Source organism: Mustela putorius, unplaced genomic scaffold (assembly GCF_011764305.1).
Source record: "Mustela putorius furo isolate JIRA1106 unplaced genomic scaffold, ASM1176430v1.1 tig00537350_pilon_pilon_pilon, whole genome shotgun sequence".
NCBI lineage: Eukaryota > Metazoa > Chordata > Mammalia > Carnivora > Mustelidae > Mustela > Mustela putorius.
Genome location: NW_025422471.1, coordinates 12155099 through 12299277, shown reverse-complemented (window position 1 = coordinate 12299277; position 144179 = coordinate 12155099).

Below are 144179 nucleotides of genomic sequence, written 5' to 3'. Positions count from 1 at the left end.
TCTGCTCTGTCTCCCCCTTCCTGCAAATGGCAATGTAAATATGGTGCTAGGGAGTGGTGTTGATCCCGCAGGTGAAGATAAGTAACCCTAGGAGGTTTCTGCAAGACAAGCAGCAGGAAAAGACTGCCTCCTGGGATAAACTTGTAAGCAGAGCCCTTTTGCTAGCCCTGAAATGCTTACTTCTGGACTCTTAAATGAGAGAGAATAATCTTCTTAGTTTCTCTAACTATATTTTGGAGATTCTTTGTTACAGCAATTTAACTCGTACCTAATTAGCTCATTCTATAGATAGACTGTCTTACTATAGTGAGCCACACGGCACTCTCTGAATAATGGGAACCATTCATGGAACTACCTCAACTGGAGGTAGGGTATGCAGACAACAAACAACATACATTGACTAAAAGAGACTTCACATACTTTTTTTTTTTTTTTTTTTGAGGAGGCCCTTTCTTTCTTTATTTCTTTCTTTCTACTTTTTAAAAACATTTATTTATTTGTTTTAAATAAACCTAAAATGTATTTTTATCCCCAGGGGTACAGGTCTGTAAATCACCAGGTTTACACATTTCACAGCACTCATCATAGCACATACCCTCCCCAATGTCCATATCCCTGCCACCCTCTCCCATCCCCCACCCCCCAGCAACCCTCAGTCTGTTTTTTGAGATTGAATCTTTTGTAGTTTGTCTTCCTTCCGATCCCACCTTCTTTCATTTTTTCTTTTCCTATTCCCCAACCCCCCCACATTGCATCTCCACTTCTTCATATCAGGGAGATCATATGATAGTTGTCTTTCTCTGATTGACTTATTTTGCTAAGCATAATACCCTCTAGTTCCATCCACGTTGTTGCAAATGGCAAGATTTCATTTCTTTTGATGGCTGCGTAGTATTCCATTGTATATATATCCCACATCTTCTTGATCCATTCATCTGTTGATGGACATCTAGGTTCTTTCCATAGTTTGGCTATTGTGGACATTGCTGCTATAAACATTCGGGTGTAAGTGCCCCTTCGGAACACCACGTTTGTATTTTTAGGATATATACCCAGTAGTGCAATCGCTGGGTCATAGGGAAGCTCTATTTTCAGTTTTTAGAGGAACCTCCACACGGTTTTCCAGAGTGGTTTCACCAACTTGCATTCCCACAACAGTGTAGGAGGGTTCCCCTCTCTCCACATCCTCGCCAGCATCTGTCATTTCTTGGCTTGTTAATTTTAGCCATTCTGACTGGTGTGAGGTGGTATCTCATTGTAGTTTTGATTTGTATTTCCCTGATGCCGAGTGATGTGGAGCATTTTTTCAAGTTTCTGTTGGCCATCTGATGTCTTCTTTGCAGAAATGTCTATTCATGTCCTCTGCCCATTTCTTGATTGGATTATTTGCTCTTTGGGTGTTGAGTTTGCTAAGTTCTTTATAGATTTTGGACACTAGCCCTTTATCTGATCTGTCGTTTGCAAATATCTTCTCCCATTCTGTCAGTTGTCTTTTGGTTTTGTTAACTGTTTCATTTGCTGTGTCTTTCTTTCTTTTTAAATATTTTATTTATTTGAGAGAGAGGAAGAGTGTGAGAAAGAGAGAGAGAGAGAGAGAGAGAGAGAGAGATCATGAGCAGGGGGTAGGGATAGAAGGAGAAGCAAGCTCCTTGCTGAACAGGGAGCCCAATGTGGGACTAGATCCCAGGACTCTGGGATCGTGCCTGAGCCAAAGGCAGATGTTTAACTGACTGAACCAGCCAGGCACCCCCGAGACTTCACATACTTTTATATAAAAGAAGAAAAAGAAAACTTTTATGTAAGAGCAAAACATTACTTTAAAAAGTACTTGTAGAAACAAAACCTAGTTTCTAATATTAATTCTTTTGGCATTATTAAGGATTAAAGTAAATAATTTCTTTAATAGATAACTATTCTAACTCCCTATTACTACACAATGAATTGTTCTAAAACTTATTGGCTTAAAGCAATAGGACTTATTTTATACTTTTTTCTTATTATTCTGGGTTAATTGGATTCAGCTAAGTAGTTTGTACTTAGGATCAACATTCAGTGGTATAGTCAGATAGTGGCTGGGCCTGGATTTTCCCCAGGCTCACTCTCTCACTAGTCTGGAGGTTGATGCTGGCTCTTGGCTGTGACCTCAGCTGGGGCTGTTGGCTACAACACCTTCACATGGTTCTCAGTGAGGTCTTCCCTCTTCCTTAGGACATGGTGACTGGTTCCAAGAGGAAGTATCCCAAGGGGTTCTGGTAGAAACTGTATTATCTCTTATAACTTCTCTTTTGAAGTCACATCATTTCTGCCATAACCATAGGCCAGCCCAGATTAAAGGAGAAGGAGACATATACTCTCTCAGTGAGAGGTATGGTTTCTCAGGGTCATCGGGTAAGAAGGGCATCTGGATTGGGAGGTTTTGTGGTCATGTTGAAGGTACTATGAGTCACAGTCCACCTTTTGGCCATAGCTATTTATATCCCTCCTGTGTGCTCAATACACTTATCCCTTCCCCTTCCATTGAGTCTTATTCCATTATGGCATTTGCTCGAAGTCCTGGATCTTGTTATCAAAATCAGGCCCATGGGCAGGTGAGGCTTCTTAAATGTGATTGCTGGGGGTATACCTTCTTGTGTCCCATTCCTCTCAATTTGAACTCCTAAGAACTAAAGAGACCTATCTTCCTCCCACACCCCACATACAGCTGTGGGAGAGTTTCTCTAGGGTAAAATGAGAGGTTAAGCAGTTAATGATTTTCAGCATATTTCCAGAGCTTGGATTAGGGCTCAGTCCATTTGCCTGGTAGGTATTTGTCATAGCTATTGGTCCTAATCTCTGGGCCTTTGGTTCTGCCCTCAAAGCCTTCTTTTTCTTTTTCCCAATAAGAAATCCTGAGTTTGCAGTGGGCTAGCCTTCTCAACCTGCTTCTTGCCTTTGAAAGAGTACAGGTTCAAAGTTCTGTTTTTATTTAGTATGTAGTGTTTATCCTTTCTAGTCCAGCTTGGCTGTGGTTCCACCAGAATAATTCTCTTAAAAGCATTGTGTGTTTGTGTGTGTTTAAATATATCACTTTACAATGCCATTTCTTCAAGTTAGGCACTTCTTCACCTTGGGTCCAGTACGGCATTGCTGTGGGGTGATATCCTTAACGGTTCTTAAAGGCCCAATATTTTACTGAGAAGATGTGCAGAGAATACCCCCACAATCCTTGAAAAGCTCTTGGTCTGATTGGAAGGTTCTGTGAGGTACCGCCTTAGATCTTTCTAAAATCTTAATAAAGAACTTACCACCATGCCCTCAATTTTATTTTTCAACCCTGTTTTCCTGATAGTGTACTGGATTTCATCTCTGCCCAGAAAGTATTTTTAATTTTAGAATCATTTGCTATCTAGAGAGGCTGAGAATATGAAATAGTTTTATTTTCAAGCCCAGCAAGTCTTGGCTCCTCTGTTTAGCAGTTCATTCTTTAGCTTTTCTCTGTCTTTTGTATTTTATCCTAGGCAGTGAGAAGAAGCAAGGTGGCAATTTCAATATTCTGACTGAAATCTCCATTAGCTAGATCTTGGAGTTCATTAGGTACATTTCCTATTTCCCACATGACCATAGGCAATAGTGCTGCCATACTTGACCCTCTACATAACAAGGGAGCCCTTTCCTATTGCTTCTAATAAAATTTCCCTTATTTTGCCTGAGCCCTCGCTGACAAGCCCCTTGAAGCCCCCTAGGCTTCTGTAACACTTACATGGAGGCTCTTTAGGTTTCCACTCACAGTTTACTTAACAGTCTCCCACTTTCTGCTCACAACCTGGTCCTATAGATAATGCTGCATGTTATAGGATTTTGTTATGGTGGTGCCCCACTTCTGGGTATCAGAATCTCTCCTCAGTACTTACTGTTATGAAACAAACCATTCTAAGGCATGATGGCTTAAAAAAAAACACTCCAAGGTATGGTGGCTTAAGAAAACATTATCTTTAATGGTTCTGAGGTGGACTGGGCTCAACTAGGCAGTTCTGGGTAGAGATTAGTCTTTTGGTGGCAGTCAGGTGGTGGGTAGGGCTAGGACCTCAGTTCAGGCTATTTTTGTGGTAATGTTGGAAAATGCAACCTGACACAATAGCTGTATCATAGTAGTTAAAATTTTAAATCTTTTATAGAAACCCTCTTGGTTAATTACAGCACAAAAAGCTTATTGAAAGTATAGTGTGTGAATTATAGTACTGATGGAATGTCAGGAAAACCAGACTCAGAAAATGTGAACCAAAAAGCCAGTAGAAGGTAATGACAGTGTTGCACTGGTTGAAGGATGAAAGAGAGTAGGACACAGTCATCAGAGCAGGAGAATCTATATAAAAAAAAAATCTTTTCCTTTAAGGTATCATTCATTAAAAGCTTTCAGAAGATCATATATATGCAGAAGTTTTATTTTATTTAAAAAATACTTGAATTTGAGATTAATGATTGGTATTACCAATGATTACCAATTACCAATAATTGGAATTACCTCAGAATATTGAATAAGATGAAAAGCAAAATCTCTTCCAATAATTAGTTTCTTGGTCTAAATAATTTTAACCAGTGATTTAAAGTGATATTTGTTTTATTAGGTAAGTTCTTTCAATAGATTATAAACAGCTTTGCTGTTCGATCAGAAAAATGTTTTTCTTTATTTAAATATGAATGGGTTTATGATTTTTAGATTGATTAAGTTATTAATCAGAAAAATTTTTTTCTTTATTTAAATATGAATGGGCTTATAATTTTTATTTTTTTTTTATTTTTTTTTTTAAAGATTTTATTTATTTATTTGACAGAGAGAAATCACAAGTAGATGGAGAGGCAGGCAGAGAGAGAGAGAGAGAGAGGGAAGCAGGCTCCCTGCCGAGCAGAGAGCCCGATGCGGGACTCGATCCCAGGACCCTGAGATCATGACCTGAGCCGAAGGCAGTGGCTTAACCCACTGAGCCACCCAGGCGCCCCTGGGCTTATAATTTTTAGATTGATTAAGTTATTATGCTTGAGAACTCTATTTTGACTTTCATGCTGGTATTTTAATGTTCTGCCAAGATAGAAAAGTGAACGTGTACAAAATCAGATTTCAACCAAATAGGAGTGTATGTACAATGAAAACTTATAAATTTGAACAAAAAACAAAACCCTACTTAGGACTATGGTAGCCAGCCTTCATGATGGTCCTCGACGATTTTTACCTTTGATATTTAGGACCTTATGTTGTCCCCTTCTGTATTGTGCCAGGTTTGGTAGTGTGACCAATAATAGACTGTGGTGGAAGTGCCAGCACATGACTTTCACATCCAGGTTGTAAAGGACTGTGCCTCTTCGGCCTTGTTCTCTTGGATTAGTCACTCTGGATGAATTCAGCTGTCATGTCATAAGAACATTTAAGGAACCTTTAGAGAGTTCCACATTAAAAAGACGGATAGATTCTTGCCATAAGAGTCAGCAACAACTTGCCAGTCACCTGAGTGAACCATCTTGGAAGTGGATCCTTCAGCCACAGTCAAACCTTAAGAGAAATGCAGCTCTGGCACCTCAGTTGCAACCTCATGAAAATTCTGAGCTGTAACTGTCCAGCCAGACTACTCTTAACTTCCTGACCCAAAGAAAGCTCAAAACAATAAATTTTTATTGTTGTTTTAAGCCATTAAAATTTGGGGTAATTTGTCACTCAGCAATAGATAACTAATAAGAAGAGGTGTTTGTTAAACTTACAATATGCAAACATAAGGTGAGTAACTGGGATGAGAATGAGGATACATAAAGATTTCTTTAATTAGATAACCACAAAGCTCACAGTGCAGATATTTTTCCAGTAAGAAGTACATTTGTCAAGAACTAAGTAGAAAATGTGTTGGACATAGATTTGGCAAGGAAATTATTGTTTTTTACTGTATGATGATTTGAAGATGGGCACCATACTGTACGTATGTTCAACTGTGACAGCTAAAGTTATTTCTCCATTAGAGATATTTGCAACAGGTCCTCTCAATATACATTAAGTATATAGCCCTACCAATAAAAACACATGTCCATTCATAGATAAAAATATTTCAGTAAAAATATCATCTTCCTATTTTTGAAAATTCAGCATCATAGCAAAGGATGCATGAATTTTGTGACATTGCTGGATGCCTCTCCATATGGGGAGCTGAGCCTGCACATACGCGGTAATGCATGCATCACCACATACTCACTAATGAAGCAAGGTAAAGAAATAGAAAAGCTTTTCATTCCCTCGACATGCAGCTGGTGTGTGATACCAGATGTAAAGTCATTGATGTTCTTGCCAAGTTCTCAGGATCCTACCATGATTTATTTAAACTCAGGCAATCAAGAATGTTGATTTTAAAAAAATAGTCAAATTCAAGGAGAATGATTAGTAGGTGAATAGGAATATATCTTTTAAAACAAGCTGTTGTCTCTATTAAATAGGAAATTCTCATTTATATCTTTCATTCCTTCTTTGTAGGTTCTTGTGGTTTTCTCTGAAGAAAGAGTTAATGACTCTACTCTCTAATCCCTCCTTTCCTACAGAATTACTTTCTGAAGAGGCACATAAATTCACTGAAACTGTAGTTGAAAAAAATTGGTGTTACTTTGAAACAAATGTTACAGATGCCTATCCAAAATGGACAGTAAATGGCACATCTTCTTTTAATAGTGTCAAGCATGTCCTATGACACTTTATAATTTATGGTATTGGAGTTGACTATAACAGAGACCAATCTTCCAGAGGGGTGGTTGCCACCATCAACAGTATCAGGATATGAAACATTACAAGGGTTGGAGATTTTTTTCCTTCCCCTCAGAGGAAACTTTTTATCCGGCAGTAGGAACACAGAGAGCATTCTGGGTGACTGTCTCCATCTAGGGCAGTTGTGATCTAGAACTAATGGAGAAGGGAACAGACATTTTTAAAAATTTAAAGTCAATTAACCAACATATAGTACATCATTAGTTTCAGATGTAGTGTTCAGTAATTCATCAGTTGTGTATAACACCCAGTGCTTATCACATCACGTGCTCTCCTTAATGTCCATAACCTCATTCCCTCATTCCCCCACTTCCTCCCCTGCAGCAACCCTCAGTTTGTTTCCTATACTTAAGGGAAACTAACTTTTATCAAGCTTCTGTCATGTGCTGGGCACTGTGATGTCTTCTTACTTGATTCTCAAAACAACTTTATATTTCAGTAGCAAAATTTCCCTTTTTTCTCATCATGCAAACACAGTGGACATTAAAAAAATGTTGTGGTAAAATATACATAACATAAAAGTTACCATTCTGACTGGTTTTGAAGGGTACAGTTTGGTGGCATTAAATACGGTCACACTGTTGTGAAACCATTGCCGCTGTCTCCAGAACTCCAACACAGGCATTTGTAATCATGTAGCACCTAAATCAAGGAGCTCTTTGTCTCATAAGGAAAAATCACCCAGAAAAAGAGCAATGATCAAAATTATGTTAATATATTTTCTGTTTTCTTAACTTGGTGGCAACCTAGTAAACATTTTGGAACCTTCTGGACACAAGATCCCATACTAGGCCGATTAGAGGATGTATGGACTCATGAGATGAGATGAGAGTCCCTCTCCCCATTGTAGATAGGAACTTTGCAGTCTGGACCTGATTCCTTTAGGAATCTCATTCATATAATGATCTGGAATATCTTCTCCATGCCAGGAGTTCTGTCAGGTATTTGGTACATACTGGAGTGTAGTCATAGCCCTCTTGAAACTACATTGAAATCATCATCAGCTTTTATTGCATATTTACTTAAACAAAAAGCATTTAATAAATAGGTGTAGTCTTATTGGATTCTTACATTAACCCTAAAATGTAGGTACATTTAGCACTTTTATTTTGTGCAGGAGGAATCTTAAGCACACATGCATTAAACAAGGCCTAGGGTCACAAGATGGTAGGACTGGAGTTGAAGCCTAGGTTACTTAAGAAGTTGCCTATTTAATGCTGCCCCACATTGCCCTTATTATGGTAGTGTAGACATGGGACCTTCTTGGAGCTTCTCCTATAGCAATCATCCAAAACAAATCACTCTTCAAGGAAGGAGTAGAGGGAGGGACAAATGAGGTCCAGGAAGGGTTTCTTGCCACAGAACAACAGTGCTAGCCCAAGAGGTCCTTCATCACATCGTCCACATCACAATTATCAATTTTTCTCATTTTTTTATGGAAAAGGACGATGCATCCTGGAGTTGTGTAGAGCAAAACTGGTCCTCCTGTATGTGGCCACTCTGTCCCCTGATACCCTATTATGGGCTGAATCATGTCCCTGCAAAATTCATATTTTGACATGCCAACTTGTAGTGTCTCAGAATATAATGATGTTTAGAAACAAGGTTTCTTCTTCTTCTCCTTCTCCTCCTCCTCCTCCTCCTCCTCCTCCTTCTTCTTCTTCTTCTTCTTTTTTTTTTTATTGTGTTATGTTAGTCACCATGCAATACATCATTAGTTTTTGGTGCAGTGTTCCAAGATTCATTGTTTATGTATAATACCCAGTGTTCCATGTAATACATGCCCTCCTTAATATCCACCGCCAGGCTCAACCATTTTCTCACCCTCTCCCCTCTAAAACCCACAGTTTGTTTCTCAGAGTCCACAGTATCTCATGGTTCATCTCCCCCTCCAATTTCCCCCGATTCACTTTTCCTTTCCTTCTCCTAATGTCCTCCATGTTTTCCTTATGTTCCACAAATAAGCGAAACCATATGACAATGTACTTTCTCTGCTTGACTTATTTCACTCAGCATAATCTCCTCCAGTCCTATCCATATTGATGCAAAAGTTGGGTATTCATCCTTTCTGATGGCTGAGTAATATTCCATTGTATATATCGACCACATCTTCTTTATCCATTCGTCTCTTGAAGGGCATCTCGGCTCTTCCCATGGTTTGGTGATTGTGGACATTGCTGCTATGCACTTTGGGGTACATGTAGTCTTTCTTTTCACTACATCTACATCTTTGGGTAAAATACCCAGTAGTGCAATTGCTGGGACATAGAGTAGATCTTTTTTTTTTTTTTTAAGATTTTATTTATTTATTTGACAGAGAGAGAGAGAGAGAGAGATTACAAGTAGGCAGAACAGCAGGCAGAGTGAGAGGGGGGAAGCAGGCTCCCCACTGAGCAGAGAGCCCGATGTGGGGCTTGACCCCAGGACCCTGAGATCATGACCTGAGCTGAAGGCAGAGGCTCAACCCACTGAGCCACTCAGGCTCCCCAAGTGTAGCTCTATTTTTAATTTTTTGAGGAATCTTCACACTGTTTTCCAAAGTGGCTACACCACCTTGCATTCCCACCAATAGTATAAGAGGGTTCCCCTTTCTCCACATGCTCTCTAACATTTGTTGTTTCCTGCCTTGTTAATTTGTGCCATTCTAACTGGTGTAAGTTGGTATCTCAGTGTGGTTTTGATTTGAATTTCCCTGACGGCTACTGATGATGAACATTTTTTCATGTGTCTGCTAGCCATTTGTATGTCTTCTTTGGAGAAGTGTTTGTTCATGTCTTCTGCCCATTTTTTGGACATGATTATCTGTTTTTTGGGTGTTGAGTTTGAGAATTTCTTTATAGATCTTGGGTATCAGCCCTTTGTCCCTAGTGTCATTTGCAAATATCTTCATTGATTCCATGGATTACCCGTTTTGTTGACTGTTTCTTTGCTGTGCAAAAGCTTTTTATCTTGATGAAGTCTCAAAAGTTCACTTTTGCTTTTGAGAAACAAGTTTTCTAAAGTGGCGATCAAGTTAAAAGGAGGCTGTTTGGGTGGGGCCCTAATCTAACCTGACCAGTGTCCTCATAAAGAGCAGCAGTGACATGAGGGGTGGCAGGCACAAAGGGAAAACAATGTGAAGAGGCAGGAAGAGAGTGCCCATCTGCAAGCCAAGAGAGAGGCCTCAGAGCAAACCAATCCTGCTGGCACCTTGATCTTGGACTTTCAGCATTCTAGAACTGTGAAACAAAAATCTGTTGTTTGAGGTGCCCAGTCTGTGGTATTTTGCTATGACAGCTCTAGCAAACTAATAAGCACCCCTAACATTTTTGCCTTAGAAAGTTAAAAGCATGGGTGCAGATAGTCCATGGTGGACATTCAGGAAACAATACACACACACACACACACACACACACACACACACATATGCACACACAGAGTGACAGTGAGAGGTGAGGATGAGGGGAGGGGTGAGAGAAAAACCTCTTTACATGGTAGAGAATTATCAGCATCTTTTTTTTTTTTTAAAGATTTTATTTATTTATTTGACAGAGAGAAATCACAAGTAGATGGAGAGGCAGGCAGAGAGAGAGAGGGAAGCAGGCTCTCTGCTGAGCAGAGAGCCCGATGCGGGACTCGATCCCAGGACTCTGAGATCATGACCTGAGCCGAAGGCAGCGGCTTAACCCACTGAGCCACCCAGGCGCCCCGAGAATTATCAGCATCTTATCAGCTTGCTTGATGCTTCTAATTCCACACCCTGTACTCTTCCACACCCTGTACTCTTCACCTGGTTCTGTATCGCTTATGCTCTGCTCTGCTAGAAGAGACCTTTCTTGTATTTTTAGTATCTACATTGTGAATGGTATATACTAAGTAACCAATAAATAGTTGTTGGGTGAATGAATGAATGAAGGAAGGAGTATATCCCTGTACTTATGAATGTTTTCAGTCATATTATTACCTGATTAACAGTGATACATACAACCAAGAAAAATAAAAGTATAATAATTATGCAAAATAACCATATATTTTTCCAGTTAAAATGACGAAAGTGTACCCAGAAGTAAAACATGGCTTCATTAGAGTACTTTACTTTAAAGATTTATTTTTATTTGACGACATACAAACCTGAGGTCTGGACCATTTTCTACCATTAGAAATCCCATGACTTTTCTTAACACACCAGGTTCAATACACCAGCCAAATTCTAGCAATTATGTGTGGTTTTTTCTGTAGAATTCCCGAAGAGCATGGATTTGAAAAATAATCATTTCTTTCCCCTGTTGGCTATAATGACCATTTATTGAAACCACCAATGTGCAATGCAGCTAGTGGAAAATATCGTCTTGGGCCACAGTCATAGTTATGTTCTTTGGATCAACAAGCCCCCACGCATTAGTGAAACACTTACTTGATTTAGACAAGTTTGGACTCAAGGGAAGACTGGCTTGATGGTTAAAATGATTAAGAGTAAAAAAGAGGGGAAACTTGAAATACCAATATAACCCCTTTAGCTGGTCTTTTCAAACTCCTATTTATTCATGTGCCAGTGCTAAGTGTTTTACTTGTATTATATATATCCTTTATTTTATAAATTTTGTTAAAGATTTTATTTATTTATTAGTGAGAGAGGGAGAGAGCTTGAGCAGGGAGAGGGCCAAAGGGAAAGGGAGAAGCACACTTCTTGCTGAGCAAGGAGCCCCATGCCAGGTTTGATCTCAGGACCCCAAGATCATGACCTGAGCCACAGGCAAATACTTAACGAACTAAGCCATCCAGGTGCCCCCATATCATTTATTTTAATTATTACCCAGCTCTGTAAAGTTAGGATAATCACTGGCCCACTTTTTTAGATGAAGTGACTAACTGGCTGAGCGAGCTTAAGCAATTTGTTCAAGGTGACCCAGCTCTCACTACAATCCAGACTTTTCCTTCTTTGTGTACTGGTTACAAAAATATTACATTTATTATAATGTATAAAATAGAGAAAGTGTTAAGAATGGAATAAGAAAACAGTAACCTCCAAAGCCAGAAACAATCATGACTGACATTTTGGTAAATATCTTTCTAATGTCTATTTTCTATGATTGGATGTGTCTTGTAAAATGTTATAATATTTTGTATAGTCTTTTGTAATCAACTTCTTAAAGTTTTAAGTGTTATTTTATTGAACAGATTTATATAGCAGCATTTTAGTTATTATATACTATTTCAATTTATTAATAAATTATAGTAGATTTAATCAATTTTTAAAAATTTTGGACACTTAGTTTATAGTTACCTTGCTGTTAAAAATAATGTAACTAAATCTTATACACCAATTTTTTTTTTACATGCATGATTTACTTTGGCTCTCTATAAATATATTTCAAAGATTTTATTTATTTGAGAGAGAGCACAAGGTTGGGGGAGGGATGGGCTGAGGGTGAGGGAGAAGCAGACTCCCTGATGAAGAGGGAGCCTGCATCAGGCAGGCATGGGGCTCTATCCCAGGGCTCCAGGGTTATGACCTGAGGGGAAGGAAGACTCTTAACTGACTAAGCCACTCAGGCACCCCTTGGCTGTCTTTTTAGAACTAGAGTTAATGCTTTAAAGGTAAATATTCTTTTTTCATATTAGTTGTAAAAATATTTTTGTAATACAATGTAAACTGTTAGAATTTATAATTTAATATAATTCATTTTGTCCATCTCTAAATTCTATGCCAAATGTAGTTTTCTCTGGATTCATGGACTTCTTAAGGATAAATTCTATTTTTCTCTATTTTTACTTACTCTCCTTGCATGGACAAGTGTCCATGTGGCTTCCCTAAGAACCTGTGAATTCTTTAAGAACTCAAACTAGGCTAAAGCACACGGAGTTCACGGACTCTGAATTCCAAGGTGCAAGTAAACTTGACACAGATGGGAAATGGTTGCAGAAAAGCAAGATGAGGCCAGACTATGGATAGAAAAAGTAAAGGTTCTGTTTTGTTCTATTATAAAGAGAGGGAAAATCATTTTTTTTCTTTCTATCATCTACCATTTGTACAATCTTTTTAAAAAAGATTTTATTTATTTATTTGAGAGAGAGAGAGAAATAGTAAGAGAGAAAGAGAGCATGAACAAAGGTGAGAGGGAGAAACAGGCTGCCCACTGAATAGAGAGCCCAACGTGGGGCTCCATCCCAGGACTCTGGGATCATGACCTGAGCTGAAGGCAGATGCTTAACTGACTGAGTCACCCAGGAGCCCCTACTATTGTACGATCTTAAAGTCACTTTTTTTTTTTAAATTTTGGGGAAACAACAAAACTTCTATAGTAAACCAAAACCGTTTCTGTAAGGAAAGAGATTGTTAATTTTGTGCACTTTTAGATAGTGTATTATAGGAACTATTTTGGAACAGTTTTTTGCTTGGAATGGAATTTTTTTCTGTAGAAACTATCAACTGAAATATTATCCTGCTCAATTTATTTGACCTAATAAATGATCCTTAAAATAAAAATAAATTAACTCCAAATGATATCGGTGTTTATTATTATTGAACATCAATTCTTCTGCTAATTTGAGGTGTGCAGTTTTTTAAAGTTTTTTTGTTTTTTTTAAAGAATGGTATTGTGGGATCTATCTAAACAACTCAGACTATGGATTATATAGGTAGCACCTTTTTTTCCATAGAAACTAATGGTATTTTATTTTAAAAAGCACTTAAAATATATATTCTTGGTTCTCAGATCAGATCTTTTGAATCAGGATATCTGAGTAAACATCACAAGTATTTCTGTAGGACTCTAAAGCTTGAAAAAGCACTGTTTGAAAACAATATCTGGAAGATTCATTTTGTTTCTGCATTTGTTCACATAAAATAGCTCCTGAAGGGGTGCCTGGGTGGCTCAGTGGGTTAAAGACTCTGCCTTCGGCTCAGATCATGATCTCAGGGTCCTGGGATCGAGCCCCACATCGGGCTCTCTGCATAGTGGGAGCCTGCTTCCTCCTCTCTCTCTGCCTGCCTCTCTGCCTACTTGTGATCTCTGTCTGTCAAATAAATAAATAAAATCTTAAAAAAAAAATAGCTCCTGAATACTCAGTGTGCTAGGGGCAGCATGCCATGTGCTAAGGGATATAAGAAGTAAGACATGGTTCTTTCTTGCAAGGGCAGAGAACCTCATGGGGAAAGTAAGATCCTTAAATAAAAACAGTAAATATGATATGAAGCAATATGTTTTGCTGTAAAATGAAGGTAACTGCAGGCTCTAGAACATCAGGAAAAACCTTCTGATGGAGGATCTATGAGGAGGTGAAGCAAGGCTTACAGGAGTGGAGGGCATCTGAGCTGACACCAAAACAAGAGTCTGTGTGCGTGCAAGTGGTTGGAATGCACTGGGGCTGGGGAGACTGTATTAAAGAAAAAGGAATGGTGGGACATTGGCTCAGGAGAGTGCAACTGAGAGGGATTCTAGCCAGCATGGCTGGTGCCTAGGAAGCCAGGAGTAAGACAGAAAGGCAGTTTGGGATGGATTTGGAAGTAGCTTGGAGTATGTGTATAGCAGACAAGAGGGAATCCAGAATATTTCTGTTAAGAATAGTGACATGGAGGGTCGCCTGGGTGGCTCAGTGGGTTAAAGCCCCTGCCTTCAGCTCACATAATGATCCCAGCGTCCTGGGATCAAGCCCCACATTGGGCTCTCTGCTCAGCGGGGAGCCTGCTTCCTCCTCTCTCTCTGCCTGCTTCTCTCTTCTCTGCCTACTTGTGATCTCAGTCTGTCAAATAAATAAATAAAATCTTAAAAATAAGAAGAATAGTGACATGGAGGACATTAGGAGAAGGAAAGGAAAAGTGAACTGGGGGAAATTGGAGGGGGAGAGGAAAGATGAGAGGCTGAGGATTCTGAGAAACAAACTGGAGGGGAGGCAGGTGGGGGGGATGGGTAAGCCAGGTGGTGGGTATTAAGGAGGGCACGTATTGCCTGGCGCACTGGGTGTGATGCATAAACAATGAATCTTGGAACATGAAAAAAATAAAATTAAGATATTGAAAAATAATGCTGCAATAAACAAGGGGGTGCATAGAAAAAAAAAAACTGTCAAAGCTTAAAAAAAAAAAAAAAAGAATAGTGACCTGATGAAGGCAGAGCACAAACTCAAAGCTGAAGCCACCTACCAGATAGATTGTCTGGAATAGTTGAGGGGCTCTTGTCAGGGAGCCAGATGTGAGGTCAAAACCAAATTAGAGATGAAGCAATGGGAAAAGAAACAGCAGAAAGTTGCAAAGAAGTGCTGAGGAGAAAAACAGACCCAAGTGGTGTTTAATTAGATATGTTGGGGGTGGGTGAGGAATGAGGCAGGATGACTCATGTTTGGAGCCTGAGAGAACAAGTGTACCCTTAACAAACAAGGAAGTCAGCAGAAACTGGTTCTTGGGGAAGTTTAATTTTAGAAATTTTAAGTTTGAGGTGCTTTCAGGGTATCCAAATTTAATCCCTTTGTTGGATCTTTTATTGCAGAAGATAACAGGCAAGTTCATTCCATTACCACAGTCCTGCTGTTAACCAATCCCCTACTTCACTTTTTCCCATTGATCCCTCTAACTCCGCCCTCAGGATTCTCTAACTTCTTCTAGCCTGGGCATTGTCAGATCTTTTCCATATGTTGTTAGATTCAAGAGACTGAAGAATCTGTAAGACAAGTAAACATTTATCCTTGTTAATTTTGATTACCACTCCTACTAAAAGGTCGGTGGGTCACTATGGCAACTCACAATGATTCTCTTCACTAGGTCTCAATAAAGATGCCTTTCATTTTAGCAGCAAAGCCACAGAGGAAAGACAAAGTGCATCATGGAGAAAGAATATCCCATCTTACCACTCCAGTGGAACAGGAATTCTGGGAGAGGTCAGGGTTAGAAAGAGATGTCCATGGAATCAAGTGGGAAAGCAGTGAAGCAGTTGATTTTCTGAGCGCATGCGTTAGCGAGTTTTGTTTTGCAGCGCATATTTTGTTGGTGGCTGGCTGTGTCTCCCAAAATAGATCATACTGTACCAGGGCACAGTGAGTCATTCCATATTGTTTTCCTCACTTCTCCGCATTTGTCCCTCGTCAACTTCCTCTCATATCTAAACATTTGCCAGTGTTTCTGTCTAAGTATTTCTCCTGTCTCCACTGGGGTCAGAGAAAAGGGAAAGAGACTGAAATCACCATACCATCAAGGAGGGTTTATGGAGTACCCTGTATGTGGTCAGCATCATGCTAGGTGTTTCAGTCACGTCATAATGAGTGATTGGAGTTAGGGAAGAAAAGGTTTACTTTCCTATGACGATTATTAAATGTTTGAATGAGTTATCGAGAGAGCTCATATATTCTAAACATGGAAGAAATGGTTAGGTTTCATGCTGCCTGATAATGGATAAGGGAAAGTATATATTTTAATCATTTCTGAATCATATTTTTAAAATTAGAATGATAAGTAATTTTCTTTCTATCCACAGTAGATATTATGGAAATGACAAAATCTTTTTATTTGCATTAAGAGAAAAAGAGGAAATAGTGGCCTAATTCAGCAGGAGGTATTTTTGTTTTGCATAACTAAGGCATTTCCAATTTAGGGAATAAGTGTAGGTTAAGGTTCAGGGAGGTCAGAGAAAGACTAATGTAAAGTATTTTCTCTTTTTCTGCAGATTTCTATGAATAGACCAAAAGCAGACCTCTACAGGATGTCCACGTGCAGGTGAGGGTAATTCGAGGCAAATCTGCTTTACAGTATCGCAGTTTACTTCCCTTTGGCTGGGGCTCCAGCCCCTGAGTGCGGAGTTCTTGCCTGCCTCCCTCTAACACTGTCCCCCCCAGAAAGCTCCTACCTAACGTTGGCCCCCACTGTTTACCTTGGTGGTTCTGATGGAAGGAGCAGAAGCACCTGGTATGTGCTGGGCATGAGAAATATATTTTGGGGCAGTATTTTCCTCTTTGTCATCTTTGTTTTAACTATTCTCTGGGTGCAGCTTTACTCTAATTATAGGAAAATTAAGCAGGGTGAGCTTTTGCTCAGGAATTTTTTCAGATTCATTATATTTTTGAGAGAGAAGAGTTTTTCACATAATCTCCCTGCTTACTGGTTTTCATCCTGCTTTGTGGGAAACATCTAGTTCATTGATCGATCACATGATTTTGCTATTGGCAACATAGTGGACAAGTAAAGTCTCTAAGCTTATTTTCCTATCTAAAAGTAGACATAACCACACTTCAATTCTAGGTTGATTCTGAGGATTAAGTAAGATCATGTGTAATGCCCAGAAGATATATTTGGTAAAGGAATCAATTACATTTAGTTTTGTCACCAGTATCATGATGTGCTAAATTCACTATTAATTCTGAATTTCAGAGTTTTGAGAATGGCACACTTAATTTTGTATTAACTTACTATAATAGGAACCACTTATTGAGAGCTTACTACACGTGACCACCTGTGTTAAACACTTAATATTAACCAGTTTAATTCTGACTACAGCATCAGGTAGTAAGATCATTATCTCTATTTTATGAAACCTGGATGGAAGTTAACTTGCCTAATGGCAGCCTGTTAAAGTACCATACTGCTGATTATACTATACTGCCTCCTTGTGACCCTCTTCTAAATACTAGTGTCATGTGTTGAAATCACAATACACAAACTTGAACAGTAGTTCTCTGTTGATTGCGAGATTGACTGCTAGGCAGGAAATGCTGCAGCTGGATGGAAAGAGCTCATGGACTTGGAACTCTAGGACAGAGTGTATCATGGATTGAGGCCTCTAGGAACAGCTTTCTTCCTTTCTAGAAAATTGGCTAAGAACCTGGGCTCTGGAGTCATATTTTCTGGGTTGTAGCCCAGCTCTGCTACTTAGTAGCTTTGTGACCTGGGGCAGGCACAGCTCTCTGAGCCTCAGTTCCTTATCTATCATAGTATTACCTATCATAATATGACTGTGTTAGGGAGTTGTTATGAGGATGAAATGAGTTAATACACGTGGGTTCCTTAAAGTGGCGGTTGACACTTGGTAAGCACTGTTAAATGTTATTAGTGTTTCTATGCCTTTCACTTTGTATCTCTCTTCTGGCTGTCTCCATTTCTGCATTGTCGCACTTTTGCTAAGAAAGGCATAGATTTACTTAAAGGTGTTGTGATGCCTGTCTTCAAGATCATATTATGCTTTCGTCATTTCTAGTGTGTTTTAATAGAGAGAAAAGTTGATTGTTACCCTTGAATTTCTTCCATCTTCAGAAACAAATACTGCTTAAGAATTAATAGGATCAGTCCTCTTTTAGGTGTTTCATTCTGACTTCACATTTATGAAATTGAAACCTGTTAAAAAATCAGTATTAACAAAAGCCAGATATATTGAGTGAAGTCTATCGACCTTGCCTTTAGTCATAACTTCAGATTAGAAGTAAAAGTGAACTTAAAGTTTGTGGCTGGATAGAGTTTTTTCTATTTTTATGCAATCATTGGATATGAGGTGCTTTGGCAAGGTATCTTGTGTAGCCTTTTGCCCAGCTCAAGGAAGAGTTAATAAAGTAAAGTTATGTAAAGTGCATTGAATTCCTCAGGAGAGAAGTGTTATATTAATACCTGCCTCACAGTGATGTTCTCAGACTTAATGATAGAAAGTTTGTAAATTGCCTTGGTACTCCCAGTAACATCCTGATGAAGCATCATTTCGTTTTATTGCAAAGAGCTCGAAGTTACACAGAATGCAAGTTAAGGGGGGAATAATATCCCAGTCCTTATTTTATAATCAGAAGTGCATAAAATAAAGAGAAAACATTTTTTTCCAGTTGTGAGTGCTAGAGTTGATTATTTTTATATTTTCTTTCTCTATTACTTTTGGGAGAGGGGTGGAATTTATAATGCACAGTTTAATCGAGCACTCATTAAAATATGTAATGGCAGAAATAGTGATCATGATACAGAGACCTTTAAGGACACTATTATTCAAACATTTAAAAATTAAATTCCAGTTTTAAAAGAGTCAAACCCCGTTTCATATGATTCTATTAAGTCTGGCATTTTTGAGATGTCTTAAATCGATACCTGTAATACTTACAAACATCAGTGGAGAGAATAGTATTGTAAACACATATTCTTGCTGTAGGGTACATTTTAAATGTCTAAACACTAATCAATATAGAGAAATTAAGTATTGACTAAAATAGCTTTATAATAAGTAATTATTGGTTTGCTCTTTTAGAAATTAGACATTTTCACTTTGGGAATAAAGAGTAAATTTGCTGTCATGAAATTAAAGTGTTTTTGACCTTTTTGTACAACTTTTCTCTCTCTATGAAATGATTAGGTTTAAATATGATTGCACAGCTGTATTATGTTGCAAGCATCAATTTTTAATTATTATAAGGTCAATGTTAGAACAAATGTGATTAGTACCGTACCTCAGTGCACTTATTTACTCTGTACTCAAAAACCACCCTGTGTTTACTAAAACCAACCTGCACCTCTCTCTGCTGTTATGACTAATTAGATTTATGTCAAATGCTTGTTTTCCCCCAGTGTTCATCCATGTATATGATTTTGTTGATTCTTTCAATTTAAAAAACTATAAAATGCTTGATTTATCTCTTCCTTTTAAATAGTGGGGACATGTGTTTTCCTATGTGTGTGTAGGTGTCTCTGTGTATATAACCACATATATTAATAACTGCACATTTCTCCTACTTTTGTATAACATGATGTCTTAGGCACCTTGGGCAGCTGTAACAAGGTATCATAGATTGGAAGGCTGAGATGACAAGCATTATTTCTCACAGTTCTAGAGGCTGAGAAATCCAAGATCAGGGGGCCAGTCAATGCAGTATCTGGTAAGAGCCTCTTTCCGGTCTGCAGATGATTGTCTTCTGGTTATGATCTTATGTGGCTTTTCCTTGGTGGGTGCACAGGGAAAGACACACAGTGGGAGCCCTTTCTCTTCTGTGACCATTAGTTCTATTGTGAGAGTACTACCCTCATGACCTCATCTAAACCTCATCTAAACCTCCCAGAGGCCCCCACCTCCAAATACCAGCCCATCTAAGGGCCCTCTAAAGAGAAAAGGAGTTTCCTTTCCAGGCATGGGTTTATATGTTTCCATGTTTGTAGAAGTTGGTTGCGCTTTTCTTATTGCTTTAAGTGACTTTGGATTTAGCTCTTCAAATAAAAAGATACGGCATGTGAAAATGACAGAAAAATACATGATCTACATAGTAGTCATTAAAATCCCTTAGCTGTTCAGCATGAATAGTAATTCAGATTAGCCACAAAGTAGTTTTCTAATTCATAACTGTTTCCTTATATTTCATTTTTGCTGATAGATTATTTATATTTTAAAAATAATAATATGTTTAAAAAAAAAAACCTCATTTGTTGTATTTAGTAAGTGAAGCAGTGTAAGGTCTCCTTACAAACTAGAAGAAGCAGACCAGATACTCCATCCTCATGGCTTGGTGAATGAATGGTCAGGTGCTGATTGGGCTCCCCTGGGGATCTTAAGAGGCAGGAGTGAAGAACAGATCATCACTTGGCTATGAAAAGTGGCCGAGGGGCTGGTGGGGTGGGGGTGGGGGTTGGGGGGAAATGACTCATTAGTGGTATTGATCACGGTGGCCTATAAAGACGACAGGCCTTGCCTTTGATTTCTTCATGTTTCTTTGGTCAATTGAGGAGGGGCATGAAAAACATTTACAGGAATCACAAGAACTCTACTTCGTGTTGGTTGATGCAGTTTTCTCTGCCCTTTCCTTCTCGTCCACTATGTTATTTTTGAATCACATGTTCTGAAAGTATTTGCCTTTAAAAAGAAATACGTAGGGTGCTCCTGTCAAGAGATTTCAAGGCTTAATAATTAGGTTCGGATGATGGAATGTCAGACATTGAAACAAGGGGTTAGAAGGTATTTTGGAACTGGATGGTTCTTTTCCAAACCTCTTAAATTATGTTCCTTGAGAGTAAGTTTTGTGAGACACTTACTCTCTTTCTGCAGCTCTGTTGTTGCGTCACCTTCCCTGTCTGCATACCCCAATACTGTGAAGAAGGCACCATAAACATTGCTGAAGAAATTCTTTTTTTTTTTTTACCCATTAAATCATGGAAACAAGCAAAAAACTTCTTCTTTTTTTTTTTTGCAACACGGCATGGTTTTCTTTTCTTTTCTTTTCTTTTATTTATTTATTTGTCAGAGAGAGAGCGAGCGAGAGCGAGCACAGGCAGACAAAGTGGAAGGCAGAGTCAAAGGGAGAAGCAGGCTCCCTGCGGAGCAAGGAGCCCGATGTGGGACTCGATCCCAGGACCCTGGGATCATGACCTGAGCCGAAGGCAGCTGCTTAACCAACTGAGCCACCCAGGTGTCCCACAAGCAAAAAACTTCTTATCATACACTAATGTTGTAGAAGATCATGAATGTATGATTTGAATGTAAAAGCCACAGAAATATTGTTTAGCAGGGTTAAAATCATGCTTTATTCCTCTCAGCCAAGGAACTTAGGTAAAAACTGTTTTGAAAACAGGAAATGCCGCTGTTTTTATTTTTATTTTATTTTAATTTTTTAAAAGATTTTATTTATTTGACAGAGAGAGAGACACAGTGAGAAAGGGAACACAAGCAGGGGGAGGGGGAGAGGGAGAAGCAGGTTTTCCAAGGGGCAGGTAGCCCCATGCAGGGATGCAGGGCTTGATCCCAGGACTCTGGGATCATGACCTGGGCCAAAGGCAGACTGAACCACCCAGGCACCACGAAATGTCACTGTTTTTAGAGATCACACATGGGTTGCAGCAGTTATATGAAGCCTTTTGTCAGTTACCTTCATTGTGCCTAACTCTTTCCCCACGACATAATTAAAACACTTTAAAAAACAAGAGGACCAACTATGGTACTTCATTGTCAGTCTCTGACTCCTTTTAGATCTTGCTTTTTTATTTCAAGGCTATTGTCCTGATTTTGGACGCATAGTAATTTGTATGGATTACACATTTGGAGCAGATTATACTGTGTTCAGTTTGGTGGTCCGAGGAGTCTGGCACAGGAAGTATAAATGGGCCACGAGATGAAAGTGCAACAGTATCATATTGCTACATGTTTCTTAGTAAAATAAAGTCCATGTATTAAGTCCATGTTTGGCTAATATGCAATATTAGTCATAATTCACTTGTTAGTCTCTTCTTTTTTGCTATGGTACATGTAGGATGCTCAGGTGGCCTACACGATTTGAAAAAAGAAGGAAAGAGCTATTGGTTATCAGTTTACTTTTTTTGCCATTGGGATTGATGCTGACGGTATAAACTTTGATGGCCAGTTTGGATGTGCAGAGCCCCACTCTGTCTAAGTAAAAGTGGAACAGAGAATTTTTCCAAAGCTCTGGTTTTTAAAAGACTATTGGAAAATGAAATTTTTGAACAGCCTGGAGCCATTTTATGTAGCCCGATCTTATCTTCCCCTCTCTGGCATGGAGAAACACTTTCATAAAGATACATAAATAGCCAATTGTCCTATAAAAACATGATCGATCACATGAGAAAAGGGAAAATATTGTAATGAAAATATATTTTACACCCCTGGATAATAAAAATGAAACATCAGGACTATAACAAGTGGTGGTGAAGAGAGGGTGAAATGAGACACATAATCTGTCACTGGGGGTATAAGCAGGTACAAGAGCAAACAGTAGTCGTATTTAATCAGGGTCAGACATTACTCTGAATTGAGAGAGGTTCTTTGATGACTGGGAGGCTGCAGGGTAGGGTGACCGTCTTGTCCTGGTTTGCTGGGAACTTTTCTGGTTTAAAACTGAACATCCTTTGTCCCAGAAACTCTCTGAGCTTCAGGCAAACCAGGATAGTTTAGTCATCCTAGGGCCATAGAAAATATACAGGGATCCTCAAGCAACTCAGGGGAGTAGTTATTTCTTAAATGTGGAATTATTTCAGTATTTTAAAAACCAGTGACTCTATACCTGTGTGTACCAGCCGAACCATAGCTCTGCATAACCCACTTTGAAAGATAACTTGGTGTTGTCAAGTTCAATATGCAAACTCCCTGTAACCCCCAAATTCATCTCTATGGCATATAGATTAGAGCAATTTTTGAACATGTTATAAATATGTTATATCCACCTGTTTCATAGCCCTGTTGTCCCTTATAACAAAAAATTGGGGACAACTTGAACACCATACAGCCAAACACTAGATAAGTATATTATGTTATACACACACACACACACAACATTTAACAAAAATTTTGAAAATTCCAAAAAGTTAAATTTTGGGGTCCCTAAATTCCATTTGTAGGTTTCATGTCCTTTCAAAGGATACAGGAAACTTATCACATAACAAATATTTATTGATTTCTTACTGTATATTAGTTATGTAATGTTGAAAAAACCCAAATCCCTGCCTTCAAAGGGCATACATTTTGGTGGGGTAGAAGAACACTAAGGCTCTACATAAATAAACATATAAATACATAGGCACAATATATATATTTTATAATTTCAGGTTGAGATCAGAATTAGAAAGTAATAAAAGACAAAGCATGAAGAGAGAAGGTGATGGTGGGGTGTCAGAAGTAGTTATTTTTGAGTGACTGGGAAGAATTTCAGAAGCTCATGACAAGTGATCAGAGTCCTGGATGAAGTGTGGAACCAGCCTTGTGAGTATTTGGGGGAAGAACATTCTAGGCAGAGTGAGGAGCCCTGACTTACCTCCCAAAGCCCACTCCAAAACCTTCCCCCTCATCCAGGGCACTGTGTACAAAAAAGGAAGAGTCTCCACCCCTCATACATCCTGAACACCTTTTATTTCTCAAGGCTTGGAAAAGTTATCCTCTTGCTCTCAGGTAGGGCCATCAACCCTATGTCCCTCACCAAAGTCTAGGGCCTCCGTAAGCAGAAGCATTTCCAAATGGAGCCCTGTTAACTTTCCTCTTTGGCAAATGAGTTTCCAGACCTCTAGGGCTTCAAGGTACATTTGCTATCTAGTAGGTGGAAGAGAACAACATCTCTTTCATTCTTTTCGGTCTTCAAAGAAGCAAGAAGAAAACACAAACGATATTGTAATAGATTATCTTGCTATATTATGCGTGATAAAAATGTTTTGAAGTCCGATCGACAATCGTTTAGGAAAGATGCAAAACTAGTCTTCAAAAAGGCCCAGAGTAGAAGGTTTTCTATAGGTAGTGTACGAAAGTATCTTTCCATGAGAAGGTTTTTCATGGTTAGCTCATGTGATCTTCTTTAGCTATGGGTGATAGAGAGTCCTGGCATAGTGAACAGATGGCATAATGATGTTAAACCAGTCAGCTTCTCTGAGTGTTAGTCTCTCATCTGCTTCTACCTGGAATGGTTATTGTGTAGATTAAATAAACCAATGGATATGAAGTTGAAGTTGCCTTGGAGCTGATGGGACTCTGCAGTAAAGATAAGAATAATGATTTGTAATTTAAAACAAATTTTTTTTAATGATCTGTGATTTTTTTTTAATTATTTTAGGCCTTATCACATGATTTACAAATTTGTGCTGAGGATATATCTCTTCTACTTTAATCCTTCTAATGAGTTGGCAGAAGCACCATTACCAATCATACATATATGGTAATTATACAGTTGTGTTTTTGAATAGCTATTTAGAAGACAATCCTGAATTATAAATTTGTCTGACTTAGGAAAGAATATATAAGCCACTTTTGCTACTCTATCTTGTCATACTGAATTTTAAAAGCATCTGACCTTATAGATCATCTATAAAATGTGAGAAGTGTTAAATATTCTTTACTTAGTATTATACATAAACCAAACTAAAATGCCTTTCATAAAACAAAAAAGGCAATATTTTAGATGCAGGGAATTTTAGTTAAGCTGGCATATTTAAGACCAAAAAGATAAAATGAACATTGTCCTTGCCTTTAACAGGCTAACGAACATGACTTGAGCACAGCTGAGTCTTGCTGTACTGTGGTCAGTGAAGGGATTTCCTCAGTATTTAAATGTATTAATATAACAAGTTATATACAAATTTAAATATAAAACCAATATCCTACAGGTTTAGAGCTGGCATTTGCTATCTCTATGGAAAGCCGAGCATTACTAATCGATTCCAGTCATGTCTCTTGAAGGGGAAAACAGTGGCAGCACTTGCTGAACCAGAATTACTACCAAAGTTCCAAAAGCTGATCGTATTCATTTCACCACAAGCCAATCTTACTTATATCAGGACTGTCTAAAAGTAATAGTCTATCAGCCATTCATGGTCTGAATTCTAGTGTATGAAATCAATTTAAATATGGTATACACAAAATGAGACATTTTTGTTTTGTAATGAATAAGGCAGTAGCCAACTATAGCTCCTTGGGGGCTTTTTAAAAAAGATTAATTTTATTTAAATTAATTATGATGTAGTGTATCATCAGTTTCAGAGGTAGAGTTCAGTGATTCATTAGTTCATGTAATACCCAATGCTCATTACATCACATGCCCTCCTTAATGCCTATCATCTAGTTACCCCATTCTCCCACCCACCTCCTCTCCAGCAACTCTCGGTTTATTTCCTATAGTTAAGAGTCTCTTATGGTTTGTCTCCCTCTCTGATTTCAGCTTATTCTCTTTTTCCCCTTCCTTCCCCTGTGGTCTTAACTTTTTTGGGATAAGCTATCAAGTCTGCCCTTTCCCCTGCCTTAATGCCAGTGAAGACCACTTTTGTTCCAGGAATGTACTTCTTGGGATTCTCCAAATACTCCATTCATTCTCCTCTCTCCAGGTGATGCTTTTGTTTCTTGTTGGCATTGGTGTAAGAAAATCCAGGGGCCTGACCTGTCTTTTGCTCAAATACACCTTGGAGAACTAGCCCAGTCTTCTTGTTTCCCTTTTCCACAGTATGGCACTGGGCATACTTCTGAAAAAAAATCTACTTGCCTTCTCAACATCGCCCATTTTAAAGTCGCTCTTTCATTGTGTGTGAATTGTGTTTGAGATGAAAGTGCCCACTCTCAAGCCCGACGTCCCGCTCTCAACATAACTAACTTCCTCCCTCCCTTCCTTCTTTCCTTCCTTCCTTCCTTCCTTCCTTCCTTCCTTCCTTCCTTCCTTCCTTCCTTCCATTTATTTTTAAAAGATATTATTTATTGGGGCACCTGGGTGGCTCAGTTGGCTAGGCATCTGCCGTCAGCTCAGATCATGATCCCAGGGTCCTGGGATGGAGCCCCGTGTCGGGTTCCCTGCTCTTTGGGAAGCCTGCTTCTCTTCCTCACTCTCCCACTGCTTGTGTTCCCTCTCTCACTGTGTCTCTCTGTCAAATAAAATCTTAAAAAAAAAAAGATTTTATTTATTTATTTGAGAGAGAGCACAAGCTGAGGAGAGAGGCAGAAGGAGAGGGAGAAGCTGCAGGGAGCCTCAGGTGGGGCTCGATAGTATGACCCTGGGATCATGACATGAGCTGAAGACAGAGGCTCAATGGATTGAACCATCCAGATGCCCCAAGACAAGTTTAATTTTGAATTCTGGTTCTGCTCTTACTAGATATGGTTAAGCTTCTGAGTCTTGACTTCCTTGTTTGTAAGGTGAAGATTCACTCAACAATTTTGGTAGCTTATGTAACCAGACCCTGTGTTAAGTGTTAGAAAATAATAATAATGATGATAATACTCATTATGAACTCAAAAGTTTGTCTTGAGGTCTAAATAACTTACCTCCAGCATCCATTGCATTGTTTGGTGTGTACTGGGTGAAGGTAATTATTATTAATATCTGAGTAATATTTGTATTTTCAGTCAGATATTTTCCTTGACTGCCTACTTGCTAGCTTGGTTTGGATATATTATAGATATTTGAAATTGAACACACCAAAATAACTCCAATTTTTCCTTATTTTCCTACCATCTTCCTTATCCCAGTAAATAGCAAAATCATCTTTTAATTTGCTTAATCATCTTTCACTTCCTGTTTTCTCTCACATGCTACATCCAATTTTGCTGACACTCACCACCATTTTGAAAATAATGAAAAGGAGGCTTAGAGAGTTTAAGTAATGTGTACATGGTCCCACAGCTAGTAAAATAAGTAGGGGTATCATGATTTCAGTTCAAGCCTTCTGATTTCCAGTCCATTGCTATTTTATTTTACTATTACACTTTTTATTATACTATTTTATGCTATCAGGGGATGAATAAAGTTCTTCTTTATCATCTTGGTTAATTCCATGAATTAGTGCATGTTGATTTAACGCTCATAATTACCACATCTTACAAATACCAGAGGATATAAATGTAGACAGAAACTTATGACATACTATTAAAGAAAATTATTTGTTTCTGGAAGTCTCAGTTTCAATAGGAAGACAAAAGGAAATTTATATTTTCAAATAAATAGAGCACTGATGGGAAGCAAGATTTTGATGAGCTTACGCTAGGATATACTATCATATAAAACTGATGGCATCTTTCAGAAATTGTTAAAAGCTACATCAGAAAAATAGAGGGACTGGAAGTATCTTCAAATATCTACTTTGCCTAGTCATATAGAAATCTCTGGGACAGTAGGAATGGTAACTTTTTTTTTCAAGCGAAATCAACACTCTTCTCTATTACCAAACATTAGTGAGAAACATAATGGGGTTAGATGGAGAGAGAAAAGCCAGAGAGAACTTATTTATGCTGATTTAAAGAATGCTGAGTGTAATGTTATTAATTGCAGGAAAAAGGCACTAATTAGACTTGCATTTGGTTTTGAAAGCAGCAACCTTCTCTGTGATTTCTCAGACTCATATTTAAATGGAAATATGGTCACCCAAGAAAATGATTTAATTAAAACTCTTCACTTTCGACGTTGGTAATTACCACAATATTTTTTATTGAAGTCTCTTTTGAATATTAGTTATCTGTCTAATTTTATAATGCCTATCACTAACATACCTAACTGCTAGAAGTTGATATGGTAATACACTTATCATTAGTGCTTACTGATCTGTGAATTAAACATTGGTATAAAAGATGCTTCTCACAGTCATGGAAATGTTAATTAAATTGGCAAGTATAAAAACACTTGTTATGAGCAATTTTTAATTTAAGGAGTTAGAATAAATATATTACACATAAGGGTATTCTGAGTCATGTATTTTGGAAAAGAGGACAAATGACGTTGCAGGTTCCATCTTTGAGTCACCCAATAGGTGTCTGGTTTTCTAATTAAGTATTTTTTTTTTTTTTTTTAATTTTTTATTTTTGATAAACATATATTTTTATCCCCAGGGGTACAGGTCTGTGAATCAACAGGTTTACACACTTCACAGCACTCTAATTAAGTATTTTGAAACAAACTTTGAACGTAATAAGATAATATTAAAAGATTATTTATAGAAAGGTAACTCATAAGGCATAGGATGATGAGGCTGCCAAAGAAAGCATAATTTTTAACTATTTAAAAATCATGGTATAAAGAAAGGAGAGGTGGTAGTGCTACCATATTTCCTGTCGGTGGGAACACATATGGATGATTATCTTCACCAATAAGGGCTGTGTCTTTGGGGAGAGAGAGAGAATAACGAGCATTGGGAGAGGATTTGAAATCATGATAATGAAGTCAGTTCTGGAAGAAATGAGAACATTTAGTCTAGAGAGAGAAAGGCATAGAAAGATGTGTTAGTCCTCTTTACATTTTTTCCCCCTTTGGTTATCTGGTATCTTTGCTATACTGGTTAGTAAACATTTTGAATTTCACCCACTGCCTCTGTCTGCCACATAAGATTCTCCTCAAGTGTGTCAGAGGCCATTGTAATGAGAGAGCTTTTTTTCCCCTCTTTCTTTCTTTCTTTTTTTTTTTTTTAACAGAACTATTGAACGATCTGTCAATTGAAAGGGTCCATTATCCATAAAAGGCAGTAGGTGTTATGAATAATGTATATATTTTTCTGAATAGATGTATACAGAAACAATATTTTGAACATATATATTCCCCCCCAAAAATATGTGTTTAAAACCAGGAACTAAATGGAAGGATTCACTTACAATTTGACAGCTAGTTATATAAGGAGTCATATATAAAACTTCTGTTGACTAGTGCTATATTTTAAATTTATTTAAAGAATTTTTGGTGTCTGTTACAGCCTGGCATTCTGGCTCTCCACCCTACCTGCCCCTTAATACAACTTTGGCTTGATGGCATGTTTTTATTGGAAAGATAGATAATAAAATCAAGTGGAGCTTAAATGTCTGGGATTCAGGACTCTTAAGTTCATCCCCACCCTAGAATACTATAATAAAATATCAAAAAATAAGTTGGTAGTCAGGGGTACACATAAACATCGCGATTGAAACTATTCAGCTAACCAGTTGATCTATTTTTTTTTTTGTATGTGTCTTGAAATTAGGATACAATGGTTGTAGCTACAGATTAATGCCAGAAAAAAGAGGCAGTAAATTTCATGCACTGTTCTTCCTGTTTGTACTGTCTCTCAAAAGATAAGTGTTAGTCCTTGATTACAGAATCTTCCAAATGAAAATGATTGAATTTCTGACTTTTCAGAATGAGATTTTTTAAAAATTATGAACTTGATATCTGAGGTAGAGAACCAACATTTTCTTTCATTACTCATTATTAATGTTACTATTAATTACTCATTATTAATGTTACTATTAATGTTACTATTGTTATTAATGTGATTTCCAATTAAGACAGAGGCAGTTTGCTGAAGAGACAGTTTGTGTGAAATGTAAATCTGTAAATTTGCAGATTGGGTTTTTTTGCCCTTGCCTCCAGTTAGCATTTTATTTTAAATCATTAAAAAAAAAAATATATATATATATATATATATTTAAATAAATTGGCTCCTTGTAAAATGTTCCTATCAAATCCATGGAGTAAATATTGTGCTCTTTGTGTGTGTGTGTGTATCTGTTAGTGACCATGAATTTGCTCTGGTTCACTCATGCTTTTTGCTGGCCTGATGTAACTGGTCAACAAATGAGACAATTGTCTTTGTTAATGCAGGGGTCGCACTAGCTCAGGTCTTTAATAAAATTCTGGTTAAGAACTTGGTCATGGCTCATACTGCTTATCCAAGAGCTAAAAAAAATGAAGTTTATAACTTAGGCTTGTTTGCTCTTCACTACCACATTAAGTAAGAAAACTATAAATGTTAGAGATAAACTTATAAAGAAGGAAACTATACCTATATGAAGAAAACTATAAAATCTACCTAAGTACATTAACCAGTCTGGAAGATACCATGCTTTTGGCTGGGAAGACTCAATAATATTAGAATGTCAATAATACCAGATTCATACATACATTTAATATAATTCCAACTATAATCTCAATATTTTTAAAACACTTTGGACAAAATGATACCATTTAAATGTAAAAGAATGAACAACAAGGTTGGCCAAAAAAGTTAGGAAAAAATAAGGAGTGACATTAACTATGTCTTGATAGGTATTGAAATATTAATCTATATTTAACAAATAATAGCGTATTAGTATATTCATAAATAAATAAAAATAAATATATATATATATGCTAGAAGAATAAAATAGAGAGTTCAAGTTAGTATACAAGGGATTTAATATATGGAAATTTTATGGAAACAACTTTTTTTTGTGTAATCAGTGTGAATACAATTGGTTATTCATTTGGAGGAAAGTAAAATGGGCTCTTTATTCCTTTTGTCATACACAAGATAAAACTGAACAGGAGTAAAGATTTATATATTATTAATTCATTGAGGTAAGTTGACTCTCTACCTTCTACCAGTCGAGTTGGAGAGACTTATTTTCTTTCTTCTTTCTTTCTTTCTTTCTTTCTTTCTTTCTTTCTTTCTTCCTTTCCTCTCCTCTCCTCTCCTCTCCTCTCCTCCTTCCTTCCTTCGTTTGTTCCTTCCTTTCTTCCTTTCCTTCTTTCAAGTTTTTATTTAAATTCCAGTTAACATAGAGCAAAATATTAGTTTCAGGTGTACAATGAAGTAATGCAACACTTCCATACATCAGCCTGTGCTCACCACAAGTGCCCTCTTTAATCCCCATTACCTGTTTCACTTATCTCCCACCCACCTCCCCTCTGGTAACCATCAGTTTGTTCTCTGTAGTTAAGATTCTGTTTCTTGGTTTGGCACCCTCTCTTCTTTCCACCTTTCCTCCTTTGTTTTATTTCTTAAATTCCATGTATGAGTGAAATCATATCGTGTTTGTCTTTCTCTGACTTATTTCACTTAGCATAATACTTTCTAGCTCCATCCATGTCATTGTAAATAGCAAGATTTCATTCTTTCTATTCTTTTATATGATTGAGTAAAAAAAATTTATATATATGTGTATATATATATATGAGAGACATCTTTATTTATTCATCAGTTGATAGACACAGGTTATTTCCTTAATTTGACTATGGTAGATATTGCAGCTGTCAACATTGGGGTGCATGTATCTCTTTGAATTAGTATTTTTGTTTTTTTTTTTTGGTAAATACTTAGTAGTGTGATTTGCTGGATCTTGAGGTAGTTCTATTTTTAACTTTTTGAGAAACTGAGTTGGAGAGATTTTCAAAAAGTAAAGATAAATCACAGTAAACCATGCACACATATACACATGCACAGTGAAAGTCACAGAAAACTATATTCTAGGTTTCTAATGTTGATTACCTTGATGGAGATATAATGATTTATAGATAGGTAGAGAGAAGAAAAGAAAAACAAACACACAGATAAAGAAAGAGTTAATAAGAGTTGATTACAATAAAAATTACCCTGAAAGAGGTAAGAGTGTGTTTGTGTGTGTGTGTGTGTGTGTGCGTGTGTGCGTGAGCACACACGTGCATTAAAAAAACTATGGGAGGTTGACGCTGAAAGTGTTGATAGTGGATGTTGCAGTGTTGAGGAATTTAATGCTTTTTGCTTCATTTTTGCTTCATTTGCTTTTCTATATTGATTAAATTTCATTTACAAAGAACATTTATAATTACATAAGCAGAGCAAAAACTGCTGAAGGATTTCTGAATGACGAGCAGTCAGACCTGAGAAATGAGAAGAGGGAAATGGAAGGGTCTTACAGGTGCACAGGAAGATACTAAGTGATTACATATTGCAGCAAATGTTCATGTTTTTTCCTAATTTCCTTAAAATTACTAGCATGTTAAAAAAATCACAATTAGTTATGGAATATGAAGATTTTAATTTTCACAGTGTTTGTAGAAAAAGAGGGATAAACTTATAACAAAGGGGGGAAATCATGTTTGCGGCTTCTATAACTATTATGGTTTTTTGTATTGTGTCAACTAAGCTTGGCTTCTTTCCCACTGTTCTTTTCCCTTTGTGGTTTTGGGTTAGGGTTGCCAAAAGAGAAATGTAAATGAGATTTGGGGGCAACAGTGAAGCAGCAGATATTATGTTAGGATATATGTAACTAATGAACTTAGGAATCTGGCTGAATATATTTAGATATTGCCAAATAGGTTTTTGTGTGTATGTGTGTTTGCCGGTGATAAAGCGAAATGAGAAGAGAGATATGAACTCAAGAAGAAACTGTTTTGAATAGAATGTTAAGACTTAAGGAATGGATTTAATGAAAGTTGAAATAAACAGCAGTCATGGTATTCTGTATTAAAAAAAAAAAAGTTTCTCACCTTTAGAGTCTCCCAACACAAGATTCTCAGTCAGTGGTGACATCTGAGCAAAGATCAAATCTACGATGGTACAAATGCAGATTTTTAGAGTATGCTTGTGTGACCCTTTGTTGTGACCTGAGGAAAAATTAACAGTGTGCTTAGCAGGCTTCTAAGAATATCCTGGTATGCTTTCTCTGCTAGAAAATAAAGACCCTGAAGGATTTTACCCTGACTCAGATATTTACTTAGGTATTTACTTAGATATTTACTCCCTTCTTTCCTCCCTCTCTTCCTTAAGATTTATTTTATTTGAGAAAGTGAGAGAGTGAGAGAAGGCACAAGAGAGGGGAGGGTCAGAGGGAGAAGCAGACCCCCCACTGGACAGGGAGCCCAATGCGGAACTCAATCCTGGGACTCCAGGATCATGACCTGAGCTGAAGGCAGTTGCTTAACTAACTGAGCCTCCTAGATGCCCAATTTTTAGATATTTTCAATGATACAAGGCTTCAAAGTATTTTCTTTTTTTAGAGGTGGGGAGGGTCAAAGGGGGAGAAAAAATTTTAACCAGGCTCCATACCCACCGTGGAGGCTGATGTGGGGTTTGCTCTCACAACCCTGAGGTAATGACCTGAGTCGAAATCCAGAGTTGGGACACTTAACTAACTGAGCCACCTAGGGTCCCAGGGCTTCAACCTATCTTAAGGTTATTGTCCTGTGGAACCTTGGTGTTTAGGGCATGTATTTTTTGGGAAGACGTAGAGGTATAACTTTTGTTGAATGGAGTGGATTATGATTTGGCACATAGGAAGTACACAAAACTTTTAAAGGAATTATGTAAGCTTGGTATGCAAAGGATGAGATAGTATAAAATGAAAAGGTGTTGTTTCCTTAACCTGGAGGAGGCAGGCTGAACAAAACTACATATTACAGGCATGTCTATTCTTTCTCAAGGGGATAGGATGACTCAGAGGGCAGAACTAACATCTCAGAAGGAGCAGCCAAAATTCCCAAGATTCCCAAGAAGCATGACTGTGCAATTATCAAGAAACTAGCAACATACACCCAAATGGATTTCAGAGCTGCTTGTGGACCTGCTGTTTGTTTTCCATTTTGTCTTTTTGTGAAAAGCGGTATCTACTTCAGTTATCCTGAGTTTTCTCATCAGTATGTGGGGTGTGTATATGGCAGATAATTAGTCTCTTCAGTTAACAGCCTTCAGATTGGTAGGAACCATACTTGAGGAACTAAACTCAAGGAAACGTAGCACATCTGCACCTGGACCTGACTGAAATGACAAGATCTTGGAGACTGAGACTGATGATATAGTGGTACAAAAATTTTGGGAGTGTTGAGTGAGTGGGAGAGGCATGAATTTTGGTGGCCCTAGGATAGACTGTGATAGACGGTAAAATATGGTCCTTTTGAATTCTGTTCTTCTTTACACAAGTATACCTGCTCCTGTCAAAGGATACAGTTTTGTTTCCTTCCCCTTAAATTTGGGTTGATCTTCGTGACTTACTTGACTAATAGAATGCAGTGAAAATGATTATATGGGATTATATGGGACTTCTGAGGCTAGATTATGTGGGACTTCTGCTTTGCTCTATTGTAGTGATTGCTTAAAAGACGTCCTGTCTCAGAAATTAGCTGCTGCTATGAGAAGTCTAGGCAATGCAGAAAGGGCACTTGTAGGCATTCCAGGTAAGCACTTCAACTGAGCTCCCTCCAAGACCCGGAATCACTTGCCATCTTGAATAAGCTGCTCAGCTGAGCCTTAGCCATTGTATTAATCGCTCTGGAGAACCCAAGTAAGCACCACCCAGCAGAGTTCAGTCAATCCACTGAACTGTGAGAGAGTACAATAAGTACTCTCTTATTGTAGAGAAAAAGCCTTAAGCCACTGGATTTTATGGTGCTTTGTTATGTAACAAAACACGGATCATTTTTGCACACTTAGCACACTTCTTTCCCTCCACATGGAATGCCTTGCTTTGATACTTTTTGGCATTCCAGAAGTAAATCTTAAATCTGGCCTCTACTTGAAAACTCTAAAGTTAACTCTTTTTCCCGAGTATGTCACTTGTTTATGACTCCTTTGTTCTTGAAATATAATTTGTCTCATGTTAATTTGTACTTAGTTAAATTTTTTAAATAAGTCCTTGATTCATTCTCGAGTAACTTATCCTCTGCTTTTTGCATTCAGTTGTGGATTTCTCAAGACAGATTCAATCTCTTATTCCTTCCTTCACAGCCCTCCAGTTTATTCTGATCACTCAGTCATTTTAACTACTTAAACCTCTTATAGAATGCTTTTTGGAATTGGAGGATGAATTTTTATGTTCTCTGTTGTCCTGTCAATCCTCCTGAACTTGCTTAGTAACAACTATTAATCGCCACATGAAATTTTCTGTTCTATACCACATTAATGGTTTGAAAATCTGGGGACTGTGTTCTTCTTTTTCTCTGATCCTGTTTTGATTTCGCCCATCTACCACTTTTCTTCATTTCCTACCACTATGGCCCTGGTAGTTTTCCTGTCTTGTGTCAAGTTTTTTCCTTGCCTTAGGATTTTTGCCTCTAGGTTTTTTCCAACCCCAAATTCTCTGTCTTGGCTCCTCCATACCCTCCTTCTCTCAGCTCAAGTGTCACATCCCCAGAGATCTTTTCTGTCCATCCACTCCAAAGTAGCTCCAAACTCTACGCCTGTCTCTATCCTTTCATTTGAATTTATTTTTATAGCATGAACCATTACTTGGAATTTTCCTCCTCATTTATTTGCTTGCTTGTTCTATGGCTCCCTTTAATCTTGTTTGTGCTTCCCTCTCACTAGCGTGTGAAGTCCAAGAAGAATTTTTTTTTTTTGGGGGGTGGTATAGTTTATTTCAATTATTGCTGTATTCTCAGAGTATGGCAGATGCTTGTTGCATCATAGGTATTTAACAATTTTTTTGTTGAATGAATAAATGAACTCTCATATTCTTCTCTCCCATCAGCCTAGGGTGGGCCTTGGAAAACCAGCTCAACCCAGGATCTCTTGATTCTGCTCACTGGGAACTGCAGTGACAGCACCTGGCCTGGCTGGAGGAAGCAGTAACAGTAGGGAGCTTTAACAAGTTTGAAAAAGTTCAACTTACTGCTGCTATTAAATGAAGTATGTTGGAATCTTAGATTTCTATTAATATTTTTTGTGCTTAAAATCCGTGTTTGTGCTTCAACAAGCCAGAATTGGAATGACTGGGCATCAGAATGAAAAATTGTATTTTAAATTACTTTTGTTGCTTTGCCAGTTGGAGTAAGGTTTATAAAATTTAAAGATAGGCACTTTCATTAGCTTAAACCATAGGCAAAATATTTGCTTTCTCTTTTAAATATATATGGCAACTTAAATAATGGAATCAGTTGTTCATTTATTTATTGTCGTACAGGTAACTTTGTCTGAAAATGCATAACATTATAAATTCCAGAGGAAGTACGTGATATTCAAGATTCTACAAGGAGGATCAAGGAGAGTTGCCTATAATAAACTTGGAAATTTTTCATTCTTTAAAAATCTATAAGTTTTAGATTTCTTAGGCTCATCCCTATCCTATTTTCTCTTTCCAGGCACACAGAAGGATGATGTTTTCTGTCATCCTTGCAATTGGGAAGAGCCATGTAACTCGTTCTGGCCAATGGGCTATGAGCACAAGAGACTAGTAATTCAGTCATGTAATCACTGGCTCGGGACCCGCAGCACTCTCTTTCCCTTCTATGGTGTCTCAGGAGGCTACATATTCCAGATGGTGCAGACATAAGATGGTAGAGCCTTCGTAAACCGGGCTCCCTCTGTCACTCTCTGGTGACCTATGTGGAGTCTGTAGCGTGGGTCCCTGAGCCATGGAGTCCCTAAAGGACTATCTGTGGATCTGTTTGGGGTACATAGCATGAGCCAGAAATTATAGTTTTGGCCACTGAGATTTGGTGGTTGATTGTTACTGCATTGTAGCCAATCCTAAATGCATAATATCGTTGAGGAATAGGAACTTGGATTGATTTTTATTAGCTTATCTCTAGTTGAAAAGATTTAAAAATATTAATAAAAATCACTTTAAACTATCTTGCAATTTTTTTTTTTTTTGAAGAACAAATTTGTGCCATGGATGCCTGCATTTAACAAAGGGGAATACTTTGTGTGTTCCTGAGTTTTCTTGATGGTATAAGGGAACAATCAGGTATTGAGGTATGTGGTTATAGTATTACAGATACCTTGATCGTATGTGGACACAGAGAGGAAAGCGCCAGGTCTTCTGTGATTTTAGTTCACAAAACCATCCTTTATTTGCACTTAAAAGTAGTGCAGCTACTATCACTTGAGATATTTTTTCAGCTTTCATTGTGCCATGGAAATTAGCATTTTTATTACTGCAAGTTATTCTTGTTTGCTAATTCCAAAGATGTCCAAAAGCAAGAACAGCTTCCCAAGCTGTTAGACTTTGGAAGAGAATAGTAAATCAATGGGTAGATAGGACTATATATCATATTAAACACAGGGAATTCACCACGAAATCATTACACTAAAAAGCGACAATTTTGATTGATTAAAATGGTATGGGCTGGATAGTGTTAAATCACTATGAGTGATATGACATTATAATTTTACATAGCATATTTCTGCCAGGACAATGAAGGTAAAAGGCATTGTCATCAGATGATAACAGACAATAAGAAGAATCCTGATGTTAGATTTATTACCTGGTTTAGATTTAGAAAGAAGTAATTCTTGTCCTGTTCCACTTATCAAGTGACTGTAAATTCAGTGATGATGTAAAATTCTAAGGCAGAGCCACTTATAGGTTTGACAAAGTGCCAGCTGTAAAGTATTTATTGTTCTCAGTGGTTCTGCCTTACACACTTAAATATTTATCAGAAACATAAGCCCCTCTGATAAATGTTTCTGATCTTTGTGGCTAGATATATTTTTTTAACATTTAGATTTTTCATCAGAAACTATGTCTATATTTTTATTAGAAACTTTGAGTTCATAATTTGAAAAAGCAAAGTGTGAGTCTTAAAATTTTTTTTCTTTTAACTTATGCTTTTACATGGAACATTTTCCAGGTGGTGTTCTGACTTAGAGATGAAGTCTTCCTTAGTTTGCCATTACTATAGAGATGGCCCAGCCAGTTTTTCTGAATTTTATCCTTATGTATATACCAGATGAGATTTACATTGATGATGGTCTAGATACAGTCTGAGAAACTTATGGTGTCCAGATCCATTAAATAATTGTTTTAATACCAACTACCTCCATGTTTTGTTTCCAAAGGACACAGGCATAGTGGTTTCTTATCCTGGCCGTACAGGAGACTCTGTTTGGGAGCACAGTTGACTGGACCATGGATTAGCACCTGCATCAGAGAAGGGCAGCACTGTCCCAACCAATGATCTGTGGGTGACGTGGCATGATGTGAGAACCTCAGGAAACAGAATGTTCTGCATCAGAGAGAGGAGACTGGACCTGGAAGATCTCCTTAAACGATTCAAAGGTGAGACACACAAATGGTAAACAACTCAGAAGCACAGAGACTCACAAAATGAAAGCAATTAGCAGACCCCATAGGGTTGCCAAGACCACCACATGCAAAAGCCATTGAAAGAAAGCAAAGTCACAGAGCTGGAAGCTGAAATAGAAAGTAGTGGAGCCATTAGGAAATTAAAGGAAATTAAAACTCGACATTTCTGAAGACTACATGTGGGCTGGGTTGCTACGGTAAAGGTGTTGAGATTTATTTTCTTGTTATTCTTCAATTCATACAGCAAATGAACTTCAACTATATTAAACTGGGCTTCTCACTCTTCCTCCAATTTCAAAAAATCTAGTACAGTTGAGAAAATATAATAAATTTATAAGATCACAGAATTTCAGCTTTGTAAGAGAATTTAGAGATGTCTTACCAAAATGTTTTTCTGTTGATTTTTACCATGAAGAATTTCAATGCAAGAGAGGATAAATATCAAAATCCTTGCTGTGCTCTACCAGCTGATCATACACTGTGATCATTACTTTGTAAGGCTGCAAATATATCTTCAGTAGTTGTTTCCTCTGGTCCTGGTACAAAATAGGACCTCAATAAATACTTTTTGAATAGTGAGCCAGTGAAGTCTTATGGCATTTGAGTTTAGGTTTGCTTGCAGGGTTGGTTAGTTCTAAACAGTTAAAATAAAGGGTATGGTTAAAAAAAAAAAAGAAGTAAGATGTGCTTAACTCCCAGTAATCTGTTTTGTTAACACTTTTTCTTCTGCACACCACACATAACACTCTCATACTTGTGCTCAAATAAAGGAGTTATTAGTCCTGTAAGCTGGTAAAGAGGTTTGTATCCATCATATTGGCTCTGGAAAATTCATTGCACACGGCTAGCATTTGGGGTTCAAAATTGCATGGCCAATGGGGCACTGACAGCATCCAACTAATTTACAGTTCAGTCAGCACATTTGCTTAGATTCATGGATTAAAAGTGGAAAAGGTTTTATGTTTGGAACATTTTCTGATTCAAGGATAAGGAAGGTTAGCATGAAGCTAGGTTCTCTGACCCTCTGATAATTTACATGGAGCTTTCAGTATCAGTGTCATTTTCTTGAATATCTGAGGCTAAAGCGTATTTTGAATAAATCAAATCTTAAAAGAAGTTTCTGGGAAATGTTACATATCTGTTGAGCAGGCTGTTTTATAGAAGGAAAACAGCTAGTTGAATTCAGGGACATTTCTTTAGTTTTAGCCACCTCTGAAGAACAGTAAGAGCTATCAAATTTGTATCTACCACTTTGTTGTTATTGCTGTTTTTTTTAAATTAATTTAAATTCAATTTAGCTAACATATAGTACGTTTTTAGTTTCTGGGGCAGAGTTTAGTGATTCATCAATTGCATATAATACCCAGTGTTCATTACATCAAGTGCCTCCTTTATGGCCATCACCCAGTTGCCCATTCCCCCACCCTCCTCCCCTCCAGCAACCCTCAGTTTGTTGTCTGTGGGAAAGAGTCCTTTATGGTTTGCTACCCTTTAATTTTATCTTATTTTATTATTTTTTTCTCTTCCCCTATGTTTCATCTGTTTTGTTTCTTAAATTCCACATATGAATGAAATCATGTGATTTGTCTCTCTCTGGCTTATTTTGCTTTGAACAAATTCTAATTATTTTGCTTAGCACAAACTCTAGTTCCATCCACGTTGCTGCAAATGGCAGGATTTCATTCTTTTTACGGCTGAGTAATATTCCATTGTATGTATGTATATGACATCTTCTTCATCTGTTCATCTGTCCATGGACATCTGGGCTTGTTCCATAGTTTGGCTCTTGTGGACATTGCTACTATAAACACTGGCGTGCAGGTGCTCTTTTGGATCACAACATTTGTATCCTTGGGGTAGATACCCAGTAGTGTAATTGCTGGGTCATAGGGTAGCTCTATTTTCAACTTTTTAAGGAACCTCTGTACTGTTTTCCAGAGTGGCTGCACCAGCTTGTGTTCTCCCCAACAGCATGAGAGGGTCTCCCTTTCTCTGCATCCTTGCCAACACCTGTTGTTTCCTAAATTGTTAATTTTAGCCATTGTGGCTGGCGTGAGGTGATATTTCATTGTGCCACTTTATTTTAACTTTCAGTTTTGTTTGCCCTTGAGATAAATCCTTAGAGACAAAAAAAAAAATAATTCTTCAAAATAGCATAAGGCAAAGAAATAATTCTATTTCTAATCTTCATCCTGGGTTCATTTTAGGAGTTATAAAAATAGATCCTTAGTTTTGGACAAACTCTGAATTGTGGGATTATATTGGAGGATTGGGTTCCTTTTGACAAGAAGGTTTTGTAGTCTCTATTTCCTACGAAAGGAAATAGAATTGTGATGATTATGAGACATTATTAAGGAATTGGGTTGTGGAAAGAGAAAACCCCAGCAGTTTCTGTCCTGCTCTACCTCGGAGAAGCAAGAAATACTGAAGGTGAAGGGCATATGCGAGAACAAATTCTAATCATTCATAAAATTATTTTACTCATTGTCCCAGATGGGGTTGTTTGGATTCTGCATGACACAAGTAGTCATTCTCTACATTCTGGAATAAAATAAATCCTAAAGAAGGCAAAGTCATAAAGTTTGCAGTCCTAATTTGTGTGAAATGAATGAAAGAAAGAAAAAAGGTTAGATGAATTTCCTATAACTAGGTGAAGTTTGTATCATGTGCAGAGTACAAAAAAAAATTCAAATGTTGAGATGCATATGCTAAAGGATATCTTAACAATGTCCTCTCAGTACTCAGGATGACAAGCATTCAAGGGGGAAGTCCTAAGCTCTCTCAAGGAGATAAATAAGATCGTCTTAATATCGCATAATTTTTTATGAGCCAGGCCTTTGTTTTAAAAATCAGTTCTAAAGGACTCGGGGACTATCTTATCCTAACTTAAAAGAAGTTTGAAATTTGAGAATGGTTCCTTTTAGTTTGGTAAATTCTCATTCTCCATTAGCTGAGTAATTCTTCCTCCTTAACCTGGGGTGATTCTTGAGTGTTGGGAGACTGATTGATACTCAAGGTATAAAGCTCCTTGAGTGGATGTTGGTATCCACACAGCAGGTGGGCTACCATTTGAGACCGGCTGCAGTTCCAACAATCAGCAGTACGAAGGCAAATAGGATTGGTGAATACTGAAATTCTGACTAAAAATTGCTCCTTTGATTCGTTACTTCATTGTGGTTGTTTGATACCCATTAATTGTTGCTTTTAAAAATTGAGGCTGTATCCATCCATCAATCCATCCTATATTTTTTGATGCATTTTAAAATTAAATTTTCTGGTACAGGGGCGCCTGGGTGGCTCAGTGGGTTAAGCCACTGCCTTCGGCTCAGGTCATGATCTCAGGGTCCTAGGATCGAGCCCTGCATCAGGCTCTCTGCTCAGCAGGGAGCCTGCTTCCCCACCATCTCTCTGCCTGCCTCTCTGCCTACTTGTGATCTCTCTCTGTCAAATAAATAAATAAAATCTTTAAAAAAAATTTTTTTCTGGTACAGATACCAATCAACACTCCTTATCTACTGAGTACTTTAACAAAACAGACACTAGAATTTAGTATTTGATTTTTTGAGGTAAAATTATAGATAATAAAATTCTCTTCTGAACTTTTTTGACAAATGCATAGTGCTGTGTAACCCAAACCAGTTCCCATCACCCAGAAATTTCCTTTGGGCCCTTTCCCAGTCAATCCCTAGTTGCACCCCACTGTTCTGATTTTTTTCATGATTAGTTGTGCTGTTCTAGAATTTCCTGCAAATGGCATCATTCATATCGACACTCTTTGTAAGATATTCACTGAGCATGTTTTTGAGCATGATACCATATCAGTAGCTCATGTATTTTCACTATTGAGTACTACCTCAAATGTAATGACTCTCATTTGTTTATCTTTTGTTGATGGATGCCTGTTTCCTGGTTTTGACCATTATGAATTAAACCACTACGAGTCCTTGTGTGGCTATATGTTTTTGTTTCTCTTGCATATATAATTTAGAGTGGAATGTCTGTTCATAGCAAAGGTACACATTTAGATTTATAAACATTTTCCGAAGTCAAAGCAAATGATACTTTCCTAAGTATCATTGTACACTCTCATCTTTTTTTTTTTTTTTAAAGATTTTATTTATTTATCTGACAGAGATCACAAGTAGGCAGAGAGGCAGGCAGAAAGAGAGGAGGAAGCAGGCTCCCTGCTGAGCAGAAAGCCCGATGTGGGGCTTTATCCCAGGACCCTGGGACCATGACCTGAACTGAAAGCAGAGGCCTTAACCCACTGAGCCACCCAGGCACCCCTACAACTCCCATCTTTAATGATTTTTTTAAAAATATTTAATTTATTTATTCATTTGACAGAGAGACATCACAAGTAGGCAGAGAGAGAGGAAGGGAAGCAGGCTCCCCTCTGAGCAGAGAGCCCGACGCGGGGCTCAATCCCAGGACCCTGAGATCATGACCCAGGCTGAAGGCAGAGACTTTAACCCACTGAGCCACCCAGGTGCCCGGATTTTTTAAAAAGTTTTTTTTTTTAAATTTATTTTTTATTTATTTTCAGCATAACAGTATTCATTGTTTTTGCACCATACCCAGTGCTCCATGCAATCCGTGCCCTCTATAATACCCACCACCTGGTTCTCCCAACACCCCCCCCCAGCCCCTTCAAACCCCTCAGATTGTTTTTCAGAGTCTATAGTCTCTCATGGTTCACCTCCCCTTCCAATTTCCCCCAACTCCCTTCTCCTCTCTAACTCCCCATGTCCTCCATGCTATTCGTTATGCTCCACAAATAAGTGAAACCATATGATAACTGACTCTCTCTGCTTGACTGATTTCACTCAGCATAATCTCCTCCAGTCCCGTCCCTGTTGCTACAAAAGTTTTATTTATTTATTTGAGAGAGAGAAAAAGAAGAGAGAGCATGAGTGGGGGGGGGGGAACGGCAGAGGGAAGTCATTGAGCAAGGAGCCCACTGCTCCTTGGGTCTCACGACCCAAGAGAGATCATAACCTGAGCAGAAGCGTCAGACCCTTAACCCACTGAGCCATCAAGGCGCTCTCCTCCCATCTTTAATGATTTCAGTCTCTTAGTTCTCCTATACCACATTGTCCTTCTCTGAAACAAGGGTCTGAGATGGGTCTAGGAATATTATTTTCATCATAGTATAGCAGGCCAGGGCTTGGCTGGGGTTGGGAGGAGGAAGCAACTGTTCTGAATGAATTCAGAGCCCTCAGTGCATTATTACTGTAATTACTTCAGGATAGGTAGGAATGTGTCCACATTACTCTACTGTGACACAGTTTATAGACGAAGCTCTCCCCTACACAAAATGTGTTAGAAGAGGCTAAGCATAATGTAGTATAATGGTGTCAAGTGTTTTCTCTAAATCAATAAGCCTTATTGAAGACATTAGTGGCTGTATGGGTAGAAAAATATCAGTACGGTTCTATAAGTTCAGTTCATATACCTTAGATTTCTTCCACTCATGTTTAGCATATATTTTGTACTTCATTGAATACATGCTAATCCTCTATAAATGGTAAAAACAAAACCTGATTTATTAGTTGACTATTTTACTTAACCATAGAAATTGGCTAACATATAGCACGATCTGAGATATGTATCATATTATATATAATTCTAATATAATTATATATACTACAATTATACATATGATTATACATACACATATACATATACACATATGTGTATATATATAATTTTCAACACAGGGAAAAGCCACATGCCTATGAAGTTTTTACAAGTTAGAAAATACATATGCTTTTCTAATTTCTTTTTATTAAAAATATTATGATAATTGGGATTTTCTAGGTGTAAGTTTTTTTTTTTTAATTTTTTATTTTTTTATAAACATATATTTTTATCCCCAGGGGTACAGGTCTGTGAATCACCAGGTTTACACACTTCACAGCACTCACCCAAGCACATACCCTCCCCAATGTCCATAATCCCACCCCCTTCTCCCAAACCCCCTCCCCCCAGCAACCCTCACTTTGTTTTGTGAGATTAAGAGTCACTTATGGTTATGACCTTACTTATACTTACCTAACTTAATTTCCCTTTTCCCCTGGCCTTTTTTTTTTTAATTTGATTTATTTATTTGACAGACAGAGATCACAAGTAGGCAGAGAGGCAGGCAGAGAGAGAGGAGGAAGCAGGCTCCCTGCCGAGTAGAGAGCCCAATGCGTGCCTGGATCCCAGGCCCCTGGGATCATGACCTGAGCTGAAGGCAGAGGTTTTAACCCACTGAGCCACTCAGGCGCCCCATTCCCTTGCCTTTTTAACTATAGGATTCTTTTTCACCAGGTCTCTTCTGAAAGGATCTTTGTGATAGTCCAGGAGACTCTTCCTATTTTAAGGTCAGCTGATCAGCAAATTACTTTCATCTTCAACTTTGCTTGTGTTTTTGAGAGCAGAAACTTCAAACCCTGGGTCTGTCACTTTCTAGGGCATCCTCTAGTATATCCCGTTTTTTTCCTGGACAAGTTGTGAAAGGGATCCTCCACTGGGTGGACAATTAGAAAGTGGTGCCAGGATACCCAGGTTGGTTAGAAATTAAATGACAGATTTCAGCACCATCTCACCAGGGCACAACCTACACAACAGCCCTCCTTTGTCACTTGCAGTTTTTAGAGACCGAGTCCCATGATTCCAGCCTTTAAGCCCTAATCCTTTGTTTGCCCCACAGTTGGAGCTACCAGGAAGACATGTGTCTTACGAAGTTCCCTAGGACTTACTCTAGCAATGAGCACAGAATTGCTCTGGACCCCGTTCTGCTGAGATCTATGGGTGGCAGTGCGAAACAACATTCTCTCTTTAAACAAAATTTAAGCATTTTTAAATAAAAATTTATAGATTTCTAGCTATCTAAGACCACTTAAAGTCATTACAAGCAATATTTTCTATCTAAATGGCTACGGAGATGGTAGTTTATGTACCTTTAATCTCATGCAGCAACTAGCATGGAACCTAGTGTATTGTAGGTGCTCAATAAATATTGGTTCAGTGAATGATGAAAATGTTAATTGACCCATTTAAGTCTCAAATTTTCAGGCTAATCAGGAATGGAGTATTTCCAAAGAGATTAGAACACTTTTAATTATTAGAATACTTTTTATCTTTTTTTTTTTTAAGATTTTATTTATTTGAGAGACAGAGATCACAAGTAGGCAGAGAGGCAGGCAGAGAAAGAGGGGGAAGCAGGCTCCCCGCTGAGCAGAGAGCCTGATACGGGGCTCGATGCCAGGACCCTAGGATCATGACCTGAGCTGAAGGCAGAGGCTTTAACCCACTGAGCCACTCAGGCGCCCCTAGAACACTTTTTAGGTGACATAAAATTCTCCAAACTTCAAAATTACTTAGAGAAAGAATAACACATGTTCAAAATATTTTTCTCAAGTTATGTGTTAAATACTGTTATGGTAAAAAGTTGGAGGTTGCCTGGGTGGTATAGTCAGTTAAGTGTCCCTCCCACTCTTGGTTTTGGCTCAGGTCTGATCTCACTGTCTTGAGATCAAACCCCTGTGGGGAGTCTGTTTGGGTTTCTTTCTCCCTCTTCCTCAGCCCCTCCCTACTGTGCACTCTCTCTCTCTAACTGAAATAAATTAATCTTATTGTTTTAAAAGAAAAGTCATTATAAGCAATCTTACTTTATGGTCATTAAAAAATAAATGAGGCTTCATCTTCTGTGATGCATCTAGGCTGAGTGCCCTATTATCTGTGTAGGCCTACAGAATCACCTTACTGAGAGAACCCAGGCATAGCCAAGAACCCTTGGAGGAAGAGTTTCTCTGTAACCACATTATCTCTGAGTTCTAGCTTCCCTGAAGAAATAGGTGTCTGACATTTTATGAGACAAATTTTCTCAATAGGGTTCATGTAAAGTAGGATTTCTCTGCTACTAGCTTTATTAAGCTTCCTGGACACTTTGGGGGAAGAATTCTACATATCCTGTAGTCATCTTATTATTCCATAGCTTCTCCTAAAACCAGGCATATTAAGGAAAGTTTTGAGACACAGAGTTTATGAGGCTTGATTGGAAGTACATCGAAGAATTTGGAAAGAAGTTTTAGGACACTAATGACAAACTTCATCTGGTTCCTAACTTCACTTGGTGCTGTTTTTAAATGGAAACTTTTAATAGTTTATAGTAGTTCCTCAGGTGTCTTGGATCACTGGACATATGTCAAGCTATTAAATATTTTTTCATTTGTCATGGGACAATAATTAACTTTCTTTGTAGGAGCATCTGCCATCTTGGAACTGAAGGTTCTAGGCATTAGACCAGCTAAAAGAGTTCAGGAAAAGAAAATGCCTTTTTTTTTTTTTAAGTGATACCTTAAAGAACTTTTATTTATTTATTTTTTAAAGATTTTACTTACCTACTTGGGAGAGAAAGAGTTTGAGTGCGGGAAGGGGCAGAGGGAGAAGGAAAGGGTGAAGCAGACTCTTTGCAAGACCCTGGGATCATGACCTGAGCTGAGATCATAACCCTGGGATCATAACTCACTGAGCCATCCAGGCGCCTCCAACATTTAATGATGAAATCCTAAAATTGATGAAGATTCTTTTGGACATGTGAAAAAAGTTCAATTCAAATTACCTTGGGCAGAAAGGAAATGCGATGGCTCTTATCGCTACAATATCTCACATGCCTGAAGGAATTGCTGCTGAAAGAACTAGAGCCTCACATCCTGGAAGGGTTCTTTGTACCTCTGGAATCTCTTATTCTAGTGAACTTTTATCTCTGATAGGTCTCTGTTAGGTCTCTGGTCTCTGTTAGGCTTTGTTCTATAAACAAGCCCTTTTCAAATCATGGAGAAGATGCCTGGTGACTTCCCCCGAGTCCTACCTTCCAGATTTAGCAATCCCAGCTTAGTAAGAACCCTCTCTGCCAGTCCAGCTCTAAAAAAGGCCTCTGGTCTTCATTACATCCTGTGCTTAAATGCTGGCATAAAAAACCCTTCTCTTACCAGAGTGACGGGGCACTATAGTTTGGCAGTTTTGGCTCATGCTTTCTTGAGCCTTTCACTTACGTATTATTCGGAAGCACCCTGAGAAGAAGGCTTATAATTTAGAAGGGCTGCGATTAGGATAAGGAGGAAGGCAGGGTCATGCAAATCCAGGGTTAGATCCTGTCTTTTTAAAAATTGTGGTACTTTGTTCAGAAGTCTCTGGGGGCGAAGAGGATATAGAAGATGTAAAAGTCATAGATGCAACTTGTTAGGGTTTAAAACTGCTAATTTGATACTCTTTTCCTCCGTCTGAATTTGGTCGAGAGCTCAGCATGGTTAGGGAGATACAGATTGAAAGATTTAAAGTCATTGCTCTTCCCCCCACCCCATGAAGCTTTTGGGGAAAGTGGTTTAGAAATGATTCATTGACACTTTTCCACATCTGCCCCTCTCCCATTGGATGATAACCCTTGGGACAGCACACTTCAAGGGCAGGAAGTTGTGGTGTTTAGACGAGTTCCATTTGCCTGGATCCCTGGTTTGCATTGGTTCAGGGCATCAGGAAAGAAAATCCCTGATCTTCATTCTTTATAGAACTCCATAAATTACCACCACCCACCAGGCAAGTCAGTTACTCCTAATTTGTAGAAAGAAAATGGGGCAAGGGGTGAGGCATACTACCAGAGGTCTCTGCCTGAAAACAAGAAGGAGTCAGGGAGAAAAGTTTCCACCAATAATGACTTGAAAGCACGTAGTCTTTATTTATTTACAACATTTGAAAGTCCGATTTTCATCAAATAAAATTGGGTCTGTGGGTTGACTCTGGATGAAGGCTGGCATTTATACTCTTGCTTCCAGAAATGCTACACAACTGAACTTATCCACTTCCTAGCTATTGCCAAGGTTATAAAAAGCTGGTGACTACTAAGTGCCTATTATATGAAATTATTCAGTGTTTAACTCTGGTATGGAATCTCCTCCCAAAGTATCTTAAAATCCAGTGCAGAGGGGGTATTTGTGACACTAGATGAGTCATGTCAAGAGCTCATTCACTGCTCTGAACCTGAGAAAGGAGAAATTAAAGCAGAAGAGGCAGTACTGAGGGAGTCTTCCTGAGGGGGTGATTCACTTGAGTGAGCCCTTGAAAGAGGATTCCAAGCAAAGAGAGCAGCATGAGTAAAGTTACACAGCTTGGAATAGACACAGAATGTTTGGGAACTGATAGGACATTTGACTGGTTGTGAACCTAGTGGAAGAACTTTAGCAAGGCAAATTACCAAACACATTAAGCACTTCTTGTGAACCAAACTTTATGGAGCTTTTCATATATCATTTGATTTGATCCTGGCACAGTAGGGACTAGCTCATTTCTTCAGTGAAGAAGCTGAAACTTGTAGAGGTTAAGCAATGTTTCCTGATCACACAGATAATATTCAAGACCCAGGAATAACATGCAGATCTACTTGACTTCAGTTTTCATGCTCTCAACTTTTGCAACGTGGTGAAGCCAAGGATAGGAAGGCTGGGTAGAGACAGGCTAAGGAATCTGTCTTTAGGTTTGCTCAGTTGCTCGTGAGGAGGGAGAATGCAAAAAGAGACTGCCGTAAGGCAGGTTTGGTGCACATGTGTTGCAAAAAATTTGCCCACACATTAAATATTTATTTTGAATCACCCTCACTGTACATTCATAGCATACGGTATGGATAAAGAACATGAATACAGCAAACACAAGGCTTTAGCTTGTATTTTTTTGTCTCATGTAAGAGAGACAAGCCAGTAATCAGCTGCTAAACACAATACAAAATTAAGTCACTTAGAGAACACACAGGGTGGCTGAAGCAGAGTCAGGTAAGGGCTTTGTGCCTTTACACAGAAGTGGGAACTATTTGTTGAAATAACCTCTCATTTTCAACACAATTTCTATTTTTACCCTTAATTCAACTAGATTAGCTAGCGTTCACCACTAGATGTCACTGTAAGACTAAAATTCAATGCCTTGACTTGGCACTGCCCTATGGCACCTCCACCCGTTTATTTTTCAGGGAATAAGTGGATTAAAAAGTATTAAGAAGGGATACATTTAAGGGGGGGTGCTGTTAAAAAGTGAATGATTTTATCTTTAATATATATTTTATTCTACCACATTACTTTTGGAAAACAAAATTATATCACAGGAAAAGCAACTCCTGGTAAGTATCTATTTAGGGCTAACATTTCAAATTAATTTTGGTTTGAAAATATATTCATTCACCCAAAAGTAGGATTGTAGTTTTAGACATACACTTTGGTGTGCTCGTTCGAGATGGTATTTTAAATTGTGGTTTTAATGAAAAGAAAGCAGACGTTAGACAGTGTCCTGTGACTACTGCTATCCACATTTGTGAAAACAGTGTATCTCCAGAGTGATAAGGTGTTGGCGAGATGTTCTTTTGATTTTGCAGTTTCAGTGAGTTTAAAAGAAAGTAGCTCAGCTGCCTTTATGAATGCCATTTTATTCAAAGGTATCTTGCTTTGTTAAATTTCACAGAATTTCATTGCCTAAATTACATGATAAAGATTTTTCAATAGGAATGCATCTTTATTTTCCTCCCTTCTCTGTCATAGGCCTTGCATTAACACATAGATTTTGTTTAAGATAAAATATTCAGCATTTTGGATTTCTGATTTCACTTTTTAATATTTCAGAGTCTTAATATTTCCTGCTATCATTTCCTTCATGGTACTGGTTTTATCATATTTCATCCCTTCTCAGATTTAGGAATCCCTTCTCTCCTTCCTTCCTTTGCCTGGATTCTTTGCTAGCCACCTCTCTGGTGGCTGACAGAACAAGTCCATCACAATGGCCTCTCTGCTAGATCCAGGCTGGCCATGCTCACTGATGTGAGTGCTTCCTTTTCCTTAGTCACTCTTCTAAATTTAGTTTGTCATGTAGTCTTATCCTTTTCTTACGAGTTTTCTTTCATAGCATCTGTCATTAACCTTTGACGACAATAAAGAACTGATAAAAATAGCAATAGTTTACTTCCCCCATTTAACTTGCATGTCATGTTTGTGATTATGTGACACCAAAGTAACTGGCTGACAATGTGAGATGACCAGTTGTTAGTTTTTACAACTTCTGATCACTTACTTGGATTAATACTTACTCCCGGTGAAAAGACTGCATATTTGGATTCATGTGGAATTAGCCTTTTCCTACAGTTTCCCAATTTTTTACTGTTCCTACCCACTTGTTATTTCATCCAGCTATTTCCTACTGCCTTGAGGGGAGTTTCTACCTTATGGTTCTGAATTTTAGGGATTACACAAAGACACAAGATGATGAGAACAAGGTTTCTCATCAAGGTTTTTCTTTTTAAATTTAAAGATTTGTTTTATTCCTTTTTTAGAGAGAGCAAGAGAGCAGGGGAAGGGTCAGAGGGAGAGAGAGAATCTCAAGAAGATTGCATGCTGAGCTTGGAGCCTTTCATGGGACTAGATCCTAGGATCTTGAGATCATGACCTGCCTTGAGGCAAAACCCAGAGTTGGCTGCTTAACTCATGGATCCACCCAGCCACCTCTCAGGGTAGTTTTTCAAGTCTGCTATTAAACAGCATTTTCTATTTTGCAAGCAGACATAGGAGGAAGACCGTATGGCTGAGATTTAGATATAGGTTAATTCCTTTCCTCTTTTTTGAAAACTTCACTTTGTGCAGAAAGGCTACATTAAAAATCTTTCCTCCATATATTCTATATACAAAAGTTCTATAGAGATGACACATGAATTATGCCATTTCTCTTTATTAAGGACACAGTAAATGAATGTTGGCATTCAGCTGCCAACAGAGTTGGTGGAGTTTTTTTTTTTTTTTTTTTTTTTTACTGCGGAGTTATTTAGCAGGAACAAGAATCATCACCCAAAATCTGATTTCTGCAACATAAGGATACACTGTTTTTCTTAGTCCTGGAGACCTCATCTGGACTGGCATCCTGCTTTTCTTATGTGTGGCCAATGCTGGCTTGTTAGTGAGCCCGCTACTTGATTATCTGTTACTCAGCCTGAAACTGCCTGCTTCTTTCTACAGTAGGAAATAGGTTTTGAATGTTTTATCAATAATCAAGTAACCAATATGCGGAGTATATGGAACACAAGGAAAGCAATAATCAAATACTCCATGGTTCTGTGGAATGCAGCTAGGAAACATGAGAGATATGACTGATAGTATACTAAAGAGAAATAATTAAAAAGGCACAAAGTAAAGCCAGTTATTAAGTCTTCTTTAGACACCTTAGAGCAAAACAGACCAATTACAATTTTTTGTTTGAATGAATCCATCTAGTAGAAACTCTTGCCAACATGGGGGAAATCTAGGTCATTGTTGCTCAAAGTGTGGCCCACAGAACAGCAGCAGCAGAGTCAGTGAGGTCCCCTGAGAAAGACTCTCAGACTCCATTCTAGATCTACTAAATCAGAAGTTGCTGCTTAGGAGGACCTCCAGGTGATTCTCCTGCGCATGATGGTTTCAGAAACACTGCTGTGGGTCATGGCTAGAATTAAGAATTAAAGTAACAGGGGTGCCTGGGTGGCTCAGTGGGTTAAGCCGCTGCCTTCGGCTCAGGTCATGATCTCAGGGTCCTGGGATGGAGTCCCGCATTGGGCTCTCTGCTCAGCAGGGAGCCTGCTTCCCTCTCTCTCTTTCTGCCTGCCTCTCCATCTACTTGTGATTTCTCTCTGTCAAATAAATACATAAAATCTTAAAAAAAAGGAATTAAAGTAACAGATAAATTACTTTATCTGTTTCATTCAGTTGCATCAAGTTTTGAATGCTGGAGTCCTTCCCTTTCTCTTCTTCCTCCATCTTTTTCCTTATTTTCATAAAACATTAGGGAGAATATGGTTAAAGAAAGAAGTCTCAAAAATTGTTTGAGACAACAACAACAACAACAAAGGGAAAAACTTGAACTTTTCCCAATTCCAACTTGCGATTCATTTGAAGGGAAAACAGAAAATAGCTCCAAGTGGTTTGACTGGCTGTTGTATTACTTGGACATTATTCTGTATAAGACTTTGTTCACCAAATAAACAATGATACAACCCCCCCCTCTAAATTAATATTCCTTAAGTTCTTATTGTGTTTTCTGTCCCTTCCAACTGTGAAATGACTTCTTTTTTTAAGCCCCTTGCTCCCAGACCTCACCGCGCTCGCCCCATGTTCCAGCTGGTAACAGTTTATGGAGCATGTTGCAGTGTTAATACCTTGTTAATGTGGTTTCAGCTGTTGGGTCTTTGAGACATCAATGTCAGGACTGTTTTATCATAAACCCTTTACGGAGAGGGTAAATCTGGGATGTGCGGAGTTTGTACCTCGCCACACTGCAGGAAGCCGTAAAACTACGGACATCTCTTCCTATGATGCCGTTTAGTTGGCTGGGTAAGTGATTAGAACTATTCTGCTTCCAGTCAAATAATTAGGACAATTTTAAAATTTATTTAAAATTATTAGTGGGCTAAGCATAGCATCATCGGGCTCACCTGATATTTTAAAATTTAGTGTAGTCAGGCATAGGGATGAAAGATGGGATGAATATTATGACCTTTATTTTTAACAGGTAATACATAACATTGTAGAATTTATAACAGAAAAATAGAAATTTTTTTTCTCTAGTTTTAACATACCTACACGTTTAGAATTATCTAAGTTGATTAGGATGTTTAAGTTTGGCTGTCGATGTTTCAGAGTTTAAAAATTACATTTTGGGGGCACCCGGGTGGCTCAGTTGGTTAAGTGTCTGCCTTTGGCACAGGTCAGGAGTTCAGGGTCCTGGGATGGAGCCCCATGTTGGGCTCCCAGCTCAGTGGGGGAGTCTGCCCCTCCCTGCGAGTGCTCGCTCTCTCTCTCAAATAAATAAACAAAATCTTTTAAAAAAGCACTTAAAAACATACCATAAAGAGTAATGCATAGAATTATGAAATCATATTGTACACCTGAAACTAATATAAAACTATGTAGTTGTACTTGAATTAAAAAGATAAAATAGCGTGTATTAAATTTTTTTTAATGTGGCATAATTTATTGAAAGCAGTTCTTTTGCTTTTTTGTTGAAGAAACTTGCACTGTTCAGATCTTCAAGTCAGGAAAGAGGGATAAAAACATTTTGGTGGTTCAAATTTAATGTTATCCAGTTTCATCCCAAATGTAGCATTTTTAATCTTTTTTTTTTTCTCCACAAAGGAAAATGTAGTGTGAAACATGTTTTTCTTTTTTTTTTCCACACTCTTTTTTTGGTCAATTTAAACATGCAATTTGGTCAATTTTTACTCTTGCTTGCAAGGTTAACTATAGGTCAGCACTGTTTGTTTCTTTAATATTGACTTAGCTCTGACTGCTGTTGACATTTTTTAAGGTCTATTTCTTTTAATACTACATAATTTAAGGGGAAAAATCAAGACTAATTAGTTGTTAATGAGAAACATGTATAATGAGAAACAAATGTAACATTAATGTCATGTACAATGTATATCTGTGTGGTTTAAAAGGTAAGAACACAGCCATTATTCAAAATTAGGGAATAAAATCATTGTAATAATTACTAGCAGATGTGTTGTAACTTGTGCTGCAAGTCAAAATTTCTTTAGACGATGTGTTTCAGTGTTTGATAGTAAGCATTTGATATGGATTTTTGGAAGGGCTTATACATGTTTTTTAATCAAACTCTCTTTTAGTCCAGCTGCCTGGCATCTGTAGAAGACTGGAACAGATTTAAGCTAATGTTTTCTCTTCTGCACAACTTTGTTCTTTGTGCTCACCAGCACAGAGATAAAGTTGACACTCTCTGGTCTCTGGTTTGGCTGTGACGGCCCGTCACTCTGCCAGACTGATGTATGCTCACGGTCTCAGGAGCAGCCGGTGTGTCCTAACTTCCAAGTTTACATCTGTGTGTCTACCACCAGACACTGTTTAAAATTCCACGCAGGGGCTGGATGGCCCCATGGATTCCTCCCACACCTGAGGCTGCAGAATTGGACCCCCTAGTTCTTCAACTCATGCGTGTGGATTCTGGAATGCTGAGCGATGTCTTGGGTTCAAGCAATAGTCTATCCACTTCAGGGAAGTCTAGATGGAGGCAATTTGAAATGCCATCCTGTGAGAACTGAGCACAGAAAGTACTGTGTGTCTTGGCTGGGTGGTGAGAATGTGAGGAGGAGGGTGAGAGAGCCAGGAAGAAAAGACAGATGGTGAAACAACCTAAAAGTATCACCAGTCGTGAGGTTTTAACCCTTGAACTTTTGAATGGTGTCCCCCAAGGAGGTGATAGTAATCACAATTTTCTAGTCCTGTTGATCTGTCCCTCTGTCTGTTCACCCAACAGATACTTACCAAGTATCCTCTGTGTCTTAGAGCAGAAGGTAAAGAAATGAATAAAACATAGAAGTCTCTACTCTCATGAGACTTATAGTCTAGCGAATGTTAATATCTAGTGTTATTCAGGCATCAGGCTTGGGATATGCTAAACAGACTTCTCATTCTTTTAAATATGATACCTCATTTAATCCTTTTAACAATCTTCAGAGACTGTTCTCATTGAACAGATAATAAAATTCTTTAAAATATGCCGTCACCACTAGTACAAATGAAAACCCATCCTTACAGATGTATCCTTGTTAGAGAAATATTTTTGTTTTAATCAAACATTCAAGTTACTGGAAGAATTATGTAGGTACCAGTTTAAGCGTAAGGAAACGTATGTAAACATGTAAGGAGAGTGAAGAATCTTCTATATAATGTTAAAATTAACTCCGATAAAACAAATTTAAAGGAAGGGCAAGCTCTGGGGTGTGTGTGGAGAGTATGTTTTACATTTATGTTGGAGCCAGTTACTGATGGACTCTAGTAAAGGATACTTTTTTCCAAGTTACTGTACATGGACTGCTTACATCAGAATCATCTGGGATTTTTGCTACAATTGCTATTTGGGTGGAATTTCTGTAGACACCGTGTATACAAATAGCTGGAGACAGTGGTCGGGAATCTGTATTTTTCACCAAATTCCTAGGTTATTCTTATTCACCTTCAAGTTTGAGAACCACTGATAAAGAGGGTCATTTTCACAGCCTAATATCTCAGATTCTCTATTTGACATTCTCAAAAGTTCTGTTGTCAGCTCGTGAACATCTGTCTACAATTCTAAGACAAACAAATAGTGCCAAAAAATAATTGTGCATAGCATATAGTATCCATTACTGTTGAACAAGGGTGTGTGTTCTCTGCTATTTGAAACCTAGAATATTGCTTTTCTTTTTATATGTGTTATGAGCCAGTGACATAAACTTCTATTTTTGACTGACTTTATTTCAATCGGATGTTATTTCTCTTATCCTATCCAGTGCTTCTTTGTTTCCTGCTCTTTCAATATTCTCTCCAAATTTCCTTAAAGTTATTTTGGAAAATAATTATCTTTCTAAGGGTAAGGATGCCTAATTACTAATTTATTTATAATCAGGATCATGCCATTATTAAATTATATTAAATTATATATTATATTAAATTATATGCCATTATTAAATATATATATATATATAAATATGTATATTTCTTTCCTTTTTATTCAGGTAAGAGTGGCTGAGCCATGGTAGCAAACAATTTTAAAATCTCAGTGACTTACCATGCATGAAACTTATTTCTTGCTTATGCTACTAGTCTAATGTGTGAGTGTGTGTGGGGGCTTTTCTCCTCACAGTCACAAAGGATCATAGGCTAAAGGAGGCTCTGCTTCTTGTAGCTGCACTGTCTGAAACATGGGACTTCTTTAACAAAGGTTGAGAATTGAAGGGCCCTGAATGGACTTGGAAATACTTTGGTCCAGCAGGTGCCTATACCATTTTCTTGCAGAGACCATGGATCATGTGACTATGTAATAACAGGGGAACAGGGAAGTGTGAGAGAGCACTTGTATACTGTGGATAATAATATGCCTGCCTTATTTTTGTACCTTTAAATTTCTGGTTCATTTCCATACTGCTTGGAGTGAATGAAGCAGATGTGGGTTACTCTGTTTCATTTATCCAGGAGGGAGGCAGAAGGAAGACCCCTTTGTTAAAATGCGTTGTTATTTGTATCAGCCACACAATGAAAACAATTTTTCTTAAGCAGCTGTGGTTAGGCACTACGAAAAAAAGTACAAATGATGTGTAAGATGCAGAAGGAGAAAAATGGTCATACAAAAGAGAGACAGAATACTTGACCAAGTGAGACCCAAATTTTTAAAAGCATGATAATGCTAATAAAAAGGCATAATGGACAGGTACTACAAGGAATGACATAAAAATTTTTAATAGATAGTTTATATAAAAATAGTTTAATAGATAGTTTATATAAAAATGCTATAACATCTGCTCACACGAGCAGATGTTATAGCAGTGAATAAAACAAAGTCGCTGCTCTCCTGGAACTTAGCTTAAAAAGCATAATAATGGCTACTGTGTATTTAGGCTTACTGTTAGTACTCTTGTTACCACTTTACATACATTATTTAATAGTCTTTCAAGGCTGCTATAATTGAAGAGGGAATGAACTTTGAGGAGATAAGCATCATATTTTTAAAGGCTTTTTAAAAATTCCAATGAGTAGAAATGTTAGGTTGGACCATATAAAATAATTATTTTTATAGGTCAGATATGACCAAATATTGGCAATTTCACACAATTCAACCAAATAGTCAAAATTTATGGGAATTACTCTCAGAAAAAAGTAGGCATTATTGTCCTCCATTATGAGGCTAACAACATGGACTGAGTATTTCAATGTGTCCACTATTTAACTAACATTTCATGTATATTTTTCCATTAGACTTTTTTCCATTATATTTTTCCATTAGATTAGTTTCCTACAGCTCCTGCAAACAAATGATCACAAACTTGGTGGTTAAAAAGGCCCGACAAATTCATTACCTTTTAATCTGGAAATCAGAAGTCCAAATAGGTTTCACTGGCCTAAAATAGAGTTATGTGGGATATGTTTCTTCTGGAAGTTCCATGGGACAGTCCTTTGGTTTTTCCAGCTTCTTGGGCTGTCGGCCTTTCTTTACCCATGGCCTCTCCCTCCCACTTTACAACCAGTGATCCCATCACTCTGACAGCTCTTTTCTTTGATTCTAAAGGACCCCTTATGATTACTTGGAGCCACCTGGATAATACAAAATAATTTCCCTGCTTTAAGGTCCTTAACTCTTTTTATAGACTCTTTAGGCCCACTTTCACAAAAATTTTAATACCCTTCTGCTCAGCTGAGAACACAAGTCAGGCTCATTAATTTCAGAAACAGTATCTAGCCTGTTTTTGTCACCCATGCAAAGGGACTGTTCTATATCTGATAGCTCTGTCTAATCATATGTGTCTCCATCATGCAATTCTATCCCTCACACACACACACAGACATGCCAATAACACTTCTATCCATAGTAATAATTTTTAATTCAAATGAGAACATCTGTTGATTAGGCTTTAATCTGAAAGCCCTGCCTTAAAAGGATCACCCTCAAACTCCTGCCAAAGCCTGGGTGTAATGATGGGTACTTCAAAAAGACAGAACTATTTAAATTGTTATTTTCTCTGGTTCTCTAATCACTATTATTATTTAAAAATAGGACTACCTCAAATACACATAATAATAAAGCCCTTAACTTCGATCATGTAAAAACAATGGCATTATAAAGAATATTCCTGTAACTTTTGTAAGAGCAGTTTCTTGAGCACATTTTTGGGTTTTTTCCCTCTCTAGCTGCCCCTCATGGCCACTTCAGCTCCTTGCTCACTAGCACTGCCACCACCAAGCTCTGACTGACCAAGTCTGTACTTAATTGAATGTGCACTTAATCAAATGTATGTGTGTGTGTGTGTGTGTGTGTGTGTTTTGTCTAACATATAATGTGTTATTTGCTCCAGGAGTACAGGTATATGAATCTTCAGGCTTATACACTTCACATCACTCACCATGGCACATACGCTCCCCAATGTCCATAACCAAACCACCCTCTCCATAACCCCCCCACCCCAGCAACCCTCAGTTTGTTTTGTGGAATTAAGAGTCTCTTATGGTTTGTCTCCCTCCCTATCCCATCTTGTTTCATTTTTTCCTTTGCTACTCCCCAGACCCCCCACTCTACTTCTCAGATTCCTCATATCAGGGAGATCATATGATAATTGTCTTTCTCTGATCAACTTATTTTGCTCATCATAATACCCTCTAGTTCCATCCATATTGTGGCAAATGGCAAGATTTCATTTCTTTTGACGGCTGCATAGTATTCCATTGTGTATATATACCACTTCTTCTTTATCCATTCATCTGTTGATGGACATCTAGGTTCTTTCCATAGTTTGGCTATTGTGGACATTGCTGCTATAAACACTCGGGTGCATGTGCCCCTTTGGATTACTACATTTGTATTTTTAGGGTAAATACCCAGTAGTGCGATTGCTGGGTCATAGGGTAGCTCTATTTTCAACTTTTTGAGGAATCTCCATACTGTTTTCCAGAGTGGCTGCACCAGCTTGCATTCCCACCAACAGTGTAGGAGGGTTCCCCCTTCCCCACATCCTCACCAGCATCTGTGGTTTCCTGACTTGTCAATTTAAGCCATTCTGACTGGTGTGAGGTGGTGTCTTATTGTGGTTTTGATTTGTATTTCCCTGATGCCAAGTGATGTGGAGCACTTTTTCATGTGTCTGTTGGCCATCTGGATGTCTTCTTTGGAGAAATGTCTGTTCGTGTCCTCTGCCCATTTCTTGATTGGATTATATTATCTTTGGGTGTTGAGTTTGATAAGTTCACTATAGATTTTGGATACTAGCCCTTTATCTGATATGTCATTTGCAAATATCTTCTCCCATTCAGTCTCAGTTGTCTTTTGGTTTTGTTGACTGTTTCCTTTGCTGTGCAAAAGCTTTCAATGTTGATGAAGTCCCAATAGTTCATTTTTGCCCTCACTTCCCTTGCCTTTGGCAATGTTTTTAGGGAGAAGTTGCTGTGGCTGAGGTCAAAGAGGTTGCTACCTCTGTTCTCCTCAAGGATTTGGATAGATTCCTGTCTCACATTGAGGTCTTTCATCCATCCGGGGTCTATTTTTTGTGTGTGGTGTAAGGAAATGATACAGTTTCATTCTTCTGCATGTGGCTGTCCAATTTTCCCAACACCATTTGTTGAAGAGACTGTCTGTATTCCACCAGACATTCTTTCCTGCTTTGTCAAAGGTTAGTTGACCATAGAGTTGAGGGTCTATTTCTGGGCTCTCTATTTTGTTCCATTGATCTATGTGTCTGTTTTTGTGCCAGTACCATACTGTTTTGATGATGACAGTTTTGTAATAGAGCTTGAAATCTGGAATTGTCATACCCCCAACTTCAGCTTTCTTTTTCAACATTCCTCTGGCTATTCGAGGTCTTTTCTGTTTCCATATAAATATTAGGATTATTTGTTCCATTTCTTTGAAAAATGGATGGTATTTTGATAGGGGATTGCATTAAATGTGTATATTGCTTTAGGTAGCATAGACATTTTCACAATATTTGTTCTTCCAATCCATGAGCATAGAACATTTTTCCGTTTCTATGTGCCTTCCTCATTTTCTTTCATGAGTACTTTATAGTTTTTTGAGTACAAATTCTTTGCCTCTCTGGTTAGGTTTATTCCTAGGTATCTTATGGTTTTGGGTGCAATTATAAATAGGATCGATTCCTTAATTTCTATTTCTTCTGTCTTAATGTTGGTGTAGAGAAATGCAACTGATTTATGTGCATTGATTTTACATCCTGATTTTGATGCTTGTTCCCTTTGCCATATTAGGGAAATTCTCTACTATAATTTGCCCTAATATACCTTATGCCCCCTTTCTCTCTTTCTTCTTCTTCTGGAATCCCAATTCATTCATATATATATATATATATATATATATATATATATATTTTTTTTTTTTTTTTTTTTAAATTCTAATATTGCTTTGTCTTATGGTATCTCTTATTTCTTGAATTCTCCCCTCATGGTCCAGTAGTTGTTTCTCTATCTTTTGCTCAGCTTCTTTATTCTTTGTCATTTGGTCTTCTGTATCACTTATTCTCTCTTCTGCCTCATTTATCCTAGCATTAAGAGCCACCATTTTTTTTTAAAGTTTTTTATTTTTTATAAACATATATTTTAATCTCCAGGGTTACAGGTCTGTGAATCGCCAGGTTTACACCATTTTTTATTGGACCTCATTAATAGCTTTTTTGATTTCAGGTTTGTTAGATTTGAGTTCTTTTATTTCTCCAGAAAGGCTTTTATTTTTTCAGAAGGGTTTCTCTAATATATTCCATGCCTTTTTTGAGCCCAGCTAGCACCCTGAGAATTGTCATTCTGAACTCTAGATCTGACATTTTACCAATGTCCATATTGATTAGGTCCCTAGCCTTTGGTACTGCCTCTTGTTCTTTTTTTGTGGTAAGTTTTTCTGCCTTTTCATTTTATCCAGATAAGAATATATGAATGACAGAATAAAATACTAAAAGGGTGGCAAAGACGCCAGAAAAATATACACTAACCAATCAGAAGAGACCCCAAATTGAGAAGAAAAGTAAGGGGGTCAAAAGAAATTTAAAAAATTTAAATAAATTAAAAAATATATATTAGACTGGTAAATAGAACAGAGCCACCCACTTCTTGATTTTGGGTGTATTTTGGTCCCTTAGAAGAAACTACCTCCCAAAATTTTAAAGAAAGAAAAACTTATATATATACAAAAACAAGAGTAAACATGATGAAAGGATGGAATATGACTGTAAAGATGAAAATTAAGAAAAAATTCTAAAGTTGGTTAGAAAAAGAAAGAGAAAGAAAGTGGAGAGAATTTGCTCAGGCTGGAGACTTGAACAAAGTCCCGTGCTAGATTCAGGGTATATTTTGATCTATTAGAAGAAATTGTATCCGAAAAGTTTTTAAAAGAAAAAACCCTATATATATCTATACAAAAAATAAAGTTAGAGACAGTGAAGGATAAAATATGACTATAATAATGAAGGTTTTAAAAGTGTTTTTATGAAAAGTATTGTTCAGATAAACTAGTTAAAAAACATTAAAAGAGGAAAGAGGAAAAGTTAAAAAATTAGAATAAGAAAAAAATAAATTTAAGAAAGTTTAGTTAACTGCAGGAGTAAAGAATCGTGGGGAGAAAGCCATGAATTTGATGCTTTGCTTTCCCCTCCTCCAGAATTCTGCTGTTCTCCTTGATCAGTGAGCTTGGTCTTGGCTGGATGTTCTTGCTGATCTTCTGCAGGAAGGGCCTGTTGTACTGATTCTCAAATGTCTTTGCCTGAGGCGTAATTGTGCCTCCCTTGCCAGGGGCTGGGCTAAGTAAACTGCTCAGGTTTGCTCTCTGGAGCTTTTGTTTCCTGAATGCTTTCTGTAGAGCTCTGGAGGATGGGAATGAAAATGGTGGCTTCCCAATCTGTGGTCCAGAGGAGCTAAGAGCTCAGGGCCCCACTCCTCAGTGCACCCTTGTAGAAAAGTAGTCAATCACTCCCATCTCCCTAGTCTCTGGCTGCACTCTGTGCTCACCTGGCCTGTGACCAAGGGTTCCTGTCTCTGGCACACACCCCTGCTTAGCCTCTGGAGTGATGTCTCTCAGTGGAGCAGACTTCTAAAAGTTCAGATTTTGTCTTCCGTTGCTCCACCACTTGCAGAGAGCTGGCCCCTCCCCCCACAGTCTATCTTCCTGTCGCTTTGGATTCACTTCTCCACATGTCCTACCTTTCAGAAGGTGGTCAATTTTCTGTTTCTGGAATTGCTGCTCTTCTTCTCTTTGATCTTATTTTGGTTTGTAGGTGTTCGGAATGGTTTGATAAACATCTAGCTGAACTCCCTTGACCTGATGTCATCTCGGTTTGCTACTCTTCTGACATCTTCCAGGAACTTATCTAGAAATAATAATTTGAAGGGCTTTATGCACCCTTGCATTATTGCAATATCTACAATATCTACAATAGTTACATTATGGAAGCAGCCTAAGTGTCTTTGGATAGATTAATGAATAAAGATGAGGTTGTGTATATATACAATGGAATATTATTCAGCCAGAAAAAGAATGGAATCTTGTTATTTTCAATGATGTGGATAGAGCTAGAGAGTATAATGCTAAGTAAAACAAGTCAGTCAGATAAAGACCTACCATATGTGGAATTTAAGAAACAAAGAAGCAAAGGGAAAAAATAAGAGAGATGAATGAAGAAACCAATTCCTAACTAAAAGAATAAATAGGTGGTTACTAAAGGGAAGGTGGGTGGGGGAATAGGTGAAATAGGTGGTGGGATTAATTATCATGATGAGCACAGAATAATGGATAGAAGTGTTGAATCACTAAATTGTACACCTGAAACTAATATAACACTAAATATTAACTGTACTGGAATCAAAATAAAAAACTTAATAAAATTTAAAAAAAATGGGTTAGTGGGTCAAAGTAAATTGAAGCTAGTGGGAGGGTGGAATGAGTGAAGCCTTAGATATGTTGAATGTTTCTTTTATTATTTTTCTAGACTTACTGGATATGATTCCCTTGTGTGTGTTTGCACATATTCTGAGGTCCTCTGACCCAGGAACCCTGTGTACGTGGAAGCACAGGTTGCATAATGCAGAGAGCTTACTGTTCTCTAACTGTAGGGTCCACACTGGTGTCTGGTCTGATAGCCAGGATTTCTCTCCAATTTCAGCTTTCTCAAAAGAACTCAAAACAGTATTAGCTCCAAAAGCTTAACATTGATCCAAAAATTCTTTCCAACAATTGAAACCCTGTGCTTTTTCTTAGACAGAGTGTTCAGGAGAAAATAGAAAATCTTTTGGTAAAAAAGGGAGTGCAGGAACACTTTATTTTCATAGTTAATTCAGTTTCTCCTAAAGATAGGAAAAACGTAATGTAAGAGAATTCAGAGGAGACAAACATCTTCTGGTTTTAACATAGGTTTATTTTTCTGTTTGTTCAGTTGGCTTTTAACTACTGAAGTTTTTCTTTTTAAAGTTAAAATGATTAAAAATGGCAATGAGAAAATAGAACTTAAACACTGGCTTTTATTTAATAAAGTTTGTGGCTAGAAATTGTGTCTGTGGGCATGATTATTATCTTTTATCATCCTGATAGAAATACAATGTAGTATACATTGTAGTGCATGCAGTATTTATGAATTCAGTCATTTTGGGTATTTAGTATTGAATAATTGTTTAAGTTTACATAAGGTCAAATCTTTGCTATAATTAAGATAATTTTATATAATACTTTTTTCCTTTTAGTTTTTTTAAAAAAATTTCTACAACAGTATCTTACTGTTAGATACAACAATCTAAAGATCTATAAAGGAAAAGTGAATGATTCCCCGTCTTTCTATTTTCATTTACCCTTATAGCACAGGGCAAGACATTCTGTACCTTTCTTCATGTTCATAAAAGGATATAAAGCATATATATACAGAAACAGGTTTTTGAATAAGAAGATATTACTGTACATGATGTTTTAGAATTTGCTTTTTTAAAATAGACCTTCAGATTAATAGAGAACATTCTTTTCACTGACTGGTGTATATTGCATAGTGTGTTTAGTATGTTAGTTATATTGCATAGTATGTTTATGCATATATATTGCATAGTATGTTTAATAGTCTTCCTGTAAATGAAACTGAAAGTTATTTCAATTTTTTTATTACAAAAAAGTTCATGTACATATATCCCATAAATCCCTGTGTTTTGATGCTTTTATTACTGTCTAATATATTTCCCAAAGTGAGATTTCTGATTTTAGGAATATTTGGCATCTTACACTTGTTTTAATTTTAATTTCCCTGAATATTGGTAAGAGCATACACCATTTGTTTGTTCACAGTTTGGATATGCTTCCTAAGTTCTCCCAGTTTGATGTTGGCTCTTTATCTTTTACCAGGCTGTAAGAGCACTTTCCACTCTTCTAGGTTATTAATGAATTGGTTGGCCAATTCTCAGTCCTCTGATTTACTAGAAAGAATATTCTCTGCTCTAAGATTAAAAAAAAATATATATATATATATATTTATTTATTTGGGTGCCAGAGAGAGAGAGAGAGAGAGAGAGAGAGAGAGAAAGAGAAAGAGAGGATGAGCAAGAGGGGCAGAGGGAGAGAAAATCTCAACAGACTCTGTACAGACTGTGGAACCCAGTGCAGGACTCCATCCCACAACCCTGAGATCATGACCAGAGCTGGAACAAAGTTTTGGTTGCTCAACTGATGTCCCCTCTGCTCTGATTTTTTTAAGGTGTAAGAATAGTCTTCTTGTTACAGAGGCTGCAAAGTATTTAGTTTTTTTCTTGTGGCTAGTTATCATCCAAGATAATTGGGGTAAGTGGGATTGTGCTGCTGGTCAAAGGATTCCATGTAGCAAGTGCCCATGAGAAACTTTATCTTATTGTTCAATAACCAATTGACTTTTGGTAGCTGTAACCCTTTGGAGAGCCAAAAATTTGTGGTGTCTTAGGTCTTGAAGAGAAACCGTTCTTTATCTTTGTGATTTTTTTTCCCCTTTGGCTTTCATTTGCTTCTAGGAGAAAGAAGCCCTGGTTAGAGTCTCCTTGGAGACCAGTAGAACTTGGGACTTCAGAGACCTCTGTTAGTCTTTGCCAGCATGCTTGTAGAGGTTACTGAGTTACCTGGTAGCTCTGTAGAAAGCAGATGTGTCAGGGCTATTTGTCAAGATTGCTGGATTCCCTGTGCTCAGATTTTAAATTAAAGATTTGCTTGATTTGTAAGCAGAAGTTTTTGAACTTGTACTTTTGCAACTGTTTTCCCATTGAAATGCTTTGCAATTTGGGGTTGTCTAACCCATAGGATTGTGCAGTCAGCATAGCATAACGATTAAGAACCAGAAATTTTGGAAAGAGATGCATTTAAGGTCCTAATTTTACTTGTTAACAGGGTCTCCATTTCTTGATTTACAGAATAAATATATATTTTTAAAAATTTGTTTATTTTAGAGAGAGAGAGAGATAGCAAGCGAGCAAGAGAGAGCACAAATAGGGTGAAGGGCAGAGGAAGAAGCAGACTCTCCACTGAGCAGGGAGCCCAATGTGGGACTTGATCCCAGGACTCCAGGATCATGACCTGAGCCAAAGGCAGATGCTTAACCAATTGAGCCACCCACATGCCCTACAGAATAAGCATAATTATTCATACATTATAGATTGGAAAAAAAAGTCCTTAACAAAATGTCTGACACAATGTAAATACCTAACAAATAAGACTTTAAGGAATAGTAAAGATTAACCCAATCATGAGTGTTCACATCCTTCAGTTAGTTCTGGCAAGCCTCACTGCTGTGAATCCCCTTTACTGAACAGTTTTCACCATTGCTGTTCCAATAAACATGTCATTCCTTTTTATGTATCCAAAGTCTGCCAAGCTGTTTGGTCCATACCTACCTTACTACCAAGTTTCTTTGACAGTTTTAGAATTTTCACTTAAAATGCATTAAAAACAAAATGCACATTGCTGTGGGCCCTGTGGAATTTTGTTTTACTTGTTTTCTGATTTCTTTTTTTAGAAAGTCTTATTCACTTTTGAAATAATTTATTTTTAATGGATTAAAATTGGTTTAATATAAGTAATGACCATGGCAGACAACTCACAGAATGGAAAACAAGTGTCTCCCCCCTCCCCACCTTACTTAGTAAAGGTTTCAGGTAAAACTTGAAGTTAAAGTAAAGTCTTAAGCAGGTTTGGGCTCTGCAAACAATTGCTCCAGCAGCAAATCAAGGAATGATGTTTATGTTTCTCTTACAGAAAGATCATTGCCAATTGATCTTTTTGGCAAAACCTACACGCATGCGTAGCTGTGGAATAACAGAAGTAGTATCAGTATATTTTTGAGAAGTGACCAAAAATACTGTGTAATACAATAAGCCGTTGGAACACATTCTATCTGGAATACATGGAAACGTTCAACTTTATGTGTTGGTAAAAATTCACATAGGATTTTTTTGTCTTGGAAGTTTTCTTTTTAATTGTTTTCCATGATGAAATGTGCCTTTAGTGACTGTCCGTAATTCAGGTAAAAAGGCAGTTGCTCTTGGAGAAAGTCTAGGGACTTTGTTCATTCAGTTGGTACACTTTATTTATTTATTTATTTTTAAAAAGATTTTTAATGTATTTACTTGACAGACAGAGATCACAAGTAGGCAGAGAGGCAGGCAGAAAGAGAGAGAGAAGCAGGCTCCCCACCGAGCAGAGAGCCTGATGTAAGGCTCAATCCCAGGACCCTGGGATCATGTCCCAAGCCGAAGGCAGAGGCTTTAACCCACTGAGCCACCCAGGTGCCCCGAGTTGGTACACTTTAAACACTGGTTCCTGTGCTTGGTTCTGAGGTTGCAGGGATGGGAGACAGTTGGTCATGTTCCTTATGGAGTCACAGCTTAGGAGAGGGTACAGATATGAAAAGGTGGTAACCGGAACATGGTTGCCTTCATATTCAGATTTTGTACAGTAGAATTCATCCCAATCCTTTCTGATAGATGGTACCTGGGAGTTTTAGATGTGATAATTGTAACTGGACAAGGGATGGGGCAAGGGCATGGAGGGAGCTGATGTTTATTGAGCCTTACTGTCATGTACTCAAAATGTATTATTTAGTTTTGAGAATAGCTGTAAGAGAGATAAATAATTATTCCCATTATACATGAAAAAGCCTTACAGAGAGGTCAAAGTTATTTCTCTGTGCTGTCCCAGTAACTGTGTAGCACTGAGCTCAGACCTGGGTGGCCCCAACATGCTACTTTTAGATAGCTTGGGCCTTCTGGTAGAATTTCCACATTAATCAATAGCCTTCTTTCACCTTAGGCCAATACACCTCATGAATATTTTCTATAAAAATACTATAGAATATTATCGCACAAGTCAGTATTCCATCTTTTCACTTGAGACCCTCTCAAAGCAAACAGAAAATGAGACATAACTGTGTCTTAAGTGACCAGAAAAAATTTAATCTCCTCACAATCATGTGAAATAGTTTCGCTTGAAAAAAGTCTATAGATTCAGGAAAACTAAACTTGTAAAAACAAACATAATTCAGGAAGTATAGTTTTTTGGTATTAGAGAAAGTGGTCAGTTCCGCAGATACTCTTAGTTCTGTGTGCTAATGCAATGCAGAGCATTTAAATTAGATTTTGCAACGTGTGGCTTTTAAGAAAATATTAAATGGAAAAATATTTCAAAGTCATGCTGGCATATGAGGCTGAACTATTACATATATATATATGTATATATATAATGTGCAAGCTTTTGATTCACATAATATAATCTATGAATGTGGAGATGATTCACAAAGTAGAAAAGAGTGACACAAATAGAGGAAAGGAGAAGAAAACTGCTTTCAGGTGCAGAGAATTGAATGCATAATTCAACAGTTAAAAAATAAATTTATGGCTAGCTGATCAGTTAACATTATTTGTGGCTTCCTGTGGTTAAATGATATAGCTAATTTCATTTTCTTTCATGAGCCACAAACAACATTCATTTGCCAATATGAGAATTAAGCTGACACACTGAGTAAGTGGGTCTAAAAACCAACTAATAGAAGTGGAAGTTTGTGAATATTGGTCTATCAGTGTCAATTTCAGGTTTCACACAAAACACCCAGCCTGCTTCCCAGAAATTCTCTTCCATTGGTATTCATTTGGTATTGGACATTAGTTATTTACTTATAAAATATGTGCTCATTACAAAGGTCTGTGAGTGCAGTTGCATTAATTATTCATCCTAAGATTCTGAGACATGTTGGAGGTTCTGAAAGGTAATTTAAACTGCTGATGGGAAATGTTTCACATGAGAACCCATCAGCGGGGTTTCAGGAAGTAGGTCGTGGATTTAGAAGGAAGCAACCAATCGCAAACTTTTATAGTTTTTCTTAAAGTTCTCCACCATTTAAAAAGGTAAAAGAGATAATTAAATACCCTTTTCTTCTTAAAAAAATGAGTATGTTAAAAATAGGTAAAAAGTACATAAATTTATTTACCTCCTCTTATACCCACCCACCTCCTTGAGTAAGTATAGATTAAGAGTTATAACATGATAAGATTATAGAAATCAGATTTGTTTTTTATTATGTTTGTTGTTATAATGAAATAGGGATGTACTACACTTCAAGGATAGCCTATATCAATATAGAAATACAGATGTAAAGACAAAAATTAGAAGATTGTTAATTCATTTTTTCCTTTTTTAAATTTAAATTCAATTAGCCAACATACAATACATCATCAGTTTCAGATGCAGTGTTCAGTGATTCATCATTTGTGTATAATTCCCAGTATACATCGCATCACATGCCCTCTTCCGTGCCCATTATTAATTCATTTTAAGGAATGTTTCATTTTCAAATATTGAATGTATTTTCCATGGTATTTGTTTTAATACCAGACTCTCAATGCCTTGAAATAATTTCTTTTACTTTTTTGGGAAATTTTAGATTTAATGACTCTAAAACCTAAAAATACTAGTTATTGGTTTCATATGGACACACACAACCATTCACATGTGTTACACAAAATTTAGATCTCACTGTTAAAATCTCTATATATTTCTGTAGTCAGGAGGATATAAAGACTTTGTTTTATTATTCTCTTCACCTCCATTTTCCTCCTGAGGGGCAACACTGTCAACAATTTTGTGAGCATTGTTTTTATCCTTTCTTTTCATTTGCACATAAACATACACATGCATATATATCTTTTTTGCAAAAATGGGACAAAGTACTTTTAAAAAATTAAATTTATTAGAAATATAGGATGAATACTCTATCACATGAAGAGATGTTTATTTTCATAATCATTATTAACTCATTCTGTTTTCTTTTGGGTTAATTACCTAGTGTGAATTTGTAGCAGTCCTTCATTAATGGTAAATCTTGTAATCTTATGTTCCATGGTATCAAATATCAAATGCTTGGAAGATATTATTGGTTCAAACTTTTCCCTTTTAATCAACAATGAAGATATATTTGTACTTTCTTATTAGATAATCTGTGAAGGCATAGTATGAAAGTAGAGGCAGGTACATAAATATACAGTATTTGATTCTGCAGTGAGAAGAAAGAAGGGTACATAACAAGAAATCTCTAACTTCCTTGGGAGACTTAGTGAACTAAAAACGAACTCTGGTATTTCAGGAGAGTTAGAGCCCTTTTGATAAAGATTAAAGATACTATTTTTTTTATTTTTTATTTTTTATAAACATGTATTTTTATCCCCAGGGGTACAGGTCTGCGAATCGCCAGGTTTACACACTTCACAGCACTCACCAAAGCACATACCCTCCCCAATGTCCATAACCCCACCCCCCTTCTCCCATCCCCCCCTCAGCAACCCTCAGTTTGTTTTGTGAGATTAAGAGTCACTTATGGTTTGTCTCCCTCCCAATCCCATCTTGTTTCATTGATTCTTCTCCTACCCACTTAAGCCCCCATGTTGCAACACCACTTCCTCATATCAGGGAGATCATATTATAGTTGTCTTTCTCTGCTTGACTTATTTCGCTAAGCATGATACGCTCTAGTTCCATCCATGTTGTCGCAAATGGCAAGATTTCATTTCTTTTGATGGCTGCATAGTATTCCATTGTGTATATATACTACATCTTCTTGATCCATTCCTCTGTTGATGGACATCTAGGTTCTTTCCATAGTTTGGCTATTGTGGACATTGCTGCTATAAACATTCGGGTGCACGTGCCCCTTTGGATCACTACGTTAGTATACAAGATACTATTTTTACATGTAAGAAGGAACTTGGGGGACAGGAGTAGGTTTTAGCAAATTTAATAAGCATTTTTCCCCTGAGTTTATTGAAAACATTTTATATTATGTTAAACTATTTTTAAAATTTCAATGGTGATTTATATGCATGGATAAAATAATTTAAATAGTCCAGAATGATATTATCCTCTGACCTGCCACTGCAATAATGATCAATCTACCCTAAAAGATATACTTTTTAAAGTGTGTGTGTGTTTGTGTGTGTGTGTGTTTTAACCTCTCTCAACCCCAACGCCAGAAGTGAATTCTTTTTATTCTATGGAAGTTGAATTTGATTCAATCAAGAGAGATTCTCTATTCTCTAACAATAGGGCCTTATGACGTCAAGGTATTTGACCCTTAGCCTTATGCTGGGATTTTTCAACAGAATGTGTCTGGGGTCCTGACAGTCACAGCTGAAGATGTACCTATGGTAAGGGATGCAGATGACAAAGGGTTACCCAAATCTTTCTGCTTGAGGGCACATCTGTGACTAAGAAGTAAGTGGATAGGTATGTGCTTTGGTGAGTGCTGTGAAGTGTGTAAACCTGGTGATTCACAGACCTGTACCCCTGGGGATAAAAATATATGTTTATAAAAAATAAAAAATTATACTTAAAAAAACACACACACACACACACAAAATGTTCATTCAACAAATATTTATTGAACATCTGTTACATGAAGTCTTAGAAAGGAAAGTTCTAGGTTTAGGGCATATAAATATGAACCAAACAAAGTACCTGTGCTCATACAGCTTATAGTTTAATAGGGCATATTGTCATTAAACAAGAAGAAATATATAATAAAGAGTGAAATAGTGATAAATTCCATAAAAATATAATATACATCAGGATATATTTTGGATAGAGTGTCAGGGAAGGCCTTTATCAGAAAAATACATTTGAAAAGAAACCAAAATGAAATTAGTAACTGAGCCCTCAGAAGGAAAAGCACTCCAGCCAGAGAAAATGTGAAGTTAAAGTTTCTTCAGCAGAAATATAGTGTTTTTGAGGGAATTTCACAAAGTCCAGAATCCTGAAGTGGAGTGAATACAGGGGAAAACACTAGGATTTCAAGTGAGAGACCAGAAATGTGATTAGGGGATAAGATAAATGGGGTTTAGATGTGAGGGAGAGAACTTTTGATTGGTTTGGTGTGACAGGAAACCATTGGAAGTTTTTCAGCAAGAGATTTTTGTCATCTCATGTTTAAGAGAATTGGTCTGGCTGCTGTGTGTCTATTTTCATACTATGGTTAGAAATCGAGGTATAGAAAGCACCTCACAGAGTATAAATGCAAACTTTTTTAAAGTAGACAATCTCGGGTTCATACTAGAGCTATTCCATGTGAAACTCATCTTTTTAAGATTTTCAAGGTGCCTAATGGCTTGGTAGTAGGCTTGGTGCCTAACCTACTAAAACTGGTTAAGGAGGAGAAGTAGAAGCTAAAGGCAGTGTGGGAGAGCAGCAAAGTCCATCCTAGAAGGTAAACACTCCAATCATGTGCAGGGCTTAGGGTGAGAGTTTGAACTGAGGACCATGTGTAGTATTTCTAAATATTTAAAAATTATTACTTAAGCTAATAATGCATTCCATTCTCACACTTTAAATGATTACCCCTCCAAAATTACCTGCAAGACAAAATTTAAATTTAAGCTTCCTTGACTTCTTGGATTTGCTATATTCAGCTATATTAGTAGGATTACTTCATCATCAAAAGACATTATGGAGTCAAAAGATAAGCTACAAATTGTGAAAAGGTATTTGAAACCTATGTAGCTGACAAAAGTAGTTTTCAGAATGTAGAAGAATAAAAGAGAAATAAATCATGAAAATATGAAATATTTAGCAATCTCATTAAAATCAAGGAAATGCAAAGTGAAACTAGAATGAGGTATGACTTTATAATCACTAGACAGGCAAATTAAGATTGGAGAATACAAGTTTTGAAGAGGATGTGGAGCACTAAGTACCCTCATATGCTGCTAAAGTGGGTATAAATGGGTGCAATCAGTTTGGAAAAGAGCATTATTAATAGGGAGGAGTATGTGCATATACTTTGACTTTTATACCACCTGTAGGTATATATCAGGCTATCTTACAAATCATCAACAGAATGTGCAAGAATATTCAAAGTCCTATTGTTTATAATAGCAAAACAGGCAGCAGCAACAATGACAACAAAATAACTTGACATGACCCAAGTCTTGATATCAATAGGAAAATGGGTAAAATGGAGAACATTTATACAATGGAATCCTATAAAGCAGTAAAAAATAAATTACCTACAGCCTGCATGTATCAACATGTTCTCAAGAATATGTCAGTCTGGGGCACCTCAGTGGCTCAGTGGGTTAAAGCCTCTGCCTTTGGCTCAGGTCATGGTCTCGGGGTCCTGGGATCGAGCCCCGCGTCAGGCTCTCTGCTCAGCAGGGGGCCTGCTTCCCTTCCTCTCTCTCTGCCTGCCCCTGCCTACTTGTGATCTTGTCTGTCAAATAAATAAAATCTTTAAAAAAAAAAAAAAAAGAACATGTCAGTCAATTGAAAGTAAGTCACAAGAGAGTGTACACTACAATGGGAAAAAAAGACAAGACTAAATATATTTTAAGAATACATATAAGTGATAAAGCTATAGGGAAAACTAAATAATTGACAAATTCAGAATGGAGAATATTTCTGTGAAGGAAAAAATTACGTTGTGATCAGAGAGCATCATACAGATATTTCTAATGGTAACTTGCTAATTCTTACACTGGATGGTGAGTAAGCACATGGATTACCATTTCATTATTTTTCATTAAAATGTATATACACTTTACATATATTTTCTTATCTATATGTTTCACAATTAAAAGATGAGTATTAGATATAGGTAGATTATTTCTGATATGATTATTTCTGAGATTATTTCTGAGATATTCATCATAATTAGGAACACAAAGAGATTCTAACTTCATATTCCACCATCCATAAGGCACATTTTTTGCTGTCAAGCTATAGACTGAAGCTCCATACTGTCCACATACCAGGCTGGGTGAAGTCACAGGAGGGAGGGGTAAAAAAAGGCTCCATATGGCTAAGCCTCTCCATCTTTAAGGAACTTTCTTAGTGTCACCTGATGTTAACATTTCATTGTGCTTTTACCTATAAGTAGACATCCTTAAGACACCCTAAATAAAATAGATACTTGTTAATAAGGAAGAGAATGGATGGTGAATCTGTATATTTCACAGTATTTGCCAATCTTTTAAGCATGGTCTTTAAGAGGCTACATGTGAAGTTAATCTTTAGACTCCTTGCATGTCTGAAAAAGACTCCTATTTTCATTGTTGTTTGATTAGTTTTGTAAAAGATTTGAAGCTTTTTTTCTTTCTTTTTTTTTTTTTTTCATTTAGCCTAGCTTTCACAATGAAAAATTAATACAATGCAACTCCGATATTGGTTTTGCTTTAGGTAACCTTTTTTCTTGGAAAGACTGTAAGCTTTGTTTTTTTTCCTTAAAGTTCTGAAATTTCCATGACATATGCCTGAATGAAGTTTTAAAATTTTATTTATATATAAATTTTAAATTCACCCTGTCAGGGTCCATCAGCCTAAAGATTCATTTCTTTTTTTTTTTTTTTTTTATAATTTTTTATTTTTTTAAACATATATTTTTATCCCCAGGGGTACAGGTCTGTGAATCACCAGGTTTACACACTTCACAGCACTCACCAAAGCACATACCCTCCCCAATGTCCATAATCCCACCCCCTTCTCCCAAACCCCCTCCCCCCGGCAACCCTCAGTTTGTTTTGTGAGATTACTTTCCTCAGCTCAAATATATCTTCTTGAGAATATCTTTATCTTATGATTTTTTGGTTTCTCTCTCTCTCAGATTCTTATGATGGATATTAGATCTTATGCTTTTATTCTATCTCAACTTTTCTCTCATATTTTCTATTTTTGTCTTTTACTTCTATATTCAAAGATTTTCTTTGAGCTTTTCTTCCAGATCATTCATTTGCTTTTTTTCATGGTTGCCTATTACTTAACACTTCTATTCATTTTTTTCATTTCATCATTTATATTTTCTTCTTTTTTAATTCATTTTATCTTCATTTTTATTTTTAAATTTATAAGGATTCTTCTCTTTGATTTCTCTTTTTGCCCACATCAGCTTTTCTTACTTTGTGGATATAGTAGCTACCTCAAATATTCTGATAAAACCAATTATAATTTTTGTTATATATCTTCTCTTCTAGAGTTATCTCTCTTCAGCCATGGGTCTTATTTATTTATTTATTTTTATTTGTTCAACTTGATCCCTCTCTTTTTTGGTGTCAGTTTTTCTGAAATGGTATATTATTACCCATTCATATTTAAGAATAAAATATTAGATGGCTATGTAATTCAGGTAAAATAGAAGGATGAACATACTAAGTTATACTTAAGTTTTATTGATTTTAGTAAGTAGGAAATTATGGATGTTTTGTTTTTCTTTTAAGCATATGTTTGTTTATAAAACATCATATGTAGTTGTTTCTATCTGTAATCAGGAAAGAATCAAATTGGTGAGGGAGCCACACAATTAATGGGGGGGGGGCAGAATGTAACTGTAGTCAGAGCATAACAAAGACTTTAGGAGAGATAAGAATAACTGTGTAGATCAGGGGCTTGGTTTATTAATTATAGATGTCAAACATGTTAGTCATTTGTAAAGAGAGCCCAACAGTGTGATTCAGGAATGATTAAAATAGCTAAATTTTCTTGAAATGACAACTCTATGTCACCAAATCTAGGGTGAATTTGAGTATAAGATGCATCATTTTTTGTACCACTAAGGAAAAAAAAACCACTGCCAGTTATATCCTAAGAAAGGTCTTTCTTAATATTTAGAATAATTGGACCTGGTTAGATATAAATTTAAACTATGCACACCTAAAAAGGAGAACATAAACAAAATAATTGGTTAAGGTATAACTAAAAGTTTTTTACATTTCTGAGTCTTCTGAACCACTTATTGGCTCAAAATTATTAGTGTTTGTGTTTTTCTACATAATTCACTACGTTTAATATTCAGAGCAATAAAACCCAGAGAGGTATAAGGACACAGAATTTTCTAGAAACATGCTACACTTACTCTGGGATTTTCTTTCAAACCAGTGACATCCTTTTGGCAAGTTTTGTTACTGATGTTTTTGTGTTTTAATAGCAGGTATAGGTGGAAGATTTTCAGTCAATAACCAAGCCTCATAATTCTTTCTTAAGGTTTCCTTAAACATTTTGTTGTCTGAAATATCAAAGCCTTGCTCTTGTTCCGTCATATTTCTTGGGCTAACAACCAAGTAAGTTCAAGAGCAAGCAGAGACAACAGTCACACCTGCTCCTGGTTGACCGAGACTAAATGATACCTTTCATTGTAAGATGTACCCAAATCTCAAATGTGTTAAATGTGGGGAAGAAAAGGGAATGTCTTAGAAATGATGAAATAAGCAGATCTTATTCTCTATCTCTGGAAAACAAAGCTTTTAGTTTTTAATGGCCTCTGATAATTATGATAAAATACTGATAAGAGATACAGGCATTTTTAAAAACACCAATAACCAGGATTTGTAGATCATAATTATAGGAAAACTGGTCAGATATAGTAGGTTATTTCACTCTTCAAGAACACTATATTTCTGGGAAAGGCAAAATATCTTAAAAACTTTGTGGAGTAAAGGAGTTCAACCACATGATCAATGACTTGGGTATGCTTTTTTGAACTGTGTTATCAGGCACTATGTTCTACCACCAGCATCAACTACTGACAACCTACGTCTACAATTTGGTTTTCATAAGATTATATCGCTATACTTCTTGGTTTAAAAATGATTAAAAGGCTAGGAATTAAAATAAGCAAGATTGGGGCACCTGGGTGGCTCAGTGGGTTAAGCCTCTGTCTTTGGTTCAGGTCATGATCCCAGGGTCCTGGGATCAAGACCTGCATTGGGCTCTCTGCTCAGCTGGGAGCCTGCTTCCCCCCCTCTCTCTGCTTGCCTCTCTGCCTACTTGTGATCTCTCTCTATGTCAAATAAAAAAATAAAATCTTTAAAAAAAAATAAAATAAGCAAGATCTTACAGAATCAATGAAACCCAGAGAGGTATAAGGAGAGGGAAGCAGTTACATCTAATGGCATTGGTGTTTTGTAACTGTTTTTATCGTAAAGGTGTATGTTTTATAATTACTGTGTTTATACAAGTTTGTCTTTGTTTAAGGGATTTGAAATGTTTAAAAGATTTAGTCATATTACATTTGTAATTGCAGTTTAAATTTTATTAATCAAATTTGTATCTGATGTCAAAATCCTCAAGAAAAATTGGCTTGCCAAGTGTTTTATGTTAGAGATGATTTTTAATTAACTAAACACTAAACAAAGCACAAGTAATAGTAAACTCTACGGAAAAGGGTCCCTGGGAATTAAAAATCTATCAATAGTAAGAGTTCTCTACTTTCAAAAGATCGGGCTTCTCTTCACATGTGTTGCTTCTCTCAGCCTCACCCCTCTTGTTCATTTCTAGTATCATAATTAGGAAGGCAGGGAAGTGAATGTATGCATTCTGCCATCTTGTACTAGAGATCCGAACTTTTAAAAAGATGTTAACACACAAATTGTATCTTCCATGAAGTTAATGCTTTTCTTGGGGGTTTAAATGCACCTCCATTTTAAGATATAAATGGCTTGAGCCTGCAGGTAGGTATTATGTTCAGGTTATCTTCACATGTCATACAGATCCTGCAGGTACATGTGTCAATTTTGCAGAAAGGTTTGGAGTTACTCTTTAAGCTGTCTCAATTTAGTTTGGGATATCCCAGTTGTACATCTCAAATTTAGAAACATTTAGAGTTCTTAAGGAACAGATTATGTTTTAATTAATGCATTTCAGAGTCACAAAATATTCAGTCATTTTTACCACTAGAATATGTTCCATAAGGAAATAAAATCTAAACCGAAGTACCGTTCCTTCTGTTGCTAAAAGGAAAATGTTCTTAAAAGGCTTACCTAATAGAGTTGGATTTACAGACTACTTTCTAAGCAGCTCACCTCACAGCCATCACTGGCTTCCATAACTTAATATAAAGAAAATCTGTTTCTTCGTAGATTATGGCTGTAAGATTTATTACTGACTAAAGCATATAATTCCCATAAATAAGCCAGTTCTGGGTTGGATTCTCCAAGGCCAAAGAGCTCACGTGACATTTTTCATTTGGGTACAGAATGGCCATTTGGGCTTATAGGATCATTGAGCCTACATTTCTAGTAGTTGACACTGATCCATTTCAAGTCTATAAAATATAGGAGATACCTCAGATGCCTTTAAAGTTTTAAAAATAAATAATTCAGACACCTTATAATTTTTGCCTGCAGGCTCTCTGAAACTAAGTGAAAGCAAACTTGGTCAGTAGTTAAATGGAAAATAGTTAAATAAAGAATGAAGCAATGGATGGCTAAAGTATCAGTATTTTTCTTCCTATATTACAATTTTCATGGAGCAATTTCTGATACAGTGTTAATACTGTTTACCTGGGAGTAGTAGTTTTTCAGGTGGGGCTTTTCAGTTCTTAGATCAAAGTAATACTACAGAATAATCCTGGTTACACACAGACTATTTAATCTTTATAGTTTGACAAGATAGGAATTTTTAATTCTTATAATTAATAATTCCTCCTAGAAGTTAATGGAAGCATTTCTTAATGTTAATAGAATGGCATTTTTTCCAGAAATTGATATTTTTCCATTTTTCCCTTACTCTGTTCACAAGTCTCAAACGAGTAAAGGAGTAGGTTAATATATATGTTCTAAACATTTTAAATGTAAAAGTATAGTAAATTATGTACTATTTACATGTATGTTTATACAAAGGTATACATATAGCTCTTTAACAGTTGGGTAAATTTTTTATCTGTTGCGGAATATAGTATTTAGGATGACTCAAGTTGGTTTTTTTTTTTTTTTCATGTTTTTAAAATTACGTTTATTTAGCGTATGTACACATAAAAGAGAAATCGCCCTCTGATCCCACCCAGCAGAAAACATGCACAACCCCCAGGGAAGGGGCCCCAGCCCCAAGTTAGTGGTTGGGATGGTGCAATCCTGGGAGTCCCACACCCTAGTCAGGAGAGGGCTGGGCTGAGGGGGTGGACAGGCCCCTCCTCCCTCTCGCCAGTCATCAGGCCTAAAACAAGCGCGCGCCATAGCCGAAGGTCTGTTTGATGCCCTTGAAGTAGTACCGCTGCCAGCCCTGCCACGTCCTCTGCTCCTTGGGGGCCGGCACGCCTCTGCCTTCCATGCACAGCTCAGTAGAACAGTAGTTGAGCTTTATATTTATTGGGTACTGATAGTGGGGAAAATCAGCTGTAGATATGTGCTACATTACATGATTGTAGGATGGAATAAAATAACATTAGCTACTTCCTGTCTAGCCTTCTGTATCTCCTGCATCTGATCACAGACTAGAGAGAGACAATAGTATTAGATTTTCCTTGACATTGTTTTTCAATATTATGTATTCAGCTATATTTTTAAGGTCTCTTAATCTTATATATAATGTTATAGGAATAATATCAAATAAGTAATAACTGGTGACTTATCAAGGATTAGGTCTGGTGTGGTGGTCTAAAGGGAATTCTCCATTCATTCTCATGGTTTGAGTCATATATTGATGATCTTCAGTCTTATCTCCAAACATGGCATTTCTCCTGAGCTCTAAATTTTTTAAAAATTATTTTTATTAACATATAATGTATTATTTGCCCCAGGGGGACGGGTCTGTGATTGAGCTCTAAGTTTTTAAGTCCATATTTAACTGCCTTAATTTATGATAGGTATTTCAAAACGATCTGCTCGTTTTAGGATCCAACTAACTGCAAAGAGATTTGGGAAGTGTAGTCCAACGGCATGCTTAGGTAGAAGGAAAGCATGGGTTTGGTGGAGTTACTAGTCTCAGACTCAGTGCTCCACTTTTTAAAGATTCTAGTTAATGGTTTTGCCTTTTTTTTTTTAGTTTCAAAATTCCACTAATTCTGTCTCTTTATTTCAGTTTCTTTCCATTCTACTGCTATCTCATTATTCCTTGTGTGGCCAGTTGCTTCCTACCTATTTCCTGTTCACCTTGGTCCTCCGACCATCCTGGTGAAACAGTTATATTACTCCAAAATTAAATATCAAGAGATCATCTTTGCTTTTTTTAAAGGAAAGACTTCATGACTTGCTAAGTTTAAAATTCAAATGAAATTATTTTAGTATACATTGCTCCTTGTAGATGCTGATAAAGGTCAGATTGCCACTCACCTATTACTTCAACTTGTGCTCTAGTGACCCTGAACTCTATTTACCAAATATATCATGCCTTTGTGTCTTTATGAATGTTGTTCTGCCAGCAATGCGCATCCTTATATCTAGTTCAGATGGTAGCACTTTTTCTCCTATGTTCTCCTATGAGCCATGTCACCTTTTTTATGAATTTGTGAATAACACTGATCACATTATTCGGAAATTTATTTGTTAATATGTATCCTGTTAACATTTAGCACAGTGCCTGGAACATTATAGTGAAAGTTTGCAGAACTCAGCAGTTAGCTTAAATTGGCATTAACTCATCATTAGTAGTTCTTGCACAGCTATCCCAAGGCTTCCAGACAGAGAATTAAACAGAATTCTCAGTTTTTAATACTATAGCTTTGGTCACTTCTCCCACCTAATTTATGATATATGAATGAACAATATTTGGTGCTAAAGAGTAAAACTGTGACTCAGGCCAAAATCACCTGATGATCTAGAGAGGATGATTACTGAAAAGACCCACAGTTGAGCCAGTTGGGGGTCTGCCAGTAACCTGACCATGCTACATTCCCTATGATTTAAGCAGTATCAATCAATGTGGCTTTCAGCCACATCTTTCTGTATACTAGAAATAGGAATATGTTAAAAGATTTTTTAAAATTTGAGGCAATGATCTCATGATTGTTCATAGTTAAGACTGACTTTTGAAGTTCAATTGGCCTCATCTGTTTGAAGCTTACAAAGCCCTAGCCTTCTTCCTTTTCTTCAGATTGGATGAAGTAGGATGAGAACTTAGGAGGAACTCTTTTGTTAGTTTGGAATGTAAATACACTTCTAGTTGGTGAGAACTTGTCTTTCAATACTCAGCTTAAAGCAGCCGTTTTAAAAGACTGCAAAAAACATCTTGTTTCTTAGAACCACAATTTTTCCTTTTTACTGTGGTTATTAAACTTCTGATTTTCCCGATTCTAGACCCTGTTTTTCTGGTCCTACCCTCCTGACTGTTTTAACTTCCTGAGACTTTTGTTATCAATTTAGTTTTTTGTTTATTGGGCTTTATCCCTGGCCTCTTATGGGTATCCTGAAAATTTAGGATACCTCTAGTAGTCACCTATATGTCACTCCCTTCTGCACCCATCTGCAGTAGACTGTCTTGAAAATAATTTTTTAAGCTAATTGGATCTAAATAAAAGGCAAGAAAGGAAGTACCTGGAATCATTCTCTGGCCAAAAACACTCTTGATTTTTTAAAAATTTAAATTCAGTTATTTAAAATATAGTGTATTATTAATTTCAGAAGTAGAGGTCAGTGATTCATCAGTTGTGTGTAACACCCTGTGCTCATTATACCAAGTGCCCTCCTTAATGCCCATCACCCAGTTACCCCATCTCCCTACCCACCACCTCCCTTCCAGCAACCTTCAGTTTGTTTCCTATACTCAAGAGTCTCTTGTGGTTTGTCTCCCTTTCTGATTTTATCTTATTTTATTTTCCCTCCCTTCCCCTGTGATCCTCTGTTTTGTTTCTTAAATTCCCTATATGAGTGAAATCATATGATAATTGTCCTTCTCTGATGACTTATTTTGCTTGGTATAAAACCCTCTAATTCTATCCATGTCATTGCATGTGGTAAAATTTCATTTTTTTGAAGGCCAAGTAATATTCCATTATATATATATATATATATACACACACCACATCTTCTTTATCACACACCACATCTTCTTTATCCATTCATCTGTCTATGGACATTTGGAGTTTTTTCATAGTCTGGCTATTGTGGACATTACTGCTATAAATGTTGGGGTGCAGGTGTCCCTTTGGATCACTATGTTTTATCCTTTGAGTAAATACCTAATAGGGCAATTGCTGGCTCATAGAGTCGCTCCATTTTTAACTTTTTGAGGAACTTCCATACTGTTTTCCAGAGTGGCTGCACCAGCTTGCATTCTTACCAGCAATGTAAGAAGGTTCCCCTTTCTCCACATCCTCACCAACATCTGTCATTTCCTGACTTGTTAAGTTTAGCCATTCTGACTGATATGAGGTGATATCTCATTGTGGTTTTGATTTGTATTTCCATGATGCTGAGTGAGATGGAGCATTTTTTTCATGTGTCTGTTGGCCATTTGTGTGTTTTCTTTGGAGAAATGTCTGTTCATGTCTCTTGCCCATGTCTTGACTGGATTATTTGCTTTTTGGGTGTTTGATAAATTCTTTATAGATTTTGGATACTAGCCTTTTATATGATAAGATATTTGCAAATATCTCCTCCAATTCTGTTGGTTATGTTTTAGTTTTGTCGGCTGTTTCCTTTGCTGTGCAAAAGCTTTTTATCTTGATGAAGTCTCAATAGTTCATTTTTGCCTTTGTTTCCCTTGTCTTTGTAGACGTGTCTAGTATGAAGTTGCTGTGATCAAGGTCAAAGAGGTTGATGCCTGTGTTCTCTTTTAGGATTTTGATGAATTCTTGTCTCACATTAGGTCTTGCATCCATTTTGAGTTTATTTTTGGATATAGTCTAAAGAATGAATGGGTCAACCAGGAAATTTAAGAAGAATATAAACAATTCATGGAAAGAGGGGTGCCTGGATGGCTCAGTGGGTTAAAGCCTCTGCCTTCAGTTCAGGTCATGATCCCAGGGTTCTGGGATCGAGCCCCACATTGGGTTCTCTGTTCAGCAGGGAGTCTGCTTTCCCTCCCCCACCGCCTGCCTCTCTGCCTACTTGTGATATCTGTCAAATAAATAAATAAAATCTAAACAAAAAATTCATGGAAACAAATGAAAATAAAATTCTACAGAGCCTTTGGGATGCAGTAAAGGCAGCCTTAGGAGGGTAGTATATAGCAATACAAGCTTTTTTTTTCAAGAAACAAGAGAAGTCTCAAATACACAACCTAGTCTTACACCTAAAGGAGCTGGAGAAAGAACAGCAAATATAGCCTAAATCCAGTAATAGAAGATAAATAATAAAGATCAGAGCAGAAATCAATGAAATAGAAACCAAAAGAAGAATAAATGGATTGATGAATTTAGGAGCTGGTTTTTTGAAAGGATTAGTAAGATCCATAAACCCCAAGCCTGACTTATTAAAAGGAAAAGAGAAAGGACCCAAGTAAATAAAATCATGAATGAAAGAGGATAGATCACAACCAATGCTGAAGAAATACAATTATAAGAACATATTATGAGCAACTATATACCAATAAATTAGTGAATCTGGAAGAAAAGGATGCATTCCTAGAAACATATAAAGTACCAAAACTGAAAAAGGAAGAAATAGAGAACCTGAACAGACCCATAATTAGCAAAGAAATTGAAGCAGTAATCAGAAATCTCCCAACAAACAAGAGTCCAGGACCAGATGGCTTCCCAGTGGAATTCTACCAAACATTGAAATAATTAATATCAGTTCTTCTGAAGCTGTTTCAAAAAAAAAAAAAAATAGAAATGGAAGGAAAACTTCCAAATTCATTCTATGAGGCCAGCATTACCTTGATTCCCAAACCAGGCAAAAACCCCACCAGAATGGAAATACTGCTGATTTTGCCAGCAATATGAAATTTGCCCTATTACCCATTGGCTTTAGAGCATTGGCCGGGGCGCAAACATGGTACAGTGCCTCTCCTTACAAAGAGTGCAATTTACTGAAACTATGAAATGTTGCTTCATTAAAAATAAATGTACAAAACAGCTCAGAAATCCATGGTGATATTCTATCTGTGAAATGAAAAATATGCGTTTTTCCACTCAGTGGGTCTTTGCGGAGATTATTCATTCTCAAGTCTTGGTCAGTATAACCCAGAAGGAGTGAGCTCACCATGGTTCTAAGAGAAGGCCATGTCTTGCCAGTCAGTATCACATTCTTGGATAGAACAAACAAGTGAGAAGTGGGCATGTTACTCAAATTCAATCCGAGTTAGTTTGAGGCTTTAGCGGAAACTATTGAAAGAGAGACACTCCCTTTTTATTTGGGTTACTAAACTGATAGAAAGTCCTCCTGGAGCTATTAGCAGCCATCCTTACCCACTGCCTGGGAAAAGCATACTTGACAATAAAGCCAACATGGGTGGGGGGATGGAGTTAAGACAGAGAGACAATGCTCTGATGAATTTACTAGAGCAACTGTACTGCGCACAGCTTTTGTCATCTTAGGTGATAGAGTCCCTTTTTGTTTTAAGCTGGTTTGAATTGGGTTTTTATCTTCTGTAACTGAAAGAAGCTTGACTAATTAAGTCAGTAATATGAATATAACTTTTAGATGAGAAGTGTAATAGTTTTGTAACTGATATGCTTATTTTCCTTGTTGGAAATAACATACGGCTTTAAAGACATTTTTCTTGTTTTCCTTACATAATGTGATATCCCTCTGAGAAGATACTATCTTGCTAACAAGGTGTTTGATTACACCATGTTGAATTTTTTACACAAAGCAGTTCTTAGACAAATTTGAAGACAAATTCATTACCTTGTTTTCTGTTTGGGTCATTGATCCCAGCACCTATTTTCTAAATATTAGGAAAAAAACTTCTTTTTTCCTGTTGATTTCCTGTGATTGTACACTGATAACAAAATATACCCACACAGGGGAAACGATAAAATGCATTTAAAGTTTCACTGGCCTTGGAGCAGCTTATGCCCTCCGTCAGTTACAGAGATGGTTAGCTGAACAATTTTCCTCTTTTTGTGGCTTGAGACTTTTCATTTCACTCTTTGACCCATCACTGAACTTGAGATGGCACGGTGGCCATTTCTTATGTCAGATCTTATCTTTTCAGACCTCTAAGTCTGCCTTTTTAATTTCTTTGTTGTCTTATGAATATATGGGCTTGTCTCTGAGTAAATTTCCAGAATGAAGGAGAGCTTGGAAAACATCTCATTATCACAAAAACACGGTTTCTTATGAGCTCTATTCCATATGTAAATACCCACTCATTTGAGTTTCTTTTCAATGTTTGGCATTTCAGTTTGTATACATCTACATATTTATATATAAATTATTCCACACACTTTAGGAGAAACTATTATGGGGGTGGCAAACATTATGTTAAATAATTATCATTTTTACAATTTGAAAGACTTTGTTCCCTTTCTGTTTTAAAAACACTACCCTTTACAGCTTATGTGGCCGTGACATTGAAAGTTCTACCATTCAGATCCCCGGAATTCAGATAACATATTTTATTCCTGAATAATTAAAGTTCATTGTAATTGGAGATTTCTGTAGAAACTATTCAGCATATTTCCATGGTCTCTCTACCTTGTCTGTTCAATTGATGATTACTGTTTCCAAACTTCTCTGTGAGAAATGCACCTAACAGCTTGTGATGCAAATTATGCACATACAGGATTATATATTTATACACACAGAGCAGTATTTGTGATGGCACTTGTGAATGAAAATGATGCTTCCGACCCCTGCTCACTGTCTGATCACATTACACCACTGCTTAAAAGTATGAAATGCTGCTCCATGTCTGAGAGATAAGTCCCCGCACCCCTGCATGCTGACATGCTTTACCTCCTGCATTCCCTGTTTCTAGTCCCACTCACGTGTCCCAGGCTCTCATGTGGTTTCCGACTGCTGGGCTTTAGCACAGGCTGTTGTCTCAATCTGCAGTGCTCCCTGCCTGCTTTTGTCCCTGGCAAACTCAAATCTCCATGTAAGTGTAGTGACTTAGATAAGGACTTTATTGACTGCTCTAAGTAATCTTTTCCTCTTTGATCCCCATGCACTCTTTATACACTATTATCACAGCAATGATAAGATTTGTATTTGTTGAGATGTAATATTAACACAGTGGGCTAAGAACTGAGGCAAACTTTGTCTAGCTTTATTTTGTGGAATGTTCAGCTGGAGTGGTTTTGATTTAAGAGTCATAGTTTCTTTGCTCACAACTGGTGGAAATAGAATACTTTGTGCAATGAGCATACTTCCAAAACTAGAACTCTTTCATAGAACTCATCTCAGACAAGTATTCATTTATAGTTTTACTGATTTGGATCTATTGACCACTTAATGATTGATTTACATATACTTCAAGGACTTTGCATCCAGGAATTCTACTTTATCCCTTGATGTAGAACTACAGGACACATGCGTTAAATTACCTGTATCTCAGTTCAAAGCATTGGTTTAGATTTAAGACAGAGAAACTCTAAATGACATGAGTGGTGGTAGGCTCCAGAACTGGTATTTTTGGGCTATACCCCAAAGTACCCAGCCCCACTAAAGCTAATTGCTGAGATTGTACAGAGCCAATACTCAGATGAATCCAATCTTTGCTCGAATTAATAGCAGCATAAAACCAGTTCCGAGGAATTATGACACTTGTCTGTCTTATTGAGATAGGTCATGCTTGGCTATGGGAGGCAGCCACTGCAGTGTGACTTACTGTTTGTTATTCTCTAGAGATGCCTGACCCTCCTTGAGTTAAATATGGACATACATAAATATGGATATTATCTCTCTTAAGTGACCCAGGACACTAGAAAATCTCAAGAGTGGGTCTGGGGTACAGAGTCCATAGCCTGTGCAGTGCTGGATCATAGCAAAAATGTTGAAGGAGGGAAAACACCAGTTTTCCCCCTCAGTTTTTCTCGATGGATGAAAATAATCATGTCAATAAAACTGAAAATGACCAGATATATCTCAGAATAAAGAGCAGTGGTGGCATGTCCTCTTGATGTTTCCTCTTAACTTTTCTTGGCTTTATATGAACAGTACTTTCAGAGTATGATGGAATTGGTAAGAGAAGTCATGGGAACTTGATAATTAGTCTGAAACTGGCCTGATCCCGAGGTACAGAAGATAATAAAAATGTCCTAAGATGATGCAGGCCAAATGATTCTGCCTTCCATATTTTCATTTCTATTATCCCAAGATCCAGAGGCCTGAATATCGGGAGAAAGGAGTCCTCAGTAGCAAAAAATATGACATAGTTGTTACATGTCTTTTGTTATTATTAAAAAATATTTTTGTGTATGTGTGTGTGTTTAAACATTTTTTAAAACGTTTACTACAGAGAAAGACAGCACAAGTACACATGTGGGGGAAGGAGCAGAGGGATAAGCAGACTCCCCTGCTGAGCATGGAGCTCCAAGGACGGCTCTCTCTAGGACCCTGATATCAAGCCCTGAGCTGAAGTCAGATCCTTAACTGGCTGAGCCAGCCAGGTGTCTCTGTTACATGTCTTTTAAATATCTTTCCCCCTTCTCCATATGAGCATCTTGTAGCACATATGTCTTTGCATTTCAGTATCCTTAGCATGTAGAGTAAGCCCAGGTCTCCATTGAATAAAAAAGTGCTGAATGTGTGAATGGGGATGCATGGTGCCCTTTGATGAAAAGCAGACATTTTATGAGATTGCTGATCTGCTTATTCATATCAAACTTATGACCCCCGTGAGCATGGCACTCTGTAAATATCCCTATATGAATATGTCTGTTGCTAACTTTTGTTTTAAAACCTTTTTGAGGTGGTATACTGACAAGATCAATGCAAGATTGTATGAATGCCATTATTTTCAGCATTCACTCATTTTAGAAGAAAAGGAGACTTCCTTTCCTCACCTCCCACAGCCTGAAGAAAGTTTCCTTTTTGAGAACAAAATTACCATTTGTTTCAAGCTTTCTCTTCAATTATAGCAATTTCCACATGTTTTTAAACTATTCTCAGCAAAAGAAAAATCAACATTTGCACTTTTGATGCATAGGCTAATCTAGCAGATACAGGTTTAAAGGCATCATTGCTGTGACAAATAATTGGGAAGATCTTTCTTTCTTTGCTCTTGGCTATTGCCCACGCTGTCTGTGAACTCAGAAGCAGGACAAACGAAACTGTTTTTTGAATGCTGTTTAATGGTCCACATAAAGTGGACCTTGCTATGCACTTTCAGACAGCTCCATCTTTTCTTAAGGATAAGACAGCATAGCCATTTAGCTGCAGTTTTCCTATATATTTTTTATGTTTCACAGACTTTGGTTGGGAGGACAGTAAGGGAGCAGCCACGGCAGGCAACCAGCTGTGGCCTGCCAATTCTAGTTCCTGACAGGTAGCAAGCTGGATTCTTGGCTGTAAAGAATCTCAAGCAGTTTCGATATGCTCTAGGGAGGGCAACTGTTTAGCCTAAGCAATTCAAAGAGGCATAATTGTGCTTCACAGTACACAGAAAGTCACCACATCTGTTTCATATTTTTGGCTTTTAGAACTGAACTAGAACAGAGAAATAAACATACAGCTTTGAATATAGAGTAAAAACAAGTTCATGGTGCACAGATGAGCATATTGTATGTAACTCAGTGAAAATTTCCTTAATGAGGGTTTCTTTTGGTAAAGTGAGAAATATTTCTGGTGTTAATCAAGGTTTTTTAAAAGAGATTTAATAGAAAATATTATCTATTTAAATGTCAAGGCAGCCTATCATTCTCCCTTAAATCTATTATAGTCAATTGTTGAGATGCCGCGGCGGCGTTCACGTGACCTATTGCAAATATTTGGGGAGTCATCTGCACTGCATTAGCCTTTCTAGTGGTAGTTATTTAAAAAAATAATTTGGATGTAGTAGGCTAAAAACATTCAAGGCAATGAATTAGAACTTCATTAACCACTTTCATCTTTTATTTTGGTTCAAATGTAAATGCAGTCATTTGATATCTAAGTGTATATAATATGTGATGACTGTCTTTTAAAAATGTAATCTAGCAGAAAATACATCTTAATTTGAATGTAACACTGTCTTAAATATAATTTTAATATTCTTCAGCATCTGGTGTCTCAAAGGCTGAGGTCATTTGAGGTTAAGAAACTTTTCCCTGAAATAATAATAATAATAATAATAATCTTCAGACAAACAGTGAAAAAGGCAAGTACTTATCTAAATGATCAGATATCATGGAGAAAGGGGAAGAAAGAAACTGACATGTACCATGGTTTTCCTTTTACTAGGCCTTTACATTATGATGCTTAATAGCTACCATGTAGTTAATAGTTCGAGATCTTTCAGATGAAGAACCTGTCCTGAAATTAGTAGCTCAAATATTATGAGATCTGCCCTAATGATACTCAGATCCTTTCTTTCTTTCTTTCAACCTGCAGTTATGTATTGTTGTATGTACGTATGTATATGTGTGTGTATTGAGTTTTTGAGAAAGCGAGAGAGAGAGAGCTTATAGGGGAGAGGGGTAGAAGGAGAGGAAGAGGATCTTAAGCAGGCTCCACGCCCACTGTGGAGTAGAACATGGGGCTTGGTATCATGATCCTGATATCACGACCTAAGCCAAAAATCAAGAGTCCAAGGCTTAACTGACTGTGCCACCCAGGAACCCATATATATATATATATGGGCTATTATTATTATTTTTTTTAAATGCCTCTCTTTTTAGTAGTCTGTAAGTTCCATGAGGTCAAGGACTATGTCTGTCCTTTATTACATACCTGGGAACACACTCACATATAAATAGAGGCTAACCAATATTTTTTGACGGTGATTGATGCTTGTCCTGGTTCTAAACTACTTAAATATGTTAACCCATTTAATCTTTCCAACACAACTTTGAATGGATTATTATTGTACCTATTTTGTAGATGAGTAAGGTGAAGCACAGAGAAGTCAAGTTACTCACCTGAGTTATGCAATTCAGTGGAAGACGCAGGATTTGGGCTTTGACGGTCTGACTCAGTCGAGTGCCGTGGTTTTAATTATGAAATGGTTGGGGCGCCTGGGTGGCTCACTGGAGTAAGCCCCTGCCTTTGGCTCAGGTCATGATCTCAGGGTCCTGGAATCGAGCCCCGCATCAGGCTCTCTGCTCAGCGGGGAGCCTGCTTCCCTCTCACTCTCTGCTTGCCTCTCTGCCTACTTGTGATCTCTCTGTCTGTCAAATAAATAAATAAACTCTTTAAAAAAAATTATGAAATGGACTCTTGGCAAAGTGAGAAGTAATCTGAAGTCAAGTTTGAAAAAGACCTCACTGACAGAATTACTTACTTAGATCTTACAGTGGCTCATCATCACCCCTTGACACAGTATTTACTCATTTAACAAAGGAGTGTGGAGTGTTCCCATGACAATGTGTGAAGCACCATTTTAGATTTCCTCACTCATCTTTCTGGCCACTGGGAACTCTGTGTGTGTGTGTGTGTGTGTGTGTGTGTGTGTGTACTGGGAACTCTGTGTGTGTGCGTGTGTGTGTATTTGTGTGTGTGTGTGTGTGTGTGTGTGTGTGTGAGAGAGAGAGATTGAGAGAGAGTGGGAGTATCTTATTTTGTCTAATTTACCGATGAGGGAGCTGAGGCTATCAAAGTCACTTGGCCTAAGTCAATGTTTCATAATTAGCACATGCTGGAAGGCAGGGCTTCTTCAAAGGAGTCCAAATTCCTTTTTGTGTCATTTCTCAACCCTGAAATCTCTTTCCCTTTTCTTATTATCAATACATTTGGAGCCAGTGTTATTAGCTAAAATGTTGTGACACCTCAAAAGATATTAAACTTCTTGAATTTTGGCTTCTTCTTTTTTTTTTTTTTTCTGATTGAATGATTCGGGTTTTGTGGTAACATGGGTCTGTCTTTTCCTGCCTTGAAGGGAAAGCCAGGTGGGGCAGATGCTCACCTTTGTAACTGATGCAGGCTGACAGGAATTTAGTGTAGACCTAAAGTTATGGACCAAGAGCCTTCATGATTCTGTGCCGCAAGCCAGGAAGAATAAATTAGGCTGTTCCCTTCTTCTGTCATCTTAAATCTGTAAAGGAATTGTGTGCTATAAAAACTTGAAACCTGCTCCTCTATTGTTAACGTCTGATTTTTTTTTTTTTTATAGGCTGTCAGAGATTAGAAAGAGAGGCTGCACAGTTCAAGTGTTATTTTAAGTCAGGTACCTATCACACATTTTATATCGGGAAGCCAAAGAGTATTTGTTAATTACAGCGATCATAGAATCTTTCAAATGCAAATAGTCTGACTCAGATTTCAGTTTGTTTGGTACCAAGCGATGATGAAAGAATGGTATAGCCTGATCGTTGTTTTACTCCCATCTGTGTGCACCAGGCAATCACCACTTACAGATGGTTGTAATTCAGAGACAGGTTGCCACATGCGAAAAAAGTATGTTTCAGTTATTTTAATAAGATTTATTGCAGTAGTCATAGTTAAATGCTTAAACCTTAATGGTAATTGCTGCTAATCTTTCAAGAAAATGATTAGAGTTTAATAAACCGCAAGAAGGATATTTTGCTGTAAACTTTGGCAAAATTACAAAGGTAAATTTTATGTTTACTCCCTCATCTCATAAATCATAATGTTGCATATACCTTTTACCATTTTATGAAATGCTATTTTATATAGGTGCACGTGCGTACACATACACACACACACACATTTCTATTACGTGTACTGGGGATAAACTAAGACTCCTAATGTCTATGAAAAACATAATTGGCCAAGCAACAACAAATAATTCTGTAAAAATATACCAGAATGATTCCTAATGAGCTTTGAGGGTTTTTTCTTTTTTTTTTTTCCTGTGGGTGGTAAAATAGACATAAAATTTGTTTCAGTCATTTTTAAATGTTCAATTCAGTGACATTAAGTACACCGACAGTGTTGTGCATCCATCATCACTATTTCTAGAATCCTTTCATCTTCTAAGCAGAGAACTTGTAGCCATTAAATAATAATTTCCCATCCCCCCCTTAGCCTAGCTCCTGATAAAACCTCCATTCTGCTTTCTGTCTCTAAGGATCTGCCTGTTCTATAGACCTCATATGTAGAATGACACAATTTTTGCCATTTTGTGTCTGGCTTATTTCATTTAGTGTAATTTTTCACTTAACATATTTTTAGGTTTCATCCATATATTAGAATTGTATTTCCTTTTATGGCTGAATAATACTTTTTGTTTACACACAAAAATATACATTTTATTTATTCATTCTCCTGTTGATACTGACATGGGCATTGAGATTTTCTGGCCACTGGGAACAATGCTTCTGTGAACATTGTGCACATATATCTGATACCCTGCTTTGAATCTTTTGATTAGCTAAGATTAGAGCTGCTGGATCATATATTAATTCTATGTTTAACTTTTTGAGAAGCAAATTGTTTTTCACAGTGACTGTGCCATTTTATATTTCCACTAGCAATGCAGGAGGGTTCTGTTTTTCCACATCCTTGCCAACACATGATATTTCTTCCCTCCCCCCCTCAACCCCCCTCCCATTTTTAAATAATAACCATTCTAATGGGTGCTAACCTTGATATTTTTAAGTTCAATAGATACTTTGAGTAATCATATTAAAATGAAATTTTTTATTTACTAATTTTATGCAAACTGTCAGAAAGTTGATAATTTAGAATAATCTTCCTTTGAATCATTCCACTATATTTAGTGATTGGGTTAATCTCCTTGACTCTGAATAGAGAAGTTCCTTTACTTCAAGGTGATGCCAAAAAAGCATGGATAAATGATGTTTAACCATTTATGACAGTTTAAACAGATAAGTAGTTTTATCTTAGTGTACAAAATTAAGGGTAGTAATAAATTTTGTAAATTCATGTAAGAGATGAAAAACTATGGCATGTAATTCAGGGCATTTCTGTTGTTATTCAGGTAGGATGGTGTGTGTTGGCTAAGTAGGTTGAAATAGGACACACATACCCCACACGCACACACCTCTGTAATCAGGATTGTAAAGGAGATATGGGTAGATTACGTGGGATCATCATAGGTATCAAAACCTGGGATACTCAAGTTGACCTTGGATTTTAGGGTTTGTTTTCAATTGAGGATGCACTGGCATTTTGAGGCTAGGTTAACAGACAGAATCTGTTTGGCACATTCTAATTATGGCTTTTTCATTTTCAAGCCAGGATTTGAATGGAATTTGTGTCTTATTAAGGATTGTGCTGTTATAAGCCTATACTTCTGGCTGGTGGAAATGTGTAGACTGGCTGTTGGGGATAGAGTTCTGTATTAGAGACACCACTAAGAGGGGAACTGGGCTTCCCATTTTGGGAAAAAAAAATCAATGGGTATCGAGTTTTGATTGAAGATGGCTACAAACCATCTGTTAGACACATTTTAAGGTTTAGTATTTCATTTCTTGTACTAAACACCAACATTTTATCACCGTATAATTCTAGGTTATGTGGCTTTGGAGCTTCAACTTTGGGTTCTTGTCTGAAATAAAAGTACTTAAATTATTTGTTTGTAGTTTTAAGATGAAAGAACTTAGTTATATATTTTTTTCAAAATGAAGTTCAATACTTTTTATAGAAGTATTATGTAGAAAAACTCATTTAAGGAAGTAAAAACAAAAGAAATAATTCTTTGAGATCTATAATGTTGATAGCATTTTCATTGAAGCCGTAAAATGCTTATTTACAAGTAAGCTAGTTTATAGTAATGCTTAATAAGATAGGAGCACTAAAACAAATGTTTTGTAGCTCTGGTCAGGGCACTAAAAATATAAATCAAATAAATTGTGTCCGTTTCTTAGACAACTTACACTCCAAACTGCTTGGAAGGAAGTGCATAGCAAGTTGGGTTATTGTACATATATTTAAAATACAACAATAAATGAGAAACCACATTATCAGGAACAGACAATATTCTCTTTGTACTGGGAAATGCACGTTAGCCTGGGTAGTGGTGGAAGGAATGAATCATAGCCTCTCTTTCAATGAGTCATGGGTGGCTGAATAGAGGTGGGAGTTTTAAGCTCTCTTTCTTTGAGTGATGGAAAGAATTTTTCATCATTTTATATATTATTCAATATCTCTGTCACTATCACTGTTGATAAATGACATGAAAAATGATCATTTATCATTTAAAATCAATTGAGATATTTACAACTAATACTTTCCCTTCCATAGATCTGGAAGTGCTTTTCAAAAATCAATTAATTTGCACAATATACTACTATAAGGGTAGCCTTATTATCACCATTTTATGGACAAATTCAAAGCAAGAGAGGTTAATTAACCCATCATAGAGTCCAAAGGGCTGAGTGGCAAGGCAAAATGGACTGAGCACCAACTTGAAGGCCAGGAACTCTGCTTTTAGCATGGATTTTAATTGATTTAGATCAGTTTCTCTAGCCTAAAAAGCACAAGCAATAATTCTGAATTATCATGCAGCAATATAGTGTGGATTAAATAATTAATATTCTGAAGCCCTTTATAAATGTGAATTATTATTACTCATTTTAGCTGTAGACCACTGAGTCGGCCAAACTACCTTCCAGCACTGGTGACTAAAGTGTAAATTAATTGGCTAAGTGAGAAATTCATCTCACACATTTCCTGCTGAAAGATAAGAGACTCTCTTCTGATTGGAAATCTATATATACAGTGGTGCATTTTATTCTGCTTCCCCTAATGTATGTGTTTGTATCCAATTCCCTAATAAACTGGGAATTCATCTTATATGGGGAGATCCATGTTTAAAATATTAGTGGAAAATGCTCATGTTTCTTTTAGGAAAGTATCTCCCATTTTTTAGAGATGTACTTTTGGGAACATTGTCATGTGGTTAACAAAACTAGTAGTTTGCTTTACTAATCTTTTACATACATATTTGGAAAGATTATTGGAAAGGATATTTTCTCCAAAGATATGCTGTTCTGGCTTATCAAGTTTTGTGCTTATGTTTGGTCCTTTTTCAATAATTTAGGGAACACTATATTAGAAATCCTGCAGTTGCTTTATTGAGTTTTTTCCTCCAATAATTTGATTAGGAAAGTTGTTGTTAGAGAGGCAAAACTCCCAAACTTTTCATTTAAAGGAAGGGAGGGAGTGGGTTGAAAGATAGGAAGTCTAACACTAATTACTAGCTTATGTCTTTTCAGAAGGACAAGGAAGTCTATCCAAAGAATTCTTAATATATTAATGGATAGATGATAAAAATGATTTTCTATATTGTTTTAAAACAGCTTTTCAGTCATTCATTCAACTACTATTTTTTGAGCATCTGTTACATGCCAGGCACAGTTCTAGATCCTAAAACTAAGGACTGGGGGGCACCTGGGTGGCTCAGTGGGTTAGGGCCTCTGCCTTCAGCTCAGGTCATGATCCCAGGGTCCTGGGATCGAGCCCTGCATTGGGCTCTCTGCTTAGTGGGGAGCCTGCTTCCTCCTCTCTCTCTGCCTGCCTGCCTCTCTGCCTACTTGTGATCTGTCAAGTAAATAAATAAAAATCTTAAAAAAAATAGAACTAAGGACTAGGGACTTTGCCCTCTATCACTTACAGTAAGCAAGTAAAAATGGTGATTCACAGACCTGTACCCCTGGGGATAAAAATATATGTTTATAAAAAATAAAAAATTTAAAAAAAAAAAGCATATCAGTAAAAAAAAATATGTCGGTATACGTGTGTTCTCAGTAACTTAGATAAGAGCTAGGAAAATACAATAAAACCAAAGGGGGACAGAATATAATGGGAGTACTGTTTTCAAAAGGGATGGTCAAGAAGTTGGAGATTGACAGTTGAGAAGTTTGAAGTAAGGATGCTAGCCTTAGGAGTATCATTGGGAAGAGCATTCTAGACAGAGGCAGTAATACATGTGGGGGCCCTGAGAAGGTGGTGTGTGGCAGGAGCGAGTGTGGTGGTGATTCTGAGTTAGGTATTTGGAAGCATAATTAGATCTTGGAAAATAGCTGACAGAAGTTTGGAGGAAGGAATTTTGCATGTACCACCTGGAAGGAGGTGCATTGCAAACTTAGACTGATTGAACATTGGACTATCAAGAGCTCGCAGACAACTAGTTTATGAAGGGCTCGCAGAAGCTTGACTTACTGATTTCAAGGATATTTGGTAACAATTCTTGAATTTTCCAAACATACTCAAGTCTCTGCTTTTGAAGGCAAAAAATATATGCTCTAAACATAACTGAGGAAGGGTATATAATTTGGACAATTGCAGATTGGGTCAGAGAACCCACTGGATAACCTAGACAAACCAGTGGAGTGCACAGTGTTGGGTGCATCAATAAATCAAAAGTTTTGCTTTCAATTCCTTTTATTGAGATAAAAATTACACACCATAAAATTTTTCCTTTTAAGTAGAAAATTGAGTGTTTTTCAGTATTATTCACAAAATTCTACAAACACCACTGTTATCTATTTCCAGAATGTTTTCATCATGCCATTGTGGGCATTCTTGTTTTTCTACACCTCTACCCCAACCTTGGCAACTCCTAATCTGCCTTCTGTTTTTATGAATGTGACTATTTTGGACATTTCATACAAATGTCCATAGAATATATAGCCTTTTGTGTCTTCTTTCTTTCACATAACAATGATTTCAGTGTTCTTCCATGTTGTAGTAAGAATACTAGATTCTTTTTTATGGTTGAATAATATTCCACTATATGGATATATCACATTTTGTCTATTCATCTGTTGATGGACATTAGGATTGTTTTCACCTATTGGCTATTAGAGACAAACCTATACAAGTTCTTGTGTGGGCATATATTTCCAATTATCTTGGGTATTTACCTAAGAGCAGAATTGTTTGGTCATGTGGGAGTTGCTTGTTCAGCTTTTTTGAGGAACTGTCAAACTGTTTTCCAACCTGGCTACTTCATTTTACATTCTTACCAACAATGTGTGAGAGTTTCTCTATGTCTTTGTCCACACTTTATTTTTTTAAGGTTTTATTTATTTATTTGTGAGAGAGAGGGAAAGAGAGAGAGAGAGAGCACAAGTAGGGGGAGCAGAAGGCAGAGGGAGAAGTAAGCTCCCTGCTGAGCAAGGAGCCTGATGTGGAACTCAATCCTAGGACCTGAGGCAAAGGGAGATAGCCAAGTGAGCCACCCAGGTGTCTCAAACACTTTTTTTTTTTTTTTTTAATTTTTATTTTTTATTTTTTTAAAGATTTTATTTATTTATTTGACAGACAGAGATCACAAGTAGGCAGAGAGGCAGGCAGAGAGAGAGAGAGGGAAGCAGGCTTCCTGCGGAGCAGGGAGCCTGATGCGGGGCTTGATCCCAGGACCCTGAGATCATGACCCGAGCCGAAGGCAGCAGCCCAAACCACTGAGCCACCCAGGCGCCCCTCACTTGTTTTTTGATTATAGCCATTTTCATGTGTATGAAGTGGTATCTCATTGTGGTTTTTATTTGCATGTCTCTAATGATGATGTTGAGCATCTTTTCATGGGCATGTTGGCTATTTGTAATTTTTTTTTTGGAGAAATTTTTATTTAAGTCCTTTGTCCATTTTAAAATTACATTTTCAATTTATAGCCAATTTGAAAGAGTTTTCATATACTTTTGATACTAAATCCAGATATGTGGTTTGCAACTATTTCATCCATTTTATGGGTTGTCTTGATAATATCTTCTTTTCTTAAAAAATTTTTTCTGTGGGTTAGTGATTTTATTTATTTATTTTTATTTTATTTTTTCACTGTTCCAAGATTCATTGTTTATGCACCACACCCTGTGCTCCATGCAGTACGTGCCCTCCTTAATGTTCACCACCAGGCTAATCCTTCCCCTGTCCCCTCTCCCTTCCAAAACCCTCAGTTTGTTTCTCAGAGTCCATAGTTTCTCATGCTTCATCTTCCCTTCAATTTACTTTTCCTTTTCTTCTCCTAATGTCCTCCATGTTATTCCTTATGCTCCACAAGTGAAACCATATGATAATTGATTTTCTCTGCTTGACTTATTTCACTCAGCATAAATCTCCTCCAGTGCCACACATGAAAAAATATTCATCATCATTAGCCATAAAGGAGATTCAAATTAAAACCACATTGAGATACCACCTTACACCAGTTAGAATGGCAAAAATTAACAAGACAGTAAGCAACAAGTGTTGGAGAGGATGTGGAAAAAGGAGAATCCTCCTACACTGTTGGTGGGAATGCAGGTTGATATAACCACTTTGGAAAACAGTGTGGAGATTCCGTAGGAAATTAAAAATAGACCTGCTCTATGACCCTGCAATTGCACTACTGGGTATTTACCCCAAAGATACAGATGTAGTGAAAAGAAGGGCCATCTGTACCCCAATGTTCATAGCAGCAATGGCCACAATTGCCAAACTGTGGAAAGACCCAAAATGTCTTGAACAGATGAATGGATAAAGAAGATGATAATATCTTCTGATGCATAAAAGTTTTAAATTTTGATGAAGTCTAATTTACCTTTTTTTCCTTCTATACAGGATCCCTTGTATTTCCATATGAACTTTAGGATCAGCTTGCCAATTTCCATAAAAAAACCAGCTGGGAATTTGGTAGAGATTGCATTAAATCTGTAGATCTATTTGGGGGGTGATTCAGACCCAATATGTATTTCCATTTATTTAAATCTTTAATTTTTTTCATAGTGTTTAGTATTTATAGTGCATACTTTTGTTAAATTTATTCCTGTTTTTTTTTAATCCTGTGTAAAATGGTATTGTTTTCATAATTAAAATTTCAGATTCTATATTGCTAGCATATAGAAATTTAGTTGATTGTGGTGTACTGACTTTGTATCCTGAAACATTGCTGAAGTTACTACCTCTAGTAGATTTTTAGTGAGTATGTTATGATTTTCTATATGCTGGGTCATACCATCTGCAAATATAGTTTATCTTCTTCTTATGTTGTTTATTTATTTCTCTTGCCTGGTTACCTTGGTTAGAACCTCCATACAGTCTTACTCCATAGAAGTGACTTAAGTCCTTGTCTTCTTTGTGATCTTAGGAGGAAAGTGTTCACTTTTTTGCCATGAACTATTAAGTTACCTATGGAATATTTTTCTTTTTTTTGGTAGACAATGACAGAGGCATTTCTATTTCAGTCCTAGATTCTTGACTGTTTTTATCATGACAGGTGATATTTTTCTGAAATGATCACTTTTTGTCCCTTAATCTATATCTGTGTTATAGTATATTAATTTTCATAAATAGAAAAATACAAAATAACTAGATCCTACTTGATGATATTGTTTAATCCTTTTATAAGTTGCCAGATTTGATTTGATAGTATTTTGTTGAGGATTTTGATTCTTATATTTGTGAAGGATATTCTGTAGTTTTCTCTTTCTTACAATGTCTTTGTTTTTCATATCAGAGTAATTCTGGACTGATAGAATGACTTCTCTCCTCTTATATTTTTAAATTTTATTTTTTGGGAAAAAACTTGTGAAGGAATGGTTATTGGTTAATTTTTCTTTAAACGTTTGGTAGAATCACAATGAAGATATTTTGTCCTGAGATTTTCTTGGTAGGAAGTTTTTTTTTTTTTTTTAATTATTAATGCAGTCTCTTTACTTGTCTTAGGTATATTCAGATTTTCCATTGCTTCTTGATAAAATTTTGGTGGTTTTATCTTTTATTCCAATTTTATTAACTTAAAAACCTCAATTTTTTTCTTGGTTAGTCTAGCTATAGGGCTAACAATTAAAAACAATCTTTGAAAGAACCAACTTTAGGTTTTATTGATTCTCTTATTTTTTTCTATTCTCTACTTATTTCCCTGTCTAATCTTTATTATCTTTTAAATTATTTGTTCTGGGCTCAGGTTGCTCTTTTTCTAGTTTCTCATGGTGGAAGCTTTGGTTACTGATTTGAGATTTTTCTTTTTTATTAATATAAGTGCATAGAGCCATAAATGTTTCTATATTCACTGCTTTATCTCATTCAGAGCATAAGGTTTGGCATGTTGTGTTTTCATTTTTATTCATCTCAAAGTATTTTCTGATTTCTCCTAGATTTCTTCTTTGACTCCTTGATAATTATAGGAATGTGTTGTTCAGTTTCCACATATTTAGGGGCACCTGTGTGGCTTCGTCAGTTAAAGATTCAGCTCTTGATTTTCAACTCAGGTCATAATCTCATGATGATGCAACAGAGACGCAAGTGCTCTCTCTCTTTCTCTTAAAAAAAAAAACAAAACAAAACAGTAAGTTCTGGGAAACATGGGTGGCTCAGTCGCTTGGGCATCTGACTCTTGATTTCAATTTAGGTCATGATCTCAGGGTTGTGAGACCCAGCCCTTTTGTAGGCATGGAACCTGCTTAAGATTCTCTCTCTCTCTCTCTGGGGGGAAGGAAAATGGCAGAGGGAAAGGAGACTCTATTTCAACTGGTCCCCTGAATTGAGCTAGATATTTACCAGAGTACTGTGAACACCCATGAAATAAGCCTGAGGTGTAAGATTATACACTTTTGGATCTCTATGGGGGCAGAGGATCATCAGTAGAGAAGTACAAAGGATTAGGGAGTGTGTGGACAGATATTGGAGGATAAACAAAAAGGGGAGATATCCACCAGAAGCAAGCTACTGGAAAGTAATACCCCAATGTGAAAGTGCCCTGCACTTGGGGATGAGCAATAACTTAGAGACTGGTGGCTGTGAGACAGGAAGGGACTCATAACAGCACTCAAACAGAACAAAGGGACTTAAGGGATAGGTGTTGGGACTGGGTGGCCGCAGGCATGGACCTAAGCCTATGGTTCCAGGATGGCCACAGCAGCTGCCTGCCTGTGCCTAAGAGGACCCTGTGTGGACTTGGACTCGAGTCAGCAGTCCCTGGGGCAGGTGGCTTCCTTGGCCACCACAGCTGCCTCCGCTGTCTCCTCCACCAGTGGAGGCTGAGGGCACCAGGTGTGGGCTGGAGTCAGTGGTCCCTGGGGCTGGTGGCTGCCACCACTACCACAGATGCTGCTACCTCTGTCACGGCTGAGAGGAGCAGGTGCGTTCTTGAGTCAGTGGTCCTGGGAATGGAAGCCACTGGGACCAGGCTCACCAGGACCTGTATCACTCAGGGTCTTGGTGACATGGGGGTGCAGAGACAAGCGGGGGCCTTGGGCAATCACTGGGATGGTGGTTAGGGGTGCACACCACCTGTGGGAGGCTGTGGTATTCAAGGTGTTTGGCAGAGGGGGAGTCTGTGTGTTTTGGAGGGTTCAGAGAAAAGCAGACTGTGGCTTCTCTCTGAGGTGGAGGTCTGGGTGTGGACAGTTTACTTTGCTCAGACCCTCCAAAAAGGAGCAAAAAGTGGCCAGAGAACAAAAGCCTGAAAAACCAGTTTCCACTGAGCCCAATCCCTTGATATGGGGCAGGGCAACTCGGCCCAAACAGGATCAACTAAAAACCAACACAGTAGGCCCCTCCCCCAGAAGACAATCTGAAAGAACAAGAGAACAACAACCATAGGGTCCCCATAAAACTAAAACCCCAGCACTAGGGGAAAACAGTATATTGAGCTTCCAGTATTGCCTCACAGCCTGTATATTTCTTAGATTCAATTTTTTCTCTCTCTCTTTTTAAAATATTCTTTTTCATGATTCTTGTTCTTTTATTTATTTATTTTTACCCATTTACCATTTCAACTAGATGTTTAATACAACATATTCCATAGTAATTTTTTAATTTGAACTTTTTCATACATACACTTTTTTCTTGATATCTCTCTCTCTCTCTCTCTCTCTCTATATATATATATATATATATTTCAATGTAGTGCTTTCCCCTATTCAGCACTACCTTTATATGTATGCATTTTAATTTCCGTGTATCACTGGAAAGTTGAGTCCTCTAACAAAGATAATAAGATACACCCAGGAAGAACTGAAATACTCTTCTTTGCCCACATTGAGGGATTATAACCACCTTTCAGTCACCCCTCCTTTTTATTTCATGTTTTTATTTATTTTTTTCTTTTGTCTTTTTCTTCTATGAGATGGACCTCATAGATATTCTTTTTTTCTTCTTTGTTTTGGTACTTTATAAATCTTACTCTTCAGGCTTATTTTGGCTATTTTTTTTTCCTTTCTTTTTGTTGGTGACTTCCAATTTCTCCAAAATTTTCCATGGTGTACCTAGCTTGGATTGTGATAGCTATACATCCTCTCAACCACCTATCACCAGAATGATTAGGAGGAAGAGCCCCCAACAGAGGAAAAATTCAGAGACTGTGACCTTTGCCACAGAACTAATGGATATAGACATAAGCAAGATGTCAGAAATAGAATTCAGTGTTACAGTTATGCAGACAACTTCTAGGTTGGAGAAAACCATTAGTGGCAACATAGATTCTCTAAGGGCAGAAGTGGGAGCTGATCTGGCAGAACTTAAAAATGCTATCAATGAGATCCAATCTCATCTAGTTCTCTAACACCTAGGGTAATTGAGATAGATTGAATTAGCAATCTAGAAGACAAACTGATAGAAAAGAAGGATTAGGGGAGGCCTGGAACAAACAGCTTAGACTCCATGAAAACAGGATTAGAGAAAAAAAATGATGCCATGAAATGTTCCAGTGTCAGAATTATTGGGATCCCTGAGGGGATGGAGAGGGAGGACTAGAAGATAGAGTTGAAGTTGAGCAAATCCAAGCTAAGAATTTCCCCAATCTGGGGAATGAAACAAGTGTTCATGTCCTAGAGGCAGAGAGAACACCCCCCAAGATAAATGAGGGTAGAGCTTGTGTTAGTGAAACTCATGAATCTTAAATCCAGAGAAAATATCTTAGGGGCAGCTAGGGGGAAGAGATTCCTTACGCACAGAGGGAGGAACATCAGAATAATGTCAGACCTGTCCACAGAAACCTGGCAAGCCAGAAGGGGCTGGCAAGACATATTCAGGCAGTAAAAGAGAAGAACATGCAGCCAAGAATACTTTATCCAGCAAGGCTGTCATTTAGGATGGATGGAGAGATAAAGAGCTTCCAAGACTAGCAAAGACTGAAAGAATATGTGACCACCAGCTGGCCCTTCAAGAAATACTGAGGGGGGTTTTATAAAACAAGAAAGACCCCAAGAGTGATATAGAACAGAAATTTACAGAGACAATCTATAGAAACAAGGACCTTGGTGGTGGGGGGGTGGGAGGTTGGGGTACCAGGTGGTGGGTATTATAGAGGGCACAGATTGCATGGAGCACTGGGTGTGGTGCAAAAATAATGAATACTGTTATGCTGAAAATAAATAAATTTAATTAATAATAAAAAAAAAGAAACAAGGACCTTGCAAGCAACATAATGACAATAAATACATATCTTTCAATAATCACTCTTAACGTGAATGGCCTAAATGCTCCCATAAAATGGCACAGGGTTGCAGATTGGATGAAAAGACAGGACCATCAATATGCTGCCTACAAAAGACTCATTTTGAACCTAAAGATACATCCAGACTGAAAGTGAAGCTATGGAGAACAATTTTTCATGCCAATGGACCTCAAAAGAAAGCTGAGGTAGTGATTCTCATATCAGACAAATTAGATTTTAAGCTAAAGACTGTAGTCAGAGGGGCACCTGGGTGTCTCAGTGGGTTAAAGCCTCTGCCTTTGGCTCAGGTCATAGTCCCAGGGTCCTGGGATTGAGCCCCACATCAGGCTCGCTGTTCAGCAGGGAGCCTGCTTCCTCCTCTCTCTCTCTGCCTACTTGTAATCTCTGTCTGTCAAACAAATAAATAAGATCTTAAAAAAAAAAAGACTGTAGTAAGAGATGCAGAAGGACACTACATCATTCTCAAGGGGTCTATCCAACAAGAAGATCTAACAATTGTAAATATCTGTGCCCCCAACATGGGAGCAGCAAACTACATAGGCCAACTGTTAATCAAAATAAAGAGACATATTGATAAGGATACATTAATTGTAGGGGATCTTAAGATGCCCCTCTCAGTAACAGATCATCTAAGTAGAATATCAACAAAGAAACAAGAGCTTTGGATGACACACTGGACCAGATGGACCCCATAGATATATACAGAATATTCCACCCTAAAACAACAGAATACTCACTCTTCTCGACTACACATGGAACTTTCTCTAGAATAGACCACATATTGGGTCAAATCAGGTCTCAACCAACACCAAAGGGTTGAGATTATTCCCTGCATATTCCCTGACCTCAGTGCTTTGAAACTGGAGCTCAATCGCAAGAAAAAGTTTAGAAGAAATTCAGACACTTAGAAGCTAAAGACCATTCTGCTCAAGAATGTTTAGATCAACTAGGAAATCAAAGAAGAACTTAAACAATTCATGGAAACCGGTGAAAATGAAGAAACATTGGTCCAAAACCTATAGGATTTGGCAAAGCAGTCTTAAGGGGGAATACATAGCCATCCAAACCTCATTCAAAAAAATAGAAAAATCCCCAATACACAAACTTTCCTTACACCTTAAAGAACTGCAGAGTCAACAACAAATTAAGCCTATCCCATGCACAAGGAAGAAAATAATGAAGATTAGAGCAGAGATCAATGAGTTGGAACCAGAGATACAGTAGAACACATTAATAAAACTAGAAGCTGGTTCTTTGAAAGAATGAATAAAATAGATAAACCACTTGCCAGACTAATCCAAAAGGAAAAAGAAAGGACCCAAATTAATAAAATTATGAGTGAAAGGGGCGAGATCATGACTAACACGAAGGAAATAGTAACAATCACCAGAAATTATCAATAGCTATATGCCAATAAGTTAAGCAACCTAGAATAAATGGATGCATTCCTGGAAACCTATGAACTTCCAAGACTGAAAGACTGAAACAGGAAGACATTGACAACCTGAATAGATCAATAACTAGTAAGGATATTGAAGCAGTGATTAAAAACCTCCCCCAGAAAAAGAGTCCAGGACCTGATGGATTCTCTGGGAAATTCTACCAAATATTCAAAGAAGAAATAATACCTATTTTCCTTAAGCTTTTTTAAAAAATAGAAACAGAAGGAAAACTTCCAAACTCTTTCTCTGAAGCCAGCATTACCTTGTTCCCCAAACCAGGCAAAGACCATATCAAAAAGGGGAATTTCAGGGGCGCCTGGGTGGCTCCGTGGGTTAAGCCTCTGCCTTCGGCTCAGGTCATGATCCCAGGGTCCCGGGATCGAGCCCCACATGGGGCTCTCTGCTCCGCGGGGAGAACGCTTCCTCTCCTCTCTCTGCCTGCCTCTCTGCCTACTTGTGATCTCTGCCTGTCAAATAACAAATAAAATCTTAAAAAAAAGGGGGGGGGGAATTTCAGACCAATATCCCTGATGAATATGAATGCCAAGATTCTCAACAAGATCCTAGCTAATAGGATCCAACAGTACATTAAAAAAATTATCCACCACGACCAGGTGGGATTTATTCCTGAGCTGCAAAGGTGGTTCATTTGCAAATCAATGTGATAGAACAAATTAGTAAGAGAAGAGAGAAGAACCACATGGTTCTCTCAATTGATGCAGAAAAAGTATTTGACAAAATACAGCATCCTTTTCTTTCTTTTTTTTTAAGGTTTTTTATTTATTTATTTGACAGAGAGAGATGACAAACAGGCAGAGAGGCAGGCAGAGAGGGAGAGGAGGAAGCAGGCTCCCTGCTGAGCAGACAGCCCGATGCGGGGCACGATCCCAGGACCGTGGGATCATGACCTGAGCCGAAGGCAGCGGCTTAACCCACTGAGCCACCCAGGCGCCCCCAGCATCCTTTTCTAATTAAAACTCTTCAGTGTATAGGAATAACAAACTATAGAAATGATCCCTGGAAGTATAGTCTTACAGTGTATAGGAATAGAGGGAACATTCCTCAACCTCATAAAATCCATCTATGAAAAACCCACAGCAAATATCATTCCAATGGAGAAAGCTGAGAGCCTTCCTACTGAGATCAGGAATACAACAAGGATGCCCACTCTCACTACTATTGTTCAACATATTTATAGAAGTCCTAGCAAGAGCAATCAGACAATAAAAAGAAAGAAAATGTATTCATATGGGCAAAGAAAAAGTCAAACTCTCTTCACAGCTGACATGATACTTTATGTGGAAAACCCAAAAGACTCCACCCCCAAATTACTACAACTCATACAGAAATTCAGGAATGTGGCAGGATAAAAATCAGTGCACAGAAATCAATTGCTTTCTTATACACTAACAGTGAAACTGTAGAAAGGGAAATTAGAGAATCAATTCCAGTTATAGGATCAAAGCCCATAAGATACCTTGGAATAAACCTAACCAAAGAGGTAAATGATCTATACTTGAGGAACTACAGAACACTCATGAAAGAAATTGAAGGAGACAAAAAAAGATGGAAAAAGCATTCCATGTTCAAAGATCAGAAGAATAAATGGTGTTAAAATGTCTGTGCTGTTCAGAGCAATGTATACTTTCAACTCCATGATCACAATACCATTGGAATTTTTCAAAGTGCTGGAACAAACAATCCTAAAATTTGTGTGGAATCAGAAAAGACCCCAAATGACCAAGGAAATGTTGAAAAAGAAAAACAAAACTGGGGGCATCATGTTGCCTTATCAAGCCTTACTACAAAGCTGTGATCACCAAGATAACATGGTATGGCATGACACATAGATTAATAGAATAGAGTAGAGAGCGCAGATATGGATCCACAACTCTATGGTCAAATAATCTTTGACAAAGCAGGAAAAAATATCCAGTGGAAAAAAGACAGTCTCTTCAATAAATGGTGCCGGGAAAATTGGACAGATATGCATGGAAGAATGAAACTTGACCATTCTCTTACACTGTACACAAAGGTAAACTCAAAATGGATAAAAGACCTCACTCAATGTGAGGCAGGAATCTATCAAAATCCTTGAGAAGAACTCAGGTAGTAACCTCTTCAACATCAATCACAACAAATTCTTTCAAGACATGTCTCCAAAGGCAGAGGAAACAAAAGCGAAAATGAACTTTTGGGACTTCATCAAAATCAAAACTTCTATACAGCAAAGGAAACCATCAACAAAACAAAGTGGCAATCCACAGAATGGGAGAAGATATTCACAAATGACACTACAGACAAGGGGCTGATATCCAAGATCTATAAAGAACTTCTCAAATTCAACACCCAAAAAACAGGTAAGTGAAGAAATGGGCAGAAGAAATGAATAGACACTTCTCCAATGAAGATATACAAATGGCTAACAGACACGTGAAAAAAAAAGTGACCATCATTAGCCATCAGGGAAGTTCAAATTAAAATCACATTGGGATACCACCTTATACCAGCTAGAATAGAATGGTAAAAATTAACAAGACAGCAAGCAACAAGTGTTGGAGAGGATATGGAAAAAGGGGAACCCTCTTACACTGTTGGTGGGGATGCAAGTTGGTATAGCCACTTTGGAAAACAGTGTGGAGATCCCTTAAGAAATTAAAAATAGAGTTACCCTATGACCCTGCAATTGCACTACTGGGTACTTACCCCCAAAATATAGATGTAGTGAAAAGAAGGGCCATACATACCTGCAATGTTCATAGGAGCAATGGCCACAATTGCCAAACTGTGGAAAGAGATAAGATGCCCTTCAACAGACAAATGGATTAAGAAGATATGGTCCATATATACAGTGGAGTATTACTCAACCATCAGAAAGGATGAATATCCAACTTTTGCATCAGCATAGGTGGGACTGGAGGAGATTTTGCTGAGTGAAATGAGTCAAGCAGAGAAAGTAAATTATCATATGGTTTCACTTACTTGTGGAACATAAGGAGCAGCATGGTAGACATTAGGAGAAAGAAGGGAAAAAAGCCAGGGCAGGGGGGATTGGAAGGGGAGATGAAGCATGAGGGACTGTGGACACTGAGAAAAAAACAGGGTTTTAGAGGAGGTGGGGTGGGGGGATGGTTTGGCCTGGTGATGGATATTGCATGGAGCATTGGGGTAAACTAGGAATCTTACTACATCAAAAATGAATGATGTGTACTGTATGGCTACTAACATAACAGTAAAAATAAATAAATAAATAAATAAATAAATAAATAAAAGATTCTCTCTCTCTTTCCCTCTGCCCCCCCTCAACAACAACAAAAACATTTCCACATATTTATGGATTTCCCAAATTTTCTTCTGTTATTGAGTTCTCATTTTATTTCACACTGTCAGAGAAATCTACTTTTTTGTCTTTAATCATTTTAAATTTTCCGAAGCTTGTTTTATGGCCATTATATGATCTATAATGTAGAATATTTCATGGACACTTAAATATGCTATTTTTGTGTTTTGTGTCATGTCTGCTATTTTTGTGTCATGTTGTATAGCTGTGTGGTAGGTATCAATCTGTCAGTTTTTGCTTAATGTACCTGTTCTGTTTTTAGGTGCATGTATGTTTGTAACTGGTGTACTTCTTGATTCATTGATAGTCTATCATTATAACAGGTTCTTCTTTGTCTCTAGTAGCAACTTTCCTGGTAAGGTCTGTTTTGTTTGAAATCAATGTAGCCATCTTAGTTCTTTTTTGGTTGTTGTTTCTCTGGGGTATATTTTTCTATTATTTCATTTTCAGCCTATTTGTGTTTGTAAATCTGAAGTGTATAGAAAGCATCTATTGAATTATTTTTAAAAATTTATTCTGCCCATTTCTGCCTTTTAATTGCAGAATTTAAACTATTCATCTTTAATGTAATTACCAGGTCACATTTGCCATTTTGCTATTTGTTTTATATGTCTTAGGTTTTGTTAGTTCCTCTATTCTTCCATTACTCCCTTATTTTTTATTAAATAGACATTTTCTACTGTACCATTTAAATATCCTTGTTTCTTGTACCATATTGGTGAGTTTTCTTTCTTTCTTTCTTTTTTTTTTTTTTTCAGTAGCTAGGGGTTACCATTAACATCTTCACTTTTACAATCTAACTTAAATTAATACAAATTTAATTAAAATAGTATGAGACATTCACTCTACGTGGCTCCATTCTCTCTCCTTTTGTATTGTTTTTATCATGCATATTTCATCTTCATAAATTATATGCTCAGGAATATAGATTTATAATCACTGCTTTGTGCTTTTAAATCATAAAGGGAAAAACTAGACTTATAAATGAAAAATACATCTATACTCTCTTAAAAATATTTATGTGGTTAGCTTTACCATTGTTCTTTATTTCTTCATGCAAATTTGAGTTACTGTATTGTGTCCTTTAATTACAGCTTGAAGGACTCTCTCTTTCTTTCTCTCTTTTTCTTGTAGGTTAGGTTGACAGGTAACAAATACTCTCAAATTTTATTTATCTGGGAATATCTTAATTTATTCTACATTTTTGAATGATAGTTTTGTTAGATCTAAAACTCTTGGTTGTCTAGGAATGGAACTTTGAAAGCATTGCAGCCATGTTTTGCTCTTTGCAGTGGCTGCTAGGCTGATAAAATCATCATGAATGCAGATTTTGGATTTTTAAGAATATTGTGGATCTGCAGAGGAAGGAATGAGAACAAAGCAAGTTAAGATGTCACAAAGGTCACTGCTCTTACTAATTCAGCTGTTATTCTTTCTCTTTTCATTTGTTAATAAATGCTCCCCAGATTGCTACAAGTCTTCGGTTATGTTTAGAGTTCCCAAAAAGTTAAATCTGACAATCTTTGTCAGTATTTTTATTGCTTTTATGGAGGAATTTTCAGAGGTCTATACTTGTTCTTTTTACCGATGTCACTGTAACACTTAGGGTAAATCATTTTAACATCTCACCTTTTGTTTATTTTGTTATAGTGTTCTATATTAAAACTGTTTTAGCTTGGGTTTTGCTGGAAACAGCATGAGATGAAGACTTGTATACAGATAGTCTATTTGGAAGGTAATTCTGGGGAACATAAGTGAAGGAGCCTAAGGAATGAGAATGAGGCCAAGCCAATATCAGGGTGTGTTAATCATGCCATTGCTATGAGCAATGGAGGCTTGGCTGTACCAGGACCTCCACAAAAGCACACAGAATGTTTCCCAGACCAGAGGTGAATTCATTTATCCATTAGCACATGTCCTCCATTGGTGTAGATTACTCACAAGGTTGTTAACTTCTCCACACTTCCATGTCTCAAGTTGCCATGACCATAGAAAGTTCCTGTATCATCCAGACACTGGGGGAAAAGCATAGTACCTACTGTAGACACTGGCAGCACAAAATGAACAAAGCTCTCAGTGGTTTCCTTTTCTTTAGCTCAGACTGCAGAGGTTAGGTGAAAAGGATGTGAGCTGGAGTCTATGTGTATTAGTCAGGGTTCTCCAGAGAAATAGAATCAGAAATAAAAAAGCAGAACTAATGGGATGTGTGTGTATGTGTGTTATATGAACCAATTTCATATATATTTGTGCACCATTATGATATATGATAATGATATATGATGTTGAATTGGCTTACACAGTTATGGGGTTTGGCAGGTCCCAAGATTTGCAAGATTATTCTGCAAAATGGAGATGCAGAGGAGCTGATGGTGTCATTCTATTTTGAATTCAAAGGCACAATAACCAAGAGAGCTGATGATGTCTGAAGTCCAGCAGACTTGCAACCCGAAAGAGCTGATATTTCAGATGGAAGAAACCCATGTCACAGTTTGAAGGCATCCAAGCAAGAAAAACTCTGTCTTCTTACTTAGAGAATAAAGTCAATCCCTTTTTATATACAGGCCTTCAGCTGACTGGATGAGGCCCCACACTTTAGGGAGAGCAATCTAGTTTACTAAGTCTATATTAAATATCATCATCAAAAATACCCTCATAGAAACACCCAGAATAATGTTTGACCAAATATCTGGGTACCTTGTGGCCTGGTCAGATTGACATAAAATTAACCATTATGTTATGACATTTATTAAGCCAGTGTACCAGTTAGGTAGGAATAACTAGAACTAACTAGTTAATGATTGCTCTACATGATAGTGTTGTATAGCATAGTGTTAGGAAATTCTAAGCTTCTGCTAGTCAACTTTCATAAATAGGAGTAGATTTCAAGTACTGAGCTACAGATATTGTATTACTGAAGTAAAACAAGGCTTTGGAGAAAAAAATAAGCATTAAAGTATACTATCTCAGTTGCAATGATTCCTTTGTAGCTGTAAAGTTAATTTATGAAATAAATCAATTCTTATAAAAGCAATATAAAACTTTTTCCAGTTTCTATTTAAATTCCAGTAAGTTAACATACAGTATAATTAGTTTCAGGTATAGAATGTAGTGATTCATCACTTACATACACCACCCAGTGCTCATTACTGAACGCCTTCCTTAATACCCATCACCCATCTGACTCATGCCCCTACTTACCTCCCCTCCAGCAACCCTCAGGGTGTTCTCTAGGGCTAAAAAGTCTGTTTTATGGCTTGCCTCTCTTGTTTTCCCCCTATGTCCATATGTGTTGTTTCTTAAATTCCACATATGAATGAAATCAAGTGGTATTTGTCTTTCTCTGACTGACTTATTTCACTTAGTATAATACCTTCTAGCTCTATTGACGTTGTTGCAAATGTCAAGATTTCATCTTCTTGTGGCTTAGTAATATTCCACTCTGTGTCTGTGTGTGCATGCATATACACATATGTACATATATGTATATATATATATATTTCTTTTTTTTTAATTTAAATTTTACTTAGTTAACATACAATATGATATTGGTTTCTGGAGTAGAATTCAGTGACTCATCACTTAAATACAACACCCAGTGCTCATCCCAACAAGGACCACCTCTTCTTTATTCATTCCTCAGTTAATAGACATTTGGACTCTTCATAATTTGGCTATTGTTGATAATGCTGTTATAAACATCAGGGTGCATGTGTCCCTTTGAATCAGTATTTTTCTATCCTTTGGGCAAATACCTAGTAGTGCAATTGTTGGGTCATAGGGTAATTCTTTTTTAATTTTTTGAGAAACTTCCATACTTTTTCCAGAGCTTTCCAGAGTGGCTGCACCAGTATTATTCCCACCAACAGTGTAAGAGGTTTCCCCTTCCTCTGCATCCTTGCCTACCTCAAAACTGCTATTCCCTGTGTTGTTAATTTTAGCTACTCTGACAGTGAGGGGATATCTGATTGTAGTTTTGATTTGTAGTTCCCTGGTGATGGGTGATGTTGAGCATGTTTTCATGTGTCTGTTAGTCATCTGGATGTCTTCTTTGGAAAATGTCTGCTCATGTCTTCTGCTGATTTCTTAATTGGATCATTTGTGTTTTTTTGGGTGTGAAGTTTTGTAGGTTCCTTATATATTTTGGATACTAACCCTTTTTTGGGTATGCATTAGAAAATATTTTCTCCTAGTCTGTAGATTACCTGGTACTTCTGTTGATTGTTTCCTTTGCTGTGAAGAGACTTTGATGTTGATGAAGTCCCAATAGTTTGTTTTTGCTTTGTTTCCCTTGCCTCAGGAGACATACCTAGTAGGAAATTGCTATAATCATTGTCAGAGGTTGCTGTCTATGTTTTCCTCCAGGATTTTGATGGTTTCCTGTCTCACATTTAAGTGTTTCATCCATTTCTTATTTATTTTTGTACATGGTAAGAAAGTCATCCAGTTTCATTCTTCTCTATGTCGCTGTCCAGTGTTCCCAACACGATTTGTTGAAGACACTGTCTTGTGTCCATTGGATGCTCTTTCTTGCTTTGTTGAGGATCAATTGGTCATATAGTAGTGGGTCCATTTTTGGGTTTTCTGTTTTGTTCCATCGATCAGTATGTCCATTTTTGTGCCAGAATCACTCTGTCTTGATAACTACAGCTTTGTAATGTAACTTGAAGTCTGGAATTGTGGTACCTCCAACTTTGCTTTTCTTTCAAGATCACTTTGGCCATTTTGGGGTCTTTTGTGTTGCCATACAAACTTTAAGATTGATTGTTCCAGCTCTGTGAAAAGTGCTGGTGCTGTTTTGATAAGGATTCCATTAAATGTGCAGATTGCTTTGGGTAGTATAGACATTTTAACAATATTCTTATCCATGAGCATGGAATATTTTTCCACTTCTTTGTGTCTTCTTCAATTCTTTCATCATTGTCTTATAGTTTCCACAGCACAGACATTTTATCTTTGGTTAGTTTATTCTTAGGTATCTTACTGTTTTTGGTGAAATTTGGTGAAATGCAACAGATTCCTGTATGTTGATTTTATATCCTGCAACTCTACTGAATTTGTGTATCAGTTCTAGAAATTTTTTGGTTGAGTGTTTCGGATTTTCTATATAGAGTTCATGTTCTCAGCAAATAGTGAAAGTTTGACTTCTTTCTTGCTGATTCAGATGTCTTTTATTTCTCTTTGTTGTCTGATTGCTGAGGCTAGAACTTACAGTACCGTGTTGGATAGAAGTGGTGACAATGGATATTCCCGCCTAGTTCCTGACTATAGAGAAAAAGCTCTCAGTTTTTCCACATTAAGGAGGATATTATCTGTGGGCTTTTCATATATTGTCTTCATTAGTTTGAGGTATGTTCCCTCTCTTCCCATTTTGTTAAGGGTTTTTTTTTTTTTTTTAAATCAAGGATGGATGTTATACTTTGTCAAATGCTTTTTCTGCATCTATTGAAAGGATCAGATGGTTCTTATCCTTTCTTTTATTAATGTGGTGTATCATATTGTTTGATTTGCAAATATTGAGACACCCTTACAACCCAGGGTTAAATTCCACTTGATTATGGTGAATGATTTTTTTTTTTTTTAAGATTTACTTGACAGAGAGAGAGAGATTACAGGTAGGCAGAGAGGCAGGCACAGAGAGAGGGGGAAGCAGGCTCCCTGCTGAGCAGAGAGCCTGATGTGGGGCTCAATCCCAGGACCCTGAGATCATGACCTGAGCCGAAGGCAGAGGCTTAACCCACTGAGCCACCCAGGTGCCTCTGGTGAATGATTTTTTTAAAATGCAATACTGGATTTGATTAGTTAGTATTTTATTGAGAATTTAAAAAATTTTTATTTTATTTTTTCAGTGTTCCAAGATTCATTGTTTATGTATCACATCCAGTACTTCATGCAATATGTGCCCTCCTTAATACCCACGACCAGGCTCACCCAACCCCCTCCTGCCTCCTCTCCAAAACCTTCAGTTTGTTTCTCAGCATCCATAGTCTCTCGTGTTTCATCTCCCCCTCTGATTTCCCCCAACACCCTTCTCTTCTCTTTCTCCCAATGTCCTCTGTGATATCCTTATGCTCCACAAGTCACTGAAACCATTTGATAATTGACTTTCTGTGCTTGACTTATTTCACTCAGCATAATCTCCTCCAGTACCCTCCATGTTGATACAAATTTGGGTTTCATCCTTTCTGATGGAGGCATTATATTCCAATGTATATATGGACCATATCTTTATCCATTCATTTGTTGAAGGGCAACTTGGCTCTTTCCACAGTTTGGCAATTGTGGCCATTGCTGCTATGAACATTGGGGTACAGATGGCCCTTCCTTTCACTACCTCTGTATTTTTGGGGTAAATATCTATAGTGCAATTGCAGAGTCATAGGGTAGTTCTATTTTTAATTTCTTAAGGGATCTCCACACTGTTTTCCAAAGTGGCTATACCAACTTGCATCCTCACCAACAGTGTAAGAGGGTTCCCCTTTCTTTACATCCTCTTCAACACTTGTTTACTGTCTTGTTAATTTTTGCCATTCTAACTGGTGTAAGGTGGTTTCTCAATGTGGTTTTGATTGAATCTCCCTAATGGCTAGTGATGATAAACATCTTTTCATGTGTCTGTTAGCCCTATGCATGTTTTCTTTGGAAAAGTGTGCGTTCATGTTTTCTGCCCATTTTTTTGATGTGGTTATCTGTTTTTTTGAGTGTTGAGTTTGAGGAGTTTCTTATAGATCTTGGATATCAGCCCTTTGTCTGTAGTGTCATTTGTGAATATCTTCTCCCATTCTGTGGGTTGCCTCTTTGTTTTGTTGACGATTTCCTTTGCTGTGCAGAAGCTTTTTATCTTGATGAAGTCCCAAAAGTTCATTTTTGCTTTTGTTTCCTCTGCCTTTGGAGACATGTCTTGAAAGAATTTGCTGTGGTTGATGTTGAAGAGGTTACTACCTGAGTTCTTCTCAAGGATTTTGATAGATTCCTGCCTCACATTGAGTGAGGTCTTTTATCCATTTTGAGTTTACCTTTGTGTACAGTGTAAGAGAATGGTCAAGTTTCATTTTTCTATACATATCTGTCCAATTTTCCCAGCACCATTTATTGAAGAGACTGTCTTTTTTCCACTGGATATTTTTTCCTGCTTTGTCGAAGATTATTTTGCCATAGAATTATGGCTCCATATCTGTGCTCTCTACTCTGTTCCACTGGTCTTTATGTCTGTTTTTGTGCGAGTACAATGTTATCTTGGTGATCACAGCTTTGTAGTAAAGCTTGAAATTAGGCAACATGATGCCCCCAGTTTTGTTTTTCTTTTTCAAATTTACTTAGAAATTCAGGGTCTTTTCTGGTTCCATACAAATTTTAGGATAGTTCCAGCACTTTGAAAAATCCTCTGCAGCATTCTTGATACATTTGTCTCCCAAACCACATCTCTTTACTTCCTACCTTTTTTCATGTGGTGTCACTTTTGCGAGATGGGATCCTGGTGATAGGAGACAAAATGATGGTGGGACTACTGACTGATGATCACTTTGTTTCTTACAATCACTTCTTTTATACTTTACACAAGATCTGGCTTCAAACAGGGTATAGATTTATGTGCAGGATGTGAACTGGATGTGTAATGTGAACTCTGTGCAGGACATGGGCTACATGCAGACAATCAAGTGGGACAAATGAACAACAACAATTATCTTTTAGCTTTAAATGACAAGAACAAGTTAAGGATTCTCCACACTTATCAGATCCATCTAAAGGAGGACCTGAAGGCACTCTGGGGATCCTCCCATGTTTATTCCAGCGTGGCCCAGGAAGACTCTCCCCCTCCATCTCCTGGAGTTTTCTCACAGGATCCGACAGGACCCCAGTCACATTGGTGTGGATCTGGGTTGTGTCCAACAATGTGACCTCTTCTAGTTGACCTCTTCTAGTTGTGCCATGCTGTCAGTCCTTAGGTTGATTTCTTTGCAGTATAAAACTTTTAAACAATGAGTCAAATACTATATTTAATGTTTTCATCTTAAGTATGTGCACTAATAGTATTATTAAGGTATGCTTTAGAGGGATATATATAGTATATCAATATTTATTTATTTAAGACTTAAGTTTTTCCAAGCAGCACTATAAATAAGTTATTTTCCATTTCATTTGATGCCATAGTTTTAGGTGCTATTTTATATTAATGCTGCAATTCATTAAATGTGTCCTTAACAATCTAAGGTTCTCCTGTTTTAGTGCTATGTGACAGAATTAGATTTCTAACCCCAGGGTATTCAAAGGTGACAGCAAAGTTTTGTTGCATTTTTGCAATTTATTAGGTGTGTTTAGAAAAGAGATACCAGATGCTTAGATTAAGAAGATTTGAGCTTTCCTAAGTTCTTTGTAGTCCTGGTGAAAAAAAAAAAAAGGAGAAATCTGTGTATTAGGGTAGAAAATTCAACTTCCCATGTGTTTTTATAATTTTATTCTCTTGTTCAATAACAAAAATTTTATAGAGATAAAGGTTACATTGCATTGATCTGACTTTGGTCAGGTAAATCAGATATTTATTTTATGCAGATGAAGTCCTATTTTTTAGATTTTTAAATTATTATCTATTTGGTCATCTTTATCTGTGATTGAAAAATGACTTCCAAATTAATGATGAAAAAGGCAGGGTTTTCCAGGAGGGCCCAGAGGACATAGCATCAAAACAGAGAATTACTCTCAGGCCTTAAAGCTGAATCAAATTTCTCTGCTGAATTGAGGACTTCTTTGGGAGCTGTGACTACTTTGTGTCTTCCAGTTTCTCCTTTTTGGAATAGGAATATCTATCCTAGGCTTGTTTCACCACTGTATTTTGGAAGAGGATATCTTGGTTTTTATATTTCATAGGTTCATTAATGAAGAGAAATTTTGCTTCAGAATGGTCAATTACCAATCACCCATAACTAACTCAGATGATACAGATGAACAGATGTGGAGTTCTTTGTTTTGATATTTAGATGAGATGTTTTGATTTATGGTTTAAGACTTTAGAGGATGTCAAGATGGGGTGAGTGTATTTTGCTTATAGGATAGACATGAATTTGGGGCGGCCAGGGGTGACCTGTGTTGGGGTGAATGGTGTCCCTCCAAATTCATGTCCATCAAGAATCTCAGAATGTGATCTTTCTTGGAAGTAGAGTCTGGTCATTGCATGTGTAAGTAGCTAAGATGGGGTCATACTGAATTAGGATGGACCCAAAGTCCCGTGACTGGTATTCTCATAAAATTACCATGTGAAGACATAGACACACATATACACATAGAGAAGAAGGTCCTGTGAAGATGGTGGTAGAGATTGTAGGGAAGTATCTATAAGCAAAGGAATGCCAAGGATTCCTGGAAACTGCCAGAAGCAGGAAGAGGCAAAGAAAGATTCTTCCATAGTGTCTTCAGAGGGAGACTAGCCTTGCTGATACTTTTAGACTTCTAGATTCCATAACCCAGAAATAGTAATTTTTTCTTATTTTAAGCTACCCAGTTTGTGGTACTTTATCATGGCAGCCCTTGGGAACTAGTGGATTTTGTGCTCAGATATGTCAGGAATGACCAGGTAAACAGAAGTTGAAGTTCCTGGTCTTTTCAGAAATTCAGAAAGAATTTCCCCAGTGATCTCTACCGAAGATATTCTCATTAGGTAACCCCTAAAGGTGGCCTCAGATGTCTCCCTCAGTATGCCTAAATGTATCATTGATTTGCTGCTGCTAAGTTCAATAGATACTAACACTTTTTTGTTATATTTTCATATTGCCTGTGCATTATCATGGATACCTTATCTATAAAGCAAAAACACTTACAATTGAAGTGTGAAAAGAGAAAAGAAAATAAGTATATATATGAAAAAGACAGATGTGTTTGAACATTTCTTATTAGCAGAAACTATTGTGGAGCTGATATGTTTAAAAATTTCTTTTAGAATGGGACCCTAGGATCATGGCCTAGCCAAAGGCAGACAAGCAACCAATTGAACCACCCATGAGCCCTAAATAAAATCTTTTTAAAAACTTCTTTTAATAATACTATGAAGTTAACTAACCAATGAAAGTTAAGTTGTGAGAGAGCTCATTCTTCCTTTTTTCTACTTGAGTGTTTTGAGATAATTGTCATCTCACTTCAGGACTCATCAGAGGCATTGTTTCTTCCAGGATGCTATCTTTGAACTCCAAGTCTAGATGTTTGTCCCATAGCTAGTGGCTAGCTCCCTAATGCTTTTTCAGATCTCTTTTTGTAGTGTAATCATGTGTTTATGTGATTGTCTTCTCTATTTGATTATCAGTCCCTAAGAAAGTTCACTGGACTGGCTGGGTGGTATTTTTTTCCCCAGGACTGAATATTCTTTATCTTTGAAAACAGCTTTCAAGTAAATACCCAGTAGTGCAATTGCTGGGCCATATCACAGTTCTATTTTCAACTTTTTGAGGAAACTCCATACTGTTTTCTAGAGTGGCTGTACCAGCTTGCATTCCCATCAGCAGTGTAGGAGGGTTCCCCTTTCTCCGTATCCTCACCAATATCTGTTGTTTTTTGACTTGTTGGTTTTAGCCATTCTGACTGGTGTGAGGTCATTATCTTATTGTGGTTTTGATTTGGATTTCCCAGATGGGAAAATTGCTCAGTTGTTGAGCATTTTTTCATGTGTCTGTTGGCCATTTAGGTGTCTTCTTTGGAGTAATGTCTGTTCATGTCTTCTGCCCATTTCTTGACTGGATTATTATTATTATTTTTTTGGTATTGAGTTCTTTATAGGTAAGTTCTTTGTAGATTTTGGATACTAGCTCTTTATCTGATATATCAAGTATCTTGGAAATATCTTCTCCCATTCTGTCCACTGTCTTTTGCAAATATCTTCTGTCCACTGTCTTTTGGTTTTGTTGACTGTTTCCTTTGCTGTACAAAAGCTTTTTATCCTGATGAAGTCTCAATAGTTCATTTTTGCCTTTGTTTCCCTTGCCTTTGGCAATGTGTCTAGGAAGAAGTTGCTTTTGTTGAAGTTGAAGAGGTTGCTGCCTGTGTTCTCCTCAAGGATTTTGATTGATTCCTGTCTCACATTGAGGTCTTTCATCCATTTTGAGGCTATTTTTATGTGTGATGTAAGGAAATGGTTCAGTTTCCTTCTTCTGCATGTGGCTGTCCAGTTTCCCGAACACCATTTGTTAAAGAGCCTGTGTTTTTTCTATTGGATATTCTTTTCTGCTTTGTTGAAGATTAATTGACCATAGAGTTGACAGTCCATTTCTGGGCTCTCTATTCTGTTCCATTAATCTATGTGTCTGTTTTTGTGCCAATACCATACTGTCTTGATGATTACAGTGTTGTAATAGAGCTTGAAGTCCGGAATTATGATGCCACCAGCTTTGGTTCTCTCTTTCAACATAGCTCTGGCTCTTCAGGGTCTTTCCTGTTTCCATACACATTTTAGGATAATTTTTTTGATTTCTGTGAAAAAAGTTGATGGTATTTTGATAGGGATTGCATTGAATGTGTAGATTGCTCTAGGTAGCATAGACATTTTCACAATATTTGTTCTTTCAACCCATGAGCATGGAATAGAATGTTTTTCCTTTTCTTTGTGTCTTCCTCAATTTCTTTCATGCATATTCTATAGCTTTCTGTGTGCAGATACTATGCTTCTGGTTAGATTTATTCCTAGGTATCTTGTTTTGGGTACAATTGTAAATGGGATCATCTTCTTAATTTCTCTTTATTCTGTCTTGCTGTTGGTGTATAGAAATGCAACTGATTTCTCTGCGTTGATTTTTATCCTGACACTTTAATGAATTCCTATATGAGTTCTAGCAGTTTCAGAGTAGAGTCTTTTGGATTATCCACATAAAATACATCATCTGTAAAGAGTGAGAGCTTGACTTCTTCTTTGCCAATTCAGATGACTTTTATTTCTATTTGTTGTCTGATTGCTATGGCTGGGACTTCCAGGACTATGTTGTACAACAGCAGTAATAGTAGACATCCCTGCTGTGTTCTTGACTTTGTTTCTGATGTTAACTCAGGTCATCATCTCAGAGTCCTGGAATCTAGCCTTACACTGAGCTCCATGCTGGATGTGGAGTCTTCTTGTGATTATCTCTCTCTCTCTCTCTCCCTTTAAAATAAACAAGCAAAACAACCATTTTTGAAATTTGTACAAGTCATTTTGTAAAGAAAGACTTATTTCAGGGCCCCACCAAAAATAGGCATATATATGGGACCAGAGAGAAGAACTAATCAACAGGCAGCAAGGAGAACATGGAAAATAAACCCTATTACAAATTTAATCTGGACTCACTCTATCAAAATGGAGGTATAGATCAGAAATTTTATACTTCTATTATTGTTGAATTTATGTGTTTGGGGACTCAACTCATTGGTTATGGTTGTGTGTTGCCTCGCAAGTCCCAAACACTGTTGTAATTTTAATGAAAGCCAGTAATTGAGAAATGATATGGATCACATGACTGACAGGCTGTCCTGATGATGTTAAGATGAAATTTACTGTGTTTGTGTGAATCACAATTTTTTTTTTAAACTTGCTCTTTAGCATTAGAAATGTGCTATTGTTAGACATAGAGAATACATCCATTCCTTAGGATCAGTATTATGTTAACCAAGGACTTAGGACCAAATTGTTAATGAACTATCATAGACATCACATTTTAAGGTGCCTCCAAATATTTCAGGACTTTGGAAGTGTTTCTGGGTTTTGTTTAGGCTATGTGAAAAAGGGAGATTGATGAGGGTCACAAACAATGGTTTTGGTAGTTTCCTTGAAGCAAGTTTCAGTGTTCAGTACAATCAGAACTGGCTTAAAAGTAAGGTGGATGCATCAAGCCTTTTTTGAATATCTGTGTTTCCTCCATTATAGTCACTCTGACAGACTTATTAATCTCTTTATCTTCCTTTTTTGTTTCACTTTTTTCTCCTATCAATAATGAAGAATGATTCTCAATTCATGCAAATGAGTATTACTATACAGATAAGTGTAGCTGACAGTCACTGAATGCTAATTTCATTATTCAGATTTAGCATGTGCATAAATTAAGTCGTGTTGTTCAAGTTTCTTTATACAATTGTTATAAAATGAATAGTTTTTAAGCTAAAGTCATTCTCTTACTAACTTTGTTTTTACACTTCTTTATAAATATACCTATGAAGATTATTTCCCTTTCCTATTTTTTAGAAAGGAAGAATTATAAGTAGAGAGTTAACAATGGGAAGGATGTGCGTTCATTTGCATGAAATTATTGTTAAGGGAAAAATTACTATACAAGTATTGTAATGTTGAGATAGCATGCAGAACATAATAATTATGTTATTATACTTAAATCTTCTATTATTGGTCAGAATTGTCAGTTTATAAGAGTAACCTTTGAGGAAAAATGAGTTAAAGGAAATGGGTAGAGAGCAGACCAATGAGGACTCTTACTGGAGAGATAGTAATATGCTGGAGACTGATGATCTATTAACCAAACCATACTTCCTTTTCTTTCCTGTACAGTTAACCCCCATTTCCCAGTTTCCCTCGCACTCAGGTGTAGCCTGAGCATTGGAGATCTATCCATTGTCATCAGAGTAGAAGTGACAAGCTCCATTTCCAGGTTTTACTTGTGGAACTCTGACACTATCCTCCAACCTCTTCTTTTATCATCTTGGCACAGCTCAGCCCAGTGACCTTATAAACCACATTTTGGATCTATGGAGTCACAGAAAGGAGGGATTCTGACCCTCTACATTGCTGTTTACGCGAAAGTCCTTGCTGCTCAGAAAAAAAAAATTTTCCTCTAATGCTATTTCTATTTTTTAAAAGATTTTATTTATTTATTTTTTATTTATTTGATAGAGAGAGAGAGAGAGAGATCACAAGTAGGCAGAGAGGCAGGTGGAGAGGCAGGCAGAGAGAGTGGGGGAAGCAGGCTCCCCACTGAGCAGAGAGCCTGATGTGGGGCTCAATCCCAGGACCCCGAGATCATGACCTGAGCCAAAGGCAGAGGTTTTAACCCCCTGAGCCACCCAGGTGCCCCTATAATGCTATTTCGAATCCAATCAAAACTATACATAGCCTGGAAAAGATATCATACTTAAAAAAAAAAAAGATGTCTGGGGTGGCTCAGTCAGCCAAGCATCCAGCTCCTGATTTTGGCTCAGTTCATGACTCAGGGTTGTGAGGCTGAGGCCCACTAGACTCTCTCCCTCTCCCACTGCCACTCCCCTCTCTCTAAACGAATTTATGAAGGGCTTTATAGCAATGACAAAAACAGTTACTATTAGTAGGGACCATAAAAATCAGGAAATCCTTGACATGTTGTAATGGGACTTTAAAATTATATAGAAAAAAAAGGTCGTAAGTCTTTATTTTTATTATGCACATTGACTCCTAAACAGAAAAAACCCTCAAACACCATGAGAAGCATGCTGGTATCTTCACTGTTGTTGTTGTGTCCGGATTGTATGTATTTGTTTATATTCAGCAGTAGGTGCAAAATTTCCTTCCTTCCATTTAAGCATGCCAGGCAAGCACAGGATGATTGGGATACAGCCATTTTGAGGCAAACCCATTTTCTGCCTGCAAAGACTGAGTTTATCATTAAGAAAATAACCCAGTAATTGAGTAATTACATGTGATACATACTGTACAGAATTACATAGTACTAAGCGAACATAGTATGAGGGATTCCACATAAAAAAAGAGGGTTGAGATAATAAAAGAAGTCTCCTATGAGAAAGTAACATGGCAGTTGAGAATGAAAGATTGAGTATGACCTATGAAGGTAAGTAAGTAAGGGGAGTGGACGTGGGACATGCAAGGAATCAGGACGGCAGAAGGATGGGAGAACAGAAATGACGCATTGGGAGGGTAGGAGGAGAGGCTGCAGAAGGAGAGAAGCATTGGATGAAGCAGAGGCTTCCTTAGGTGTGTTGAGGAATCGTACTGTGTATTAGCAGTAACAGGATATTGTGTGCTTTTAAGCAGATTGACAGAAAGAGATTCATAATTTGAAGAGCTCACTCTGTCTTCAGTGAGGTGAAGGATCTAGAGAAGGGAAACAAGGACTCATGGCGTCTAATTGGGAAGTGAGGTCAAGCTGAGAGATGATAGGGGCTTGGACTGGCTGATGGCAGTGTATGTGGGAGATCTGAGGATCAGTTTCAAAGATCTTTAGGAGAAAGAATTATCAAAATCTTGTGATTAATTGGATTTTTGAGCATGAGATAAGAATCAAGGATAATTTCCTGGTTTCTGTGTTTTGTTACATGATACTTCACCAAAATAGGGAAAACTGGCAAAAAAAAAAAAAAGGAAAGATAATGAGTTTATTTTTGGATATATTGAATTTGAACCTATGAAATAACCAAGTGACTGTTTAATACTTACCTGTTATATACTTACCTAATGTGTGTCCATAATGAGGCAGTTGGATTAAGGGTCTGAGATTCAAAAGATAGATCTGGCCTGGAAATAATGTTAGAATTTAATGGATCCTTAGAAATACTTTTTTCCATCCCCATTTTAATTTTTATTTATTTATTTATTTTGGCTTAAATCAAAAGACATTTATTATTTTACAGTTGTAGGCTACAAGTCTAAAATCAGGGTGTCACCAGGGCTATGCTCCCTCTAAAACTTGGAGACAAGTACGATTTTTTGCCTTTACCACCTTCTGGTGTCCCAGGGAATTCCTTGGCTTGTAGCAGCAAACTCCAATCCCTGCCACTGTCTTTACATGGCTGTTTTATCCCTTTGGGTTTTTATATTTTCTTTTGGTACAACCCTGTCTGCATCTTTCTCCTCTTATAAAGTTACCAGTCATATTGGATTAAGGACCCACCCTACTCTAGCATGACCTTATCTTACGTAATCACATCTGCAATTACCCTGTTTCCAAATAAGATCACATTTTGCAGCACTGGGCAACACCATTATTTTATAGATGAAGGAAATTAATCTTGGTGACATGTGCTTTATTGTTTACATAGCACTTTATATTATCTCCTTTATTCTTTACAACTTATCTGAGGAGTTATTATCTCCATATTTGTGATTGAGAAGTCTAAGACTTGAGGTCAACATTTTTAAGGCATCCTACTACTTTGAAGACAACGAACACTTCTGCAGAGGATTCAAGTGACTCACAAATATAGTGGCAGGTAAAGATATTGCAAGAGTGAGGACAGAGATTTGGCTGGTCTTGCAAGGTCATTTGCTTCATGGCCTTTTTATCTTAAAGTCTTAGTAAAATTGCTGAGTGGAGCAAGGGCAAAATAATGGAACTTGTTGACCGCTCTTGAAACAAAGTAACCTTACCTCTAATTCGTGGGACAAGTCTAATAGGAGATCCAGCCTTCATAGCTACTTTCTCCTTGGTAAAAAGAGCTCAGAGGTGTGTTTTAATCTCTTCAGCAGTTTGACATGATAACATAAACTACTAGAAATTTGTTTCCAGTACTAGAGGCTGAGGAAGTCCAAGATCAAGATGCTGGCCTACTTGGTGTCTGATGAAGATCTGTTTCCTGGTTCATAGATGCTGTGTTCTCTGTCTCATATTCTCTCCTTCACATTCTCTGTCTTTACATTTTGGAGAGTGCAATGACATTCTCTGGAGAGTCTCTTTTGTAAGGGCACTAATCCCATTAATAAGGCTCCACCTTCAGACCTAATCACTTTCCAAAGGTCTCACTTTCAAATACTATCACACTGGTTGATAAGATTTAACATTTGAATTTTGGGACAAGTAGGTTAGGGGAACTACAAACATTCAATCTATAGCAAGCTAGAGATAAGTACAGAAACTTCATCCCTCAAGGGTAGAAGACCCAGCTAGCATTCTCTTCTCTGTGATTCAGGGTGCAGACAAGAAGGAAGAGAATGGTTCTTCACTATAACAATGTCTCTAAATTAGAAAATTAAGTACTTAACTTCTGTATCTAGAAAACGGGATACAGAATGACATGTCTTTAAACATAAATCTTAGAAGGAAAGGAATTAGTCTGTAAAATTATTATAACCAGGAGCTGTGGGCTTTATGTGGCCTTAAAAATAGGAAAGTCCACATACTGCCTCAAGGCAAAGGGGTGAGTTGGGAGGAATGAGTTGGGGAATCCTTTGAGAATTGTTTCTGCCCAGTGATGCTAAGATTGTACAATATTGTGTTGAGATTTACAAGTGTAATATAAACACTGTAATTGCTTATTATCTTTGCTATTTTAAGTGGCCTCCAAGTGAAAAAAATTTTGTTCTGTCTGAATAATCTGGAATTTCTAAAATTGTTTCATTTTCTTTGAATGTTAGCATCCCTATTTCAGTATTTAAATTTAAAACTCTTGAATTCATCCAATCAAGAAACACTGGCCTTTGAATGTAAACTAGAATCCATTTTACCCAATAGTAGTGCTGATATTTATATTCTTAAAGAATCACATTTTGGTTCAGATATGTGGAAGAAGAAAAGAAAAAAAAAATGGAAGCCTTTATACAAAGAAACAAGTCTTTAAGTCAATTAGAAGAAGACAATTATCATGTGATCTCACTGATATGAGGAATGTGAGAAACAAGACAGAGGATCATAGGGAAAGGGAGGGAAAAATGAAACAAGATGAAACCAGAAAGGGAGTCAAACCATAAGAGACTTATTCTCAGGAAACAAACTGAGGGTTGCTGGAGGGTTTGGGGTGGGAGAGATGGAATGGCTGGGTGATGGACATTCGGGAGGATATGTGCTATCGTGAGAAAAAAAAAAGAAACAGATGTCTCTGAAAAGCTCATGTCATTCAGCAAGTACTAGTTTACTTGAGGAAACAGCTATAAGCTTCTGAAATTCATTCATACTCAGAGTGACTATGGTGTCATCAGAGAGATAGTTGTACAAGATCTTACTGAGAAAGCATCTTTATTGGAAGCTTTTAGGGACTTCTCTAGCCTGATTATATGTGTTAAGTCTAATAGTGATTTAACAATTCTAATCTTAATCACAAGTGAGTGACCATGGTGTATCAGCAAGTTCTTACATCTTTTGAATCATTAAGGGACATTTGACATACAGTTTCTCTTGCCATTCCTCTTTTTTTCAGGAAGAAGAAAATATATTCCATATCAATTAGCCCCAGTTTGGGTTATCACTGGTTCATTGCATTTTTCTCCACTGTGTTTTTTTTTTTTTCAATTTTATTATGTTAGTTACCACCCAGTAACTCCACTGTTTTTTGATCCTAATTTTAATAGAAATGATGGTCATTAAGTAGTAGAACTGTCACTATGTTATATGTGGGTTTAGGAAAACCATCAAAATTAACTTGGCTCTGTTAGATTTCAAGCACTTAGTTACTGTATAATGAAAAGCAAGGGATTTTAGAAAAAATTAAAAACACACCAGAAACTGATATTGTAATTTCTAAGCCTGCAGAATGATACTCTTATGAAATACATGATTCTAAAATACTGAAATAGGAAAGAATTGTTAATAGATTTTTTTGAGATTATTAAAACTATTAAAAATGCAACTAATAAGTTTCAGGGTCTGAGGTACTGCTAAAATTGGTAAGATGCCAGAAAAAGCATACATCTTCTAAAAAGTTATTTTAGTAAGAATTAAGCAAGTGAAGAGAGGCATTAAATTTTTAGTTCACAGCCTGACGCTTTGGTAGGCAAAATGATTATTGGATAAGTTTATAAAAATTTGAGATTTTGGCTTAGTTTTCTCCCTCCTTCTAGAGCTCCAGATTCACTATGTTTAGGGTGGGTCTGGGACACAGTCTTTTTTAAAAAATGAAGCATTTTTGCATAATCATACTGCAAGTGGACATAGGACTGCTTTAGTATTGATTAAAAGCCAATTTCCTGGCAATGTGGATAAATCTCAATATCAGAGTATTGATTAAAGAATCCAGGTTGAAATTAGTATGTGTTATATTATACCTTTTTATAAGTTGAAAACAAGCAGAGTTGACTTGTACTCTGTTAGAAGGCAGAGAGTATTGATTATCTTTCCTGGGGGACTGTGGATATAAAGGGTATGAGGGGGCTTTCTGGGTGTTGTTAATATTTTATTTCTTGATATGTGCTGGTAATATAAGTGTTTTTATTTGTAAGTAATGTATCTTCTATATGTGTGTGACACTTCAGTTAAACTCCTGGTGATTTCCTGAGTGACTGTAATCTTATAAGTGTCTCAGAACGTACACTTTCCTCTGAAAAATAAGTCAGTATTTTCGAATAGCTGGGCTACCAACAACAGTCTGTGATCAATTAGGTTAAATAATAATGCAAACAACAAATTTGGAACTTATCCAAGTGGTGACTATTAAAACTAAACTTCAGTTGAAACAATCCAGTGTTATACTACCACTGCTTTATAGCTCTGGTATTTTTTTTTATTTAAAGTTGGTTATATTTGGGGCACCTGGGTAGCTCAGTTGGTTAAACATCTGCCTTGGGCTGAGGTTATGATCCCAGTGTCCTGGGATTGCAACTCATGTGGGGCTCCCTGATCAGCTGGGAGTCTGTGTTTCCCTCTGCCCCCTGCCTCCCACTCATGCTTGCTTTCTCTCTCTCTCGCAAAAATAAATAAATAAAATCTTAAAAAATAAAGTTGAGCATATTTTTAAAAAAACTGGTTTAAAGATTCTACAAGTGTTTTTTTATTATGTTCAGCTAGCCAACATATAGCACATCATTAATTTTTGATGTAGTGTTCAATGATTCATTAGTTTTGTGTAACACCTAGTGATTCCACAAATATTGAAGGTGATGCCCTTATAGGTGTGTCATGATTTTGTTGTTTTTTTGAGACTGTTTTTTTGCATCATTTGTGATGTTGTGGTCATTTTACTTAGCTGTGCATGCTGTTATAAATTTCTTTGAATTTTTCTAGTTTTTTTTTAATTAGAAAAGGGGAATTATGAAGTTTTTATAAAGTCACATACATTTTCTAATTCTTTTATATGTTCCTCCTATTTTCGTTTGCACCTTAACATGAGAATTGTCTTCCTCATCAGAAATCTGCCAAGGATTCTCAACTCTTTAGTCTCTGTGTCCTCTTTTTTGTTTACCCAGAGACAGCAGGCACAGTTTGAATCTTTTACGTGTTCAGGGGGATACCCTGAAACCCATTCCTGCAGCTTTTGTTGAACTTTTTCCACACACTTGTTTCCTTGTGGTGATGTGTAGGTAAGGTTTATGGAGATGTCATGTGGATCCTGTCTTTAGGGCCACATGCCAGAAAAGTCTGGAAATGCAAAGCCGAGGAATAAACTGCTATCCTGTGCTTAAAAAGCCATGTAAACTATCAGGAAACTTGAGGGGAAAGGGCGTAAGAGGTTAGGCACAAGGAAGCTGAAGCCAGACAAGGTTAATTAGAAAGGAAAGCATCTCTCAAGGGGAAAACTGGAGAAAGTAAAAATATTCAGCCTGAAGAAGTGAGAATGAATGGGTACCTAACAGCTACTTTCAAATATTTTGTGAATGTTATGTAGAAGAGGAATTAATTTTTTCTGCTGCTAAGAAAAAAAAATTAAAAACATTGGGTGAAAGTTTAAGGTAGAATAATTTTGATTCAGTATGAGAAAGTTTTTCTTGAAATTAGAAGCATCAAACTGTGAGGAGTAATCTCAGTGTGGTGGTTAAGTGCTCCTGCTAGAAGTAACAAGATGTTATTTAGATTACTAGCAGTGAGCAGGTCATGGAGGGAGTTACTACTTAATTAGAGCCTGGACTATATGACATTGGTGTCCTTTAGAATTCTTTGATTCTGTGATTCCATGAGGAGCAGTAGAGAAATAGTAATTAGTTAATGAAAAACAATCATAATCACCCCATTCCCACCCTCTCTGACTCTCCCCACAAAAACTTAATCTGACTACACTGCTTACAAGAGGGTTCTGGTTAATCTCTATAATTTAATGTGATATGAATAATACTATTCATGGTAGAATGTAAAAGATAAAGGGATGATAAATAATGACAAGATAAATATTTTTGATTGAGATGTCACAAATAGAGTATAATAAATTCTACTGTAATCACGAATGGTTTTTAAACATCTAATTATAAATGCAAATCTTCCCTCAAACTCACCATGTACTTATAAGGGCTTCAATAATTGTATTATTTCAATTTATCAAAATTATCAGCACAAATGACTCAGTGGTATTAAAAGATATTTTAAAGAAGTTATATAGATTAAGATTCAGATTGGTTTAGACAAGATTTTTCCATAAGAATTCACTGGAAATGGTTATTTTTATGTTGTTCTGATCACAAAGCATGTATTTATTTACTTTTGTGTTTAGGATGTTGTATTTGGTGTAGATATTTATGATGCTAGTGGGAATTTTTGTCCTCAATTTGTGTTAAGCTGAGTCTTCACTAAGAGGAAGGCATAAAAGACCTATAAAGACAGTCAGTGGTAATTTGTGGGAAAAAATTAAGAGGTCCCATTAAGAGGGACCAGTGAAGCCAGATAGAGTGAGGTTGTATAAATTTCCAAGCAATTCCTTTGATTTGATTTGACAAGAAATAAGTATTTGTAAATAGAGCTTGCAGAAATCAACTAGATTTATTATTAAGATGATCTTGCCCTTATTCCTTTTCCCACATGATAGTATTTGAGTTATTAAAATAAATACTTGGGACTGGGTCTACTCCTAGAAATATTGAGAAACAAGTCATAATTGGTTCAGTTCTACCCTCCTCCCTCTGTATTTTTCTAAAGTTAAGAGCCCAATATCCTTGCTACCTAATGTGTAGATAAGTCAGACTTGTGACCCATGATTTGAATCCATTCCTCCAATTACCTGTGGTTTTACTTCCTCAGAAACCTACTCTCTGAACCTGAGGTGATAAATTAGCTCATGTGAAGAATCTAAGATACCATTTCTGGTTTTGTGATAAAATTCTAAAATAGTTCTTCTTGCATTGATTCATATATTTTTAGATTTGCAGAAGGGGTCATCTTATTTCAAATACTAATTTCATAGATGAGGAACTTGAGGACAGGGAACTTAAATAAGTCAACCTAAATAATATTTCTTTTTTTTTTAAACCTTTTTTTTTAAAATTTCTTTTCAGAATAATGGTATTCATTGTTTTTGCACCACACCAGTGCTCCGTGCAATCCATGCCCTCTCTAATACCCACCACCTGGTTCCCCCAACCTCCCACTGCCCCACCCCTTCAAAACCCTCAGATTGTTTTTCAGAGTCCATAGTCTCTCATGGTTCACCTCCCCTTCCAATTTCCCTCAACTCCCTTCTCCTCTCCATCTCCCCTTGTCCCCCATGCTATTTGTTATGCTCCACAAAGAAGTGAAACCATATGATACTTGACTCTCTCTGCTTGACTTATTTCACTCAGCATAATCTCTTCCAGTCCCGTCCATGTTGCTACAAAAGTTGGGTATTCATCCTTTCTGATGGAGGCATAATACTCCATAGTGTATATGGACAACATCTTCCTTATCCATTCATCCATTGAAGGGTATTTTGGTTCTTTCCACAGTTTGGCGACCGTGGCCATTGCTGCTATAAACATTGGGGTACAGATTCTTTTCACTACATCTGTATCTTTGGGGTAAATACCCAGTAGTGCAATTGCAGGGTCATAGGGAAGCTCTATTTTTAATTTCTTGAGGAATCTCCACACTGTTTTCCAAAGTGGCTGCACCAACTTGCATTCCCACCAACAGTGTGAGAGGGTTCCCCTTTCTTCACATCCTCTCCAGCACATGTTGTTTCCTGTCTTGCTAATTTTGGCCATTCTAACTGGTGTAAGGTGGTATCTAAATGTGGTTTTAATTTGAATCTCCATGATGGCTAGTGATGATGAACATTTTTCATGTGTCTGATAGCCATTTGTATGTCTTCATTGGAGAAGTGTCTGTTCATAACTTCTGCCCATTTTTTTTTTTTTTTTTACATGATTGTCTGTTTTGTGTGTGCTGAGTTTGAGGAGTTCTTTATAGATCCTGGATATCAACCCTTTGTCTGTACTGTCATTTGCAAATATCCTCTTCCATTCCCTGGGTTGCCTCTTTGTTTTGTTGATTGTTTCCTTTGTTGTGCAGAAGCTTTTGATCTTGATGAAGTCCCAAAAGTTCATCTTTGCTTTTGTTTCCTTTGCCTTTGGAAACATATCTTGAAAGAAGTTGCTGTAGCTGTTATCGAAGAGGTTACTGCCTATGTTAGGATACTGATAAATTCCTGTCTCACGTTGAGGTCTTATATCCATTTTGAGTTTATCTTTCTGATTTTCTTTCAAAACATCGCCTCTTGATACTCAAATCAGTTAGTAGTCAACCACGCAAACCCTTTTGACTCAAGATGGTGGAGAAGTAGCAGGCTGAGACTACTTCAGCTAGCCGGAGATCAGCTAGATAGCTTATCTAAAGATTGCAAACACCTGAAAATCCATCGGCAGATCGAAGAGAAGAACAGCAATTCTGGAAACAGAAAAACAACCACTTTCTGAAAGGTAGGACCGGCGGAGAAGTGAATCCAAAGCGACGGGAAGATAGACCCTGGGGGGAGGGGCCGGCTCCCGGCAAGCGGCGGAGCAACCGTGCACAAAATCAGGACTTTTAAAAGTCTGTTCCACTGAGGGACATCGCTCCAGAAGCTAAATCGGGGTGAAGCCCACACGGGGTCAGCGTGGCCTCAGATCCCGCAGGGTCACAGAAGGATCGGGGGTGTCTGAGTGTCGCAAAGCTTGCGGGTATTGGAACGGGAAAGCCGGCTACAGAGACATAGCGGACAGTAAGCTCAAAGCTCAGTGTTACCTTGAACCGGTCACAGGCTCAGTGAGCTCGGAGTGCGGCCGGAGGTCAGGCAGACGGGAGTAACTGGGCGCTGTTTTCTGAGGGCGCACTGAGGAGTGGGGCCCTTGCTCTCAGCTCCTCCGGGCCGGAGACCAGGAGGCCGCCATTTGTATTCCCCGTCCTCCGGAACTCTACGGAAAGCGCTCAGGGAACAAAAACTCCTGAAAGCAAACCCAAGCGGATTACTCACCCGGGCCACTGATAAGGGCAGTGCAATTCCACCTGGGGCAAAGACACTTGAGAATCACTACAACAGGCCTCTCCCCCAGAAGATCAACAAGAAGTCCAGCTGAGACCAAGTACACCTACCAAGGAGTGCAGTTTCAATACCAAGGAGAGCAGCAGAATTCCAGAGGAGGAGAAAGCAAAGCACAGAACTCATGGCTTTTTCCCTGTGATTTTTTTTAGTCTTGCAGTTAATTTAATTCTTTTCATTTTCATTTTTTGTTTTTTTTTCTCGCCTTCTGGTTAATTTTTTTTTTTAACTTTTACCTTTTTCTTTTTTAACATATTTAAACTAGTTTATCTAATATATATATTTTTCTTTTTTATATTTTTCTTATTTGTTTTCTTTTTAAAAATTCTTTTCTTTTCTTTTTTTTCTTTTTTCTTTTTTTTCTTTCTTCCTTTTTGAACCTCTTTTTATCTCCTTTCTCCCCGCTCACGATTTGGAATCTCTTCTAATTTGGTTAAAGCATATTTTCCTGGGGTTGTTGCCACCCTTTTAGTATTTTACTTGCTCCTTCATATACTCTTATCTGGACAAAATGACAAGACGGAAAAATTCAACACAAAAAAAAGAACAAGAGGCAGTACTGAAGGCTAGGGACCTAATCAATACAGACATTGGTAATATGTCAGATCTAGAGTTCAGAATGACAATTCTCAAGGTTCTAGCCTGGCTCAAAAAAGGCATGGAAGATATTAGAGAAACCCTCTTGAGAGATATAAAAGCCCTTTCTGGAGAAATAAAAGAACTAAAATCTAACCAAGTTGAAATCAAAAAAGCTATTAATGAGATGCAATAAAAAATGGAGGCTCTCACTGCTAGGATAAATGAGGCAGAAGAAAGAATTAGTGATATAGAAGACCAAATGATAGAGAATAAAGAAGCTGAGCAAAAGAGGGACAAACAGCTACTGGACCATGAGGGGAGAATTCGAGAGATAAGTGACACTATAAGATGATACAACATTAGAATAATTGGGATTCCAGAAGAAGAAGAGAGAGGAGAGCAGAAGGTATACTGGAGAGAATTATTGGGGAAAATTTCCCCAATATGGCAAAGGGAACGAGCATCAAAATTCAGGAGGTTCAGAGAAGGCCCCTCAAAATCAATAAGAATAGGCCCACACCCCGTCACCTAATAGTAAAATTTACAAGTCTCAGTGACAAAGAGAAAATCCTGAAAGCAGCCCGGGAAAAGAAGTCTGTAACATACAATGGTAAAAATATTAGATTGGCAGCTGACTTATCCACAGAGACCTGGCAGGCCAGAAAGAGCTGGCATGATATTTTCAGAGCCAAGAATACTATATCCAGCTAGGCTATCATTGAAAATAGAAGGAGAGATTAAAAGCTTCCAGGACAAACAAAAACTGAAAGAATTTGCAAACACCAAACCAGCTCTACAGGAAATATTGAAAGGGGTCCTCTAAGCAAAGAGAGAGCCTACAAGTGGTAGATCAGAAAGGAACAGAGACCATATACAGTAACAGTCACCTTACAGGCAATACAATGGCACTAAATTCATATCTCTCAATAGTTACCCTGAATGTGAATGGGCTAAATGCCCCTGTCAAAAGACACAGGGTATCAGAATGGATAAAAAAACTAAACCCATCTATATGTTGCCTCCAAGAAACTCATTTTAAGCCTGAAGACACCTCCAGATTTAAAGTGAGGGGGTGGAAAAGAATTTACCATGCTAATGGACATCAGAAGAAAGCAGGCGTGGCAATCCTTATATCAGATCAATTAGATTTTAGGCCAAAGACTATAATAAGAGATGAGGAAGGACACTATATCATACTCAAAGGGTCTGTCCAACAAGAAGATCTAACAATTTTAAATATCTATGCCCCCAACATGGGAGCAGCCAACTATATAAACCAATTAATAACAAAATCAACGAAACACATCAACAAAAATATAATAATAGTAGGTGACTTTAACCCTCCCCTCACTGAAATGGAAAGATCATCCAAGCAAAAGATCAACAAGGAAATAAAGGCCTTAAACGACACACTGGACCAGATGGACATCACAGATATATTCAGAACATTTCATCCCAAAGCAACAGAATGCACATTCTTCTCTAGTGCACATGGAACATGCTCCAGAATAGATCACATCCTCAGTCCTAAATCAGGACTCAACCGGTATCAAAAGATTGGGATCATTCCCTGCATATTTTCAGACAACAATGCTCTAAAGCTAGAACTCAACCACAAGAGGAAGTTTGGAAAGAACTCAAATACATGGAGACTAAACAGCATCCTTCTAAAGAATGAATGGGTCTACCGGGAAATTAAAGAAGAATTAAAAAAAAAGTCGTGGAAACAAATGATAATGAAAATACAACGGTTCAAAATCTGTGGGACACAACAAAGGCAGTCCTGAGAGGAAAATATATAGCAGTACAAGCCTTTCTCCAGAAACAAGAAAGGTCTCAGTTTAGGTTACACAACCTAACCCTACACCTAAAGGAGCTGGAGAAAGAACAAGAAAGAAACCCTAAGCCCAGCAGGAGAAGAGAAATCATAAAGATCAGAGCAGAAATCAATGAAATAGAAACCAAAAAAACAATAGAACAAATCAACGAAACTAGGAGCTGGTTCTTTGAAAGAATTAATAAAATTGATAAACCCCTGGCCCGACTTATCAAAAAGAAAAGAGAAAGGACCCAAATAAATACAATCATGAATGAAAGAGGAGAGATCACAACTAACACCAAAGAAATACAAACTATTATAAGAACATACTATGAGCAACTCTACGCCAACAAATTTGACAATCTGGAAGAAATGGATGCATTCCTAGAAACATATAAACTACAACAACTGAACCAGGAAGAAACAGAAAGCCTGAACAGACCCATAACCAGTAAGGAGATTGAAATAGTCATTAAAAATCTCCAAACAAACAAAAGCCCAGGGCCAGATGGCTTCCTGGGGGAATTCTACCAAACATTTAAAGAAGAACTAATTCCTATTCTCCTGCAACTGTTCCAAAAAATAGAAATGGAAGGAAAACTTCCAAACTCATTTTATGAGGCCAGCATCACCTTGATCCCAAAACCAGACAAGGATCCCATCAAAAAAGAGAGCTATAGACCAATATCCTTGATGAACACAGATGCAAAAATACTCAACAAAATACTAGCCAATAGGATTCAACAGTACATTAAAAGGATTATTCCCCACGACCAAGTGGGATTTATTCCAGGGCTGCAAGGTTGGTTCAACATCCGCAAATCAGTCAATGTGATACAACACATCAATAAAAGAAAGAACAAGAACCATATGATACTCTCAATAGATGCTGAAAAAGCATTTGACAAAGTACAGCATCCCTTCCTGATCAAAACTCTTCAAAGTGTAGGGATAGAGGGCACATACCACAATATCATCAAAGCCATCTATGAAAAACCCACCGCAAATATGATTCTCAATGGAGAAAAACTGAAAGCTTTTCCACTAAGGTCAGGAACATGGCAGGGATGTCCATTATCACCACTGCTATTCAACATAGTACTAGAGGTCCTAGCCTCAGCAATCAGACAACAAAAGGAAATTAAAGGCATCCAAATCGGCAAAGAAGAAGTCAAATTATCACTCTTCATGGATGATATGATACTATATGTGGAAATCCCAAAAGACTCCACTCCAAAACTGCTAGAACTTGTACAGGAATTCAGTAAAGTGTCAGGATATAAAATCAAAGCACAGAAATCAGTTGCATTTCTCTACACCAACAGCAAGACAGAAGAAAGAGAAATTAAGGAGTCCATCCATTTACAATTGTACCCAAAACCATAAGATACCTAGGAATAAACCTAACCAAAGAGGCACAGAATCTATACTCAGAAAACTATAAAATACTCATGAAAGAAATTGAGGAAGACACAAAGAAATGGAAAAATGTTCCATGCTCCTGGATTGGAAGAATAAATGTTGTGAAAATGTCTATGCTACCTAAAGCAATCTACACGTTTAATGCCATTCCTATCAAAGTACCATCCATCTTTTTCAAAGAAATGGAACAAATAATTCTAAAATTTATATGGAACCAGAAAAGACCTCGAATAGCCAAAGGGATATTGAAAAAGAAAGCCAACGTTGCTGGCATCACAATTCCTGACTTCAAGCTCTATTACAAAGCTGTCATCATCAAGATAGCATGGTACTGGCACAAAAGCAGACACATAGATCAATGGAACAGAATAGAGATCCCAGAAATAGACCCTCAACTCTACAGTCAACTAATCTTCGACAAAGCAGGAAAGAATGTCCAATGGAAAAAAGACAGCCTCTTCAATAAATGGTGCTGGGAAAACTGGACAGCCACATGCAGAAAAATGAAATTGGACCATTTCCTTACACCACACACAAAAATAGACTCAAAATGGATGAAGGACTTCAATGTGCGAAAGGAATCCATCAAAATCCTTGAGGAGAATACAGGCAGCAACCTCTTCGACCTCAGCCGCAGCAACATCTTCCTAGGAACAACGCCAAAGGCAAGGGAAGCAAGGGCAAAAATGAACTATTGGGATTTCATTAAGATCAAAACCTTTTGCACAGCAAAGGAAACAGTTAACAAAATCAAAAGACCACTGACAGAATGGGAGAAGATATTTGCAAACGACATATCAGATAAAGGACTAGTGTCCAGAATCTATAAAGAACTTAGCAAACTCAACACCCAAAGAACAAATAATCCAATCAAGAAATGGGCAGAGGACACGAACAGACATTTCTGCAAAGAAGACATCCAGATGGCCAACAGACACATGAAAAAGTGCTCCATATGACTCGGCATCAGGGAAATACAAATCAAAACCACAATGAGATACCACCTCACACCAGTCAGAATGGCTAAAATTAACAAGTCAGGAAATGACAGATGCTGGCGAGGATGCGGAGAAAGGGGAACCCTCCTACACTGTTGGTAAGAATGCAAGCTGGTGTAACCACTCTGGAAAACAGCATGGAGGTTCCTCAAAATGTTGAAAATAGAACTGCCCTATGACCCAGCAATTGCACTATTGGGCATTTACCCTAAAGATATAAACGTAGTGATCCAAAGGGGCACGTACACCCGAATGTTTATAGCAGCAATGTCCACAATAGCCAAACTATGGAAAGAACCTAGATGTCCATCAACAGATGAATGGATCAAGAAGATGTGGTAAATATATACACAATGGAATACTATGCAGCCATCAAAAGAAATGAAATCTTGCCATTTGCGACAAAATGGATGGAACTAGAGCCTATCATGCTTAGTGAAATAAGTCAAGCAGAGAAAGACAACTATCATATGATCTCCCTGATATGAGGCAGTGGTGATGCAACATGGGGGCTTAAGTGAGTAGGAGAAGAATCAATGAAACAAGATGGGATTGGGAGGGAGACAAACCATAAGTGACTCTTAATCTCACAAAACAAGCTGAGGGTTGCTGGGGGGAGGGGGTTTGGGAGAAGGGGATGGGATTATGGACATTGGGTAGGGTATGTGCTTTGGTGAGTGATGTGAAGTGTGTAAACCTGGTGATTCACAGACCTGTACCCCTGGGGATAAAAATCATGTTTATAAAAAATAAAAAATTAAAAAACAAAGATGATACTGAACGTTCACAATTGAGAGAATTATTTAAAAGTAAAACAGAATCTATTGCTGACTGAAATATGAGGATGTATATAGTCACTGAAATATGAGGATGTATATAGTCATCTCCCATACTGATGGAAATTGATATTGTTACAGTTGTCCTGAAAGCAATCTGAAATCTATTAAAAGAAAAGCTATGTATAACTTTGAAGAGTAGTCCCCACTTAAAATGATCTAGCCCACAGAAATGAAAGCTTCAGTTTTTAAGGACCTATTAGCTATTTATCATAGTGTTATTTATAGTGGCAAGAATATAGAGAAAACCTGAATGCCTTTGATAGGAAAATAATTTAAAGAATCCAACAAATCTTAAGCACCAACTATGTGCCAAGAACTACTTTAGATACTTGGAATATATTAGTGTACGAACAGTTGAGAGTGGAGCTTACATTGACAGATGGGGGAGAAAAACCCAAGAAATCTTATAGTGTGAAATAAATAGGTATAGAGTATGATTAATGAGATGGTAGTGATACAGGTTAACAACTTAGCATCTTCCGATGGCCTGTTAGCAAAGAATTGAAAGGGATTAATCAAAAAATATTTCAGACAGAGAGATCAAGTAGAGCAAATACCCTGAGGATGAAACGTCTTTGATGGGCTTTGTGTCGGGAACTGCTGTGAACAAGAAGGAGAAGACTAGGAGATACATTAAGATACATTAAGCATCACAGTAGAAGATGACATGAGCCACGAGACTGGGTGGTGGTGCTAGTGGAGTGGGAAAATCTGGACACCTGCTTACTGGAATTGCATCTTAGAGTACTCAGATATTGAAATTTTGGGGAGAAGTGTAGGAATCATCAAAGGAGACTGAATAAAAGTGACCAGTGAGGTAGAAATGAAAACCAAACCAAATGAAGAAGAAGGAAAACTTGGGGAAAAAATGGAAGAAAATCTAACAAGGAGAAGGAATTGATAAGTAGGGTTAAATGCCACTGACAGGTTAAGTAAGGTTGGGGGCTGAGAGTTGATTATCGAGGTAATGATGTGGAGGTCCTTGGTAAACTAGATGAGAACAATTTTAGAGGAGATAATGGGGGCCAAAGTCTAATGAGAATGAATCTCTCTTAGTTAGCTTGTGCTGCTCTGACAAAATAGTATAAACTGGGTGACTTAAACAACAAATATTTATTTCTCATGGTTCTGGAGGCTGGAAGTCTGGGATCAGGGTGCCAGTAGGTTAGGGATTTAGATGAGGCTGCTGTATCCTCACATGACAAAATAGATCTAACTAGCTCTCTGGCCTCTAATTATAAGTATGTGAATCCCCTAGGACTGCACCTTCATGATATAATTACATCATAAAGATTCCACCTCAACTACCATTGCATTAGGCTTTCAATATGTGAATTTTGGGGGAATACTAGTATTCAACTCATTGCATTTTGCCCTGTTTGTTTCCTTCATTCATGTCCTCAGTGCCAAATACACATATTCCATCCCAACAGCTCCAAAATCTTAAGTTAGGCCAGCATGAACTCTAAAGTGTAACGTCTGAAGTCATTTAAATATCTAAATCAGGTATGAATGAAATTTGAGGTATGATTCATCTTGAAGCAAATTGCTTTCCAGCAGTGAACCTGAGAAATCAAACATGTCACATGTTTCCAAAACACAGTGGTGGGCCAGGCATAGGATAGACAATTCCCTTCCAAAAATGAGTCAGAAAGAAGGAAGGAGTGATAGGTCCCAAGCCAGTCCTTAAAATGACAAGACAAGCTCCAGGAGATTTTAAGGCTTGAGAATAATCCCCTTTGGTTTGATGCTTTGCCTTCCAGACCCACTAGGGTAGAGATCCTGCTTTTTCCACCTGCTGCAGTGAAGGTCCGGCCCCAGCACTCTACCAGTCGGGGTCCTTGAGCCTCTGTTGAGCTGCTCTGCTGCACTACTTTGGGTCTGGCCCTGTCTCATGGCTTTGGACAGAGATAATCTGGCCTAATGAAAGTGAGGTGATGGTTCTAGCTTTTCTACCTAAGGAGGCAGCCCTGACCTCTGAATCTCCTTCAAGGTTATTCCTTTGTTTTGAAGAGTTCTGCTTATTTGCAGATGAACAGCTCTGTGGTTCTGTCCCATAATATCCAAGAAGGCTGATAATTTTCATTCCTTCCCATTCATTTCAATTAAATATATTAAGAGATTTATATTTACTGACTTTTGGAGATATTTAGGGTATATTATGAATTAAAATGTGCATGTTTGGGGTATTTAATGATTTTTATTTTAGTATGAATAATGAAACTGAAAAAGAATAAAAACTCCTAGCATCATGTATATGCTGGTATATGTGCTTATCTATTTATGTATGTCTGTGAACAGGAAGAAATGTATGAAAGTTGCCACACTGTTAGTGGCAGTCACTTGTTAATGATAAGGGGGAATGAGAGAATTGATGTGGACCTGGGCATTGTTGGAACGGGATGTTGTTTAGCTTTGTCTTTGAACATTTTTGAATTTATCATTTTGCTTCGTAGAGCATGAGTTAGAATTAAAATTTGAAGTCCATTTAAAGAGATAAAATAAGGTTAAGCCAAAGAGTTTAGCAATTATAGATTTGAGAAATTATTTTATAATCCTGATCAAGGAATTACAGCATGTAATTGAGAATTTGTAATAAAACTGGACACTAACAAAATGATTCTTAAGTTAGAAGTTTAAATAAGAAAACAAATAGTTTCATATGTGTAAATACTAAATCTGAATTGACACAGAAGAGAATGAATACATGTTCTCCCTCTTCCATGAGGGGGTCTTAGGGGAGGATCACTACATCTTGAGACACCACAAAGAGAAAGCCGCCAATACCAACAATTCTAGTACAGTTGTAGATCTCTTGCCTATGGACTTTGAAGATGGAGTTACCACCAAATTATCTATAGAAAGGCTAATTTTTAAAAAATAGGTAAATATGCATATTATTTAAGAATTTATTACCTGTTACTCCTCTTGCGTACTAACGAGGAACAAGTCCTGTTCAAGATTCAGGATCTGTGGGACGCCTGGGTGGCTCAGTTGGTTGGATGACTGCCTTCGGCTCAGGTCATGATCTTGGAGTCCAGGGATCGAGTCCCACATCGGGCTCTCAGCTCCACGGGGAGCCTGCTTCTCCCTCTGACCTTCTCCTTGCTCATGCTCTGTCTCACTTTCTCTCTCTCAAATAAATAAATATTAAAAAAAAAAAAGAAAAGAAAAAAAAACAAAAAGATTCAGGATCTGTGATTGATATACACAACCAGAACTAAAAGAACTTTAGAGAATGTCCCATTTACCTGACCTGGATGAAGTCAACCATTTATAGGATTTAGAAGTCTGCTTTCCTTATGTGCTTCTGGGGGACTGACGGGCAACTGAGTCATAAAGATAGGTTAAGGAAGACAGAAAGGCAATGTTGGTCATCAATGGGGCACATACTCCATTGAAATTTATTTTAAAACACTGTGAAAGCTGAATAAGGCATTATAGGCTGGGCTAAGATTATTCTCTTTTTTGTTTTAATAGGCCCGTGTGGTGTTTTTAACGGGGTGCTATTGACAATTTTGGTGGGCAATTCTTCCCTGTAAAGAATGTTGTACATATTGCAAGATGGTTATCATTGTGCACTCCCCACCCCCCTAAGACCCCCCTGACTAAATGCACATAGCACCTTGCTTCCATCCCCACTTTTCTACCTCTGGATATTACAACAACCACTTTACTCCATGTTTTAGTGTGAGGAGGAGAGTTCCGTTCTGGGCTATGGGCCCAAATTAGGCATTGGTAAACGTGTTTTGTTTGTTTGTTTGTTTGCTTGTTTTTTAGTAATGTGTGTTGTTTTACCTAGATCAAACTTGAAATGTTGAACAAGTAATTTTGCATTTGCTATTGAAGTCTGTGACACTCAGTGACACTTTGTAACTCATCTTTCAAAAGACTTAACCTCCTTTTTAGGCAAAAGTTCATTGAAAATGTTAAAGTTTAGGGGCACCTGGGTGGCTCACTTAGTTAAGCATCTGATTCTTGATTTTAGCTCAGGTCATGATCTTGGGGTTGTGAGATCAAGTCCCACATTCGCTCTGCACTCGGTGGGGAGTCTGCTTAAAATTCTCTCTCTCCTTCTCCCTCAGTCCCTTCCCCCCTCTCTCTCAAATAAATAAATAAATCTTTAAAAAATGTTAAAGTTTATTACTTTAGCAAAATATTAATTACATTTATATATTTCTTACACATTTGAAATGTTCTAGCAATTCATTAAAGGTTGATGGGTTTTCCTGCACTCCAAAAAACGTACTGATTAATTAAAAAAAAAAACTAATTAGTCAAAGAACTGTTTAAAGAACTGGAAGTGAACTAAATCTATGACCTTTCTGGCATAGGCTTTCCTCCCATCAGCAGAATTGTACATTTATGATATTATATAAATAATAAATAACAGTGGGTGATAAACCTAGAGGGAGAAAAAAGCAGGAGGTGAGGTATTCTACAGTCTTGCTGTTATTATCTTCAACACATTTTGTTGCATTGTGGTTTTTTGAGGACTAGGCTCCCAGAGTGTTGCTTGCTAATGGATATTAACTAGAAGGTGAGAAATTTCCCTGTCATTTCCTGTGGTCAGAGAAGGAAAAGATATTTGTCGACTGGTTAGGCACACAGCCAGTAGTGAACTGACTGCCTGCTAATGCACAATTTATCGGAAGGAGTTGTATCTTCTCCACTGGACAGAACTTGGTTTTAAGCATTCGTTGATATTGTTTCTAAACCAAAAATTAGGTGGCAGAGGAAGGTATCCTGGGAAGGAAAAGACATGCCTTTGGATTTAGCAAAGACTTGTGTCTAAATACAAGTTGTGTTATATATTTACTCTGGAAAAGGTAATAGTTCCATGCTAGGTTTTCTCATCTATTTCTCCCTCATGTCTTAGGAGAGTCAGTGGAGGTAGTGTCTGCAGAATGCTCACTTCTCCCCCGCCCCCATCTTTCTTTTCTTTGTCTCCTCTCCTTCCCTTCCCTTCCTTTTCCTTCAGTTTCCTTCCAAATGTTGCATGTTAAATTTCACTGTAATGCATTGATGTATTCTCATACAAGTAACAAAGTTAATAATGAAACGAGAAATTATTTTCCATATCAGCTTATATATTTTTTAGAGATATTAAAATAAATGCAGGGCAGTGTGTTTCAGCTTGTAACACTATAGAAGTGGTCTCAGTTCTCTGGAATAGCTCCTTCAATTAACTTAATTTCTTAGCATAAGCTGCTTCATATTGTTGTACATGAGGTACAATAAGTTTCTCTCTTGAGGAACTTCTGTAGCAAAAGTAATAGCTTGTGCAGGGCCATATATAAAAACCATTAACCAACAGTGAATTAATGGATTGAAGGTAAAAAGAAATAGGAAACTTAAAACCTTTACTCTCCTTGAGCTTGCTACCCAGATGTTCTGCATCTGTTGTTTGTACTTTGCTGTAGGATCCATCAGATATCCTAGAATTCTAGTTCAAAGTATATTATTACCTTTCTGTTTTTATTACTGGTTTTTGAAGTTTGGAGATACTTAGCTTTGAGTCCTTGAGATCACATTAGATCTTGTCAGGCCCATTTTGTGCTCTCTAGGGTACAAGATGAATGTTGAATTACCATAGGATCTAAAAAGCAATGAAATTCTGACAAAGAAATTTCAAACCTGCTTCTTAATATAAAGCAAATGATGACAAATACACATGTGTATGTATGTGTGTGTGTGTGTGTGTGTGTGTGTGTGTATATATCTTATATACACATTTTTATACTAAAGTTGAATCAATTTACCTTCAATATTTTTAAAATAAACTTACCAAGAGCAAGTCAGTGTTGTTGAAAGATTTAAGTGACAAAGAGTAAGTATATAGCATAGCAAAGGGAGAAAGTCTTAGAATATTACTGACTTAAGAACATAAGTATATGTCAGGAAGCTTCTTTTTATTAAGAAAAACTTATTACATTTTAAATAGGCATCATATTTTATAAAAATCTTTCTTATTCTGTGACTGTAGATTGATATTTCACATATTTGAATTTGATATGTATGTATTTTTGCCTTCAATGATACTGTGCATTCTGTCCCTACTGCCTCTGTCGCTATTCATCCAGGATCAGCAGGAAGAGCATCATACAATACTATACTATAGACTAAGAGCTTATATTCTAAGTAATAGTACTTCCTGATGTTGTCTTCCTTTTAAAAATAAAATAAACTATAATTTAACTTGTCCTTTTAGCAAAGGTAGTTTATGTTTTAGTTATGAAATATTTGCTGAAATTTGGGAAAATTCTAATTCTTAGAATTTTGTTGACTTGGAAGATAGAAAATAACAAATCTGAATAATTGTACCAAAGGAAATTTTATCCATTTGTAGCAATACGTCATGCCTAAGACAGCATGCTTGCTGCTCCATATCAAGCTAAGGGTGCCATTCATGAATAAGTCGGGCACCTATTCATGTTTCTTTTTCATGAAGTGCATGAAAGTTTTATAGAAAAATCAAGTAATGTGCATCTTTTAAGAACCTACAACATGAAAAGGGCAAGCTCCAATATTAGGTGGTGTCTATATCTGTATAGCAAATTTTTTCAAGCTCTTTCACATGCAGGGAAAGTAACACTCAATTTGTTTTAATGTAATAACTTTATTCAGCTTTACATTTTAATATAACAGCTTTATTTATTTTAAAATAAAAATTAGGGGCATCTGGGAGCTCAATGGGTTAAAGCCTCTCTCTTCTGCTCAGGTCATGATCCCAGGGTTGGACTCTCCGCTCAGTGCATGGTCTGCTTCCCCCTCTCTCTGCCTGCCTCTTTGCCTACTTGTGATCTTTGTCTGTCAAATAAATAAATAAAATTTAAAAATAAATAAGTAAATAAAAATAAAAATTAATTTTTAATTTTAATTCTAAATAAGCTTTATTATTTAGAGAATGTTTAGTTTCACAGAAAAATTGAGGGGAGGGTGCAGAGGATTTTCCATGTATTCCCTGCTTCTACATATGCATAGCTTCCCCCTTTATCAACATCCCCCACCAGAGGGGAGTTATTTGTTACCTTTGCTGAACCTGTGTTGACATTTATAATTACCTAAAAACTATAGTTTATGTTAGTATTCACTCTCAACTTAAAAAAAAAAACAACATATCCAGCATTTTTCTAAATTTCAATGTGCATATTACAGAGAGCTGAAGTTCACCTGTATATTTGAACCTGGATATTTTCAAAATTTCCTGGAATTTTCTTCTTTGACCTGTGGGTTAGTTAGAAGTGTTATTTCTTTAGAAGGGATTATTTCTGATAAATTTCTGTTCCTGATTTTTGGTTTAATTATACTATGGTTATATTAGTTTCCTATGACTACTATGTAATAAATTAAAATGAACTTAATGGCTGAAAACACAAGTTTATTATCTTTCAGCCGGTAGTTGAGAATTAAAAAATGGGTCTCATAGGGTAAAAATGGAAGAATGGTTGAAGATGTGAGATATATGTGTGTGTGTGTGTATAAAATAGAATTTATTCAGCCAAAAAAGAATGAAATCTTGGCATTTACAATGACCTGGTTATAACCAGAGAGTATAATGCTAAGTGAAATAAATCAGTCAGAGAAAGACAAATACCATATGATTTCACCTGTACGTGGAGTTTAGGAAGCAAAACAAATGAGCAAAGAGGGAAAGAAAAGGGGCAAACCAAGAAACAGACTCTTAACAATAGAGAACAAACTGATGGC